At 38.5% G+C, this 144,179-nt stretch overlaps 7 protein-coding genes and 1 pseudogene across 11 annotated transcripts; 4 read left to right on the top strand and 4 right to left on the bottom strand.

The window, feature by feature from the left end:
• Positions 1–2,736: 2,736 nt before the first annotated feature.
• On the bottom strand, positions 2,737–19,628 carry elovl5 (ELOVL fatty acid elongase 5). Of its 2 annotated transcripts, none has more exons than XM_044373127.1 (8): positions 19,429–19,628; positions 13,255–13,321; positions 12,711–12,898; positions 9,351–9,428; positions 8,521–8,692; positions 7,798–7,922; positions 7,282–7,416; positions 2,737–6,047 (listed from the first exon to the last, which is right to left on the bottom strand). In XM_044373127.1, the coding sequence occupies exons 2-8, from the start codon at positions 13,310–13,312 to the stop codon at positions 5,919–5,921; spliced, it is 885 nt and encodes a 294-aa protein (XP_044229062.1). In that variant the 5' UTR covers positions 13,313–13,321; positions 19,429–19,628; the 3' UTR covers positions 2,737–5,918. The 2 variants fall into 2 exon arrangements, with proteins under 2 accessions (XP_044229062.1, XP_044229061.1); XM_044373126.1 differs by having other exon boundaries at positions 13,255–13,319; positions 19,426–19,625.
• Positions 19,629–26,591: 6,963 nt separating this feature from the next.
• gclc (glutamate-cysteine ligase, catalytic subunit) lies at positions 26,592–38,320 on the bottom strand. The gene is made up of 16 exons (XM_044372392.1): positions 37,544–38,320; positions 35,980–36,092; positions 32,698–32,880; positions 32,340–32,453; positions 31,758–31,816; positions 30,601–30,737; positions 30,350–30,424; positions 29,967–30,083; positions 29,501–29,639; positions 29,193–29,305; positions 28,978–29,070; positions 28,788–28,892; positions 28,589–28,670; positions 28,391–28,500; positions 27,450–27,570; positions 26,592–27,357 (listed from the first exon to the last, which is right to left on the bottom strand). Exons 1-16 carry the CDS (start codon positions 37,691–37,693, stop codon positions 27,176–27,178), a joined length of 1,893 nt encoding a protein of 630 aa, XP_044228327.1. The 5' UTR covers positions 37,694–38,320; the 3' UTR covers positions 26,592–27,175.
• Positions 38,321–44,760: 6,440 nt separating this feature from the next.
• klhl31 (kelch-like family member 31) lies at positions 44,761–48,963 on the bottom strand. The gene is made up of 3 exons (XM_044372391.1): positions 48,855–48,963; positions 46,633–47,838; positions 44,761–46,533 (listed from the first exon to the last, which is right to left on the bottom strand). Exons 2-3 carry the CDS (start codon positions 47,805–47,807, stop codon positions 45,801–45,803), a joined length of 1,908 nt encoding a protein of 635 aa, XP_044228326.1. The 5' UTR covers positions 47,808–47,838; positions 48,855–48,963; the 3' UTR covers positions 44,761–45,800.
• A 979-nt stretch (positions 48,964–49,942) lies between these two features.
• eloal (elongin A, like) lies at positions 49,943–55,863 on the top strand. Of its 2 annotated transcripts, none has more exons than XM_044372390.1 (11): positions 49,943–50,101; positions 51,203–51,259; positions 51,359–51,471; positions 51,582–52,482; positions 52,567–52,663; positions 52,740–52,907; positions 52,997–53,094; positions 53,921–54,101; positions 54,328–54,442; positions 55,074–55,177; positions 55,423–55,863. In XM_044372390.1, the coding sequence occupies exons 1-11, from the start codon at positions 50,024–50,026 to the stop codon at positions 55,482–55,484; spliced, it is 1,974 nt and encodes a 657-aa protein (XP_044228325.1). In that variant the 5' UTR covers positions 49,943–50,023; the 3' UTR covers positions 55,485–55,863. The 2 variants fall into 2 exon arrangements, with proteins under 2 accessions (XP_044228325.1, XP_044228324.1); XM_044372389.1 differs by having other exon boundaries at positions 49,944–50,101; positions 52,564–52,663.
• Positions 55,864–58,593: 2,730 nt separating this feature from the next.
• On the top strand, positions 58,594–87,084 carry lrrc1 (leucine rich repeat containing 1). Of its 2 annotated transcripts, XM_044373712.1 has the most exons (15): positions 58,594–59,149; positions 59,241–59,498; positions 69,049–69,166; positions 69,930–70,008; positions 72,353–72,442; positions 75,324–75,380; positions 75,553–75,616; positions 76,440–76,514; positions 77,988–78,132; positions 78,340–78,458; positions 79,218–79,301; positions 82,063–82,178; positions 82,727–82,899; positions 84,285–84,424; positions 85,642–87,084. In XM_044373712.1, exons 2-15 carry the CDS (start codon positions 59,340–59,342, stop codon positions 85,798–85,800), a joined length of 1,578 nt encoding a protein of 525 aa, XP_044229647.1. In that variant the 5' UTR covers positions 58,594–59,149; positions 59,241–59,339; the 3' UTR covers positions 85,801–87,084. The 2 variants fall into 2 exon arrangements, with proteins under 2 accessions (XP_044229647.1, XP_044229646.1); XM_044373711.1 differs by having other exon boundaries at positions 58,594–59,498.
• Positions 87,085–87,172: 88 nt separating this feature from the next.
• Positions 87,173–92,308, top strand: LOC122997523 (protein scribble homolog). Its single transcript, XM_044373714.1, has 7 exons — positions 87,173–88,533; positions 88,779–89,018; positions 89,218–89,307; positions 89,562–89,639; positions 90,665–90,940; positions 91,091–91,189; positions 91,375–92,308. The coding sequence occupies exons 1-7, from the start codon at positions 88,294–88,296 to the stop codon at positions 91,525–91,527; spliced, it is 1,176 nt and encodes a 391-aa protein (XP_044229649.1). The 5' UTR covers positions 87,173–88,293; the 3' UTR covers positions 91,528–92,308.
• A 7,358-nt stretch (positions 92,309–99,666) lies between these two features.
• LOC122997520 (muscular LMNA-interacting protein) lies at positions 99,667–130,631 on the top strand. Of its 2 annotated transcripts, XM_044373709.1 has the most exons (12): positions 99,743–99,945; positions 107,731–107,856; positions 113,346–113,471; positions 114,011–115,615; positions 116,448–116,519; positions 116,986–117,063; positions 117,148–117,231; positions 117,337–117,399; positions 119,429–119,473; positions 120,596–120,658; positions 120,771–120,896; positions 129,040–130,631. In XM_044373709.1, exons 1-12 carry the CDS (start codon positions 99,916–99,918, stop codon positions 129,259–129,261), a joined length of 2,640 nt encoding a protein of 879 aa, XP_044229644.1. In that variant the 5' UTR covers positions 99,743–99,915; the 3' UTR covers positions 129,262–130,631. The 2 variants fall into 2 exon arrangements, with proteins under 2 accessions (XP_044229645.1, XP_044229644.1); XM_044373710.1 differs by lacking the exon at positions 107,731–107,856 and having other exon boundaries at positions 99,667–99,945.
• LOC122997522 lies at positions 104,548–107,723 on the bottom strand (annotated as a pseudogene).
• Positions 130,632–144,179: the final 13,548 nt, after the last annotated feature.

Below are 144,179 nucleotides of genomic sequence, written 5' to 3'. Positions count from 1 at the left end.
CAGACTAATACATCATTTGTCTTGCTGAGGACACACGGGGTATAATCCACGTTATTACATTTTCTGGGAACCGAGCACAGACAGATCAAACAGGATTTGCAGAGAAAAAAAATAATAAATGTGAAATTGTATTGGATTAGGCTGCAATGATTTGTGGCCTGTTGACTTTCCTATAGCCGCTCACTGGAAATAGTCGAGCTAAACTATAGTCATCCAAATCTTCCGTTGAGATGGTAAATAAAATACTTAAATGATATGTTTCTGAACAGCAGTCTTTTCTATATAGATTAATACAACAAAAGGCTTCACAGAAAATCCAGGTATGAGTATAAATAACCCGCTGATGCTCGACATGGGTCAAAAGTGACCCAAACGAATGATTTTGTTTTATATTGTTGCATGTTATGCATTTCATTACTCAATATTTAGTTAATTCCTCAACCAGGTTGTTTTTTAACATCACAAACTATTATTTCAATGTTATTTTTGTATAAAAGAACATTTTGGTATCACTACTCCATAAATGCACAACATGGGTCAAAAATGACCCGTATGTATTCTCAATGGAATTTGATAAGAACCTTTGATTTGTTTACATATTTGTCATAAGGAACATATTTAATTATGTATCACAGTTCCACCTCATGAACATACATTCATTACAGGTGATCAGCTGGAGAAGCTAAACACAGCAGAGTTCAGACAGACAGAAACCAAACTGTGTTCATCATGTTGTGGTGACTCAGTCGGTACAGAAATGAGACATTTACAGGTGAAACCTAATATTGAATACTTGCAGTGTGTAAGATAAGATCAGTTTAAGATGAATACCACACAGAAGACTGTATGAACATATCACCCAAACACTGAGGGTTAAACAGTAGAGGCCTGTCTGAGAAACACACTCTGTTTTTCCACCTGTTGAAGACACACATCATGCTGATATAAATCAGTAAACTTGACACATTGCTAACCACACCGCTGTTTTCAGGAAAAACCTCTACACCATCACCCCACCCTCTCTGTCTCCCTCAGGCCATGGCCTCTGAAAATCAGTGAGAGAGGCTTTGTTTGCATAGCGGCTGGCCAGCAGACACGCCACCAAAGCTCACAAACAGTTGCTCTGTCCTGCAAATGCATGCTGTGTGTGACACGCAGCATTCCAGTGCATGAAGTCTGCAGACAGCGCTGACGAGGAGCTCAGAGTGATACCACTTAAGTAGAAAAGGACTTCCACCCTTGACTGGATAGAGAGAGCACTAATTTCTAAACTCCCTGAGTCAAAGTAGCAGTCAGAAGAGGGACAGCTTTCTAGGAAAGTTTACTGCTTGCTAGTTCAGGGACAACATAAAAAGTACAACTAATACCTGCATGTGGCAAACCAATACTAGGAATTAGTCAAGGCAGTATTTTAGTTTACAGCGAAGATTGGTCTGTTATTATCAAGGATGCCAAAAATTCCTCAAACCTCAGTCTTATCAAAGCTCACAAAGTGAGAGCAGATATGAGGAAAACAGAAAAAAAGCTCCATGTGTAACTGAGAAGCTCAATCCACTGAAAGCTACCACTTACCAATGAACCAAGAAATTAATAAAATGGAACACACACATAGGAGATAGGAACCATAGGTGCTGTTATTTAGCAAATTTTTGCCCCAATTTAAGTCCTGCTGTCATTTCTGTAACGATTCAAGTTTTCTTGAGCCATTGCTATTATAGAGAAAACATCGTGTCAGTATTTTACCTGTCAATCTATGAATTTTATCTGCCAGGAAGAGTGTTTCCACAATCAATGGATGATGACACTGACTGGACTAGCAGCTACATGAACCACAGGACTGAAAATGTATTTTTATTGTTAACAGCAGTGCAGCAAAAGATGGGTTTTACAAGGACTGGTAGCAAACATGCATGAGCACCAACACTCAATGTGTGAATTTAAGTATTAGGAGCAAGGCATTAAAAGTATTTTGGGAAATTTATCATAAATTACTGGAATATAAATGAGTTCAAAGCTTTGATGTTTGGAAAGCATAGCATCATCTTATATCCTTTAACATTTTCTTTTTTTCTCTCCTCAATACAAGAAGGCCATACAATTTATTTAATTCATACTTTAACTCCAAAACAGTTGAATATCAAACAACTTTACTCTCTATACACATACTTATATAAAATATTTGAGATATTACATCACCTGAGAAAATAGTTGCTGCAATATGAAATGTAGAAATGTAGTCTTGCATAAATCCTGTTCAGAGAGTTCACAAATTGGCACCAAATCTTTTTTATCATTCACATACAATCATTTTACTGTATGATAAATAAGTTGAGTGATAGCCATAAAAATGTTTTTGAATTGATTTGCTAATGAGATGATGTATGAAGCATTTTAGTAAATCTTTCTCTTATTTAATAAATCTTCTTTATATTATGTGGTGTATTTTTGCATCTTTTGTAACATTTTGTAAAATATCTTTTACACTGAAATGTGAAAATTAATATTTCACAAATCAAATTAAATTAAATATTTAAACAGAAACAAAACAAAAAAAACCAAAAAAACTATAAGCCTTAATTGTATTCTGTCACTTATTTAAAGCAAACTATTCCAAATATGTACCTCAATAAACTCTTGTTGCTCTCAACATATTCTTTTTTTTTTTCTCAAGCAACATTATTTGAGACATTTACATAATTTTCAAGGAAGGAAAACAACAGTCTGAAGACAAGTAGGTTTACAATCTCAGTTTGTTTTTAATGTGTTACAGCGAGTAAAGCGTGAGTCACAACATGTTAACCCCAACTTACCCCAGATTTCAGAATATATATATATATATTCTTGTATTTTAACACCTTATAAAATGCATGTAATATCATTACATACCTGTATGCATCCCTGACCTTTATCCAATGGGGATAATGTAATGCTAATGCTGGCCTTAAATGTCAACCCTGTTACCTTCAACCTTGTAACAAGGATGACATGTGGCTGGAAATTTAACAAATTTAGCTATAATTCAATTTCTGAGTAGATGTGGTTCATGCATGTTAACGGATCTTGTGCACCAGATTCATCATGCAGAGAAAATGTGGCCTTTGTATGTATTATTCAGATTTTAACAGTATTTCCCAATGCGGTGAACTCGAATGTAAATAAGTAGGTCACCTATACATTTGAGCGATGTGTCATGTTCATTCAGTGGTTAAGGCCTTACAGTACCTCATTAAATTGAATCAGCATGGTGGAGCAGCGCAGCAGTGCTACACAGCGAGGGTGTTGGATTCACAACCTTAATAATTCAAAAAGCTTTGTTTTCTATACCAGCATTAATGGTGTAGGCTGCTGGCAATGGTTTTAAGTGAAGAAAAAATAACAATAAAATAGAGTAAAAGCTGAGGAACAAAGAGGAAATGAGTAATGTAAAAGGAATAAATAGCTACATCACTACAACCTCCTTTTCCCTGTCAAAAAAAACCTCAAACAAATGATGACTTTGATGTTTTTACTTTAAACAGTAGCCAAGAAACTGAACAGTCATATTTCCCTAAATGCCAACCTGTTCCTGTAATCTAAGATGAACATGAACTGTTGTGTTTTGTGTGTGTCAATAGCAAAGATCACATATGTTAGGAATGATAGCTCAGGATACTGATCATTTCCAAAAAAAGAAAAACAAAAGAAAAATGAAGAGTCAGGCACAGGATTTGAACACACATTAGTCTGAAGAAGTGGACCAACATGAATCTGGTGATAGCATGTTGAAAAGATGAAAAATGCTACATTAGAAACCAAATCTGGTCCAGAAGGCACCATATTTAAGTAAAGACTCAAAAAAATAAATAACAATCTCACCCGACGTCCATTTAGTAGTTGTTCTAGAGCCTTCAATCATGTCACATGATTCTCTTCAGCAGATGGGGTTGAGCCATAGAAGTGGAGATATTTCATTTTATGAGCATTTTAAGGGCTTCTTATGACACCTGGGTAAACTCCATGAGTTGAGGAAGATCACGTGGTACAATCGAAAGCTCCAAAGTATCTATTAAATGGACATTGTGGTGAGAGTGTGTTGATGACTGCTGCTTGCAAGGTTTGTAATGAGCTTTCATTCTCAATTATATAGTATGGTTTATCTGAATATAACATATTTAGCACTGAATTATTGAGTATGATTAAATTCACTAAATAAATTTGATAGCTAGAGTTATCGATGACCTACTGTAATGTGCATCGCCTTAATTAATCTCAGTGAATTCAAGTTCTAATTGCAGTTTCTGGATGAGGCTACAGTAGCTATGATGCAGTACCATAGGGCAAAAAACGATTTTTCTAACATGGGGGATGTTTAGGAGAGCTGAGTTTATACTGCGCTCAAGAAAGCTTGTCTTAAACTGCTTCAAATATGAATCCTAGCATATGCAGCACACTAAGCTTTGGTTATGCTTTTGCTAGATGGCTAAATATTCCAAGTTGGGGACCCTGCTCTGCAAATATACAGCAAAATGCATCTTCTGCTGTTGCAGCCTGTCTATGAAATGCATTACAGGATTATACGGCGCAAATTTAAAGGATAAGGCTGGTGATTTGTCAACAAATCTAATATGCAGAGCCAAGCCAACAACAAACTCATCCTACTTACAAGTACTGTTTGTGTATCCAAAGTCTGACATATCTTGTTCCTCTGTGCTGTAGACCTCCGCTGTCCAAAAACTATTAAAAACATGTCAATGAGTCACACGGTTGCACTGGGTGACATGTTCCTTTGCCACGAAGAGTTTGGGCACGTTAGTTTGTTTGAAACAGCTTCAAAAACTAATAATAGCGATCACATTTTTAATCTCTGGAGAGTAGTTCTTTGTACGGCAGACATCACTGTGCATACACAGGAACACGGTTCCAGTTACAGAACTTTGCTAGCTCGTTGTGCTACAATATCACAACCTCTTGACTTTGCACTGAAGTTCCTTGAGAAATTTACCATGTAGCACAAAGTCAAGAGGTTATGTTATCTAGCACAACAAGCTAGTAAAGCTCTGTAAACAGAATCACGTTCCCATATGCACAGTGACTTCTGCCGTACAAGGAACTACTCTTCAGAGACTGAAAACATGATTGCTGTTATTACTCTTTGAAGCCATTTTTAAACAAATGAACATGCAGATACTCTTCAGGGTCAAGGAACACGTCACCCAGTGCAAGAGTGTGGCACTAATGTGGTTTTAATAGCTTCTGGACGACAATGGAGGTCCACGGCACAGAGGAATAATATATATCAGGCTCTGGACGCACCCACAATACTTGTAAGTAGATCAGTTAATTGGTTTGTTGGACATGAGATTTGTTGACAATAAGCCAGCCATGTCCTTTAAAGATTATGCAACAGCATAGGCAGGAGTAGGATAAAGCAAGATACAAGATGCATGCTCAAGTTACTCATTATAAGCACTGTGTTATTTTAATTGTCCCCATGGTTGTTTAAAGAGAGACTTTATCGAGTGTGATGAAACCTTCGGCTGCCAACACACTCACTGGAGCTTTCATCTTTGGATCTTCTGCGTGTAAAGCATCTTTGAATGAGTCAAAATGTGTTTTTGTTTGCTGCTAGCAAAATTCAGCAGCTGACTGAACCCAGTAATAGATTTTTGCTTTGGAGTAAATTTCCTGTTGGGGTTTGGGGAGGCAATATTGTGCAATATTAACCATACTACAATACTCTTCTCCTTTTAACTATTTTAATTTAATTCAATGCATTGTGTAGCATTGTGTGCAAAAACACTGGAAAGCCTGGATATATGTGGCTATGGCTTATTTCATCTCAAGTGAACGCTAGACTATTCTAGATAAGAAGATATACCTCCTAGCAGCATTAGCTAACACGCTACAGTGAGAATTGGGTGACGCCGGTTTCTCAAATGTCAATCCACCCGCAGTTTCTTATGTGCAGTGCGTTCCAGAGATGGTGTCCCATTTGCATGTCCATTTGTTGATACAGGAGAGCCATTCTGATGCTCCTTCTTTAGAGAAACACTGTGCTTGTTGTAAGTCTTGTGAGAGAGAAAGAGAGGCATTAAAAAAACATGAAAACATACTGTTATTTTGAAGATTAAATAGGTTAACAGAATCATGATTGAACATCACCACAACATGACAGAACATAAATGTCTGTATTCATAATGTAGTTAGAAAAATGTAGCATACAGAAATGCTAAATCCAAGAGGCCAACTTGTTAGCAGTGACAGAACTAGGTAACGAAACTTAGCATTTTGTTTTTATCAAGATATACCTCACGTGTGGAGGAAAACACAAATTTATAGTTTCATCTATAATATGAATATTAAAACATGAGGCTGGCTTTGTTTTACACTTTTCATATTGTCAACAAATTCCCTTGAAGAGACCAAAACCAACAACATCTTGGTCTGACTTCCCTACTGTGTGTGTGGCTCTCTATGGAGACATTCATTGTCAAATAAATAAATAAGTAGGAATAATAACAAATAATAATAAATGTGTGCATACCAGTATTAAATAAGTAATAATATGAATAATACGGATAAAATATATAGTATGACCATAATGTTGTTAAAACAACAGAGCAGAGCCAGCTATGTGATTGGCTGCTGATCAAAACGGAAGCAAAAGCCAATCACATAGTTGGATTTGTGATTGAATTAAGTGCCATTATAAAATAAAAAGACTACAAAAGCTGCTGGTATTAAATAAAAATGACTTACAATAAACATTACTGTTGTGAAAGTAAGCACAATTATTTCATGCTTATACTAAAAATATAAGTCATTATTTCATAATCTCTTATTGAACACTTTATGTCTTCAGATCATTCAGGCCCAAGTCCATTTGTTCCTACTGAAGATGCAAATCTTTAAAAACTGGTCACAGATATATAATTTTTAAACAGTTTGGTGCTGTAGTTTTAAGTAAAAACTACTCAAACAAGAGCAAACAGTGTGTTTGCGGATTACTACTTTCAACTGCAGATTAAAACACACTGATTTGTATTTACGACAGCAGGACGGTGTATGTGGGGTTGAGTCAAAATACACTACAGTGCTCATGCTCACTGTAATGTAGGAGCATTAGTGCGAATATGTGGCTCACTGCTGTGGTTTTAAGAGTTTTTGGACAACAATTGAACACTTGTCAGTATGATCAATTCATTGTTTGTTTAAATCTCTTGGTTTGATTTGTTGACAATATCATCATCCTTATCCTTTAAACTTTTCAATAAGCAATGAAAAAATGGAAAAACAACTGACCTGAATGTAGAAGTTTGAGAAAAGGATAATGAGTGTGACCATGTAACCTATTTGGAAGTACAGCCATCCCATGGGGAAGCTACATGGCCATATGACTGCACACATTGTCTGCCACATTGTTAAAAAGAACTGGATCTGTGAAGGAAACACACACACATGCAGACACACACCACAGTTAGAAGGTGATGGAGGTCACACAGAAAGGCAATATTGATCCAGAGCCTAAAATATCTTAAATGGATGCCGAACACGTCCTTTCCTCCAGTCATCTGCACTGTGTTAAAGCTAAAGCTGCAGAAAATATCCCACTGAAATGTGTAAACAGTAACATCCGCTCCACACTTTAGAGTGAATATAACCATCAATACATACAAACCAAAGGACAAACATTGTGTTTTGTTGCTTAGCTCATGAAAATACACTCTCAGCTTTTTTTTATTTATTTTTTTTTTGTAACCTTATATTTTGAGAAGGATAGCTGCTGAAATAAGAGGAGAAACTACAGGATGAACACACCAGCTGTAACTGTGTGATGTACTTCTTCCACCAAAGATACGGCCGCATGGCTGGGACGGCTGAGAGGCCATAGTAAGAATACATCACGACATGGACGAAGCTGTTAAGGGAGGCACCGAAGTACGCTGACAAGACACAGAAGAGAGACACAGAAAGTTATTCATCTACAGGGAGCGGTTACAGTCGGTGAATGGCAAGCGACTGGCATTCAGGATGGAAATGATCAAACAGGGAATAAACCTTTCAATAGGCTGCTCTGTTTGGAACAATTACTACAACCTTCATGTGAAATCAATAGAAGACATTAACAGTAAAGTGACACAGAAATAATATAGTAAACATAATAAGCGATAAACTTGTTTATAGATCAGAAATGTCACTCTATATTTAAATCAATACTAAACAGGGCATAAATGATTTTGGAAAGATTTTCTGTTTAAGAAAATTGACAACTTCATAACTGGGAGACTGATGTGCTGTTTTCTGTACAACTTTAATAGAAAACCTTTTTTAAAAAAGTAGATATTACACATGCAGCAGTGTTCAGGTCAATAAGTGTCCTTTTTTGTCCTTTGCCTTGTGGGGAATGCAGGCTGTTTTCAGGGCTAATGGGTTTAACATTAGAGCACTTGAATTATTTAGCTCGCACTAAGGCCAAACAGTAAATGCGGTTACTGGAATGATTTGAGTCACTGGAGGGCGAAGTTGCTTTAAAACACTCACAATGGCCGCAGGGTACCCAGTTCATAACGAACCACCAGATATTCAGCATGCTAGCGTGGTGGTAGATGTGAAGAAATGTGATCTGGTGGTTATTCTTTCGGAGAATGAAGAAAAAGGTGTCCATGAACTCGATGAGCTTGGAGAAATAGTACCACCACAGGACATTTATGATCTGAGAAGGGACACAGCAAAACAAAAAAAAAGGTTAAAGATAGAAATAAAATAATTAATAAATATCCCTGAAGAGAAGCTTGTTGTTTACTGCATCACATATCAGGGTGAAAATCCAAAAAACACATTGTAAAAGTTCTTCTAAATTTCCCACACATACTATCTTTCACACAAGGTGATGAGCAGACATCCTCCCCAATGGCCCTTAAAAGTTCAGGATGACTCATAAAACAATTTAACTGTCACTAGCAGTGACACGTTGATAAAACTTTTTGTTTAATCACTGCAGAACTGCAAAGCATTGCACATTTCACTGTGAGCCTTGTTTTCACCTCCACTGCAGAGCTCAGTTAGGACACTGAGAGTCATCATGATGACATGAGTCGGATTAAATTGACTCCCTGTCTCTGCAGCTTATCTGCTGGGATTTACAGGTACTGGCTCATAGAAATCAGAGCAGTAGATTTGACACACATTTTGCTTAATATTATATTCTGGTGTCCTACAGTAACTGGTGTTTGTATCGTTACTGTCCTGTTTATAATATGAAGAAACAGAATGTTAAATCATGTGCTTTGTAATGAAATGACATCTGATCTGATTACAGGAAGAAAAAAAATCCCTTGCAATAAAGATAAGTGTGAGTCTGACTGACTCACCTTATTATCCACTTCCTGTGCACTGTGAGTGTCCTGGCAGTAGAAGTTGTAACCACCATGCAACACAGCCGTAACAAGCTGCAGAAAAAGCCATTAAGAAGAATGATGAATGGGTTTTTCACGCAATCACAACATACACAAGATACACACACACAAACACTGCAATGCACAAATACAATATAAAAGTGAAACTTGAAGGATACAATGTTCTAAAATGCGACTTTTGTCTCTGTACAAGTAATACACACATGCACAGATGGCAAGTCAGATAACCTGATTTTGGTATCATATCTGTTTGGTGCCAGGTTGTGGTGACCGATCTTTATCTGCTGACATCGGTGATAAAGATTTAATCTAATTAAAAGTAATAATACCATGAGCTCATCCTAATATTAACATCCATGATATGGTGCTCAGGTCATATAAAGCTTAATCTGATGATTTTTGAGCATTTGTAAGCACATGGATGACAATAACAGAGCCAAGAATAAGATTAAGAAAAGTGTGAATACAGGAAACTACAGATTACTACATGAAATACTCGGTATTTCAGTAACCATATATCTGCATACCTGGATAATGACTATATAAACTCACTGAGCACTTTATAAGGAACATGTGACATTTTGTCCACCCTATTAACATACATGAGCGGGCAAAATATTAGGAATACTTTTCAATATAATGCACTCCACTACACCACCACCACCTACTATAACATCAGTAATAAACATAAAGTAGAATTATCACCTTTCTGACAATGTCAACAAAAACTGAAAATGTATAAGCTTCATAAAAGTAGAATTTAGGGCAGAGCTGTTGTATTGGATTTCATTAGATTGCACAGGTGTTCCTAATAAAGAAGGTACTTCAGTGATTCAACATTGCACTTCCATAAAGTTATGAGAGACTACTTTTAAAAAGAATGGTCAAATTGATGCAGCAGATATTCTGACTTTTAGTCCCTACTATCAGTCTAACTCTAAAAATACTGAATCCCACACTTCACATAGAGCAACTAAATTATTTATTCCCTTTATTTGTAAGTGGCCATGTACAATATTAAACATAAATGTTACCATCCGATGTATTGTACCAGATTTAGCTTAAAGCTAAACAATCAGGACAGAATGCATAATATAAAAATAACATGAAAGCACAGAAGTGTATGTTAGAAGAGTTAAACCTGCAGTGCGGAACTTTTATATAAATTAACTAAACAAGTTCTCACAATGTTGATTAGCGTGTCACCACCAGATAAATCTCTCTGTTTCACAGTATACCGGGTAACTCCTGGTTAGCTCTCTGCTAACTTGAATGGAAATAAAACAATTTAATCATGCAGCTAGACTTTCCAAATGTTATCAGACTGAATGGATCAAATTTTGATAGTCAAATGAGTCATTTCATGGGGGTTGTGTGATGCTCAGAACAATTTATCCACCGTTTTACAGCCGCAACACTAGCAACGGAGTATGCTACAGCGCAGCCAATGGCGTAAGCAAGTCAACAGTGTTTTTGTAATTACTCTAACTGCCAGAAGGGGGCGACAAAAGTCCTACACTCCAGCTTTAAAAGTAAGGATATTAATTAAGGTTTCTGTTTTAAATTTAATGTCTTTATACCCAAGCTGACATCATCAGGATTATTTTCTCAGACTTGACAAGAGCCAGAAAGACTTATTTTCATAGGCTGAGTAGTATTTCCCATGACAAGTAAATGATTTCCATGTGTTAAATCAATAGAGTGCCTCTTTAAAGAACAAATATTCAAATGCAAGTAGACACTGTAGCATAGCTTAATGCTGACTCACCAAATCAGTATAGATTCACTGTCTTTGATCTGCTGCTGTAAAAGGCTTCACTAACGAATTTGAGAGCCAAGAAACTGCCATCAGCTAAGAACCACCAGCAGAATGAAGGTAAGTGTGGTTTCTAAACATCAAGTATTTTATTATGTTTGCGTACAATCCTTGATACTTGATGCCTCCTAGAATTCAATCTATAAATATGTAAAATTATCTGCTATCTGTTTTAATCACAGTCATAATGTGATTTGCCACTGCGCCCTGGAAAGTTGACAAGAACAAAACTGTCATGTACTTTGATTCATCTCATCAGGTGGCATTGATTTCGGGCTGCCAAAAGTTCACCCCGTGGCTGGGGCATTGTCACAGTACAGGGTTTAATGAATGACACAGCCAACCTCTGAGGCCTTACGCAATGCAGACGGAGAGACAAGAAGCCAGCTCTGCCAGCCTGATGGGGAGGAAGGTACAGACTCTTTAGACTGATACGTGCACAAAAACACTACGCCTGGTTCATGACATCCTGGTTTCACATGTACATAAAGCAACAGATACCATCTATGATACTACACTATGATAACTGAGATTTTAAACAGTTAATTCAGCACAGACTCAGAATGCAATTCCATGTTTATTTACATCAGTGCATCTATCAATTTCAGTTATTTAGTCGGCTGTTTATAAAAAAGCACTTTTCCAGCAAACAATAGGGTGCTGTGCTGACGTCTGCAAGGGCGTATGAGGGATTTGATGGCTGAAACAATGAGCCTGTCAGCATCCAGCTGTGTCCCTCTCACTCCCTGATAGCATTGTCTCATGGTAGTTCCCAGTGAGGGAGGCCAGCAGCCACAGCCCTACGTCTAATCAGAGTCAAATGTTGTTAAAGGATAGTTTGACATTTGGGAAATATGCTTATTTGCTTTCCTGCCAAGAGTAATAAAACAGGGTCAGTACCACTTCCATGTCTGCCTGTTAATTGTGAAGCTACAGTCTCCTGGCTTTAGCTTCATATTTAAAGGAACAGATGGACATATTGGGAAATACGCTTATTCACGTTAGATTAACTGAAGATTAATACCACTCTCATATCTGTCGGGTAAATGTGTGGCTGGAGCCGCTAGTTAGCTTAGCTTAGTATACTGACTGGAAACAAGTAGAGACAGCTACCTCTAAAGCTCTAATTAACAGGTTGAACGTTTGTTTAGGTACAAGATCTTAAGTGTAGAAACACAGTTTTGTGAGGGGTTATGTGTCAGACTATTTCTTAGAGGACTTCCTGGAGTCTTTGCTGGTTGCCTGGCAACTGGTCCCTGGCCAAGTTATAGTTTGACACATAACCCCTCTGTAAAACCACAGCTTGTTGTTTTTACACCTGTTTGGTTTTTGTACAGATTAAACAAATGACGTATACCTCACACACTAGAGGTTTAGTGAGTATGCGGCTTTGGTTCAGGTTGATTTCATCTTCCTTTATAATCTCTCTGCAGTGTGGCGCTGCAGCAATTGCTCTGTCCCACTTTACCACATCTTGCAGCGCCTCGCAGCCTGTTTACCTCATAGAACATGTAGAAGGACAAGAGTGTGAGGCCCAGATTGTAGAGCACCAGGAGGCCTCTGCAGGAGTACGGCTGCCTGTGTTTCATGTACTTGGGCCCCATCCACACGATCAGAAGGTACATGACTGTGAGTGCAAATGTTGGTGGGTAGTTGTCCAGCAGCAGCCATCCCCGCACCCGCTGATCTGAAATATGGAGAAAAAGACGCCAGTTTTTACCCTCTAGATCTAGAGGAGGCCGATAAGGTGGCCTTACCGGTAGCAGCAGATGAACTTGCAAAATGAAAGGCACACTGAGGAATGTTTGCTCAACACAGTAGCAGCAAGAAGGTGAAAAAGCTGAGCAGAGTTCTTGTGTACAGTATGTAAGAAACAACTTAGGTCAAAGGTTTCTAGTAATGTTTACCTTCACTATTCTGTTAACTGTTGTATTCTGCTGAGATTTTTCAGTGCAGTATTTGCAACATTTTGATAGACAAACAATAGACAAACACATTCAATACAAAAGAAATGCATTTTATAAACATATATGCATGACTTACCTCTGGGACCCATCCATGTTTCTAAGTAAGTGTTCAGTTTATAATTGAAAGTCTCCATTTGTCACCTGAAAACAGAATACACAAATAACTCACATCCGCTGCATGCTTTACATCCATTTTATGCCTTGACAAAGCAGAAGTAATCCTTTTTTTTTTTTTTGGCAGAACTCCACAACAAAGTGAAAACAAAATATTGTCACCTTTTAAAGTTGATATGGTGAACATGTTAGCAAACAGTTAGACATCCAGCAGACAGGAAGCAACATTAATTTGTGTTGTGTGTCTGGTGACACGGTGAATGTAAAGCCCCTTTCACACTGGACAAAAAACCCCCACTAACACCCACTAACATCTGGCTTTTGTCTTCAGTGGGAAAGGGTACAATCGGCATTGATTCCCACGTCAAATGACTCCGCAGTAGTCATCCGGTATTTATTGGCTCCAGCTCTGATTGGCTGTTATGTAAACATGACACTTGGGAGGACATGCTAATTTTCACCCCTTTTCCGGCACGATGCTATGACGTGTGCTGAAGTTTTGGAAATAGCTAGGAACATTATTTATTGTTTTTTTACAGTGTTTGCAACAACATACAACGGTGACTTTGTTCTTCGTATCATGCAAGATGCAACACTGGCAAGACAGCCAGGTGAGAGAGCTTCTCCTGATTCGAGGGGAAGAGGAAATGAGGAGACAGGTTTCTGGCACTGTGACAGACACTGTGATATACAACAACATATAGAAAATGCTGAGTGAAAGAGGCATTGCTCACAGCCCAAGGCAAGTAATAAACAAATTAAAGGCGCTGAAGAAAAAATATCTTGCCATTAACGACCAGAAGAACAGAAGTGGAGTGGACCGTGTGGACTGGCCGTTCTACGAGCATTGCCAAAATATATTTGGCAACTCAGCACTAAGACTAACATCCACTCTCCTTTTAGCTCTGTTTTTGGTCTCCACCAAATCCTGATGGAAATATCTGGCTCTTAAGGAGCTAAATGCTCCACTATAGTTGCTAAGTTTGTCTGATATTCTGAGTTTAACAGAGCTTTTTTAGACAAATTGCAGGATGTAAAACAAAAAAAACGACTATGAGCAATGCCTTTCACATTACACATAATTATTTGACCTTTTTGTTCATATAAATATTGATTAGAGCAGCTTTAAATGATAAACTTAATTAGTCTGCCTGAATTAGGGCTTGATTAGTGATCATAATGACAGGCTTGAGGAAATTATGATTAAATCTAAGTGGTGTTTTGATAACGGCAATAAAGTATTGTAATTGTTGATACATGATTATCATAACCACACCAGAAACCATCTCAAATTATAATTCTTCTTCTCTGCCAACATCAGACCACTAAAACTTGTTAGTCATTTGTCTGTCTAGCATTACTGCCTCTACAAATCTGTACTTGTTTACCACTTCTGCTGCCTTGTTTCTATGTATTTGTGCACCAGCTGGTTGATCTCCTCTTTCTAAAACTTTTCGCCCTGTATCCTAATAACTGTAACTGATCCTTCACATTCCTGTGGTTTCAAACAACAGATCAAATGTGGATCTGGGTTGCAAAGTAAGAAGACAGTGGGCAGGTCTGTACAGAAAATAACCACATATTCATTGAGCTACGACTTTACAGTGATTCTCTGGCTTTCAGATTGTTAATGAGGATGTCAAAATGTGTAGATTTATTAACCTTCATGTCTCCAGGTTTAAATAATCACTGACTTCAGTCTGGCTCGTGCAGCGCTGTAACATTTACTTTGACAAAAAAACCTTTGTGCATGTTCTTTAGCCAAAGCTGTCAAATTATGGTGGTGATTCATTACTGTTTTCATCTCTTGATCACTCTGTTCTTTGTGAGTGTTTCAAACACAGGTTTGGTATGTGCAGTGCTGATTTAAACAGCTGTGTAACTGTCAAAAAGAAAGGCTTTTCTCCTTTGTTTTACCCCAGGGGTCAATTCAAGTTCCAGTACTTTTTCCATAAACAGTATGTAATTTACAATATAATATTAGATTCCACTGCTATGCTTGTGACAGTCAGCACAACCTTGTGATATAAAGCAGAAAGCCATTCACACCACTGTATGAAAGTCTGGATGTTCACAGCGTGACTTTTTTCTTATACAAATAGGTTTTAAGTTATTATCTCAATTTTGTTTGACTTCCTACTAATTTATCTTCAGGTATATTTTGAGTGAAATCTCAACCTGGACAAACATCACAATCACGTTTTTTAACAACGAACTTCCAAATTTCCACCTCTTCTATGGAACAACCACCACACAACATCAGTTGTTTTCCTTTAAAACTGTTCCACAGAAAGGAAAAGCAATCTGGCTTTATTCTTATAGTTGTGACAAGATTATTCACACTGCCGAGCAAAAGTTAGTACAAATCCCTGCAGCTTATTCTCCGACTGATAACCTGATAACACACTTTCTATTCATTATCACCCAGGAGGTATTTGCACAATCCTGTAGCTGTGTCACTTCAGGCTTTGTGCACAAAATGCGACCTTGCAGCCACAGTTCTTTATTTCCACTGGCGTGTTTCTGAGCTATACATTCAACTTAATCCAGTTATGTCATGAACTCCTGCACTCCTGGAAAGTCTCTACACCTGCACCTACAGCTGGAAACATAACATGAAACAAAATATGGACTCAGTGTACATCCTTCTTCCTTAGTGCCTCCTTCAGACTGTGAGATATTGCAGCTCTGATACTGTATGTAAAAAAGAGTGAGGTGAACCTAAGAGGCCTGTTTCTCAAACGACATTTTTCGTACTGACAGAATATAGTAGATATATCAGATTTCTTATTTTGACTGCAGACAGCTTACAGTCTGATTTGTGCAGGTCTGAGGTCAAAGTGAAATAATGCTTTACGGGTTAACAGAATAACCTTGTACTTAACAGACAGAAATGTGAGTAGATCTATCAAATTTAGCCAAAGCATGCAGCTCCTATATAAAGTCATACGATATTGAAATATGACTGATAGAACTAAGAGGGCACACCAGTGACTTTGTTTACATTTCCTTTAAATCATTGTAAAGAAACTCTCACTTAAATCCATTAAATACTAAAAATGTAATAATCAGAGTTGCACAATAGCACATGAGGAACAAATATGAGTAATTTCTCAAAAACGCCCTTGTAAACGTTGCGCAATATGTTCCCTAGCTTACCAAATAGGCTGTGTTATGGTAAACTGCTGCCTTTGCAGCACATGGCATATGACTTATAGTTGCATTTGTCCACAATCACTCGTCCACAGGAACAAAATATGGCTTATACTGATCAACCGCAGTACAGTAATATCCATGCTCTGATTATCAGAGATGCATTAGCTTGTACCAAAACATGATAATCTGCAAGGCCTTAATCAGAGCATGGTGAGCCACAACAGCAGCAGCCAGTGTCAGTGTGTCTTTGCTAAGTACTGTAAATGCAAACTGTGTCATTAACCACTGAAGGGCGAGGTTTTGTCTTCCCAAAACACAGATGCACTCAATCTGGACAAAAATACTGTGTGGTTTCATTACTGCAGCTGATAACTATTTATTCATAAACTGTATCATATTGTAACAGTTACAGGGTTGGAGGAAGATTGGAGATCTGGGTGTGTTAGGCCATAATGGGTGATGCTGCAAATCAATGAGCAGGACTGTTTATTGTCATATTGAATTATTATGTGATTTTTGCATCAATGTGATGGAGTACCTTCAACTGTCAGGTATTTTAAATCACTGGATTAGCTAAAAACAGCCATTCACATGGATATTTTACCCATCAACAGTTTCTCAATAGATTCTCAATAAACTTATCAAAATATCATCATATATATCTAGATATATAATAATATTGTGATATAAAATTACATATACTGTGATTTTATGCCTATAACCCACATCTGGTAAGAGTATAAAAGATTATTGGATAGATAGATAGACTCAAAGAGGAGGATAAAACAAAGCTACTACCACACTCGACCTTTAAAAATCCTTGTAATACTCTGTACATGGTTAGTGCAGATTAGTTTATACTGTATACTGTCTTGCAAGGTGCTTCAGTGGAATTGCACATAAGAGTATTAGGAATAACTATTAAATCTACAGTATCTATACATACAGGTGTATATACAAGTATGTAATATACGGGTAAGCATACTGCAGAGATCAATAATAAGATATTGGAAATAATGAAGAATAATAGTATAGTAAGGGCTCTGCACAAGTTTCCTAAAACAACTAGAGCTGCAACGATTATTGATTAATCAATTAATTAATTGGTCGATCATCAGAAAATTAATCAACAGCAATATTTAAAATTGAATAGTCATTTAAGCTATTTTTAAAAGCAGAAATGCTAAAAATTTCAATGGTTCCAGCTTCCTAAATGTGATTATTTTCTGGTTTTCATAGTCTTCTATGAAAAAAAACAATTATGTTTGTTATTTTGGACTGTTAGCTGGACAAAACAAGACATTTTGAAAAGTAACCATGAGCTCTGGAAACTTGTGATCTGTAGATTAATCGATAGTGAAAATAAACATTCGCTGCAGCCCTAAAAACAACATTATCACCATTCAGAAGACATGCAAAATCACAGCCAGTCCAAAGAGAGCAATAAAAGCAACATTCAAAACTTGGGGCCCCAGGCAGTAGTCAACTGCCTGGGGCCCCAAACATCTATAGATTTATTATGATTAATATAAAAATATTGAATTATATTACTATTCCAACTCATTGTACTCTGAAATAACTTACAAAAGCACCTAAAAAGTATGCATTTGTATACTACTTACTGACTATGCACTTCTACTTCACAGGAAAACATTAAACCACTACATTTACCTGACTGAATGTTGCTGGTTGCAGATTATGATGTTACTCACAAAATATAACAAATAACCTATGACGCATTATTATTGATTAAACTATCCAGCGTTATATAAAGAATTAAAGGCTCCATCTTGCACAGACATCAAGTACATTGTGCTGATAATACTTCTCTTTCATGCTTCAATTTTAAAGGACCAGTGTGTCCAAGATTTAGTGACATCTAGCAGTGAGGTTGCAGATTGTAACCAGCTGAATATCCCTCCCCTCTTCCTCCCTTTCCAAGCATGTAGGAGAACCTACGGTGGCCGCGAAACTCATGAAAAACGCTAAAGGCCCTCTCTAGAGCCAATGTTTGGTTTGTCCATTCTGTGCTACTGTAGAAACATGGCGGCGCAACATGACAGCTTCCGCGGAAGAGGACCCACTCCCTATACAGATATTAAGGGCTCATTCTAGGGTAATGAAAACACAACAATTCTTATTTTCAGGTGATTATACACTAATTAAAACATGCTTATAAATATTATATTCCATTTCTGCCAAGTCTGTTCCGCTGGATGCCAATAAATTCTACACACTGCCCCTTCAAGTAAAAATTTAAATACTTTTACTGTGCAGTATTAATGGTTTTACTGAAGAAAAAAGTTTTGAGTCCTTCTACCACTGCCAATACCAGAATTCTCAGTTAGACAAAGGGTGAAAATAAAGAAACACAGAGTTTGCTTGAGGCCCCCCAAACCACTAAATCCGCCCCTGGCTACAGTTACGCAGCAGCAGCATTGTGTCTTTATATGTCACTGTAAATATGATGGTCATGCAGTGTGACAGATGCATGTAAATAACGCGCTATATCTGCGTCCTCGCGTTCACGTACATCACAACACAATAGTAATTTTCCATCAGCGTGCGTCACACACGTGTGTAATCTAAACTGCACTTTACGCGCTGAGCTGCAGCCCGGTCTTCCTGACAAACTACAAGATGTGATGAAGGCGGTCGTCCCATTACATCATCCTCTCATTTCAGAACCGAAACTTCCAGAGAAGGACTATTAAATAAAGAAAAAACAAACAAACAAACAAACATATCGCATCCTGTCGATCGCATCCAGGCTGCAGTAACAGTAGAGGTCACCGCTCCAGCATCATCACCCTAACTCATCGCCTGCAGACGCCATGCGCGCTGCTGCATTTTTTAACTAAATCTCTCGGCGAGCCTCACCATAAAGTCCCCCCCAGCCGTCCAGACGGGGTTTAGATAGAGAGAGAAATGTTGAGTGTGGACAAAGACATGCAGCTGTGTATCGTGGACTGCTTACCTTTTGAGACGGGCGGAGAACGCGGCTGTGTAACCTTGGCTGGCTGGCCGGTCTGAGCACAATGTGCAGCCTTGTCGCTCAGTGGAAAATAGTGGGAGGAACACGCAGACTGGCCCACTGCCCTGCAGGAGGGTTACTGCCAGGAGGTGACCCGGTGTGTTGCAACGACACACACACCCCCCCACACACACAGAATCAAAAGGATGACATCAAGGCTATCTGTCCTCCTGTAATTGCAGTTAAATAGGCTGTAGTGTCTGTAAATTGTTAACCTTAAGCATGTGAGGACTGTATAAGGAGGGGAGCAGAGGGTCTGTTGTAACTTTATATATATATATATATATATATATATATATATTTAGCCTACACGATTAAAAAATCATATGGAGAAAGTAGTCAGACCCTTTACTGAAGTAAAAGTAGCAGCATCACACTGTAATACTTTATTACAAGTTATAATCCTGTAAGTATTACAAGCAAAATGTTCTATAAAAGTGAAAGTACTCAATTAAAAAAAAGCCAGTGTCATGTTGAAGTAGTATTTTACTATGCAGTCAGGTAGGTTAATCTGCAAGGCACCATAATTGCATTTAATAAGACAAGAAACCCATCATACAGTATTTAATAAGACCATCATATATTTTGTTTACAAAATCTCAATCTGCAAAATACTTTGTAACTAAACCTGTCAAAACGTTGTAGTGGAGTAAAAAGTACAAGAGTACAAAAGTACAAAAGTTTCCTGCGAAATGTAGAAGGATTGAAGTATAAAATGAAATACTCAAGTAATGTTCTTCAAATATGTACTAAACTACAGTGCACACTAGATTAGTTTTTGGTGAAATAAGTATTTTAACCATTGTTTCTGGTCTTCTTCCTTCAAGTCAAGACATTTTTACCACTTACGCAAAATCTCTTCTATATGTGTCATGGAGGATACATGGGTCTTACCATGTAAGACTGGTAAATTGCAATGAGCATTACTCACTATTTTCTGACGTTTAGATTAAACTAATTATTCAAAAAAAGACAAGAGATTGAGAGATTAATTGGTAGTGAATATCAAAATTGTGTCAACATGCTTTAATGTGCTGCACTCAGGGCCGCTTCTGACGTCCTGATGGCCCTCAGCAGAAATTTTATGTTGGGCTCTCTGCTTTTCTTTCTGAGCTCATCAGAAAGTGGTAAGTGATGACCCCTGCTGTGTCATCTTATGTTGCTGTGTGATTCGCCTGTTTCTCTGCTCACTCTGCAGGTGGATCATTAGTGTGACCTGGAACACCTGAGTGTGTTTGCAGGTTATTTAAGGCCGGCTACAGCTCACTCTCTCTGTCTCTCTGTGACACTCGGCTGCCTTGCTGCTGCAGCTCTCTTTGACCTCTTCCTGTTTGGTTTTACTATGTTGCTTTAGTTTTGTTACGCTTTACACCTTACTCACACACATCTTACACCCATGCACACCATACACCACTGATGCTACTGATATCCACACCCCATGCTTTAAATATTTAGTTAACTCTTTAATTTGGTTTAATTTAGTTTAATAAACTCATCTTTTATTGAAACGTTAACATGGTGTGTCTCCCTTTTGTTGTGGCCACTTGAGCCAGGTCATAACACTACCTAGATTAGCTGCAAAAGTAATCTAAATAATATTATTACCATTATTTATCAATGTAAAAAGCAACCTAAGGACTGAAAAACCAACTGTCAACAACATCTTTGTAATCTTGATGCAATAATTAGTGCGAATGAGGCCAACAGGGCTCCATTTAGACTCTCTCTCTCCTCTCCTCAAAGGCAAGAGGAATGAAAAAGAAAGTTTGAGAGAGAAGTTCACACCCTTCCTAAGCCTCTGCAGACCTCCTTATATCTGGATAATTGCTGGGTGAGATGGATGTGTATCAGAAAGTTCCAAAAATGGTCAGATGTAGCCCCTACAACTCTGACACTGGAAAGTGTTTCAGACGCTGTTCAGCACCTTGTTTTAAGCATACTGAAGCTTTTAAAGTACTCAAAAGTGAGTGTTAAAAGTGTCTGATTACTGGACATACTACTTCTAGTTAAGATGCATATCTTTGTGGTGACAGATTTTCCTCTAAATTTACTCATACTCTTTGTGCTTAGAGGAATGATTAAAGGGCTCAGAACAAAAACCATTTAAGGTGGTACCACATGCCAGTTTTTAAGTGACCAATAGCAGCGGAAAAACTCGCCCACAAATTACTCACCGACAAATTCAGCACAGTCACAGATATAATCTAAGAAAAGCACATTGTTTGCTGCAATAACTGGTCACATTCAGGCAAAACCAGTTAGTTCAAATAAACCTGTAAGCGTAGCAGTCATTGACTGAGAACACAGAGTTCACAGTCACTATGGGTGCAAGGACTATTATATAATAGATATAATAATTAAACACAAAAAGTTTGCCAAACATCTGGTTGATCTATGACACTGTGTGTGCCGTGTTAGAGAGGGCAAAGGCCATTAATAGTACAAACAGACCTACATAATAATCTTCAGTATTTAAAAAAAGAAAACAGCTTTGAGATCATCAGTAACAATAATCATCAATGCACTTTAAGAAAGTGCTATGGAGAGCTGATGCCACTATGGTGAACCAAGTGTTAACTCTAAAACATAACAAGGTAAAACTCTTAAACTCTTTGTTTTATCCCATCTTTTGATTTGTTTTTTAAATTCAGCCAAACTGTGTGGCTTTTCAAGGACTTGGATCATCTTATCTACAGTAGACCATAGTCCAGGTAAGTTTTGCTAAGAGAAATGTTCTCTTCTTCAGGAGGGCTCTGATCATATTTACACAGCTGCACACTTCCATATTTACATGTTTATCCAATACAATCACAGTCTGAACTCAGAGGTGGTGATGCAAGAGGGATACTTTCCTCACTCTGGTTCATCCTGCTGCTCCGGCATTTGACCAGAAATGTTCTTGTCACAAGCCTGCTTCTTTAAGTCATCCACTGAGTCACATCTCACACCAGCCAACTCCAAATCACTCCTAGTCCAAGAATGCTGTAATACCACTGATGACCACTAATTTTGTACTGTCTCCAAAACGTCTGTCTCCAATGGAAACCTCATTTAAAAATCATCAAATTCTCTCTTGAAATACAGCCAGTAGTGTTTTTCAGTAGAGTTCTATGATGATTTTGAAAAGTATTGTTCCTTTAATAAGATATTAACGTTTTTAGAAGGCATGTGTCATTGACTGGTCCCTCCCTGCTGTGCTCTCCACAGGGTGGGTCTGCACCCGCCATAATCATTAGCTGTCCAAGAGGTCAAATCGAGGCAATGCTCTTATCTGCCAGAGCAGCTAAGTATTATGTAAAGCTGTGGTTCAATGCCACCATCTTGTGGATGAAAACTGTTCAGGGTTTGGCTGATGGACATTTCAGGTATTACAGACACTCTGAAGAAGTGTGTTGAAACTAAAGACTGTATATAAAGATGGATGTAGCAAGTAATTAGGGCCTGAGCCCAAAGGGCCGAAGACCCTATTGTACTTTGTGTGTTTGTTTCTTTCCTCTTCTTCTTCTTCTTCTTCTTCCTCTCTTCTTCTTTCTTTATTATTACGCAACTTAAACCCTTAATTTGACCCCCTAAACATGCTCAAAAACTCACCAAATTTGGCACACACATCAGGTCTGGTGAAAAATTTGATAAAATGTAAAAATTATCCCCCAAAGTGCCAAAATGTGCTCTATAGTGCCACCTATGTATCTAATATGGCTGCCATGGCCCGTAGGAATGTCGTAGAGAGATTGAACCAAAACTCAATTATTCGTCTCATCAAGACCTACAAATCATATGCTGACACCCCTGACCTAAGTCCAATAGAAAGTCCGCAATATGCCCATCAAAGTACGACTTTGTGCCAATTTTGGACCCCCAAGAAACGCTATGTCCTCCTAGGGCGTTAATGGTATCAGCTTCAAAGTTGAATACATGACTTACGACACTGTGCTGAGCAAAAGTTGTTAAAAACTTTGTAATAACTTGAATGGTTTAGATATTATAAGCCCTGAAAGTTGTAGTGCCACATCACACCTTACATTGTAAACCAATGGGGAGGCAATCTCTAGGCATGGACTTTGTGTCAAACAAATCGTTCTGATGTCTAAACTATAAGTCTGACCACTTTGAAACCTGTATCAACGGATTCGCAACGAAATTTCCTACAAAAAAATGTGATTTTTAATGTAGGATTTGGCCAAAGTCATGGGATTTCTGAGGATATTTCACAAGAAGAGTGACGTTCTCCTCTCCAACTGAACGGGAGAGAGAGAGAATAGGAGGGGGGGGATGGGTGTGGGGGTTGAATGGAGCTCATTGAGTGAGAGTGACAGTAAAGTGATAAAGTGCTGCAGAAAAATAAAATCGAAACTAAAATTTGTAGCTCTGTACTGCAGTTTTTCCTTTATTAGGGCCCAAGCACCTAGCGGTTTGCTCACACTCTCCATTCAAATATATGAGTATTTTTCTGTGTCCAGCTGCAGTTACTTATTGTCTCTACACACCTGACAGCAGTGTTCGATGCTTACTTTTTTGTCGAGGAGTATATGTGTTCCTAAATGAAAAAAATTAGGAGAACACAGAAATTTAGGAGCACAATGAAAAATGTTCAAGTAACTGTTTATTAAAGACAACAATTTATCACATACATATTTAAATGCTTTGTGTGTGTGTGTGTGTGTGTGTATATAAATCAAATTTTATGTTCTTTTTAGGGGTGCTTGATTATGGCAAAAAGCATAATCAATTATTTTTGCTCAATATTGACATCATGGTTATTTAACACGATTACTTTTTGTAATTTCATTTTTGGCGATTGCTGATATATGCACATATTTTTTCCCACTTGGCTGAGGAAACTATTACACATGCAAGCGTAGATTGTACTAAGTATGATCAGAAAAGACAATATATGATGGAAGAACTCAGGAAGACTAGAGTTCCAGAGCTCAGCATTAAAACTTTAATGAACCTGCCAAGTGGGTGGAGTAGCAGTTTTGGGTTTTTTTTTTTAGTTTATTAGACAGACAGGATTGATGTGTAGGATTTAATGTTTGGTCTACAGTCCGAAGTGGAGGGTGGTGGTAATGTGCCTAATATGCTATAATTTAGCTATCGTTGAAGCGTGTGGCTGTGGCGTGGTGTTGAGTTTTGATGTTTCGCCATGACAGAGGAAATTGCTATAACTTACGTGCAAATGCTCCAGTCTGCCCCAAACTTTGCATGTTTGATAAGAGTCCCGGCCTGAACACGTCCTCATGACAATATTCAGTCAATGATGCAAACTGGCTGAATAGCGCCCCCTACAAAATTGCAGTAAAGCAGCCCCAGCAGTGGGCAAAATAGTGGACAAAGGAAGTGATGTTTATCTCCTTCTTGCACTGTCTGAAAACAGCTCGGGTCTGAAGACATCTACATGCCCGTGATAGAAGCCCTTTGACTGCGCCGCGGCCCGACATGCGCAAGGGCGTGAAGGCCCGTTCAATGCTGCTTGCAACTTTAATTATTAGGTCTGGTGAAAAATTTGATAAAATGTAAAAATTATCCCCCAAAGTGCCAAAATGTGCTCTATAGCGCCACCTATGTATCTAAAATGGCCGCCACGGCCCATAGGAATGTTGTAGAGAGATTGAACCAAAACTCAATTATTCGTCTCATCAAGACCTACAAATCATATGCTGACACCCCTGACCTAAAATCCAACAGGAAGTGCGCAATATGCTCATCAAAGTACGACTTAGCGCCAATTTTGGACCCCCAAGAAACGCTATGTCCTCCTAGGGCGTTAATGGTATCAGCTTCAAACTTGAATACATGACTTATGACACTGTGCTGAACAAAAGTTGTTAAAAACTTTGTAATAACTCGAATGGTTTAGATATTATAAGACCTGAAAGTTGTAGTGCCACATCACTCCTTACAATGTAAACCAATGGGGGGGGCAATCTCTAGGCATGGACTTTGTGTCAAATAAATGGTTCTGATGTCTAAACTATAAGTCTGACCACTTTGAAACCTGTATCAATGGATTCGCAACGAAATTTCCTACAAAAAAATATGATTTTTAATGTAGGATTTGGCCAAAGTCATGGGATTTCTGAGGATATTTCACAAGAAGAGTGACGTTCTCCTCTCCAACTGAACGGGAGAGAGAATAGGAGGGGGGATGGGTGTGGGGGTTGAATGGAGCTCATTGAGTGAGAGTGACAGTAAAGTGATAAAGTGCTGCAGAAAATAAAATCAAAACTAAAATTTGTAGCTCTGTACTGCGGTTTTTCCTTTATTAGGGCCCAAGCACCTAGCGGTTCACTCACTCTCTCCATTCAAATATATGAGTATTTTTCTGTGTCCAGCTGCGGTTACTTATTGTCTCTACACACCTGACAGTACACATTTCAATCAAACTCTGATCAGGTCATGTGCGTTAAAAGTCTTTCCTTTTCTAAAAATAGACTTGACGAAAATTAGGAAGTGAATTTCTTTTACACACAAACTAATCAAAAGTTTTCAAATTATTAATTGAATGCTCTAGTCTGCACCAAACTTCACGTTTGTAAAGTCAGACCTGTCAGCCCAGGTCTGGAGACATCTACATGCCCGTGACAGAAGCCCTTGGACTGCACCATGCCCCGACATGCGCAAGGGTGCGAAGGCCCGTTCAACGCTGCTTGCAGCTTTAATTATATTTAAACCTGTTAATAGAATCAAACGGCACTTTTTTAACACCACAACTTATCAATTTATTATTTTTTTTCCTTCTTTAAAATGACTTTTCTTCCCCCCTCTACACGCACATGTGGATGTATGGGGACACCAGGTGCTCCTGTTTTCAGTTTTTACCAGAAGGCCAGATAATTGATGATGGTGATGATGATCTATTTTCGATGACGGCAGGGTGATCAGACTCTGGAGGAGTCCATCTCAACCAGTTTCTGCTGAGCTGCTCCCTGACCCTGACAGTGTTGAGACCGGTTACTCCCATACTTTTAAATGATGCATATATGCTGACTGCAGGCATCAATTGAAACACTGCTAATTTAGCTAATTGGAAAGATTTCAGGATTTGTTTATGGAGGCAAATCAATCAAGCTTGAGACGGCTAACACAAGGTAGGATTTAAACCCGGATTAATTTACTGTTGTACAGATTTATTTGAAGCAGCGTCACATTGTAAACAATGGTTAACCATCTCCACTTGAATGCAACACTACCCTCAAGGTCCCACTACAATGTCAGCAGAGCAAAGCAAACATTTCTCTTAAATTGAAAAAAAAAAAAAAGAAATCTCTACCAAAAGCAAAGAAAGCTCATATTCAGCGACAAAGGAAAAAAAATACCCATGATGTTAATGTTTCAAAGAGCAGAGGTACAGTATTTACAGAACACGGGATTAAAAGCGGACTACTGTACAACTCTTTGCTACATTTACATTCTCACACAGATAGGCTTAATTTCCAGAGAAAAATAAATACACATCTGATTTCTATTACACAACCTTTTGCATGTCTTAACCCTATTAAAATAATTTTGTAATCATAAAAATCTGATACACTATATATACATACATTTGATGCAGGTATGTTTCTTACAACACACACATGCTGTTTTGCATTCTTTTAAAATTGGACCGCTTTCATTCTGAGCCACATATTTGGTCTCTCTTTACATGCGTGTATGTATGATGACAAAGCATTTCTAACATTAGTGTTTCTCATTTGAATCTGTTGACGGGGTTTCCGATTAGCTCTGGGCACTGCTCTTCGCCTTTTGCAATCATGTCACACTTCAGGAACAGGTCGTAGTTGATCTTGTCGGTTATGACGCTGTCCTGCTTGTACTGCGGGTGATTTGCAACAAATTCCCTCATCCACTTGGCCATGGTCATAAGGTCACCTGTTCCAGCAAAACAGAGTTATGTTCAGAGTCGAAGCTGCATAAAGACTGATTATACTTATTGTTTATTAGGAAATTTAGTGCTAATTTACCTGAGGCCCGTTTCTTGATGAGTTTCAGATAATTCAAAATGGTGCACCTGGTGTCCACATCTACTTCCATGTTCTCCAGGTAGCAGTTAAGGATCGGGATAAGTCCTTGAAAAACTCCCTCCTGGTGATAAAAAAAAACGGAAGAGAAAACAATAATTATTAGACGACTTTAAAAAAGCCACAGGAACCAAACTAGGAACTGAAAGTCCCTTTTGTGTAACTGTGTTTGTGTTTTTATAGAATCTAAAGACCCATAAAGATTAGAAAACTGAGGAAGGAAAAAAAGAAACACAGCAGCATTTTAAAAAGCAAATTTCACAGGCGAGGAAACGACAACACAGTCATCATGTTGTTCTCATTTATTGCGTATTTGCAGTGGCGTGAGTCGGATGTAATCAGTGAATGAAAAGGAGAAATGCGGAGGAGGAAAAGCAGACTAATAACTCCAGAGCATCTGTCTACACAGTAGACCGAGCGTTTGATGGTTATTTCCGTTTTAGAAAGTAACCACCATGAAACACCGCTTTCTTCTCTCATTCGTTGTCTAGCCCCCTTGACCGCCTCTCTCGTTTGCTCGTTTTCTTTCTCTCTATATCGCGCTTTTTTAAAAATTGTATTTTTTTTTTCTTTTTTAAATGTCAATAAACATCACAAGAAGTGTAGGTCTTTTGTCCTAAAATTGATATCAGAGTCACCCAGTACTTCCCTACTTTGTGATTGAAGCGATCCACAAGTTGAAGCAGTTTCAGGGACAAAAGACATTTAACCCTGCAAACTCTGACAGTCCCTAAATCTTTGGACAAGTACAACCCCAGAGCAGGGACGTTTCTACACCTGGAACTAACCTGCAGGAATTAAATTTAGCCCCTAGTTCCTCCAGTCAAAATGCAGGTTTATCCTGAGTTCTTCAAAAATTTCTGTCAGTGTGACACAATAATTACTTTTCCATTGATGATGGTGTCAATGCTCATCAGTGTGCACTCCTCATTAGCTCCATCACTCTCCAGGCCATTCTGAGCAGAAGCAGCACCATCGAGGACTGGGTTGCAGCCTGTTTATGGACAAACAAAATGTATCAGCTGCTCCACAAACAAGACCAGAAACATCAAAAGAGGAGTTGCACTTTCTGTTTTAATCACCTTTGAAGATGTCCTTTCGGAAGTAAAACATGCCCTCCTGGACAGCGTTTCTCTTCTGTGCCACCTTCATGTTTTCATCAACCTAATGAAAGACAACTGGACTTAAGTACATGATTGTTAGGACCCAAATGTCCTAATTTATTAATTAAATTCATCTTTAACACTGTATAAAATACCAGGAATGTGTGGCTGTTTTCACCTTTGACAAGGGGATTAGGAAATCCAGTTTGTAGGACAGGATCACTCTGGTGAGCAGGACGACAAACACCACATATGCAGCATTTTCAAAATCGGTTAGCTGCACCTAAAATTTGATATGACATGACACTGATTTTAAGCACAGATTCAAGCTAAAAGTCTAATTAAGTGAAGGTGCAGTTGATAATTACCTCCATGGGGCGGAACTCAACTCTCCAGCCGATATCAGAGTTTGGAGGTGGCGGTTTAAACCTCATCGTCTGCCAGTTGGTCGACTGAAGGTTCTGCAAACATAAACATAGACACATTTAAATTACACTGAAGTCAGGCCTGTGTTGTGTCTATTTTCCACTCGTGATGGGCTTTCCTCTTAAGAACAAGGCTGAGGGAAAACAGAAATCCTCACCTCAAAGTGATCAGACTCATTTTCGTCATCCAAGTGTATTTTCTCCTCAAAGACGGAGAGTGGATCTCGGATGAAGAGGTGTGCTATGTGTTGGGCCAGCAGCTTGTCAATCCCTATAAACAGAAAGCTGATTATTAGTGCATAGTGCATATTAACCAAGTCCTGTACGTTTCATTTAATTCATACATTCCTGTTTCAAAATCCAGTAGAGGTTAAATGATTCTTTGCATGACTAATAGTAAATCTAAATTTTTTGACAGATAAGTTTCTCAGTTTCATTTGGGAAATTATTCTCCGAATGACTTCACCTGCACTGAGCAGCTGCTTTTTGATCTCCTCGTCTATCGTCAAATCGATGTCGTTGTACTTCTCACCGCAGCTGGACAGGTAGCTGTCGATTGAATCATATCTTGACTTGAAGATTCTGTATTTGTTGTTTTTCAAAGGCTGCAAAAGAAAAAAAAGACATTTTCATACTTAAAATGATCATTTTATTATGATATGTAGGTGGTGCTTTCACAGAGGCCACTTCACACCTCTTGAGTTTGTTGGAGAAACAATTTTGGTCCATTACTGACACTTGGTGGTGGGACAGATGAGTGTTGAAAAATCAGACTCGATCAAATGACCTTGAGTACTAGATAGAAAAATGTTGAGCGATAAGAAATGCTCAAAAACCATCTCTGTCATTTGACTAAAACATATTTTTGTATTCTAAGTATTCTACTGACACAGCTTTTGTTTCAGGCCGGTTTTTCAGCTCCGCCTGCTCACCTTCAGCCCGCGTTCTTCCGGTGTCCTGTCATCCACCGAGGCAGAAATAACTCCCCAGCGACAATCAATATCTGACACATAGCCTCTGTAGAAGGGTGAGGCTGCACTCAAAGCCATCTGGAAACAGCAAAAACAGTCAAATAATGGGTACAAAACAAAATTGTGATTTTAGGAACAAAGTTATAAAATCTTTTAACTCTGATGCAATATTTATTCTGATTATTATTATTTGTTTTAGTCACTCCAGATTTGTTTTACATTAACCTTTTTATACATAAAAATCTATCTAAGTTCATAGATAATAAGTTATATATTAGTCCTACTAAAAAAAAGAGGTCAGATAGATATATGGCAGCGGGCACATGCTTCATTTATCTACTCACCACTATAGGGCAGAATGTTGCTAGTTGGTCATAAAGGTACCTTGCTTCATCAATGCTGCAAGCTTGGAATGTCACCTGCAAAAATGTGATAAAACCAAGTCTGAAGTACATTTATAGATCACTTATTGAGATTGTTAAGTTGCCGATACACAAAACTCAATAAAGTTAGGATTATCGTGTATTTTACATCTCTGAAAACAAAAAAAGATTGTCGGAGGCGACAGAGTTTGTCAGAGTTAGTCTTTCAGTACCTGCAGACAGCAGTTGCCCATGCCGAAGCCCATAGCGTCCATATAGATATGGTCAGGCAGAGCCGCTCTCGCTGCTTCGCCATCGTCCTCAGGAAACTCCTCCACAAAAGGAGACGGAGTGCACTTGTCTTTGAAGACTGAAATAAAAAAAAAAAAGATATTTATTATTCATATTGATTAATTTTAACCTGTAACTACATTTACTACTGCAGTAGTCTGCACATTACTCAGCTCATCAGGGCTACAGGTATGGTTCAACAATAAGGCCTGCCCGAATGCCCGGGGCAAGTAAAAGGCCACATCGGGCTACGAAATGTAGCAAAAGTAAAAAAATAATAAAATAAAAATGTTTCAATATTTTATGTTCTTGTTCTTTAGCCCCCTCGCCTCAAACGCATTGGAGAATATTAGCACATGCTGTTGGCCAGTCAAGAGTTGAGTAGGCTACTAGTGTGATAAATGAAACAAACATCTCTCAGGATTATGTGATCAAAGTCAAATACAGGAATCAGTGGAGCATGTAATTTTTCCATAAATACTCTCGAGAACGAGAAACATTAAAGAGGGAAATCGGGAAGAGTGGAAGAAATGAGTCTAAAAAAAGTATTTGCCATTGGATTATGGAGTCTGTTCCAATGTTTGAGAGAAACTGGACTGAACAAAAGAATTTAGAGTTCAGTGAAATATAGAGAATGGGTCATAACATTTTCAATATGCAATAATTTGTGTTGCTTCGCATCTATGACTCTCTGTGTCCTTGTTCTGTTTCATTTACTAATTAAAGATTAAACATGACAATTAACTTTAGTCTTTGTTATTATTTGATAACCGCTAATAAAACAATTTGTATTGATAACCACTAATAAAACAATTTGTATGGGGGCAAGTAAAAGTTGACATTGGGCAAGTAGATTTCTGACCCACTTGCCGAGTGAAAAAAAACAAACAAAAAAAACAAACAAACAAACAAAAAAAAAAAAATCAAAAGAACATTAATGTTGAACCTTGTAGTACAGGAGCAAATTAGTTGTCTATGTCAACAAAATCATCAACAAAAAATTTATTTTATTATTATTATATAAATCACATTTTAAGAAAATGCCATGAAATTACGTCTTTATAATACAGTTGATACCTTTTACGTCATTTAAACTTACTTGGCACATTAATCACAACTTTCTCTCCTCTTCTGTGACGTATGTTTCTGGTAAGGGTGCTGAAAAAGCAAAACACACACACACACACACACACACACACACACACACACACACACACACACAAAATAAATGATAGCAGAATATCCAAAGTGTAAGCTATAAAAAGAAACATGCATGTATGGTAAAAACAAGCAAAAAGTAAAATATTTGAATATTTCGTCTTTCACAGCTGCAAACCACAAACAACTGATGAAATATTTGTATTTTATACCACCGAGCTGTGGTAGATAAACTGATAGAATATATGTGAAATAACCCAAGACTAATTATGAATGAGCACATATAATAATGTATATTTTTGGGAGGATGTTTCTCATATTTTATATCTCCTGTCATTCACAGTATGATCTATATCTAAATCACTGACATGTTAAATATGTATAGCTGCTAAATCATTTATTTATTTTTTGACAAAAAGGTACTTGTGACCCCTCATCAAATTGACCAAAGAAGTCAACCATGGTAAACTTATCAATGATGCAACTACATGTGCTTTCATGAAGTTATAACCATGAAGTCTACCTGAATCTTGGGTGTCTGTTGATGGCTTCATCTGGGAAAAACAGCGACTTTGACACTCCCTTCTCAACAGGCGTTGGCCGGTATTCTGGTTTGGTGAAACCTGGGCAACCTAACCTGAGCAAAGGATCAAAAATACATAAATATTATGGTTATAATGTTAACACTGTAAATATTTTAGCTGCTGATGCCGTCAAGTGCAATCGAACAAAGTTATATTCAAACAATAGGGTCTTCGCCCTTTGGGCTCAGGCCCTAATTAAATTAAATATAACATATTGCATAAAATTGCAAGACTTTATATTAATTGAGAATGAATAAAGAAAATTTGAAATAACAGATCAATATTAATCTTGCGTACCTTGGGAATGCAGTGATGGTGCAGAGTGTTTCGTTCTGGTTCAGGACTGACGAGGCCTCTCGTCTTCTCTTCCCCATGTTTCCCTCCACAGTGTTGAACTCTGACATCGTGCCGCCATACGGCTGCCCCGGAGTTCCTTCAATCATGTAGCTGCCATACTCTGGTCTCCAGAGCGTGGGGTGACTGCAAAAATATAAAAAAAAAATATTCTACTTTATAGGTCAGCAAGGAAAAAAAGGCTGCAGTCTCGGCATCACGATGACCTTTCTGATTAAATACACCGAGCGCTCTGCCTTTATCGTATGTCAGCCATAATCTTGGCAGGGCAAGCGAACGCAACGTATTTGTGCTTCAGAGCGTGCTCTTTGGTGTGTGCGACAGAGGGGCAGTAATGAGGAATGCATCGGCTCTACTATTCCCACTGCCACTGGTATTTCCCCTGGGTGAAGTTGGCTCCACAGATTTAGACCGACGTCATGGACAGCAGGGCAAGCATAACACTCAGGAGCTTGTACAAACACATTTACACAGCCTGCAGAGAATTCCTCATTTTAAATGAAATGTTACTACAGTTTAGGCGTGCACACAGCACTCTCAGGATGACTTTTGATTGTTATCACTGACAGATGTCCTTAGGCAAAATATCTTTACAACGCCTTTACATTTAGGGAGTTTTGATCGTTTTAAAAAAAGGTTCAACTTCAGCAAAATGTCTCCACAAAGATAGACTTGATTTATTACTCTAAATGAACTGAAAAGGGCAATTTTAAGGACTTTTATAAAAGTTCAAGTAATATCTAAACACAGTAATACCTTATTTTCATGTGTTTATACCCTTCAAACTGAACTGACACGTTCCTGAGCTCAGAGGACTGTTGTCAGAGAGAAAACCAAATACTCAAAGACCAGAGATCCTCTGCAGAGACGGTAGAAGCTGCCAGAGAGAGAAACACGTCTGCAGCCACGCCTGATAAAAAGACAAATAACAGCCCGCCTCAAATCTGAACAATAGCACTTCATGATTCACTCTGAGAATCAAGAAAAGGACTCTCTGGTCTTGTCCAAGAAAAACAACAAAAAAAAAAAGGTAGTTTCGTCTGACAACGGTTGAAAATTACTGCTCAACATGTATTTACTTATCACTACAGCGAGGTGTGGTGGCAACGTTATGTAATGTCCCCTTGTATTTAAAATGATTCCATCCAAAGTTCAACTAAAACTGAAGTAGCTTAAAACACAAAGTAGCTCATAGAAATCTAAATAAGTCCGTTTCCACCACTAAACATTTGAGTATTTTTTGTATTCACACACTTTCACACTGTCAGGAAAAGCTCTGCTCTGATTTACAGTAACCAGGTTACTACAGTGCATGTAAACGTGCTGACTGAAAGGAGGAAATCCAGGTGTGCAAAGCTGGTAGAGACGTACTCAAGACTACTGCTTTAAATGGAGCAAAGTGATGAATAGAGGGCCTTCATGTGTTCATAAATGTGTGGGTAAAAGTGTCTCTTTATTTTTGATACATTTGCAATTACATTTTTTGAAAATGCACTTAACTTTTAAAGATTTTTGTAAAATGTACAAAGAGAAAGTGTCTGGAAAGCTAAGCTAAAAAAGCTAAAAACATGTAACCTTGTACAAACACCAGGTATGTGAGAAGTCGTTGGCGTAACAGCTCCTCAGTGAAAGAGGCTTTATTACTGACTCACTGCCTTTGCTGGATAGAAATCCTTGATATAAGGAGAGGAATTAAAAGATTTCTGGTGATGATGCTGAATTGTACGATTTGGCAGACAGAAGTTTAAATAAAAACTTGTCTCAGCGCTGTGTTTAAACGTGGTGATGGTGCGGCGTGCTCGGTTCGTGTGAGCAGACGCGTACAGGGCGTGTACGTCAGTCATCGCGTGTACACTCTGAATGATGAATGAACGGTGACTTTGAATTTCAAATTAACAGACAGCAGTGCGGGCCTGCAGGCAAATTCTGTGTATGAAAACACAGTGAGACGGAGTTTGCCTGCAGGGCAAAGCCGCCTGTCTCTGCTGTACTTTACACCCGCAGCTGCAAATGTTTTTGACTTGTGACTCCTTAAAATGAATCAATATCGACTTGTGACCGCTCATCACAGACTATGATCTCAGTGTCGGCATGAACTGTGGGAAGTTCAACCACAGACTTGACTTTTCCTCCTAATATTGTTTAATTTGGGGGATTTTTAGAGGCCTGAAGTCAGAAAAGTTTCCAATATTTTATAAGAAAAGGCAATATTAGAGAAAAGCCAGAAAAAAACATAGTTATATAACAGAACATTTTTCTTTCTCATCCCTTTAATCATCAGTTGACCCCTCAGATTTATCCTGGTACCCCTTGGGGGGGTCCCAACTAATTGATTGTAAACTGCCTATCACTATAGCACATATATTGCCTTTGGTTATAGGCCTTACACACCCTTAGAGGAGCTGATATGGGGAGGATTTGTGCTTTTACATGCCGATCAGTCTCCATGTAGGTGACTCATAGTGGGAGTTAGTGGCTAAAATAAAGTGCTGAAAGTAGCCCAAATGGCGGATCAAGTGATCCACAAACAACTAGAAAAATCAGCAGCAAAATAAAGTCATTTTTGCTTTGTTTGTTTTACAACAACCCTTCACTGAGCAGCTACAGGACATGTGGTGTCACCACATATCAGATTCACGTATTGACGTTTATTCAGGGAACTGTTTTGGTCCTCAGCTGTCACTGTTCATATTTATATCTTTGAATCAGGGAGACATCAATCAAACCAGATCAATCCACTCCAGAGAAGAGGTCTCATCAGCTCAGATAACACACCTGTGCGGGTCTGGAGTGGCTTTAGTAATAACACCTGTGGAAGTCTATGTGTGATGCACACCGATTCAGCTTTTATACAAAGTTCAGCCTTGTCTCTACTCTTAATGCTTTATGTCAGATGTTATTAGAAATAATTAAAAACCGGTCGCTACAGTTTGTATTTGAGGTGTGGCTTTGACTTTGTTTAATGTCATTCAGATTAAGAATTTAATGGTTGGTCTTCCAGCGATCCAGCCGAGTCAAACGATACACTGTGTTGGTGAATATGATTGATTTCCTTTTAACCGGGTGTGTTTTTGGAAAAAGAAGATTTGAATCTGGAAGGAGGAAGCAAAACCAAACCCCAAGAGTAAAGTGAGGCCTTCTTCCTTAAAGATTACTCAGTACATCTTTAAATATCCGCTGTATTCAGCTGAACTTTCAGTCATGTGCTGTGCAGAGTTCACTTACTTGGGGTTTTTATTTTCTCCTTGGTCTTGAAGAGTTTCCAGAACATCTCCTCCATTCAGGACAATTCGAACCTTTTCATCCTTGTCATCCAGTTCCACTAACATGTACTCAACCTAAAAAGTAAACAATTAAAAGCAAACAAGACACATCGTTAAACCACAGCCGTCACTGTGTTACAGCTGCTGCTTTAGTCTTTTTAAAGTACGCTTTTAAAAACTTATCAAATCTGGTTTTGAATCTGTGCTAAACTGCAGCACAAAGCTGGCATTTTCAAGATCAGACTGGGACGCCATCACATCAATTCCAATTCATCAGTTATGTTTCCTTGACTTTGACTCTGCTACGCTGTAATCCCCTGTCTGAAAGGGGGATTAATCTATAACAACAGCATTCCACATTGTTCGAAATCAAAAAGCTGTGGCACACTGAAGTTTTGTGGACTAGCGGCAGGCAAAAAAACTAGAAATGCAAACTGGTATGAAATTCTGAATAGAAGAACAGCCAAATCCACATTTCTGAACATATGTCGGGCTTTGTGTTTGTTTACTCAACAGGGAGTGTCTGCCTGAATTAGTTGTAGTATTAAGTAACTATTTATTGTGTTTTAAGTATCTGTAAGTATATTTATTCATTCTTAAAAACAAACATTTGGCTTTTTAGACTCCTTGTAAAATAAATCTTTAGACATTGTACTAAAAACACAAAGTGATACTGTAAATACAAGAGCAAGGGCTGCAACTAATGGTTATTTTCACCATCAATTAATCTGACGATTATCTTCTCGATTAATTGATTAGTCGTTTGGCCTATAAAATGCTAGAAAATGGTGAAAAATGTTTCCCAGAGCTCAAGATGACGTCTTGAATGTCTTGTTTTGTCCACAACAGTCCAAAGATATTCAGTTTACTGTCACAAACAACTAAAGACACCAGAAGATATTCACATCTGAGAAGCTGGAATCAGAGAATTTGGACATGTTCTTCTTTAAAAAATGACTCAAAACGATTAATTGATTATCAGAATAGATGAGGATTAATTTAAGAGCAGGAAAATAACCGATTAATTGTTGCAGCTCTACTCAAAAGGTCTAATTTCACAGAGCTGTCCCTTACAACCAACTATTGTATACTATCAAAACAAATATCACTGACAGCAACAGTGTGTACAATGCAAATAATAATATAATAATAACACACCAAGCTGAGCACATGCGGTTTCTCCTGCAGATCAAATTTAGTCTTCTTCATCAATAAAGGCCTGCTATTGCATCATGCACAGCGAAGAAGAGACCTCAGCATTTGCACCAACTATATTTATACAAAGTGATGTCATTTCTTCAACCATTTAATATTTATGTCATCACTCCTTGCACTCTTCACTTCTTGGCACTATTTTGTATCCTGTTTATAGTCCACAGACACGGTTTCACCTGTGATAAGTGCTCTGAAAGCCACTAAACCAGAGTCAAACTGCTTGTATGAGTACACATACTTGGCCAATAAAGAGAAGTCAGATTCACCACGTGTTTAGGTTTAGGACAGAGAGAGAAAAGACATTTTCTTACCTCATCACCCCATTTCAACACGTCTTTCTGGCGATCCTTCACCTTGTTGTAGATGTTAAGGAACTGGATGATGCCATGTTTCCTGATGTGGTCAGCATACTTCTTGGTTTCTTCCCAGTTCAGTGGAGACCCCTGTGACAGTAAACCCATCGCACACAGACACACAAAGACAAACACAGACAGACAAACACACACACACACACACACGCACACACACAAACAGACACACAATCAGACAGACAGACAGACAGACACACACAGACAGACACACACACACACAGACACACAGGCAGTGGACAGTAGCTGTCTTGCTGGCTGCCTATGTGAACTTGCACGCTCGGTGTCGGTTAGCTGGCTGCACTAAGGAGCTGGCATGAAGTCTCGGGTCCAAACGGAGCCCTGGATCCTTCGGGTGCCGTCAGAGAGTTCACAGGCGGTGCTCAGAGTCTGTAACCTTAGCTGGGCATCCAGAGGAAGAAGAAGTAGAAGAAGAAGAAGAAGAAGAAGGCCCCGGTTAGCTTGGTGAAGCCCACCCCAGTGTGCTGATAACGTCGCTCCCCCCTCCCCGACAAAAAAATAAAACACCCGGGGAGTTAATCAGTGCCTGCTAGCCTCGACTCGGTGAACGACCGCGGACTGAGCCCGTCAAAGTGCAGGTCTGTGGTGGACTGACAGCGGGGTGAGCCGGTAGGGAAGGTCGTAGTTGAGTTGCAGCTCTGTTGTACATAAGAACCCCCTCCTGGTCTGAACATGTGACCAGAGAAGCGACGTGACTCAGCATATCCGCTCGCTCCTCCCACCTCCTCCAATCAGTCCACGGTGCGTTCAAAAACTGTCGGGAACATACAAATCCACTTCACTGAAAACTACGGAAGCCGAGAAGGGCCGTGATTGCAATTATTTTTAGAATGCCATTATCTAGATATGAGTTAATGAGTTGATTATTCCGAGAAACTTAGCTTGTTTTGTTGAAATAACGAGATAATAATCGAAATCAATTTGTCATTTCCTCTTATCAGGCAACTCATAGAGTTTATCAGAGATCAAGAGCGTCATGATAGCATGCATAAATGAATTCTTGAAAACTGTAGCAACTGATTGAAGCTGGAAATGTCAGAGGAGTACCCATTATTATTATTAACAGCACCTTTATTAATGATATGTGCCAAATGGCTGGTTGATTAACTCCTGGTCATAATTTGATGGATGTTTCCTGGATGAGAAGTACCAAACAATACCTTTCAAGCATTTTCATTTTATTAGACTTAATGAGAGAAAGGAAAGTGGGGTGGAGAGAGGGAATAAGAACCAACATATGACAGATTTGAATCCATGTCCTTAAGAGCCACCTGAAGGTTTCGTGTGCTTCATCTAAATAGTTGAGAAATCCATGTGAGGGAGACAGAGAGAAGACAGGAATTAATAAATGATAATGAGCCCCTCCTGTGATAAATGGATACAATGGAAAAAGGGCAAATATAAAAAGGGTAGTACAAAAAATAAAATAAAAAACAAACAAACATCTAAACTTTCAATTCTAGCATTTACATGAGAGCACCTCTCTTTTCCATTTCAGGAGTTTATTCACGCTCCATTGTCTAATTGCCATTTTACAATATCCATTTGTAATTTCGGTATCCAATTTTCTTTTGTCTCAATTGTTCTGACTAATAAATTAGAATTATTATTTTCTCTTTTAATTTTAATTGTCAGTATCCACATCCCAGAGTATAAGAAATAGCCTATTTTGTGCAACCAACAGTCCAACCCCCAGTAATTCAGTTCAGGCTACCTTAATATACGACACTTGCATTTGAGAAACTGGAACCAATGAATGTTTGACATTTTTGCTCAATAAATTACTTGAACTATTTCTCAGTTATCAGATTTTTTGTACATCATTTTTTTGTTAATCGATTTATCTTTTGATCGACCAATTGTTTCAGCACTAGCTATAACTGTCCACTCTTGAGATGACATGTAAGACTAGACTGAATCTTCAATGACAAAGTAATGACACTATTGAAAATTGGACACATTTATGATACCATATGTACTCTCTCTGGAAGACAAAAACATGTAAAATAAGATGAATAAGAAGTGCTGTTGAATTTCTACAATCACCAGCACAAAGCCACAGGGTTTAGTCACAGGATCATTTCCAGCCTACAGCATTAAAATGAATGAGTTGTCTTTATAACAGTGTGTGGAAATACCAGTTTATTGTGAGAACATGAATGCAGCATCATGCTAAGAAAGATGTGAATGACATGATGACATCAAATAGTTAAATGACTTCACTTATCTGAGGAGCTGTATGTACTGCACATGTGCGTAAAACAGGTTATAGGCCAATGAGCTGCACTGACATTCGCCCCAAATAAGAATGTAGTTTAAGGCCCAACACTCTGACATACACGTTATTTATTTATTTTTAGCTTTTCTGGTTTGCATTAGCCTGATTAATGACACCCAGTCTATTAGTAATCGTTCTGCTTTTGTCAAGTTCACTATCCTCCCTCTATGTTAACAAAAACCTGACCTAGTGCTATTTAAGTAATGAGGACTGAGTGTCTTGCTGGCTGCCTCTGTGAACTTGTATGCTCAGTGTCGGTTAGGTGGCTTGATTAAGGAGCTGGCATGAAGTCTTGGGTCCAAAAGGAGCCCTGGATCCTTCAGGTGCTGTCAGAGAGTTCACAGACGGAACTGAAAACAGATTTGTGTATCAGAACTTTTTTCTTCTTTCTTCCCTCATTAATCATCTCACGACCCTTCAGATTTATCTTGTGACCCTTTGAAGGGGCCAGACTCCTAGGTTGGGAACCACAGGACTAAACTAGCTAACTAAAGTAGTTCAAACTAGCTCCACCTCCAGCAGTTACAACAGTGACATGCTGCTCTAACACTGATGCTTCAGTATTAATAATCTAATGATGTCATATATGTATCAGTCACAGGGACAAAATTAATACTTTTATTTTAATACTCACATTTCATTTTGCTGATAAAACTTATGTACTTAAGGAGCAGTCTTCATGCAGAACTTTTACTTGTAATGGAGTATTTTTACATTGAACTATTTCTCAATTATCAGATTTTTTGTACATCAGCTATAACTGTCCAGACTTGAGATGACATGTAAAACTAGACTGAATCTCCAATGACACTGTTGAAAATTGGAGACATTTATGACATTTTTTATACCATGTGTACTCTCTCTGGAACACAAAAATATGTAAAATAAGATAAATAAGAAGTGCTATTGAATTGCTACAATCATCACCACAAAGCTACAGTATTTGGTTACAGGATCATTTCCAGCCTACAGCATTAAAATGAACGGGTCATTTTTATAACAGTGTGTGGAAATACCAGTTTATTGCAAGGAATGGAATGCAGCACCATACTAAGAAAGATGTGATTGTCATGATGACACAGCGAACAGTTAAATTACTTCACTTATCTGATGTAGTACTGCACATGTGTGCAAAACAGGTTATAAGCTGCACTGACATCCGCCCCAAACAATAATGTAGTTTAATGCCCAACACTCTGACATACTCTTTTTCTTTTTTTGGTTTCCATTAGCCTGATTAATGACCCCCAGTCTACTAGTAATCGTCCTGCTTTTTTCAAGTTCACTATCCTCCCTATATGTTAACAAAAACTTGACCTGGTGTTTAAGTAATGAGTAATAAAAGACGTAGCTGAGTGTGGGGTGACCTGTTGATTTTACCTTGTAAAAAAAAAAGTATGGCTGGTCCAAAACACAGCAATCAGGGGTTTGTTAATATGAGAAGTCACTACAGCCATAAACAGGGGGGCTGCAGCAGAGTAAAAACCATCATATTATATTGCTAAGGCTGTAATGGAACCACTGCCTTTGTGGCAATTTCTTACATTTCACCAACATAATCTATTTTACATTTTACATTTTACCTTACATTTCAAATCTGTTTTATTGTATTTTAATTTACCAACCCCCCTGGTTATAATAGTTCTTTTATGTCTGAATTTTTTATAATCTATCATTAGGTTGGACAGAGTTATTATGATTGGTGATTTTAATATTCACGTAGATGACATTCCTTGTTACCTCCTGATGTGCCTGTTTTTCCAAATAAAGATTGTGGCAACTTTCTTTCTTTCTTTGTGGATAAGATTAGAGATGTCAGGGCTAGCAACATCTGCTCTTCTACCCCTTTTTATGCCTATCCAACTCGGCTGTCCATTTTGGGCTGCTTCTGTCCTATTTCCCTGCAAGACCTCACTGATCTGGTAGGCAGTATGAAACCTTCCTCCAGCCCTGGAGGTATTTTAACAACATCCATGATTAAAAATGTACTTGAGTCTATTGGTTCATGCCTGGTCTCTATTATAAATAGCTCCCTGCAATCTGGTTGTGTCCCAGCCTATTTTAAACATGCAGTTGTTCATCCCCTTCCTTGGCCCATCCCTGCCCAAAACCTACAGGCCTGTATCTAAGCTGCCTTTTATTTCAAAAGTCTTAGAGAAAGTTGTTGCCAAACAGCTCAATGCTGTCTTGACTGCACACAACAATTTAGATAAACTCCAATCTGGTTTTCGTCAGAAGGATTTCACTGAAACAGCTCTTCTCAGAGTCTCCAATGATATAATGATGTCTTCTGATGTGGCTGAATGCTCTGTTTTGGTGCTGCTAGATCTTAGTGCAGCTTTTGATACTGTAGATCACAGCATCCTGATTGAAAGGCAGTGGGTGGCTGTCTCTACATACATGTCTGAAACTGCTGCTCTCTCCTGTGGTGTGCCTCAGGGTTCTGTCTTAGGTCCTATACCATTTGCTCCGTATATGCTTCCCTTAAGTCATATTGTTAGCAAATTTTAAGGTATTTCTAATCACTGTTATGCTGATGACATTAATTGGTTAGTCAATTTTATTTCAAACATGTAAAAATAAAAAACAGATAAGAACAAAACAAAACAAGAACAATAAAATTAAATAAACGATAAACCTATACAATAATCAGTTACCTTCAGCTGTATGTCTCTTTTAAGACTACTGAGACTGATAAAATATCTGTTTTGCACAGTTGTCCAACTGTCATAATGGCAGTCAGACTGCCGAGAAGGCTAACAACTTTTTATAACTAAACGCAGATAAGACTGAGTTCCTTATTATTGCTTCAGAGCGGAGTTTCCAAGGTTGCTCAGTGTATTGGGTCCCTTTCTTCTGCTGTATAGTCTAATCTTAGAAATCTCAGTGTTACATTTGATCAGGCAATACACTTCGATAAACATATCGAATCATTGACCCGTTCATGTTTCTTCCATTTATGAAACATTGCCAAACTCAGGTCTGTCATATCATAACCTGAGCTAGAGATGATTATTCATGCTTTTATATCATCCCGGCTAGACTACTCAATTCCCTTTTCACCTGCCTCAGCAAGTCGTCCCTGGACTGTCTACAAATGGTCCAGAATGCTGCTGCAAGGCTTTTGAGCAGGACGACTCTCATCACACCCATCTTATCTTCTTTACATTGGCTTCCATTCATGTTTAGGATTGATTTTAATTTTTGTTTTCACATATAGAGCACTGCATGATTTGGCACTTTGTGTGTTTTTAAGGTATGTTGTTGCTTATATTTATTGTTTCTTTTATTGTATCTTATATTGCACTATTTTTATGGTCTTATTTCTTTAACAATTTTACCCTTTGTGACCTGCTCTGTGAAAGGTGCTATATTAAATAAACTTTACTTACTTACTTACCTACCTGTTTTTCCTCTTGGTGCACATTGCTGATTTTACTGGTTCGGTGGTGGAGGAAGTATACAGAGCCTTTACTTAAGTAAAAGTAGCAACACCACACTGTAAAATTACTCCATTACAAGTAAAGCCATGCATTGAAAATGTTAATTATATAAAAGTATACTCAGTGTAGAAAAATGGCTAATGTCAGCTTGTGTATTAGTGTGTAAGTAGCTGTTGTATAATTAGTCGAGGGTGAGCCAGTTTTAACAGTTTTATATGCTGTTGGGTAGTTAATTTATAAGAATGCATTATATTTTATAGGCCCTTTATTTTGTTTGAAAAATCTAAATTTAAATTAAAAGTATAAAAAGTATTTCCCTCAAAACTGTAGAGGAGTAGAAGTATAAAGAAGCATGAAATGGAAATAGCCTATAGTCAAGTAAAATACCTTAAAATTGTATAAGTATAGTTCTTGAGTAAATTCAAACACTGTGCTCTTTTAAATACATCAGTTAAAGGAGAGTGTGTTGATCCTTCATTGTGTCAGCAGAAGATAGAACATATTCTGTCATCAGAAAGTACTTCTATATTTTATTTCAGTATGAGCCAATGGCTAGTTGAAAACAAACAAACAAACAAACAAAAAAAAATTCAGTATGAACCCTGGCCAATTATGTAATTTATGAGATAGCACATGAAACTCTTTGCACATTAAAGACAGAAGAACACCAAAATTACATATTGTGCATAATGTGATTTTTATGTCTTAATTTGGCTCATGTTTCATGCCTGTAGGTGTGTTTTCTAGCTCTTAGTCAGAGCTGACATTTTTGGTGAAGTGAACTCTGGCTCTGCTGAAATCTTTCTGGCTGTGCGGTCATTATGAATAATGACAATAGTTACTTAATAGTTACAAGTGGCTGCAGGGTTACCCACTCGATACCAATGATCTGCAGGGGAATTATAATTTCAGTTGATGCCTGCGTTTAAAGACTTAATCTCCTATCTCCTTGTATTTCTGTATGTAATAGAAATATATTTGTGTAAAGACATGTAAAAATATACAAATTTATGAGTCTCTGGGCTGGACATTCACAGTTTCTACCCTTTGACACCACTGATAGAGGATAGAAAGTCAAAAGCGCATACCTCGTGATTCAAATGTGGAAATGAATCCCTCACTTGTTCCTCCTGGTCCACTGCAGTGAATGCTGGGAAAATCTGTTGAAACAAAATCCTCACATTGCTGTTTTCACAGCATGGTGACACTTTTCAGGCACATTTAGTTATAGTATGTGCCAATATTTACTGCACCACACCTTTTTCAATACTCAATACTAAACAAAATGACTAAAATGGGTGAATAGATATTACCTTTGTGAAAATGGCAAAAATAATCATGTCAATCACAAAATTAGCAAATTTAAAGTCTTATGAAAATGACCACGTATGTTATGAATAAATGACCACGGCTCAGGCTGACTTACACTTCATCTCTTTAATTTAAAAACAAACAAAAAGGACATGAGCAGTCAGAGAATTCATAAGTACCGACTTCCAAGAAAGCTCAGGCTGACAACGTCATTTCCAAGTTATGTTTTTCTTTTTTTTTTTACAAAATAGTTTTATTACTGTCACATTTAAACCCATTCAAGCCTCATCATTCCAACATTTTCCCAGCAGAATCTGTTTTCCTTGCACCGATAGTGTTTATGACAATCACAGTATAGGACACAAGACTACTGAATACTGTACATGAAACACATGTAGAGAAACTGCAGCCTCACTGTGAAGTGTGTTAAAACACTAATGAAAACACAAATAAAACCTACACCTGGTAGGTGATGCCAACATTTATTCCAGCTCCAGCTTTTGCTGCTTCTCATTCTGTTCAAGTATCTCAGAATCACAGTAGCTAAAGTCACCTTAATTAGGACATCCTTCTATATCAATATATGTGATGTGAACAAACAACACAGTATTATTAGTTTCATGGCACTGTGTAAAAAAAGACAGATTAATCTCAATAACAGTATTCATTCTCATTTTAATTCCTTTTATTTGAGCTTTAAAGTACATTTTATATGTTATAGAAAAAGGGCTAATGAAATTATCCCATCTGAATTGGCCCCAAGGAGAAATTTCTGTCTAAAAATTATAAAATTGTTGTGAAACACATTCATATGCTCAGTTTGTCTCTACCATAAAACATTATCCATCATTAATGATACCAAATACACTAATTAAATATACTAATTATTAAACTATACTGAATATAGATGTCCAGTAAGTTTCAAATTTCTCCTTTAACATGCCAGCTCTGGCTTCAATTTGCTTAATTTGCTTTTAATGTAATCTTTGCATTTTACTCATTTTTGCTTATCTGAGAAAGTTGATGACCATTTAAACTGATCCTCTTAGCCCTCAGAAGAGGACCATTGGTAGAGTTTAGATGTATGCAACAGACAAGCTGGAGACCTTTAGACATGTAAACTACATCATCCTTATGATCTAAACCCTTATATACTGACTGGTGCAGAGGAAACTGAACTGGCTCTAGACTCTCGTGTTTTCCTTGTGGGTATGGTGACGACACAGCATGAAATGCCGACTGTAGCTTCTGGCAATTCGTCATCCTCAGTCCATTCATTGAGGTCAGGGTTGTAAACCTGAATGCATTTCTTGTACTTCTTCTCACCCTCATTCCAGCCTCCGAGGAGATACACCTTGTTGTTCAAAATGGAAACACCGGCCGTGCTCACTCCTGTGTGAAGAGGCGCACAGTAGCTCCACTGCCCGTTCTGAGGGTTGTAAGATTCGACGGCCAGGACATCTACCCTCTCCCCACGACCACCCAACTGACTGCCACCGATGACGTAGGCGCGGTCTCCAACCGTGGCAGCGCAGTGCCAACCTCGAGGTGTGCTCAGGCTGGTCTTGTCCTGCCAGGTGTCAGTAGACGGGTCATAAGAGCACACGGCTCTAGAGTAGGCATTGTTGATGTAACCTCCGGATACAAGGATCTTGCCCTCAATGACAGAGCTGGCATGACAGCAGCGGGGCACCTCCATCGGTGCCTTCATCTGCCACTGGTTGGAGGATGGCACATAGCACTCCACAGATGCCTGAACACCGTCAGCATTTCGCCCTCCGACAGCAAACAAGAGGCCATTGAAGGTGTTGATGCTGAAGTGGGTGCGCCTTTGGATCATGTTGCTCAGATGAATCCAAGTGTTGAACCGGGGGTCATACCTAAAGTATTTGAGAGGGATTTACAGTTATTTTCTAACTCCACACAAACTAATATGACAAATGATGAATTACAGATTTAAAGTGACAATTAGTTCTTACCTGCAAAAGTTGCTGACAGCATGTTTCGCCTGGTTCCTAGCATCATTCTGGTCCTCACCACCTGCCACATACAGGAAGCCATCCAAGACTGCCACACACTGATTAAAGCTCTTAGCTGGCATTTCTGTCAACTTATTCCACACATTATCGACGTCCCTGTAGAGAACGTCTTTGCTGAGAGATTTCTCTGTCAAGGCTGGGCGTCCACCAACTGTGAGTATCACCTTGAGGCCACCGCGTACCTTTGTTCTGCGTGACTGAAGGATATTCTGTTGGTATGGCAGCAGATGGTAATTCATGGCGTCAACAAGGAGACGGTGGCACTCAGAGTCTTGCATCATTCTAGGCACACTCTGGACATGATTTACCAGGTCTTGGGCAGAGATAGTGCCAAAGCGGATGTGAGTAAGGAGATCTGCCGCATACTTCAGCCTCTTCTCATCAAAGTCCAACCATTTCATGGCAATCTGGAAGGCTGTGACCTCAGAGGGGAGCTGCAGGGAATCATCTGAGAGGAAATCACAGATCTGCTCATAGGTGAGCTTCAGGAACTGCTCCATCTCAGAGAACTCGATGAAGTTCTCCCGCATGAACTTCTGCGCTGCCACCTTGGTTTCTTTGAGGTTGTAGGCATCAGCAATATTGGCCACATACATGCAATTCTCAACGCTGAGCTCCTGCATGAGGAAATCGCTGCACATCTTCACTAAGGTGCTGATCTGCAGCAGCATGGCTGCGGCAATAGTGCTGCCGATGCTGTACAGCGACAAGGTGAGCTTTCCAGAGTATGCATATGTGATTGCTGTGGCGAGGCCGACAGGCGAGAGGTCATTCAGGTCAATCTTCTGCAGGGCTGAATCCTTCTTCAAGATGTTTCGAATGTACTCGCTGCAGGAGGCCATGACAACCTTGTGGACGTCAAATGACTTTGACTTGGTGGCAACTGTTAGATCACAGAGGAAGCTGTCTTGCCTCATGTGGCTCAAACCTTCCAGGAGATTTGGGGCATACACTGAATCTGTCACTTCAGTTGAAATGCAGTTGAAGCCGTTTCCTCCTTCTAACAGTGTGTTCAGCCCGTTGATCTTGTTGATTGGGCTGTCCTCAACCATGATGGTCATTTCATTTATGTCTCCTTTATTCTTTTTGGTCGTCTTGCTCTTTTTGGGTGCCATGGCTGTTGCAGCAGAACACAGCCCAGACCTTCTGAAAATATAAATAAAAAATGTCAGATTTTGAGGAAAATGCACTACAGTTCAATGATAATGCACAAAATGCACCATTCATCCAGATAAAGTCATGTGTCAGTGATAAAATTGTGTAAAAAATGCAAATTGTGGCAGGTAGAGTATGAATTATACTGTAAAAGAATAGGCCTAGATTTAACCTGGTTTCATCAAATGTTATCATATTGGAATAAAGAGGAGTGAAAAAAAAACAAAGTCACATTCACACGACTGAACTACATTAATATATTATTAAAACTGAGATTCTGCATTAACTTCATTAATTTTGAAGTGTTGATGTCCTTGTACCATGCCCGTGTACTGTTTTCTTTTCCCTCATGTAAGCAATAATGACAAATCCCTGTAAAGGAGGAGGGTTGTCTTACTTTTTGGAGTGAGTAAAATGTATCTAGGCACTACTAGACACTGATACCTTTGAAAACATGTGTGGTACCAGGTGATGCTGGAGGGAGTGAGTGCGTCAACATGCCCCTCTTTGCATCTGTCACAATTTATCAGCAGTATGTCCAGGAATAGCAACGCTGGACAGCCCAACCATGACGTTCCTTTTATAGACTTTGAGACATGAGCAGCAGGCCTCATGTCCTCTGGCAGTATAAGTTCAAATTAGGGCAAATATTTATTTATTTATTTCTATTTTCTTTCTTTTATTTAATAATTGTACGCTTGTCCTGAGTCACTCTGCAATCAACACATTCTACAAGATAAAATATTTGAATAAGAAGCCACTTTTCACACTATTTACTTACCACACTTAGGTATAAAAGTGTATTGTCATCCGGATTATGTGTTTAAACCCTTTTTACTAAAAGGGAAACAGCTTCAGGCAATTTATTCACCCCTTGGAGCCCAAATAAGTGAGAAAATTGCAGATTTTCCATTTTACAAAGACTGACAAACAGCATGCATTAACTGCCAACAATGCCTTTTCATGGCTAAATTGCAAAGATTCAAGCAATGGATAGCACAACTTACCTGAGAAATGAAGTGAGGCTGGTGAAGAAGGAACTTGTGCCTCCAGTTACTGGAGAAGGAGAGAGAGACCAGCAGTTACCCCTGCTGAAAGAGACATGCAGCAAACTCCTCCTCTAGGGGAGTGAGTGCCAATCAAGTATTGTGCAAGGCATGTGGCTGAGGGCAGGGACCATACACCCCCAACCCCAACATACAGTGTCCCACAATAGCCTCCAATCAGTCGATGTCAACATACTGCATGCATGAGCACGATGTATGTCCTCAACTGGACATCATATGAAGAGTGTCATGTGGCCATCCATTGTTGGGGAAATTATCATGAACCCTCACTGGTGCAAAGAGCAACTTCCCTTAGAATCCAATTTTCTGGTGTCTCATTTGTGAAAAGGTACAAGAACAAATTATGTTAAAATTTAAAATGATTAAAACGGCTACGTTGTTGGCTGTGCTCTAATAGAAGACGTAAATGGAGGATGGCAAAGTTTAATTGACAAGCACCGATTTATCACACACATATTTAATAATCACCTAAAATGCAGATTCCTACAGCTCACTGTGAAGAGGATATACAAAAGTCTGAGAAGAGAGAAAAAGCATAAGAATGACACAAATACATGTCCAAGTAAGATTATAGGAATGGTTTCTCGGCTGATGGGTTGGTTGTTGAAAGCTGAAATATGTAAAGAGTGAAGGTGTAATTGTGACTCCCTGTATATCAACAAGTTTGTAAAATAAATAAATTTTCCCAAAATATATTTGATCAACACTGCTTTAAGAGTCATGATCATTTAAGGCATCTCATTGGGCAAGCTCCCTCTACGTTATAGACGAAGAAGAAAAACGCATCATGCCATTCATAATGATTTTCAAAACTGTTTCTGATAAAAGGGAGACATCTGTCTGTGAATATGTCCCTTCAAAGGACCAATTGCTCCCAGAGAGGCCCCTGTAGATAAAGGTTTGGGGGAAGTGTACTTTCTTTATTCAGATTATGTTCTCTACAGCAGCAATATGTTCACACATAATGATGGATACGTCATTTATTCACAATCACACGTCACATCAGTTATCTCGTATGTTTTCAGTCATTGCTTCCGCCCTTTATAATGGTGTCATCAGTGGGCACGCGCTGCCCGGTGTGTGTAGACGGCTGCACGTGAGTCACCGTGATGGCCCGCAGCTCCGATGTGCTGAAGAAAGTCCTGCGGTTCAAACTTCAGCTCACAGACACAGCAGAGTCTGCTACGGTAGCTACAATGTTTTATTCCTGCACAGGCCACAGCTGAAGGACATGACATGACGCCACACTTATGTGCGCAGCTTTGATTCATCTCTCTGATTTATATTGCTTACTATGACACAGCCAATGATTGATGATTTTTCCCTTTGAGTTTCCTCCCTTCTGCTTTAATTGGCTAAACTCCACCGCTTTTCATTAATGGTTTTGTCTCGACACCATTTGTGTTGTCGCAGTGTTATTTTTAGAGACAAATAAAATGCTACCGGTGGACAAGTTTGAGGCTAAATTGCTCCCATGTACGACCAAATTTCACATCTGCTATGCTTACCAAGACGGATAGCAAAGATCCATTCATTTACTATTTGGTTAATATTGTAAATATTAGTCTACCACCCCCTGCTGTCATATTGGACGCTATAAAAACGTGAACTGAAGAATAGAAACAGGGCAGTCTGTCAGAAATCTTTAGGGTATGATATTTTCCCCGCTTATACTCATTAGCTATCATTGACTGTGTGTGGAGAGGGACTGATTGAGTGCTGTTTCAGTCAATGACATGTGTGCTTCTGCCTCGCAGCACTTTAGTAGGGGTCAGGCTGTATAAATGGGAGGTGCTTTGCTGCTAAAATTGGCAACTCCTGCAGTTGTTCAACTTATGGCTGCTGTCCATCAGCAAGTGAAGGTTGTGACGCTCTGCATACTTCTGTAAGTCAGTTCTACTTGTAGGTGTACTAATAAATTGGCCAATGTTAATATATTTAAATCAACTTCCAAATGCTCAGCTTTAAATCACTCTGTTCAGTTATATAGAGAGGGTCTATATATCAGGCGACAGTAGCATTATCCATTTATAGTTCACAGTAAAAGGAGCAGCCCTAAGTGGGTGTGTGAGGTTCCCATACATAGCTTCTGCTCTGAATGCACAGTCAGCCACTGTGGCGATCCAAAACCAGGACTGCCATATTTGGTGTGTCAGGTTTTGTTCAATTTACCAGCAACTTTTGAAACCACGTTCAAGCACACGAGACATTTGCCCAAATACGTTTGTTATAAAATACACAAAAGCATGGTAACGTAATCAGACATGTCTTTATTCATCTCCTTTCAGGTTCTAAAAACCTTACAGAAACTCAAGGATCTGGATATCACATTAGACATTCTTGCTGTAAGTCTCTGTTTCAAAGAATAGATAGTGTGGTGATATGTTGGCATGTGAATTTTGGATCTTCATTACTGCACTGACTGGTGTCTACGTGTAAATTAGGAAACTGGAATTGGCAAAACTGTTAACTCCCTACGCAGACATGAAGAAGCTGGAGAATTTGCCAAGTCGCTGGTTAGAGGATGGAAAAAACTGGTCCCTAAGAAGCCTGTCAGGTGAAGTGAATTTAACTGCTTACTTTTACAAACAATATACGGTATAATACAATTGATTGATTGTTGTGTATTTGTTTGACGTCTTTATTCTGAATTTCTCCTGAATTCAGCCTCACAGAGGATGGGGACGTGTCAGACAGCATGTCTGTTAAAGACAAACTGGATGACCAAAATTGTCCAAATGATGGAGGTTTGACAACAGAGGATTTAAACAATAATTGCTTAACATCACATTGCAAAAGTCAGGAAACTTCAAATGAACCTTTATTTAAAATGGGCAAAAGAAAAGCTGATGCGGAGAAACAGTGTGAAGAGCAGAAAAGAAAAAAAAGCCAGAATGAAAACCAGAATATCTTGGAAAATGATGAAATCTTGAGCAAAAAAATTGAAATCCATGATCATTCCAAGGAGAAGAAAAATGATGACGATGACCGTGATAGTGTGCTTGGAAACAAAAACTCAGGGGACACTCATCAGACATTCAGGCCTGACTCCAAGGAAAAACTGGAAAGCGGTTCTGATTGTGGAGGTTTTGCGTCAGAAAAAGAGTCAAATAAGAAATCAAAGCCATCAAAAGAATCGCCAAATGATGGCAAAGAATATTTTTCATATGAGTCCACTGTCAAATACAAAAAAAAGTTGTTCAAATTGACCAACGTTGAAGAGGACAGATCTTCAGGAATATCAAGTAGCTCAGAGGCCCAAAACAGAAAAAGGAAGAAAACAGAAAAAGAGAAGCATGTTGGTCTTAAAGAGTCTGAATATAAAGCACATTCAAAACCCCAAAACAAAAAAGCCAGAAGAAAGCACAAAGACAAGGAAAGTGACATCAAGGAGCCCTCTATGTCTTTTGAATCTTACTTGAACTATGACGAGAATGTTTCCAAGAGGAGGGAACGATCAGGAGCAAAGACACCTGCCAAAAAAATCAAGACTGTAGTAAAAGAGGATCCTGGCCTGAAACCTGTCAAGTCACCAGTGACGTCTGTAAATGTTCTCTCTCCAAAAAAGGTATTCACTGATCTAAAAGTAAAGCTTTTAGAGAGCAGATCATGATTGATTAATATTGACTAATAATCCCTCATATTTTAGAAGTTTAAGGAGTCCGTAATGGACTTGGTCAACATCCCTTTACCTGCAGTTCTGCCTGAATGTGAAAACCCATCCACTGTTGAGTACTTTGAGAGGAAAGGTACATTATGAATAACACACAGCTGTATATTCACACCGATTACTCGGTTCTTGACACTTCTCCATTTGTCTTAAAGTCGAGAAGGAGTCTGATTTCTGTAACGTCTCTGAGGAGTCCGCAGTCTTCACCGGTCAGCGTCTTAACAGGAAGATGCAAGTCTACTCCGGCGCCAAGACCATCTTCCTCCCAGCCATGATGAGCTTGTACCAACAGTGTATCCGCACACTGCAGAACAATATTAACTGTAAGTACAAAGCACAAAGGAACCTTGTGATGGGTTTAATGTCTGTCAGGTTGTTGGATTCATATTTAGGTCCAGGGATCTTTTCTCAGTGCTTCATGAAACTGGTGGAGTCCCTTTTGAAATCCTTGAGCCGGTGCTGGAGAGGTGCACCCCAGAGCAGCTGCTGCGCGTTGAAGAATGCAACCCAGTAAGAATGTGAAGTATAAATACATTTAGTGCAGACGTACACTTAGTGGCCACTTTATTAGATACACCTGCATAGCAGTAGGGAAGCCCTGCTAATGCCTGAAATTTACACTCAACAGAATGCTGAAATAATGATTTTTGAGGTTTTTAGTTAATGTTGACTTGAAAGCTTCATGCAAGTAAGATTTAACAAGTTGTCTTTCTGCACATCACTGTTGTACTGAGCTGGTAATTGTCTACTTATGGCCATGATGCAACCATATCTGGCAAGAAAAATCCCACCACATTTAAAATATGTCTTGCATAGAATACTACTTGACATCCTGACCTCATCATAATAATAATAATAATGATAATAATAATAATAGTAATAATAAGCTTTAACAATTAAGCAGTAAAATCAGACTATTACAATAAAATAAAACAGAAAAATCTACCCCATTATAAGATTTAAAATAATAATAAATAAAAACAATAAAACAACAGTAGTAATAAAACAGATAAGACGTTGGATATAAAACAGTGTGGTAACAATTAGATAAAGGCCTTTTTAAAAAGATAAGTTTTGAGAAGTTATTTAAAAGAAGTGCCCTGCTTTATATGCTAAAATGATTTGAAGGAGCAGGTTTATCTACAGTGGCCACTGAGCATATGTCAGTTTATTCTGAATTTACATTTCCAGGTTTTGTAAACTTTGTGGACTTTGGGTTGAGCTGAGAACATGGTAGACATATAGCAAAAGTTGCGAATAGAAAGAGAGACTTAGTTCAAGTGTACAGGTATTTTTTTTAGTTGTTTGCATTGTATTTATTTGTTTGTTTCCACAGATCTACATCGGAGTGACAGACCACTTGTGGGGGAAACACTGCCAGAGGGACTTCAAGGACTCCAAACTTCAGGAGTATGAGTCATGGAAAGAGATGTACATCAGACTGTCTGAGGAGAGGGAGCGGAAACTCCAAAGGCTGACAAAAAGCATCGTCTCAGCTCATTCTAATAAACCCAAAGGTGTGTACTGAACTCGACTGTAAAACTTGTTATAAATTACTGTATCAGAAGGTTGGCAGGTGATCCAAAACACAGTCATAATCAAACATTTTGTCAAACAATCCTAAATACATCCACTCTGATATAAAATTAAAATGTGAAAAGGCACTTTACAGGCACCGTATACTGTAGAAAAACATTACTTAGTCCTTATGACGTTCTGTACACTGTGACACTTTTTTTTCAGGTCGGCAGGTGAAGATGGCATTTATTCACACTGTTGCCAAGCCACCGAGAGATGTGCGAATTCAGCAAGAAATTCATGGAACTGCTGTTCAGCAGCCTCATCAGCTCAGGTGCAGGTGGGTCTCAGCATCCTAAATACAGAGAAATTTCTACTCTGTTTTTATTAGCTTGTGATTTGTTTCTTGCCTTTTATTTTTTTTCATTTATTCATTTAATCTAGGTTGTTTTCCTAATTGTAAGGTTAATAAACAAATCAAAATCTGTATGGGAGAGTTGTTGTAGATTTATCTTTGGTCAAATGTGAACACCTGGTTAAGCCTTGTGCTTAAACTGCTCCTCTTCCACATAAAAGCCCCTCAACTACAGAATGATCACTCAACAACAGCAGCTTAGGAGGGTCATAACCTGTCGGAGACTCATGTGATAACAGTGGGTGAAAAGCTTTTGCCGTGAGCTTAGCCAAACACAGGAATTGGAGCAATGTGCTGGATAAACTGGTTTTATGCTGGTTAGAGACGGCCTTGTGGCCTTTGTTGTCAACTGTTGCTACATAGGATGTTATGCTCACTAGTTGTAGTGTAACACTGACATACCTAATGTTGTAGTAAACTTAAAAAAAAACCCTAAAGCTGGAGCAAGTATTTTAAAATAAGTAGTTAGAGTAATTTTTGTGCATCATGTTTGTTTTTGCAAACTTCTTTTGACAAAATCATGTGTTGTGCTATTTATTATTTCCTCAATTTACAGCGTCAAGGTTCAGGACAACAGATCAAAGCTAATTACTGAGCCCACCAGGTCCAGCAGCACCAGTTCAGGACCAAACAGTACACAAGACCCTCGCAAAAAAACCCGTGAGCCAACAAGAATATTGTAGATGCAATGTTGTTGTTCTGATGCAACTTTCCAAACCTGTCAAACAGGCCTGTTTAGATATTTATGTCAGTCTTTTGTTTTGTTTTTTTTCATCCTGTCATTGTATTCAAAAGTCAGGCTAAAAGCTATACAAATAGATTCAACCCATGTAATCATTATAATTGACATTTTATTTGACCTTACTCATGTTAACCGAGATTTTTTTTCATTGTTGTTCCCACAGGAGTTGCTCCAATGATGGCAAAGTCCTTAAAGGCATTTAAGAAACAGCTGGGGCGCAGATAAATGCTCTTCTATAATCTGGCTGTTTACAGTTTGTGGATGTGGGAAAAGTGCACTCTATCATTCATTAACTCTGGACAATAGTCAGCCTTTGTTCACCTTAAATTACTCTCTGTTTGCCAAACTATATAGGCAGTCACCATGTTTTTTTTCTCTCAAAATTTGAATAAGCTTCACTATTAAATAGACGACCAAAAATGCAAAATCATGTGATTTGATATTTTGTTTTTCAGCCTGTTTGAGCTAAACAAGGTCACGCTTGTTGGTTATTAAAAGGGGTGTGGCTCCCTCTAGAGGATGTATAGAGAAGTGGTGTACTTTCTGTATTTCTCATTTCAACACATACAATTTGAGATGATCTCAATAAATGACACTATTTTGATATGAATGCATTTTTGATATTTCTCTCACCTCTTCTAACAGTAAACCAGTCAAAGGGAATTTCAGAGTGGTGTTACAAACGTTACAACTGATTATGACAATAATACAATAATACAATACAGTAATTTCATATCTTGTATATTTGAACAGGATTTTAATGTTTATGGTCAAAGGGTTTGTATAAATAGATGAACTGTACTTTCACTTTACGCTGTTTGTGTGTTTAGAAAACTGGAATCTGTAAAAAAAAAAACAAAACACATGGACAGATATCGAAGGCGCATCTGTTGATCCATGTTCTCGTTTTGTCAGGTCCAAATTTGTTCTCACTCACCTGGTTTTCAGTCAGACAATTTTGAAAAACCAAATACTTCTACAAAATGTAAAGAAAGTTCCATGTCAGCCAATTATAATCCTTTTGTTGTCATCTTTTATGGGAAAGGCATCTGCTGGCTGCCACTTCTCAAGGACCTTTCCTGTCTGTTTTTGTTTTTCTGGATATGTTTGAACAACTGTTTTGAGATATTAGGAGGAAGGCCCTGAAACTGCTGCAGCCTTCAGCACCACCTGTGGCAGCCTGCTGAGACTGCATCGTTAATCCTTGCTCATGTTTAATTTATAGGTTTGAAAAAAATGCCAAACTTCTAAAATGTAGACTCCCTTTGAGGCCTCTCGAAGCACAAGGCAGAAGGTAAGGATTTGAAGATTGTGAAAAAGCAACCTGTTTATAATCGTACATAAAGGTGAACATATTGCAACCTAATAGTGACCTTTTGGTAATTGCTAAATCTCAGAATGTCCAGTAGAAATAAAGAGCTACCGGCTTACATCAGAGCAGGAGCCTAACTAACCTTGAAGGGGGTGTAACATGACCTGAGGTGAATGAGGCTGTCATCCCACAAGGGGACCCTGGCACAAAAAGGCTGGAGCTGAGCCTGACCTCTGACCTGGAAGTAAGCAACATAAAAAGAAAGAAAAGGGATCAATAAAGGATGACATGAGGATGGTTTAAATTAGAAATTGAAATCAGTGCAACATGTCTGTACAACTCCATCATGGGGGCTCTGTGCAGGACATGACAAATTATTGGACAATTAGTGGACACATTCCCAGTTGACGTGGTAACTCTTGAACACTACTGAAGCTACTGTTTTAAAAAGTAAACGGGCATCGCTGAGAAAAGATATGGAGACACATTAGCAGGCCTGCTAACATTAAACGCAAACAACTGCCAGATGTCCCAAAAGCTTTTTAGCTTTTAATCTGCGGTTGGTGTATGGTACTGTGTATATAATTAATTGTAACTTTGTTAGGGAATAAAGTAAAGCTCTGTATTAACTGGCATGATAAGAGCAGTAATGTGAAGCTGCTTTAGTATCTCATCTTGTGGTTCTGTCTTCAAGAGGGTCCCTGCATGTGCCGAAATCTAGTTTTGAGACCTACATTATTTCAGCTGCTTGTGCTTACATGGTGCATATTCTGGTGTTTAATCATATTACCTCAACAGCAAACTTGAAACATGTCAGTGTAGTTTACTATACAAAATATACATAGTATGTGAGGAATGGTTTGTTAATGAGAGCTGAGCAGCTCACTTTTGTATTTAGGTTACCCTAACAGGTTAATCTGGCTTTGTTTTTTTTTAATCACAGGCAATTAAGACATGATGCAATTCATGACATACTATTTCATCATGTACCAACTGACTGATTACAATTACCCGCTGAACAGGTCTATAATAATTCAAACACATTCAGGTTTCCAGTGGTGAAAGAAATAGTGAGATCTTTCATGTAAAAGAAATAGCACAATGTAGAAATAAGTATTATTAGTAAAATGTACTTAAAGTACGGAAAGTAAAAGTACTCATTATATAGTGGAATGACCCCTGTCAGTATTATTTTGCTGGCTAATTGTTAATACTGATGCATTAGTCAACTGTGTAAGCAGCATTTTGATGTTGTTTGACATTGCAGCAACTGAGGTGGAGCTAATATCATGATCACTGCTGGACTGCACTGTATTTTATGAAGCATGTATGTCATGGTGGACTATTGCTACCCATTGCTTCTCTTTCTTTCTTAGTGTGTATGTTTCTTTCTTTCTTCCTTTTTCATGTATGTTTTTTTTTTTTTATTGCATATGTAAATTTTTGTGCACACACTGCAACCCAGTTTCCCACTGGGATTATAATTACTTTAGGCTGTATACTGGGTAGGTGGGTAGTTTAATAAATAACAAAACACCATATAATACGTAACATTGGTTTTGAATAATGATATACAAAAAATTATAAAATGATATTAATTTTTGAATGTAAAATCTTTATAGCTGTCAAATTTTATAGCTGTGAACTCAACATAATGTAAATAAAGTATCATTACCCCTGAAATGTGGTGTTAGAAATATATAGTAGTATACAATAGAATATTAAGGAAGGCTATAGCAGTGTTTCTCAATTTTTTTCACATCAAGGACCCCTAAGTGACACAAATAACACCACAGATCCCCATCTAATAAGATTTTTGCTTTTAGATGTTTTATTACAGAAAGTGTATGAAAACAATGACCCAAATAGTCACACATTCTGTCACTGTGTTACTTATTGATGGAATAATAGTGCAAATAAATTATTCCCTTTTTTTGCAGGGGACCTCCTGAAACCCCCTCAGGGCCCCCTGGGGGTCCCCCGACCCCACTTTGAGAACCACTGGGCTACAGTACTGTAGGGTAACTTATGCTCCATGATTGGGTACATCTATTAGTCCACATTATGTGCTTTAGCTCGCTTTTTCTAGTCATATTTTTTTAATATACTTTACTACAATTCAATATTTTTAAATTCGCGCTCCAGCTCCAGAGTTTTATGCTCGGTGTCCTCCGTCAACCAGGGGTCCCCGGGCAGCTGTCAGTCCTCTCTGCCCGGTCATGGCGGACCTGCACGGGACGGGGGACGGGACCATCCAGAGGAGGGACCGGAGACCGGAGGGAGGAGCAGCCTGGGATGATGACGTAGGATCGGAATGAGGGAGTGAATGTTCCGGGTCAGAAACTGGACGGGAGAGGAAATAAACTCCGGGACGACACGAAAAAAACCGACAATGCTACCCTCCTCTTTACACTGAGATGTAGTCTGTCTTTTTTACGATAAAAAAGAGGGATTTTAAAACCGGCGGGGGGCGAGTGGAGAGAAAAAAAAATTAAACAGGTGCCTACAAACTAACCAAAGTGAGACAACGACGGAGAGTAATTCCCATGATCGTCGCGACCTAACTGACGTTAGCTCGGTAACGTTATTTACGGTTTGAGTTGACGGCGCTTTGCTTGCCTGTTTTGAGTTTACGCTTTGCTTGTGTTTGACGGTGAATTTATTTCCAGAGCTGTCCCGCCGTAGCAATCTGTTGCATCCCCTCCTCCTCCTTCTCCCTGCTGTTTGTTTATCGCCCGGGTACGAGATTTATCGCCAGCTCCTCCGTGATGTTCCACTGTATACCCCTGTGGCGGTGCAACCGTCATGTTGAGATGATCGATAAACGTCACTGCTCCCTGCTGTATGTGCCCGATGAGATTTATCGCTACGGACGGAGTTTGGAGGAGCTGTTGCTGGATGCCAACCAACTCCGAGACTTGCCCAAGGTAAGAAAACACCCCCTCAAAAAAAAAAAAAAAAGAAAGAATCAGCTTCCGCTCACTAGCTAATGTTAATGGCTGGTTCAGACACGGGGCACCTTTTTAGCTTGTTTGGTCACATGAAGTAGTTAAAGCGGTTCTGACACAGAGCTGCTAACTGAGCTGATCAGGCATCCCGTGAGAATCTGGTGGGACCTGGGGACAATAATTACGCAAGATCAGCAAGGCAGACACCCTGTGTAGGTGGAAAATTTCCCCTCAACTACACCTCCCACAACAGGTTAACCAAATGCATGTGCAACAGTCTGGGTTTTGCTCATAAAACATTATGTTGTTGTTGCAGTCACAGGTGTCTCAAGCTGGCCCGGATTAACACTGTGTGGTGCCTTAGGGTGACCACTCTTTACACGTAAAGCAGTGAAATTTACTACGAGTATAAAGATTGCTTAAGTACAGGCTCAACATATACAACAGAAAAATGTATGACACAACCAAAACACCTTATACCATAGATAGCCATGGGCCTACAAATGCAACACGTCATGCTACATATCCGTATTTACATCAGCCTGTCTGAGGCCTACATGCAAAACCATTACAGAGTATGTGTCACACACCAAATAAGGCAAGCCCACAACGAATGTTGCAAGAAACCATTTCAACAGCTGAGTGATCAGAGAGCGCCAGGTGTGGTGATGTGAAGGTATAAGGAGCAGCGCATTTAGAAAATGTTTTGCATTGCATAGGCTATTAGAAATTATGGTTGTTTTGTTGATCTGTTGTTTTCAGAGATAGATATTAAAGGAATGAAAACAGAGTAATGATTTGAGTTTCATTTCAAAATCCACAAATGAAAAGGTATTTTTCATTTTCTTGGTGAGACACAACAGATATGACATTTATAAAGGACTTGATTTTCCTTCTCGCCTTTCAAAAATAGAAAATAAAATAGTTAACTCATGTATGAACCGCAGCACTCAGGAATACAAAGGTGCAGCCTACTTGTTCCACACAGAAAGTGGATTAGTAAAATTGTCTTTGAACATATTTCTTTTAGCAATGAAGTGTAGGCCTACTACTATTATTACTGAAATAAACAGCGTCTCTCTCCACGCCTCCATGGTGCTGAAAGATGCACAGCAGGGGCTACTTTTCAACTGTTTCCTTATTCTTATCATTCTTATTAATACGAATAATGATAAATAAAAGCTAAATCAAGTGCTCTGCTGTTTCTGACCACGAAAACTTTTAACGTTTTTCATTTTTTTTCACGCCCCAGCAGGGCACATTAGCTGGTGGCCCTGGGCACTTGCCCAATGCCATATATGGATAATCCAGCCCAGGTCCCAAGCATTCATCGTTGCACCCCTAAAACCCACGGTTTGGATCATATCGAGGCTTTGAGTTACAGATCAGCAGCAAAAAAGAAAAAAAAAAGGAAGACAACTTTGCTTTCCATTTATTCTATGAAACATTTAAAGCAAGGAACTTTTGCTCATGGTCTTAAATGAAAACAACATTCAAGACGTCCATTGTTTAAATAAAATCTAAAATATATAAAATATTCAATACTCAACTGATAAATTTAAGTGCAATATGAGGCATGATACTTTCTTCCTTTAAACGTGGTAGTGAAGGAAACGACAGCTTGTGTCCATGTCATGAAAACTTGATGAAAACTTACAAACATGTACACGTCTTGTCCTGCAGCTTGTTGAATGAGCCACCATACAAACATTCACCAGGGAAAAGTGCATCGCTAATGTCAGTTAGCAGCTAGGTAGCTAAACAGCACATAAACATATCTGCAGATGTCACTTCAGACCTGTTAGATTCTGATTTGGTTCTTATTGTTTAAAATCCCTGTTAGCGACATGCTGTCTGTCCAACAGCAGTTTGTTTACTTTATCTCCAATAAGACATTAAATTTTGCAATTAATCTGCAGTTCACATGTGTGCCAAACCAATGGGAGGCAAGCCATATGAATCACGGATCAACTATGTTCTGTTACACTAGTACTGCAAAGTCCTGACTTCGTGTTTGATACTGTTTGTCCAACCTGTTGGGGCAGGTGATCCCATGCTGACGTCAGATACACTCATGACCTTTTGTCCCTAAACACTGATGCTTTCTGACTGACAGAGAGCATTAAATACTTAAATTTTCAGAGAGAAAAGAGTTGGACAATATTACTAAAACCAGATATAGGGCTGCAACTAACGATTATTTTCATGAAAAATAATCTGCAGGCTTTTTTCTTGATTTATTGATTAATTGTTTGGTCTATAAAATGTCAGAAAAGAGCCCAAATTGATGTCAACGGTCTAATACTTAAAGATATTAATTTACTATCAGAGCAGACCAAGAAAACCAGCAAATATTTATATTTGAGAACTTGGAACCAACACATTTTTTTGGCATTTTTGCTTTAAAAAAATGACATAATTGGTTAATCAATTGTAAAAATTGTTAGTGAGTAATTTCTGTCGTTCCACTAATTGATTAATCAACCAGTGATTTCAGCTTTAATGAAATGTCACAATATTTTTTGACTCAGTGGCTTCATATGGTCAAAAGGGCTTGACTAATTGTGCCTTAGAGCAATATTTATTCAGAGTTAAGATGATATCAAATAAGAGAAACATCATGTGGATTCGACTGCCAAGCAGGTAGAGGCGTTCACTGTTCCAAAGAAGTGAAGATATTTGTTTTTCTGGTGTATAATGTAAAGCTTCAAGGTGCATTATTGACCTTGGACATGGTTGCAAGAAAAAAAGCAAAAAAAAACCTCTATCCTCTGATGAAGGCCATGAGATGTGGTGGAAAGCTCCTGAAAATTTCCAATACCTATAATGTAGCTTGTGATATGACCAGGAAAATACACCATATAAATGAAAAATCTCTATTTTGATATGATCTCTAGTCGCATGTCACAAAATTGAGATGTATGTTTGCAACTAATAATTAATCTGTCAAATATATTTCTAATCAATTGTTTGGTCAACTAAATGTCAGAAAAGAGTGAAAAATGGACTTTAAACTTTCCCTGAGCCTAAGATTAGATCTAATCAACAGTCTAAAACACAAAGATATCCACCTAATTGCCATATAAAACAGAGAAAAGTAGCAAAAAAATAAAGTGGATTGGTACATTTGATTCATGAGATGATCGAATACCACAGTCATCATCACAGTGTCTCTATTTTTGTTTAACAGCAAACGCGTAGGGGGACTGGTGTGAATTACGGACCGGTTCGGTGAGGTGGGGATACTCAAGCTCAGCCTTCTTACTTGTGACCTTAGTGCTCTGGATTAAGTGGGATACTAAGGATTTGCATGTTATTTCCCATGGGCTGGGGTGGTTCATTCAGCATTTCTCTCTGTCAGGGCTTGAAACTGAAGATCCCAGAGTCCTGACCTGTGCTGTCTTTCTGACATGTACCCTAGAGCTGCTGAAGTCAGTTAAAGGATGACTGACTTTGTGGTTTCGCAGCATATTCCCTTTAACCTCAGCAGCCAAACCGGTTTTGTCGTAGAAGGCGCTCCGAGTTAAGCCGGAGAAAATTAGGTATTCTCACTGTAATCTTCAAAAGCAAGGAGGACATTTGGTAATGTATTTGGTTTACAGCTGTGCCTGACAATTGGATGGAGTACGGTATAAAGCTTAGACCAAATGAGAAGCTCCCCTGACCTCATATAACTGAAGGCACAGAGGGTCACATGTAAAGCTGATTGTCTTGAAGGACTATTTTGTGCCTTTGCTGACATTTCTTTCTTTTGCTCACAAATGTGTAATTTTACGAAAACAATCCCTCAACCATGAATACAACTAACTTTGGTATTTGTCTCAGTAGAATTTATAGTATACAGTTTATAGAAGTTCATGGATGGGAAAAAAAATAATATTTTTGGGCTCAGCATGTCCATAGAAATTTGATGGAAAAGAGATTATGCGAGCAACCTCCCATGGCATGGTCTGTGTGACACTGCTTACTTTGTCCGTTGCAGAAAAGCTCAGGAACAGGTATTCTGACTGAAAACAAAGACAGCATTATGCGTGTTGTTGTCGGCTCACTCATGCCATTGTATGTGCTAGTGTATTCTAATGAAGTCATAATGAATCGTTGACCTGAATTCGGGAAATACAGACCTCATAAAACAGTAAACCGACAGACATAGCAGGCATTACACCTGATAAACTAGCTCTTTTTTTTCCATAGTCTGTGTCTGTGAGGATGTGTGTAGCAGCAGGTGTATTCTCATTGTGACAACACTCTGAGGAACAACTGAGTGACGATGTTATAATCTCTGCGCTCAGTTCAGAAATATTCTAAGTATGTTTAGAAGATAGAAGAGGAACTGTGTATTATGCTCTTTGGCTTGTCACCAATGTCATCAATGCTTGCTGAGTGAACCCAAGAAACGTCCAACTGGATCAAACTTTGTATCAGTCCAGCTCACTGTGTGGCTTTACCACATTTACCTCAGAGGTGGCTAACTGGATAAACGCTGACCACTTATTTTATTATTGTATTGACAGTGATGCAACGATGATGAGACACAGTAACATATCTTAAGTCAATCATTTCAACCAGCAGACATATAAAAACACGCACAAGGCAGTCTTAACTGCGAGATGAAACGGCAAAGGTGTGTTTTTACTGTAACAAGATGAGGCAGGTTGAACTGGAGCAGATAGTTTCATGTGTTTTACAGAGAAAAATCTGCTGACCAAGTTGAGCAGATATGAAGCTTGCACTAGTTTGTTTAATGGCTATGATTTATGTCTCTTTTGTTTGTGAGACTGTTTTGTTTCTTATTTGTGCTGAGGCAGAAGAGTGAATTAACAAACGGTAGCTTGTATCTCTTTTGTTTATTCAAAGTTTCCCTTAAGCATGTGGCCCTCACGGTATGTACCATCAGACTGATTTGTAAATAGGAGTTGTTAGCTCACTAAACAGCAGTCAAAGTGACGAACCATCTCAAGCAGCAGGCTGTTGAAATGCTCGTGCCTGTTTGCCCAGTTTAAAAATTAATGCATTTTCTACCAAACTCAGCTCTACTGAGACTGTAAGACAGAGAGATGTTGCTGCTTGTGGCAAAGAGCCTTGAATGATTGGGTTTTCATCTGTGTTAAGCTGTTGAAGTGAAAACAACTCTTACATTTTCAATATAGCAGACGTATGCACTTCTGTATAATAAAATAATTTGATATTTTGTAATCGATGAATCAATTTCCTTGCATTTAATGTAGTTAGAATATTTTTAATTGTTCAGCATGCAGTTTATAAATGGTGGCAAGGCTAAAGCTGAAATGATAAGTCAGTTAATCAATTAAAGGAAAGTAGTCTAATTGGTAGCAATTGTTTAATCATATAAGTCCTTTTTTTAAATAAAAATGCCAAACATTCCAGCCACTCAAATGTACATACTGTATTTGCTGGTTTTCTTAAACATCTCTGATATTATACTGAATATCTCTGGGTTTTCGGCTGTTGGTTGGACAAAACAAGCTATTTAAATGTCATCTTGGGGTCTTTTTTTTAAAACGTACACGCACAGTGAGAGCAGCAATGGAAGAGAAGAAGCAATATCCTGTCTGAGACAGGAAGCTGCAGGGTTTATAAAGTGTGTGAAGTGGTAAAGAAAGTGGCCGTATGAATCCCAGAGCAGGAAACTGGTTGAACTGACTCACTAACTCTCAAGTGATCTGCAAGAAGAAGTTCTTGCAAAAAAGACCCGTCATAAAAGTAGTGCAGTGGTTGTGTTTAAGACCATTTTATCTCCGGCCTACACTGTGATATAAAGTATAATCCAGTTTGAACATGTAACGTATACATAACCTTATTGTGAACCTTTTAATTTGACTCCACTAAGCAGTCAACACTGATGTCTTTTATTTTGGCTCTTTATGGCTGTCATCAACATAAGATTTTGTTGATCATGTATGTTTGTGGGTTTTTATTTACCAGAAATATAAAAGCACAACAGCCTAGAAGTTATTGGCACGGCCATGTAATCATTTTGGTTTCTAAACCACAAGCTCACATCTTCTTTATATTGTGTGATAAATACATCTATTCAGCTGGGCTTTTGTGAATAATTTTATTTTGTAACCCTCTTTTCACAAACCACCACCGGTCTCCTGCTTGTTCTCCGACAACCAGTGCTGAAGGTGAAACTGAAGATTCAAACATTTACTCGGGAGTTAAGAGATTGGTTAATGTATTCTTCACTCAGCCTGTTTTGAGCTTTGTGTGTTACACGGCTGATTGTTTGGGGTGTGGCGATGACACTAACAGGAGGAACAGGTTCTCTGTCAGTATGCTGATAAAAGACTCAGAAATTTGCGAGAAGACTGATAATACATAAGAATCAGATGTGCTGCTCTTTGATCTTTTGATTGTCTTCACCGTTAGAAAGAGGATTAGAATGGGACAAAAGCATGTGGATGAAACTTCCTTTGTTTTCTTGAGTTTTGAGTCTGTGATACTGAAGGTTTCATAGTACCTGTGTTTGCTTCCTGCTGTATCATAAGGGAGTGGCAATGTTTGTAGAAGTAGGAAGTCTGAGAGCAGCACCATGTTAGTATAATCAACCCTAAAACTGATCTTATGTTATTTCCTAGTCTGTTACACTTCAGGCTACATTTCTGGAAATGAACAAGTCTGTACAAGCCAAGACTTCCTTGATGATATCATCAAAAGACAGATCTTTGAGCTCTGCACTTGTGATTGGGACTCGGGACACTGACATAGCAGATCGAGTCTGCACCTGAGAGATGTTTTTCTAAGTGAACTGTGAAAGTGAAATTAGTGTGGCTAGGATGCTCAGAAAAACATTCATAACTGAGTGCAGGTTTGTTTCCTTGATGAGATGATGGATTAAACGTTGTTTGAACTGTCTTAACATGTACATTGTGTTTTAGGGTGGAGTTTGACTTTTGGACTCTCAGGCTTTATTGTGCACACATTATTGAAATGTCTTGCATATCTGGATTAGTTCTGCAGATATGATCAGCCATTATAAGTCTGTATTATGTGCTCCATATGATTATAGCTTTTTTCCCTCCCAGCCTGCATTATACACCAGGGTTTCTAGTTTAAAGGCAGTATAGTAAAATATTATTGGTAGTGGCATAAGTTCATCATAGTCTTGCTGAGATCCAACAGCCTCCAGACAAAACATTAGGGCACTACCCAAATTAGTCGAGTGTATTTTAATTTGTCATGTTCTTGTGGTTCCTGCTTTTTCTTTTCTATAAATACTCAACATTATTATTGATGTTTTTGACAACCAACATTTCAAGTCTGACATTTGACCTGTAACAGTCCTGTTGTAATGCCTTTGTTCATCAGCTTCACACAGTCAAACAAAGTGTACGTCCTCGTCATAGTTCACTAATAATATTCTAGTTTCATGCATGGCAGTTAAAAGCAGTGTCAGCTGAAGAGTCAGTTACACTGGACGGCAGTTTTCACTTTAGCAGATATTTTAGCTTGTCTTAGCTTGGAAATGATACTTTTAACAATGGCTCAGATCCATCATGCACTATACTTAAACAGAATGGGATTCAAATGTAATTAATGTTATTAATTACTTAATTAATGCCTTTACTTTGCAACGTGTCAAAACATCTGCTGTGAAAAAAAAGTCTGTACATGAGGTTTTGTCGGCATCTGGTTCAAAAGTAGTTTAGCAGTCTTCAGTTTTCATCACCCTTCTCTATTTCCATTACAGATAATTTTGTAGTTTGTTAAAAAAAAGACTGTAAAAGTTTGTAGCCTGCTATGCTGTTTTCTTGCATTGCAACTGACGGCTTTTAAGGGGAACTCATCAACAAATCACTGTGCACTTACCTGAGCATACAGCTGTAGGACAGTAAGGTAGTACAAAGGGGAACTAAAGGGTAAAACTGGTTCAGTTTCATCCTAAAAGTTAAGACACGTTTTCTTGCAACCTGAAAAGTTTGACCTTTGAATGAAGTGTTACTTTACAAGTTTTGAAAACCATACACCACCCAAAACCCTCTGAGTATGAAACAGGTGGCTGTAAAAAGCTGTTGCAGCTTGAATTCATGTCATTTACAAGTGTTTCTGATAGCGACAAAAGAAATGTAGGAAAGTCTGCTTGGAATACACAGCCAGTGTTTGGTTCCTCGGCTTGTGCTTGTGAATAGTTGTGTATTTAGCCATATTTAGACAAAAATATGTGTTTGCAACATACTGCATGAGCACACAGATGTAGAAAGCACTCAGCATGACAGCAAATATTTGAAAAACAACTTAAGTGACTGATGGATTGAATAGTAAATGTAAGGTTTTAGTATGGTAATAGCAGTGAAAATACAAAGGTCAGAGGAGAAATGGTTTCACTGTTCATGCCAAAACATTAAGGGAACCTGAGGCTGTATTGTTCACTACCTGCTTCACCACCAAACAGGCAAGGTTCTGCCCGCTCTTGTTATGGGTGTCAAGTATGTGCATGTGATAATTGGTTTTTTTTAAAGCGTGCCAGCTGGATCTTTCATTCTCAGAAATTGCCAACAACGACGGATCTCTGTAGCTATCTGTGATCATGTCCACTCCACATGAATGTATAAGTTACTTATATATATTATATCTGCTGATCTGAGGGCTGATATTCAATCTCATAGCGTCAGAAAAGAACAGTAGAGGAGAGACAGACACAACTAGGAGTGTGTTGGGAGAATTGTTGAATATCTTTAAATAAAAGTCAAAATATCTCACATTAAGGACGTTTGTTGTTTTAATTGCAGCTTATTTATAGTAGAGGGCTGAGGGTGGATGTGCAAACATTCATTATTTTGTCTGCAAATTCAATTGGTCAACTTACATTTTTTTGTTATGATTTAAGGGTGCAGAAATGGAGCAATGACTTAAAAGTAAATGGGAGAGAAAACATTGTTTTAATGTAACTTAAGACGAAAAACAATTTGAAGTCATTAATCTATAATATATAACCAAAGGATCCACAAGAGTTACACAGTCAAAGATAACAAAAAGATTTCCAACTTAGGCAGTCCTGTCCACAACTTGTCAGAAAGAAATAAAAAAACTAAAAAAACTAGTAGCTGGCTAACAATAATAAAAGAAAGCATGTTGAGGCCACACACTGGCCTTCATCATTGGATTCATGTTCTCATGCTAAACCCTTTTGACAAGAAGAATGCCTTAAACTGCTGTCATTTTCTTGCTTTTTTTTGTTCCAGAAATCCTCTTAAGTCATCTACAGTCATTTTGTCAAGTTCTTTCTTGCTGTCCAAATACATTACAAGTTAAAGTTGCCACATCACAACTGATAATAAGTCTACTCAGCTGTAAAGAGCAGCCATGCAGTTATCATGATGTAACTGGTGTAATGTTATACAAGACAAACAGAGAGAATAAAGAAAGAAGTACTGATTGTTTCTATTGAGGATATATGAGAATAATAACCATTAAAGGTCTCTGCATAGTCGTGGTTCACCTTCACGTATTTGACTGATTAAACCTTTTATCTTTTTTACTAAATATGTTTCTTTTCACTTTTCAGCCATTTTTCCAGCTGGTGAAACTAAGAAAACTTGGGCTGAGTGACAATGAGATCCAGAGAATTCCACCAGAAATCGCCAACTTCATGCAGCTGGTAGAACTGGATGTCTCTCGAAATGGTAAGACAGGAAAACACTGATACACCACAGCATTTAACATTGATAATGTATAGTTTTTTGCGAAGATTATCATAACACATACCCATTTGTTACATATTTTATTTTGAAATATTGTGTATGCAGCATTTATAATATTAATTTCTCCATATTTTCTTCATATCTGTGAGAATATGTTTGTACAATTGAGTAAGACAGCACTTAATTCAACTAATGAATCACATTGACAGATTTACTCCTCATCAGTGAAGCTGATGCAATAGACGAGCATAATAAAAATATGGTTTTCATAAGCCAGAAACTCTAAAGTTGTTTGTATAGGCCCTGGACATATTAGTTTAGATACACTGGTGGAGTTTCTTCTGCAACAGAGCAGCTGTTCAGAATTGTGACTGTAAAATGAAACCAAATTCAGAAGGCTTATTAAGTTAAAAGAAAGGGCAAACAGTCATGCACACACACAGTTTTGTTTGTGTCGAGTCATAATAAAGTGGTAGTGCTTGAAATGACAAATCTTTTTTTTTTTTTATGTATGTTTAATTGATTATATCAGGGAGTGAAAGCTGGGTAACATAACTAATTAATAATAAGAGGTTTATCCCATATTAGATTACCACAAAATGTCATGCAGATCTGCACTGTTGCATTGTTAAACTGCTGCTGCGATTGTTTCATATTTTGATATGAGATGTTTGATATGAGTGAGAACACCTTTTAAGTCTTGAATCGAGTGAGTGTCCTAACATTTTTCTTTTCTCTTTTTCAGATATTATGGAAATTCCAGAGAGCATTTCATACTGCAAAGCCCTCCAAGTGGCAGATTTCAGTGGAAATCCATTAACAAGGTAGTCTGTTTTACACATTATGTTTGTTTGTATTTTAAAATGGAAAACACATTAATTACTTTCATATTGTTCTATTATAAAACATTCAGCTGCCAACATTTGCTTAAACCATTTATTTCACATTTGTTGATATACACTTGATACTTATTGATCGCCCTCTAAATAAACAGCCCTATTATTCTAGATGGAATGGATGTTGGGATAACAAAAGCAAGGAGTACATAATAAATGATTCATACAGTATCTAAGATCACCTGTTGTTGTTCCTGCTATTATGAACATTCATACAGCCTCCTTGACAGATTGATCACTGTATGCTTCTCATTGTGTTGGTGGGACTAAGTCTAATTTGCACCTCAGCAGGGCCAAAACCACATTGCTGTGCAGTACAGAGTTTAGGAGGCAACAATGAATAGTATTACAAAGGGATTGGTGTTCAATACTTTTAAAGTGCACACAAGCTTTTACACACACGCTCTTTTTCCACAGTAGTAACCTAATTTTCCACATCAGTCCTGTTTTAACAGCTTAATAGTAAAGGTCTAGTTACAGCTATGGTTTAGCAGGAATGTGATACCACTGTGTTGTAAATCATAAAATTGAGTTGTGTTAAAGGGCTCATCTGTATTTCTCAAGCATATAAATTACATATATGTTCTACATATAACTCTAAGCATTTTGTGTGTTTGGGTGACTTTTTCCTATGTTTAAAAAACCTTTGATGGCTGGTCAGTTATTAAGACTTGCTAATAGTTTACTTGATAAATATATAAAACCCTGTAACGCAGTTGTGTATTAAATAGAATCTTTACTTTACATACATCAAATAGAGTTATGAAGTGGGAGGAACTTCATTTTTCCATTAATTTTTCCCACAGACAACATTGCTTACAGTTCGAGCACTTCTGTGGCTTGGATTGGCATGGAACTCTCCTGGTTAAATCATCAGTACAAAAGATGAAGAACTGTGTTAGAAAATATCTGGTTCTTTTGTAAAAAGTTGAAGATACAAGATTGCGTACATAAAAATTTCAGGGTAGAATCTCACTACCTCAATCGACTCACAAGGTGCATTTCAGCAATAAATAGCCAATCATCAAGCTTAAAATTTGGTTACGTGTGCCGCTAAAGGCGGACAGAAGCTAAAGATTATGGTGTGTAGAAAACTGATTTTACAATCTACGGAGTCAATCAATTCACTTTTAATTTCTGGGTCACTTTTGAGTGAATTCAGCATTTATTTATATTTGTTTACAACTTCACTGACAAAGCATTTGAATTCATTACGCTCTGATTCATGCCTATGGCATCTTCTCCATAGCAGCGGCATATGGGGCTCATGGGTATTGTACTATTCTTAGCCATACACCGTTGCCAGAATTAGGACAAAACATGATTTCTCAGACACAAAGTTGAACTAACTGAAACTGGTGGTCACAATATAAACTAGGGTTGTTACATTATTAGGGAGAGTCCTGAGTATCTATTTTCAGTAATATTGAGGAGATCGTTTGAAGAAATATTTGAAATGGGAATACAGAATGGGGAAAAACACTTTCAGAACCAGCTGTCCCTCCCACTTAGCAACTCGATAATATATTTGAAATGAAATGAGTGGCACAGGCAGCATTTTTCTTCTCACACGGCCACATTTAGGATGCTGAAAGACAAAGTGGAGCAGTCAAAGGATGCAAGATTCATTATATTGTTGTTGTTCTGGAACAAAGTGTGACTGCATCTGTTATCTAAGTAGTCTCAGCTGGCCAGTCCACAATGTAATATAATATAAGAGGATAATGGTTTTTAAAACAAAACTTGACAAAAGAAAGTATGCAGTTTGTCTGTTTTGAACAAGCAGATGATATGTTGATTTAGAAAAGAAGAACATGGGTACATAACGTCCTATCAGCAGGCCAGAACACAGGGACTTTTATTGACTTGTTCTAGATACTAGATGTATTGTTAGCTGTTGGTATAGCTGGTGCATTCTTGGAGGAGACGTACTGTACGTCTGCTGTAACTAATGCATTGCAAATAACTGGAAAATGTCCAGGAGCACTCAGCAAATGGTCCTGTGCAATCACAACTTAAATTCCATTAAGCAATTTGATAAAAACTGCAAGACAGGGGGCAAAGAGCGATTGCTATGAGGCCAGATATGCTACATGGACTCATCAAGTTTATGGCTCAAGTGTTGCCAAACTCTTGCTCAGGATTACTTACAGTTGCACCAGAAACATTGTAATATGGGCATCTAAAAATCTAAAAAATATTGAATGATTATTCTGTGTGTACTCCTTTTGCATTGGCATTTTACATCGTACACTCTCTCTTATTTCTACAGGTTACCTGAAAGCTTTCCAGAGCTGCGGAATTTAACATGCCTTTCCATCAATGATATTTCATTGCAAGTTCTCCCAGATAACATTGGAAAGTAAGTGTACACATTGTTTCATCATATCTGCTCTGACATAATGAGTGCATCTAGTCTTGGCAAGTAAAACATTTCCACAGAACTCTCTAGCAATACCAAAAATGAAAATGTTTATCCGACTCTGAGATGACTAATACCTGGTAGATTGTGTTTAGGGTGTCTGTAACTTGTAGAATTTTACATCTTTTCAAGACTAAAAACGCAGTGTTTTTTTGCATCTTGATGAACCAGAAGGTTGAGGTGCATACAGTCTTTCACATAACGTCCCCCCATCTATCTGAATTCTGTTGTCTTTGTGGTCTTGCTAGGATAATTATTAATTTTACCTGTAAATTAATTGAATTAAATAAAATGTTGTGTTAATGTCAGCTGTTTTAATGCCACCCTCATGTGGCATCTGTTTACAGATATTTAACAGTCTAGTGTGTAAAAAAACAGATATTACTTAAGCAGTTACATTTTTACTTGTGTTTATTCTATGTGAATGACTTCAAACTGGTGGCAAATTGGTCAGGTTGTCCATTGCTGCTGCTTTTATATAATTATTGAACACACTTGAGTCCACCTACAGTACACAGCCAACTAACATATGGTGACACTTTTCCTTTTAGTTTAAAAGATGCTTGTTAAGTTCTTGCATTTTTATTTCTGCCCTTTTACCCATTCTTACTATTTTCTTGTGAAATCTCACTGCAGACAAATGCTGTTTTTTCCCCCTCAAGTTGAAAACATACCAATCATGTTACTCCCCACAGTCAGTGTCCTTTCTTTGGCTGCTTCGTCTTTGTTCATAAAAGGCAAAAAGCTTGTTGTGAGATGGCATATAATCCACAGTCTGCCAACATTATTATTGCTATGAAGTCCCCTTCATTGTTGAGTTCAATTATAACTGGATTTAATAACAGAACTATGTGCTTTTAGGTCAAATTGCCACGAGGGATGTTTTTAGTAGAACTTTGGAATTTAAGGGAAGCTGATTTGAAACTCTTACAAAGTGGATTTAAAGACAAAATATGAGGATAGAATGATTGTAGATGTGCACTTTTTTCAGAAATGTTTGTAATATCCTAATGTTTAAATGGTTTTCTCAGGAGCTCTCATCTGCTACTGCTACATCATCACTTTAAAAAGCACTTTTTAACACATAAAATCATGTTAATGAAATCTGTTGCTAATAACAGAATTAGAAAAATAGATGTCAATATAGAGTGTTTTGTAAAGTTGCTTTTTCTGATGTTGAAACTTCCACTGGTGTTGACGATCCACTAACGATTATTGGTGGTGGTGTTGGGGGCAAATTTTAACTGTTAGATGAAACAACTAAATTAAGCAGACATTTGTCTTGGCTTGTTATGGTGCCATAAAACAAAGATTATTGCTGAATGCCTCACGGATAATGGGTGGTTCGTGAATGAGATCTTGACTCTTAAATTCAAGAAATGGTTCGTTTGGCTCCTTTATTGCTCATAGGTCAGCACTGTAGACTTCGAAATAATACTGCAAGCCTAATGAAAAACTTAAACAAGATTTCACACAAAAGACACTAAAGATTAAAAAGACTTCAAATAAGCTTCCAACTGAAACCAAAAATCAGTTGCTTTAACCTGAATGTAGCATTAGAAATGTTAATATTTTATACTTCTGATCTGTGATCTGCCCTCCTTCAAACCATGAGCCTGTGGTAGTAATGTAGTAATGTTGCAGTGTTTTCATATACAGAATTTATTTTGAAGCCCTCTTTAAAAAAATACTGGCACAAAGTCTCTCGGGGTTACGTCTATGACATATACCATTTCCCACCGACAAAGTCAGCTTAAGGTCAAGAGGTCTCCCCACACCCTTTTCCTCATGGTACGGCATGTGCCCCACATATGTCCCATATCTATCTTGCATAACGCAGTGTGAAAAGGCCTGCTCGCTGTCAGGGAGAAGAAGGTAATGAAAACCATAACACACTTGGAACAACATGGCGTGGCTCGTCAGAAGTGGATAAGATGAATGCTCTGGGGGTTAAATGACATCAGTGGTTTATCTCCTCAGATGGGAGTGTTGGCTGACACAAAAATCGCTTTCACATAAACTTGAGACACTCGGTTTTCATCATTTAGCTGATGGCTAAAATCAGAGTTCAGATTCTATCTGTCTTGTAATCTGTGGCTCGGTGATCTGCTGAAAAAATTCACAACAAAGCAAGATAAAAAAGTAGCAGTTGTATGCCGTGTTGCACAGTTTGTCATTCAAGAGAGGTTTATGAAGATTAAATTAAGAACCAGTTCAAACATGACTACCAGATTCTGTTAAACCTGTGGGCTCAATCTCACAGGGTTACATTTATTTGCTTATATTATGAATGTAAACTGTAAAAACCACTGTAAAAGAATGTCTCAGCTAATTGAATTGTAATCTTTGTTTGGTTGGTACTTAAAACCTGATAATGTTAAAATAATCTGGCATTGTTTAGTCAGTGTTCTTAGCAACAAGACAGACTTTGCACTGTTGTCATAAAATCCTCCATTAATTGGGTACATGTGCAGTACTGTGGCTTACAGTTGACCCTGTACTTTGGTCTTTGACGGCCATTTAGGCATTTTGCTCTTCATTTAAGTATGCAGTGGTTGTTTATGCTGCTGTGATTTTATGGCTGCGATAAGACTGACATACCTCCAAAGTACTTCCTGTTCCCAGATATCTGATTGCAAGGAGGTCTTTTACGACCATTTTTAGCTCTCGTTTAAAAAACCCTTTTTTCCCATGTTTTTGAAACCCTCAGGACATCATGGATAATATTATCTATACTGTGGAAACAGTATAGAGTACGGTTTATGTTTTCACTGCATTTTCAGAAACGTATAATCATCTTCCCTTTCCCTTGTCATTACAGCCTTTCCAATTTGGTATCACTAGAACTCAGAGAAAATCTGCTGACATTCCTACCAGAGTAAGTATCCATATAAATGTTGTTTGATGTTGTGTTTCAAAAGTAAACTTCTATTTCAGAGCAATATTTCAAAGACCAACTTTACCCTGTTAACAGATTAATGAGCAGAAAGTCTCTACTTTTATTTTGACTGTATATTCATTTAATCTTTCCTTGCATTTGTCGTCAACAGCTCACTATCACTGCTTCACAGACTTGAAGAACTCGACCTAGGCAATAATGAGCTATACAGTTTGGTAAGTTTCTCTAGGTGCTGGGAAAGTTGTTTATTCTGCAGAACGCCACATGGGCACTCACAAAATGAGCAGAACCAAACTTTTTTCCCATTTCCTTGTTCTCATCATGCCCAAGTAGATTAGCATCCCTCGAGAACAGCTTTCACCTCTTATCACGCAGATGGGAGGATGACCATCTGCTTTGAGCTTTGGTTTTAAGTTGTAATCTTTTGTGAGCGGTCTAACTCTGAGGGTGAATGATTTACTGACAAATCAGCCAAAGTCAGGCTGCAGTGACATTGCTGTTCATGTGTTGGATTTTGTTCATAATTTATTCCACAGTTGTATGTACAGTTATTTACATTGTTGAATATCGTCTGATTTTTTTCTTCTCTCTGTTTTGATAATCAATATTAAGTACAGTTAAAAAATGATACTGTTTTCCAGGCTGTTGCAACAGCTCTGTTACATTTAATACATTTAATGAGCAATCTTAAATATATAGAATCGCTCTACAAGTTGTGTTGTTTGATATATCATTGTTAAATTTAAGTTTGGCTCATTACAAGTAGCTGTGATGTTAAAAAGCAGTGGAATAGTTACAGTATGCTCCTGAGTGAAGCAGTGTAGCCTAAAATATTTGGAGGAATAGACCAGGTGTATGATAGAACATTGCTTTAAAGTGACTGTCAGTGCTTATGTCTTGCTGTGTGATCATTATGAATTTGAAAAAAAAAAAATCTAACTAAGTCATTTACTTATATGTTTCTGCGTTGTTGTCTCTTTTGCTCCTACTTTCTTCGTTCTTTCTCTTCCAATTCCTACATTTCTTCCTCCCACCCAGCCGGAGACAATAGGCTGTCTTGTCAGTTTAAAGGACTTGTGGCTGGATGGAAACCAGTTGGCTGAAATACCTGCAGTAAGCTTATCATGCCATTTATTTCTTGTATTTGACATTCTGTTATTGTCTCTCTATTAATAATAACACCACTGTTTCATGTAGTTATTTTAATGCACTAGTGCATATATGGCTTTGAACAAAATGAGTGTTAAAATATAATCAGTAAAATAAAATGTTGTATATTCTTACTGAAGTGATTAATTCATATACTTCACATACTGTATGACATCTCTCTGATATGTTGTCTCCAAACAGAAAACATTATACAAACCCTGCAAGGCAAGAATAGCTTTAACAGCCCTTAATTAACTCTAACAAAATCTACACAAGACCAGACATACCCTGTTTTTCATAGCACTCTCTCTTCACAAGCTTCTCACAGTGATTTTTAGGAGTCATGTTAATTATGTGGCCTACAAATTGTATACATGCTTTTCTCTTAAAGAGGACCTATTATGCTCATTTCAGCTCTAAATTTGTATTTTTGGACTCCAGTAGAGTAGCTCGGCATGATTCACAGTTCAAAAAACTCCTTATTTATCTTATACTGGCCCTTTATGCAGCCCTTCAATATACACAGTTTCTTTTACACTCCGTTTTAGCTCCTGTCTCTTTAAGGCCCCCCTCCCGATGAGCCAACTCTGTTCTGATTGGTCAGCTTTAGGTATCAGAGTTGTGTAACTTTACCATCAATGCAAACCAAAAATTTCCTGCTTTAATGCTTCAAATTAAAAGCTTATCAATGACTAACTAACGGGAGACTTTTATTATTAAGAATTTAGAGGAAGTAAAAACATGTTCCTCACTGCCTTAGCGGAGCTTCGTTAGTGGCACTAAAAACTGATCATGGAGCTATTTGTTCAGCGGCTCAGTTAGAAATAATGCAGGAAGGACTAGTACAAGCAGAAACAGCCACAGTTAGATGTTTAATGAAGAGCTGCAGACAACCAGCACACCTCCAACAGGTAAACTACTTATTTTACTTTGCTGTGCTGTGTAATGGAGTCGTAGCTTGGTGTAACTACTCCTGTAGTGGAGCAGTGAACTCATGCACGTAGCAGATGTCCGTATAAAGAAATCCATCACAAACTGACATCAGCTCAGGCCGAAAGACCAAAAAAAACCATTGGAAACCGAGCGTTCAGAGCAGTCTGAAGCAGCTGCTTTTTGCACACAGGGATTACTACTACATACGTTTACCTCGTTATTTGACACGTCGGCCACTTTTAACATAAATATCCGACATTGTGACCCTATATTTATATATGTCTGAAAAAAAATAAAAAGCATAATATGTCCCCTTTAATATAGTGCAGTTATTCATTTGAATATTAATTTATAAAGGAAAGTAAGAAATTAATTGGAGCCAGAAATGTCTTGTTTAATGGCTGACACTTACACACCTCATCACTGCTTTAAGGAGATGTACATAACATTGTATTTTAAAAGTTACATGTTTGCTCACCACAATTCTCTGCTTTATAACTTCAGGAAATGGGCAGTATGAAAAGCCTATTGTGTCTGGATGTATCAGAAAACAAACTGGAGCGGCTTCCAGGGGAGTTAGGAGGCCTGGTGTCGCTCACTGACCTGCTGGTGTCTCAGAACTTCATTGATGCTCTACCAGAAAGCATCGGTAAACACATGATTCCTCCTAGTTCTTCAGTAGCAGGATTATGCTATCTTATTAACCTCTTTAACTCATGGAACATACGCAGCAGTGGCTAGCCAGTGTGCCAGTTTACATTTTCCATGATATCACAGTAACAGCTTCATCAGCCAGTGAATCGATTTCTAAACAAGGTTCATTATGATTAATATATATTTTGTTCTCTTTCTGCAGGAAAACTACGTAAGCTATCTATATTGAAAGCTGATCAGAATCGGCTCACTTATCTTCCAGAGAGCATTGGGAACTGTGAAAGTCTTACTGAACTTGTGCTCACAGAGAACCAGATACAGGTATGTTTGTAACTGGATTACTGTCTAGTTTAATGAAAACATTACATGACATTAGAGTTTGGCCTTAACTGGCTCATAGAGACAAACCGGAAAAAGAACTGTTTCCAAGACCAGTGTGTGGTATTGTAAAGTACATATAATAAATTCAACAACATTGCAAAAAAAAAGTTTACTAAAATATCTGTAGAATTCATTTAGATTTTCACTCACAGTCCATATGAGAGAAGCAGATCATTACAAGTTGATTAAGACTTTAGCCCTTTTAAGCTCACACCATCCACATGATATCAAATTATTATTGATCTGGAAATCAGTCTGTGCCTCTTAACAAGCTGCATCACCAACACACCCATGATTAAGAATGCATTATTGTAAAAATAATTAAAACATGAACCTAAAAAAGACACAGTAAGCAGCCCTGTATGCAATTCTGTGCTTTTGAATTGATTGAAAACATTAGCTCTGAGCTGTGTGCTCTGTTTTGTTTGTTAATAAATGAACAGACTGAGAGAGCAACACCCTCTCCTCTGTATCTCTGTCAGAGACTACAGTTGACTACAGTATACTTGGGAAATATGCAGGATTTTGTTGTCTTTATTGTCTTCATTTTATAGATGAATCAACCAATCTGTTCAATAAGTTGTAAACACCAGTTAAGGAAAAGTTAAGGAAAGACTATTCTGTAAGACAATTTCTGTAAAAAATAGGCAACTCTGTAATGTTTTTTAATAGTTGTTTTTGATTTATTTATTTTTACAGAGTATGCCAAGAAGTATTGGGAAATTGAAGCGACTTTCCAACTTCAACTGTGACAGAAACCAGCTAACATCATTACCTAAGGAGGTACGCTTTTCAACTACCATCGTTACACTATCTGTGTTGATCATTGCAACATCATTACATTATATGTGTTGATCATTACAACATCATTACACAATATGTGTTGGAACGCTCTCAAAGTGAAAAGTTGTAAGTGCATATAGGTGTATTTTTACTAGAATAATGTAAGAAGTAAGAACAAGTCCAGTACAGGCTGAATGTAACTTTTGAAGAATGCGTAAATTAATTGTTTATTTTCCTTAAAAGACTTCTTAACCTCAAGCCTCTTAATTGTCTGTAGAATCAAAAGGCTTTTCATATTAATAATCACTAACAGATATGTGAAAGATTTCAGTAACAATCAGATTTATAGTTGAAATATTCAGCATCAAAATTCAGATATTAGTCAGCCCACATTGCTGTCTCATAGGAGCTCTCTCCATTCCTCACCAAAGCAACCCAGAAGACAAAAGAGACATGATGACATGCAGAGCATTATACACTTGGTTTTCCTTCCAGTGTTCAACAGAAAATATGCTTCAGTAAACTGAACATGTACATTTTGCAGGTTTAAAAGATATAGAAATGTCAAAAAAACACAAATTCACAAAATGGGAGCTGAAACAGTCATTGCCTGTAGGTGGCATCTGTCATAATTGTAGAAGTTATTACTTTCTTTGCCTGTAGATGGCGTACATCAACATGCTCGTCTTCAGGTCTCGACTGCTGCTGTTACTTTTCTTACCAACAGGTGGCGTATGTTGAACTTCGGTTCAGTAACATTAAAATGATTACAAACTTGAATTTTTCTGCTATAAAATAAAACTTGAGTTCATTGATGATTGACGTTAATGCAGTTGTTTTGAGTGAGTTTAAGGTTTTGTTCTGTCTAAAGTTAATTCATGTTTGGCTCAACAATGCTCCTCTTATTTCACTTTTACTGTTCAGTCCTCTGGTTTGTTCAGCTCCATTGTGTTTGTGTGTGACAGCACTTTGCTAACCTCTTGTCTGTTTAAGTAAAGGCATGCTTGGTTTTAAGTGTAATCTAAAAGGCTTCTTTAGACGCTCTACAATGCCCCTGTGTCTTAATGATGCAAAGACTGCACTGTTTGCAGAAAAATACCAGTTCAGCACACTTTGTCTAGACAATGAATCCGTGGTGTCACTGTTTTCTCAAGCCAGCATTGCATGACATCTCTAACAATCACAGTGTAACCCTGCCCCAAGTATTGATTTGTGCTTTGCTGAGCTACTTGACCGTAAGCCCAGTTTTATAGATTCTATTGCTCATAACACTTTTTCCCTGGCAGAGTTTTGACTGAGCTTTCATGGAAGCAGTGATAAATCATTTATCAGAATTGTTGTGGAAAATGATGATTTGAGGCCTTTTGAGACTCTATTCTGCCTTGTGGATGAAAGTTGCACTTATCATATTTACTATCGATGCGCCCAGGCTACGCACCCTATTTTTTCCCTGATAATGTTACATTTTGAACATCAAATCTGTGTTGAAATCATACAAATAAACAGAAAAAATTGTCAAAAACAATTTTCTTACCGTCTGCGCATATAGTATCTCTCCAGCACCAAATGGGAAGCAGCAAACCAGGTAGTTAGTGAGGTAACGGCCGAAAAAACTCTTCAAATACCGTCACACAGACACACAATATACGGTGATTTAACAGTGTTATGAGTCGAAGTTTAATTCTGCGTGTATCAAATCCACCGACCAGCACTTCCTTTAGTGAAAAATCTTGATTTTTGAAACAGTTCGTCACTCATTCCCACAGTCGTCTCCCACTAAAATAGCACAGCTAACCAATGGAGGCTGGGAGTGAGTTGAGGCAACAAAACCCAAAATGTTAAGTTTGTACAGAAATACAGTTTATCTTTATGGATTATATTGATGCTGAATTAACAAGAAGACTGTTGCCATATGACGCATTTTATCTTGAGTTTCTAGAGTTATGTGTTTTTGGGGACACGTAAGGAACCGTTAATGTCATATTTCTTAAAGGGAGTTTTGTGTAATATCTTCCCTGGGGAGCACAGGGAGCTTCAGTTTAATTCAATCTGCTAATATGTATATTTTTCAATGTTTGGTCACCACTACAGAAACACCAGGTAACTGCTAAAGTATGATAAGGTTGTCTGATGTTGACTGCTGTTAGTTTTGGGTTTGATTAACGGTTTAATAATGTGTGTTTGTATTGATTACTGATGGTGGCTGATCAGGCTAATTGTCAGCTAATCGTACTCAGTTTCTAACAGCAGTGTGCAGTAAATGGTTGCCCTTTTTGTGCATCAACTACTTTCCTAATTAAACATGATGTGCTTGTGGGTGTTATTAATGAGTCTTGATGAAACTTGAAAGCTCAACATTCTTGTTGCCCTTTTTTTTAACAGTATCCTGCTCAGGTTTGAGCAGATTAATAGATTACATCTGCAGTTCAGCTGGGCCATCACGTCTCTGCTTTGTCCTAATTGCTCCTAATTTTAGGTTCTCTCTGCCACATCACATTGACATCTAACTGGTCTAACACTGAGATCACAAATCCTGGGACTAAGTGCCCAAATGCTGTTGCGTTTGGCAACGCAACAGATTTACTGTTTTTTTTCTTTTCTGGCATTGTTAAAGTCTTATTTATACACACACGCATATATAATGCATTATTCCCAGTCTACAATCTAGGAAGTCTCTGCCTACAGTGTGTTTATATGCTTCACAGTACGCCTATATTTGCTGACATGTATGTCTAATCATGTTGTCTCTTCTGTCATCCAGATCGGCGGCTGCAGTGGTCTTAATGTCTTCTGTGTACGAGAGAACAGACTGACAAGGATACCGTCAGAGCTGTCACAAGCCACAGAGCTGCATGTGTTTGACGTTTCTGGAAATAGGTATGTTCAATAACACATTCACATCTTCTTTTCACTCATCTCTTGGTTGAAGTCATCTGCTCAAGTAATTTTAAGACTTCAAATAGTAATGATAAATGAAATATGACCTAAAAGTTATTATTATACTTTATAGATACTTGATGCTAGTTGCTTGTTTTCTACTTTCTGATCCTAAAGATCATAAAGATGATTATCTTGATATTTTGACCATATTAGTCACCGTTAGCTGGAGGTTGTTTTGGCTTTGTTTCTCTGACTGTACCTGTTTTTGGTCTGGGCTTTGTCTTCAGAGAAAGCTGCAGCGATATCTGCTACTTGAGTCACACTCAAACATGTTCACCTCTGTGTCTGGAGAATGTTGCTCCTCCTCCACATTGTCAAAACAACTGCCAAGTTCGTCATCCTAACCTGACACAGGCACTAACCCTAAATAACACAAGAGTGTGTATGTTTTGAAAATAAGATACCTGCAGGTATCTTGTGGTTTCTTTAAATCCTGTGTGATATGAGCCAGTTGTGCAGCAGTTTATTTTCTTGTTTGGTTTCAGGCTCATCAACTTACCGTTGTCACTGACCACACTACGACTGAAGGCCTTATGGTTGTCAGAAAACCAGTCACAGCCCCTCCTCACCTTTCAGACCGATGAGGATCCCGACTCAGGCGAGAAGGTGCTCACCTGCGTGCTGCTGCCTCAACAGCCATGTGAATCTAACAATAAAGGTAACATTTTTATCAAGTTGTCATGCTATTTTGTTATGCCAAGTTTTGCATGTCTACTACATATATATATATATATATATATATATATATGTATGTGTGTGTGTGTATATATTGTATGTATGTATATATGTATATATATATGTATGTATGTATGTATGCATGTGTGTATATATATATACATATACATATATGTGTGTGTGTATATATATATATATATATATATATATATATATATATATATATATATATATATATATATATATATATATATATATATATATATATATATATATATATATGTTTTTATATATATATATATATATATATATATATATATATATATATATATATATATATATATATATGTTTATTTATATATATATATGTTTATTTATATGTTTATTTATATGTTTATTTATTTGTATTCATGTACTTTAGATCAGCGTCTCCATGCTCCTAACGTGTAGGGTTCATTCCAGAGTGACTCGACTCGGTGCCAAGGCTGTGACATTTGAGTAATATTCCTCATCAGATCTCGCATCGTATTTAGTGCCCTGCGGTTTTCATGACATTATCACATGACCTGCTCGGGGAAGCACAGCGTGTTCTGCGCCCTCTGATCCTTCCCTGCAGTATCTGTCGATTATAAGGTCCTGTAAGGGATCACAGCGCCTATAACAGATCAGGGCCTCTGCTGTCCCTTGAGGCCCTCCTTGGTTATGTTTTTCAGAAATGCAGTGGATTGGACAGCTAAAGAGGCTTAGCAGCAGCTGGCCTCCTGCCATTAAAAGCTCACCCACTGGGTATAGAGATGCGGCTGAGGGCTGGCTCTATCACTGCTCGATACAACAGTTTGTTGTAATTTTTTTTTCTTTGCTGTCACCCACAGCCTTGCGCCTCAGTCTGTGGAGTATTTGTGATTCACTGCAACATGCTTGCTCCTTCTTTGTCACTGTATTTTGCATTTAAAACGGTGCTCATTTATACCTCAGAAAGAAACGGCACATTTATTCATTCATTTTTGTGGCGCTCCCTCTTTCTCTCTGTTGTGGAAGAGATGCAGATATAAGACTGGTGGAGGTCAGACGAGAGAGGCTGAAGCTGAGGTTGGGGGCAGGGAAGATTGTGTTGCTGTAAGCCTGTGACTAAGCTGGGATTTGAAACTGTGATCTGACAGTTTCAGGCTCTCTCTTATGAGCACTACATTATGTGACGGCTTTCATTTCTTGAGTTGGCAGATTGCAGAAAAGCAGTCATAACAACCATATTGATTTTAATCTGCTGAAATATTCACTTCAGCTTGAACTCTAATTCTATCTGAGCAGTTTTATGTGCATGTGAATCTCAGTGATGCATATTATGTTGTCTTTTTCACAAAAAAACAGGCTCTGATAATCTTGCCCGCTGTGGAGCCCTGGAGAGCCTGGTGAATGACATGGCAGACGACACGTGGGACAACAAAGCCATGAACAGGATCAGTGCAATTCACTTCCTGGATGATGATGATGAGGAGGATGATGACAAGGTGAGACCAACAAGCTCGAGGGCATAATATGGCATATGGTGATAGAAAATCAAAAATGAAAAGTAACCAATGTTTTACATTTTTCTTGCCCAAACCAAAAATGAATTGATTACACTAACAAGCCTGATATATCTTATCCCTCTGTGTCAAAGACCCCCATTGTTGCCCAAAAACTATTAAAACACATCATGAGCCACACTGTTCCTTCATCATGATGAACATGAGCACTGTGGTTTGTAATTTGAATCAATCCTATATACACTGTAAACTGAAAACTATAATTCCCAGCTGTTTTAGGAAACACTGTAAGAAAATGAAACTATATATTTGTTTCTCGTTTTTAAACATTTACAAGCTGGGGAAGTCTGAAATTATGGATTTATTTTGGTCTTTTCATGGGATTTGTCGACAATAACAAAAATACAGACTAATGCCATTGTTAGAGCCATATATACACACATATACAACAGATACATACTGTATTTGTAAATAATTTGTATTTTGCTGTATTTAATTTGCTCATGATAAGATCATCTGTAGTTTCCTTGCAGTGCACTCGAGTAGGACCAATAATGACTGCAGTCACCCTGGCTTGTGATTTATTAAAATGTTTAACAAGCCGCCTGTGCTTGTTAGTTAACTCAGTTGAAGCCCTGGAGCCTGGAGAGCACACTAGTATTTGACCGTACTTAACGTGCTGCTTATTGTGCTTTTTGTAGAATGTTTTTATGTGTTTTTGCTACCATGTTTCATTTTTATATTAGGAGAAAAGAGTTTTTCAGTAAACGGTTTGAACGAAGAACATCGATACAGAGTTTTATTGAAGCCATTATAGATAAAACTGAAAATCGGTTCTGTTTTTCAACTAAACTGCCACTTTTATATTAACAGTCGATCACATGACTACTTGCATGTGAATGGAGTCAGTCTAGTGATAAACCTTCAGACCCAGATGATCACCCGGCTCTGCAGTTTCCCTCAGCACCACAGATGTATTTTCTAGTTGACATTGTGGGTGTATGTGATGTGCTATTGTGTTTTCTGCTTTGTACTGTTTGTTATTGTGCTGTTTTATTTGTAAGGGACTGCAGATGAAATTAGCTTTAAAGCTAACTCTGGTGCAGTACATCAAATGTTAACATTTATGTTTAAAACTGTACATTGTCCCAATGTAAATACAAAAAACAAACTAACGTGAATCCGTTTCTGTCGCACAGGGAACACTACTTCGACGGGCCACGCCTCACCCAGGCGAGCTGAAAACGATGAAGAAAGCAGCTGAGAACCTCCGCAACGACCTGAACGCTGCCAAAGGCCTGGACTCCAACAAAAACGAGGTCAATAACGCTGCAGACAGAGTGACCACGTCTGTGTGACCTTTTTACCTCAGAAATGTTTCTTACCTCCTGTGTCTCGCCATGTCGTCCTGCACAACCCCGCAGCCCTTTTTTTTTCTTTTACCTACAAACCCTCGGTGTGGCCTGCCCCTCCTCTGATTAAACCCTGGGACGCCTGTAACCTTACTGTGTAAAACGTTTGTGAGTCGGTCTACCAGGGCTGCTGTGCCTTCCTGTTTTTAATTCATGTCCACAGCAATAATCTGCACAGAGATGCTCCTTTTTAAAAGATATTTTAAAGATTTATTACTTTTTTAAATGCCTCTTTTAAAAAAACATACATTAGATAGTTGCACTATTATAAGTCTTTATAATATGGTCAAACCTTCTTAAATGTATTATATATATATATATATTTGTTCGATATCTATTTTTAAAACACTGGGTGAATATTTCTTTCTACGTTTTGGGCAAACATAAAAGCAGGAGTTTTTGGACCTACTGATTAAGGATTATTGTATAGTCTCTTGTGAATATTGATACTTTTATACTTTTTTGGCAGCTCAGATGTAAATAAAAATGTATAGCAAATTTCTTAATCAGTTGCAGATTTTTAAGCTTTTCTTTTTTCTTTTTTTGAACTTGGTACCTTTTTTTAAAATCAAAGCAATGAACAAAACACAGTCACTAATGTCTTATTCAATTCATATGCTTATCATTGGGTGAGTTGGATGGCCTTGAATCCTTATTTTCTGTAAAACATCTTGGCAAACTTTAGACTTACTTTTGATAATAAATAGATTTGATCAACGAATTAAGTTTGGATTTTAAGTACTGCACATCAAACATTTAATTACCCATCTGCAATATAAATATGCAGAAATAACAATGCTGTCTTATTTATATGTGCTGTGCTTCACTGCTTTGTAATGTTTTTCAAATAGATGCCAAAAACAGCTGTATTTTTCCCTTTAACAAAGAGTACTGTACAGAATAATCATCGGACGTTTGGTGAGAATGAGGTTCGTACCACAAGGATGGCATCCTTTCAAAAAGGCAGTTGTTAGAAGTTCTACTTTAATGCACTTCTCAGCGTTTTCTCAAATCGTATTCTTTTATATGGTACATAATAAATTGTATTATTTTGTTTTTAAATTGATTTAAAAGAAGCAGACCAGAGAAAGAAACTGGTTCAAGTGTTTGGTTTTATGTTTTTAATTATTTTCTGATCAAACTGCACAAAACTGATCTCAAATAGGCAAATGGGCCTTGAGATTTGAATGAGTTTTAACCACTGATCAATAAAATGAGTGCAACACTAAACATGTTTGTTATTCCTTTAACTTTACCAGTCGCCCTCTTGAGTTTAGACAGCGTATCAATATCACAAGAGTTGAGTTGAACTTAATATGTAGCTGCTCTCACTTTTGAATGACAAATTAAAAAAAAACAAGATAGATTTTATTTGGACTTTCACTCATAACTCCAAAAATAGTTCATTTACAATTAAGTTTCGACTAAAACTGTCATTCTTTGAGGCGATAAAACAGATGTGTCACTTCCTGACCCCTCCATCGCTTGTTTTGTCTGTCCAGCAGTGCATGATGTTTCTGTAAAGCTCTGCCAGCATGTGCCATATTTGACTTGTCTGTCCTGCACGTGCTGCATGTTGTACTGACGCTGGCATGCTTTCAGTATATTAGGAGAATGAATGTACAGTATATATTACTTTGTCCTCATCACATTCAAAACACAAACTAGATGTACAAATATAAGGGAAAACATGGCAAGTGCACCTTTTAATTTGGATCTTTTTGTACGGTTTTTGATTAGTTATTTCATCCTTGGTGTTGAAATAAAACAACTTCAAATACTTTCCAGTGAATTATTAGCTAGGTCAAAAAGAAAGCTGATAATACACTGGAGAGTATGGGCTAGTCCAGCATTTTAAGAGTCAGTTATGGCAGTCAGGTATTTTTAGGAGCTGTTTTACGGGTGTTCAGTTTCAGGTGACTGACCTGTAAACCTACTTACTGATATTCTTAACAAATGCAGTGGTGATTTAGGTTTAGGAAGCATGTCACCATCCTTCTCTCTCTTTTTCTGCCTCTTTTTTCAAGATGCATCAGAAGGCAAAACTCGGATAAGACAGAGAAAGAGACACAAGATGCAAAGAAATTAACCTTCACTGTGACACTACCAGCTTCTATCTTGGCTGCTGTTTAAGTTTTCCAAACAAAAAGGGCTGTTTTGGTGCCACCTGGTGCACAAAATAAGCATGCATTATGAATAGTTGAACAGGATTTTATCAGTGTGTCTTCAACTGTCAGCTGATCTATTAGTCAGCATGAGATTCCTCACAGGATCAGCTTTGAGAAAACATGTTGCTCCTACTTAATGTTTTTGCTTTGACAGCTGATGAATTCACACTTGCATCCAAAATGAGGGACATTGAATTATTCCGAAATGTAGTTTCACATTCAGCCCCACTGATCCATCACTGTCACCAGTTATTTCCTTCAGGATATTACAATGAAATTAACTTTTCAGCAACTGGTGGTGTCTTCTGACTATGTCCAGGAGTGTAGAAATCCTCATACTAACCCGTCCCCCAGGACCGGTTGCCAAAACTGGGCCATCCCAGGCTTCAGCTGGGTGGCAAACAAAGAGTGTCTGCAGGGGGCACCTCGACTGTTCTCAGCCAGCGACGGTGTGTGTGGTCACTGCTCCAGCGCAGAGAAGGACGCAGAGGAAATTGAGCAGCCTGAGGAGGTCTGTTTCCAGTTTTGGTATCAGTTCATCTTGATATGGGGATTTTTACTAGCCTCCTTCTCTGCAGATAAGCATCAAGTGTTGTCCAGCTGTAGGTTTCCACTTTGTGATTGTACATCATGTGCTTGCTGTTTTGATGTCACTTGACAGTCTCTACTCTGCTAATATCTTGTGAGTGAGCTCAAAGTGAAATATTGAGCCCCATTGATGACAGTAAAAGCATTGAATTGATTTCTAATCACCAGGACGGTGCAGGCCAGCAGTCAGAGAGCGATGCCTTGCCACGTCGGTTTCGCCATCAGAGAGGTGAAACTCGAGAGGGCAGGAAATTTCAGCAACACAGAGCTCTTAATGCGGGTTCCAGTCTCCATGGAGACCCTGTCCACAATATAAAGGTCTCCTCCATCACAGGGCATCTGAAGCCTTCTTTGCTCACAGAGAAGACCCCTCCTCAGGAATCATTCATCTCCCAAGTGCCATTAAGAGTAACTGCACGCTCTCTTTCTTTTAATGAAAAATAATGTCTGTGGGGTTGCACTAGGCACTGCAGGAAAGCATATTGATGGTGGCAAATAATTGCTAATTTACTTTTTGTTTGTTAGCTCTAGGCTGACTTGCACCACTCAGACCTCAATTGCATATAAATCCTACACTTTTATTTGTCATTAAACAATTTCCTCTTAGTTACAGATCAAAGTGTCTGGCCAGAGGGGTAGTTTGGGGATCAGCATCGCCGGTGGGAAGGGCTCTCTGCCTTACAAAGACCATGATGAGGTAAGTACTGGTTCGCACCAGTACAAGAACCAGAACTGTTCAGTCTCATATTCACTCTCATATTTGCTCATTTAGCTGTCTGAATGAAGATGATGAGCCACATTAGCAGCCTAAAGTGACTGATGGCTACCTTGATTTTCCCCATACTCCTACTTACCCATCCACATTCAACCTGAACAAATTTACCTATGAGAAAGAGAGAGCACCTTTTTATTACATTTTTTATTCAGGCTAATATGTTTATTTCCTTTCAGGGCATTTTTATTTCCAGAGTAACTAAAGGGGGGCCTTCAGAAAAGGCAGGAGTCCATGTTGGAGACAGATTGCTGGAGGTAGGAGGGGAATCATTTATATATTTTTCATTTGAGAACGGGCTCACAATTTTTCAAGTGGGTCTTAAAACAACTGTCAGGTGCCAAAAAGGAACAGGTTTTGCTTGCTGTAATCATTCCTCCTGTTCATACTGACCATTAAATGATCTCTTCTAAATGTGCTTACACTGTACATGATGGTGGCCAAAATCCACAGTCCTCGTTTTGAGCGAAAATGTGTCTAAAGTTTTTCTGAAGATAATGAGGATTCATCAGTCTGAGTTAATCAAATAAAGTGGATATCTTCCACAGTTACAGACTTTTTTAGTCAAGGTTAGGCAAGGCAAGTTTATTTGTACAGCACATTTCAACAACAAGGCAATTCAAAGTGCTTTACATAGAGCATAAAAGGCATCAAGACAGTGCCAAATTCCCACTTTGTGTCTCAATAGTGTTTTCCTATTCAACTGCAGTGGAAGTATAGTAACAAAAAGAGGGAATATGGCACAACATTGAAAGATATTGAATTGATTTGACTAATTATGGCAAGAAAAAAAATATGTCAATGTTTATTTGGGCACCTGACTATTGTTTTATGGCAGACTTGAAAAATTGTGAACCCGTCCTTTAAGTGATGATTCAATTGTTAAATATACAATGCAGTGTGGGAGATATTGTTGGCCCAATGTAAATGACATACACGTACTTTATATTGGCTGCAGTTAAAACACAAGTAGTCTTTGTTGATGTTCCTCTAGTGACCAACAGAGGGCATCATAAGACAAGCAGAGGACACTCAGCTGCAACTTCCTTCACTGATGAAACCAACATGAGACTGAAATTGCTTCACTCACAGACAGACAACATAAACAGAAATTGAAAATTAATCTTTAAACTATATAGCAGATTAGAAATCCTTATCCATGCCTGTAGTGGGAATAGATGTGCTATTTTCAGAGAACCTATGTTGTGCATTCACCCCCCCCCCGACTCCTGCTCCTACTTTCATCGGCCCTAAAAGTGTAATGTCACCATGGTCCATCCAGGTCAACGGCCTCAACATGCAGGGGGTGACCCACCTCGAGGCGGTCAGCGCCCTCAGGAATGCTGGGAGCTGCATCAAGATGAAAGTCCTCAGGGAGAGGTTGCTTTCCAGAGAGGTCAGTGTTCCCAACGAACCTCAGGATCCTTCAGACATAACGAGCCGACAGCCGTGCAGCCAGGACGGCAGAGGCCAGAGGAGCAAACAGCTGAAGACGGAGAGCGCAGAAGACTGTTTGTCCAAGAAGATTGAGGCAGTTGTCTGCAACGGCAATGGCATTGTGGGTGGTTTACTGAAATCACAGCAAAAACAGAATACACTTTCAAATCTCACCATTGTTACACCTTCAAAACAACTACTTTCAGTAATTCTTATACACGTTCTTGTCTCCCTCCGTCTTGTGTCTTGTATCTTTTTATGTGTGTTTCAGTCTGATTTGGAGAGTGACCTGAATCGGACCTTGTCTGAGCTGGAAGTGGAGGCCTTGACGAAAAATGACTCACTTCAAGTGGGCAAACATACAATGACAGTAAGCAGATTTCTCATCCCTTAGAAATCACCTCATTTTAAGCTTTTCCTGAACTAAAAAATCCTGGAAAAATGAACATATGACAGTTATATGACAGTCTTTCTTAGTGGACACATCATATCACACGAGCACCTGCTTATTTTTCCCTCCCAAACCTGTTTCCTTCTCTGGCAATAACCTGACAGATCCCGCGGATCATCCTCACTCATCCTTCTACCTCAGATGAAGATGTGGAGCTCTTGACACAGAGCCCCAGCAGAGAACTGCTACATGAATTTGACATTCCTGACAGACACGCACACTCTGACTGTTTCGACAGTGCTTTCTATCCACCTTGAACACAGCCAAGAACCTCGCACATGACGGACACCGACTGTTATTACCCAGCTCTTGGTTTTTTTTAGGCACTGAAGCATTTTCAGTGACGTTACTGTAAAGGTTTAGTGTAAAACAAAGCATTGGAATGTGTTTTTTTTACTGTCACTGCAAAGCTTTTTTTTGTCTGTCAGATTGAATTGCTGCTAATAGTATCTGGTGATATTAAAGTCATTTGCAAGGATGGACACCTTTAATAATTCAGACTTTATTTTTATTACTAAAAACACAAAGTTTTGCCTGTGCAGCTACAAGTGCTAAGCAAGAACAGACTGTTCTCTAATGTCACATATACAGTCAATTAAACAATGAACGCTGCTGGCTACCTCTACTTCACACCACTGTGCTGTATGTTAAGGATGTCCTGGTAAATAGTGTCTCCGCCTGTGACAATGTGAAGCCCTTAAACTTTTTATAGTCTGTACCGAGATAAAATGCCACATGGCGGCACACAGTGCTCAGCGGGGAGTCTGAGTCGTGCAGAGTCCTGAGACAGATTGCACTCTGCTTCACATCTCTGCACACCTTCTTTACGAGCTAAATTAAGATGTGTGAGATTATGCAGAAATGTTTCTGTAAAGGAAAAAAGACCAGACATCACACTGGAGGAACGTATAACCTCGCTTCCAGAGCTAGAATGTATAATTGTAGATGTCAATACCTGCCTTGTGTTATTCCACAAATTCTCACAGTAAAGGCTCGTTGTTCAGTGTTCACTTTTTCAATAAAGTATTGTTCCAAGAATCTTTTCCTTTCTGTTTTTTTGAGCTGAACAAAAGATAAATGCATAATGATGTCAAAGCCCTGGAAAAGATACTAACCTCCATCGATTTTCGTCAACAAATCCCCCGTATGTTTGCTCCTGGCCTCATAAAAACTAACAGGACTACTTTTTTATCAGTGACAACTGTCTGCTGGGTGATAATCTTCCGGGGGCACATCTTCTTGGATAGCACATCCAGTGTGTGAGATTCAATTCAGAGTCAATTACTGGCAGGTCAGGCTCATATTGTGAGTCTTCGTCTATCTTGAGGCATTCATGTAAAGTCAGTGGGGGATCTGAGCAGGATTTGGATGACTAAATAATAAAACTGGGACTTTGGGAACATATGGTTATGTAACCAGACTGTATGTTTAGCAAATGTGACAAATAATGTTTTTATTTATGTTTTAATGTTTTACATTTATCATCTCCACCAGACACAAGAAATTTAAAATTTAAATTTTTAAATTGAGAAGTTTTTATTTATTGTCCTGTTAATTGTTTCCTTATTAAGGTTATATAATTAGGCGATCCCAGGACGCTCGGTTACAATACCATTACATTATTCTATGCATCTTAAAGAAAACTGAGACTACACATTAAAAAAACGGTGCTGAATAGCACTAAAAGTGGTTCTTTGGCTCATAATCATAGGGGAACCGTTTTTGGTGCTATATAGCTCCTATCTTGAAATGGGTCAATTTAGTCAGATTCTGTATCGGCCGAAAAATGAGTAACACGAGCAAGGGCCGGGGGTTACCTGAAAAATGGTGAAAATGAAGAGAGTGTCGGATCTTCCCAAAAAAACTGGTAAAATGAATACGAGGTGGGTGTTCATGGAGAAACGGATAAAATTAGTAAGAATGAGTGTCGGCCGAAAAATGGGTAAAACGAGCAATGGCCTGGGGTTACCTGAAAAACGGCCGAAGAAGGGCAAAAATGAAAAGAGCGTCAGATCTTTGCGAAAAACTGATGAGATGAATATGAGATGGGTGATCATGAAGAAAAGTGAAAAATTGGTACAATTAGGTGTCGGCTGAAAAATGGATAAAACGAGTAAGGGCCAGGGGTTACTCAAAAAATGGTGAAAATAAAAAGAGCGTTGGATCTTCCCGAAAATAAAAATAAAATGAATACCGGGTGGTTATTCATGAAAAAATAGGTAAAATTAGTAAGATTGGGTGTTGGCCGAAAAATGGGTTAAACGAGTGAGGGCCGGGGGTTAGGTGAAAAACGGTGAAAATGAAAAGAGTATCGGATCTTCCCGAAAACGTGATAAAATGAATATGGGGTGGGTGTTTATGAGGAAATGGGTAAAATTAGTAAAATTGGGTGTTGGCCGAAAAATGGATAAAACGGCTAAGGGCCAGGGGTTACCGGAAAAGTGGTAAAAAAAAGGGCGAAAATGAAAAGAGCATCAGATCTTCCTGAAAACCGTATAAAATGAATAAGGGGTGTGTGTTCATGGAGAAATGGGTTACCCGAAAAATGGCCGAAAAATGGGTTAAACCTTTAAGGGCCGGGGGTTAGGTGAAAACGGCGAAAATTAAAAGCGCGTCGGATGTTCCCGAAAACATGATGAAATGAATACGGGGTGGGTGTTTATGGAGAAATGCATAAAATGAGTAAGATTGGGTGTCGGCTGAAAAATGGATAAAACGAATAAGGTCCAGGGGTTACCTGAAATATGGCCGAAAAATGGATAAAACGGGTAAGGGCCAGGGGTTACCGGAAAAATGGCCAAAAATGGGCGAAAATGAAAAGAGCATCGGACGTTCCCGAAAACATGATAAAATGAATACGGGGTGAGTGTTTATGGAGAAATGGTTAAAATGAGTAAGATTGGGTGTCGGCCGAAAAATGGATAAAATGAATAAGGTCCGGGGGTTACCCGAAAAATGGGTTAAACAGGTAATGGCCGGGGGTTAGGCGAAAAATGGCGGAAATGAAAAGAGCGTCGGATCTTCACGAAAATGTGATAAAACGAATGAATGAAATGTTCATGGAGAAATGGGTAAAATTAGTAAGATTGGGTGTTGGCCAAAAAATGGGTTAATACGCTGCTGTGATAAAGAGGAACAAGCTTGCAACCGAGATTTTTTTTTTTCCAGAGTAATGTTGAATATGATATGTAGGCTATTAATAAGCTACTCACAGGAGGACTTCCTGTTTGGCCATGAGGAGATAGGTCGCACAAGGTAGAGCTCCCTGGCCAACTTTTCAATTTATCCTTTAAAAACGCCACTAATGCCACTCTTAGTCATTAATGGCTAACTTATGCTGCAAACACCGCTTTTAAATTGAGAACATAAGGGATATCAAGCAACAACTTGAGCAAATATAGAACTTCAGCAACACCAAGAACTATTGCTAACAAAGTTGCCACCATGGCTAGCAATGCCTGCAGTGAAGACGAAAGCTCGGATGGAGTTTCCATGAGTCAACTAAAAAAGCGTTCTCAAAGGGCTAATCTTAGGATACTAAATGTTCCAGAGGACAGCAAGAAAGGTCAATCTACAGTGAAGTTTGTTTCAAACTTGCTAATGGAAGTGATGCCTGACGTCTTTGACAAAACACCTGAGCAAGAACGAGCACATCGCTCACTTGGCCAAAAACCTTTCAAAGGAAAGCTGCCACGGCCCTTTGTGGTTTGCTTTCACAAGTTTCAAGAGAAGGAAAAGGCATTACAATGGGCCCGGACGCATGATCTGAAACTGGATGAAATTACACTGCGGATGTACCCCAATATGACAGCCGCCCTGGCGAAAAAACGTGCAGCATTCAAAGAAGTCAAGCAGCTGATTTACGAGAAGAATGTGCGATTCAGCTTGCTTTACTGAGAGAGTTCTGGCCATCAATATTTGACATTTTGAATGAGGCCTTTAGCTTAAATTTTACAAAACCTGGGATCCTTTGCTGACTTATTTTGATAGGCTAACAACACTTCCTTGTTAGTAATAGATTGCTTAAATTAATAACCACGAGCATATGCATAATATGAACATTTCCTTATTTATTTATTTATTTATTTATTTTCTTCCCTCTGGTTTGTTTTGTGATGTTTCCCTTGGCATAGGGGTTTATGAGGGTGGGATGGGAGTTATAAAGGCTACTGAGAATGTAATATTCTTCTTGCATTATACAATGTCATAATGCCTCTTTAAAACAATAAAATACATGTTTTAAAAAAGCTACTTATGGGATGATGATCTGAAAATGGTTTAGGTGTGGATTTGATCAGTAGGCCTACACTGATAGAATTTGTGTGTATTATATATGCCTGTTGTGTTTTAATTTGAAATTTGGACAGGCCTCATATATTAAACTATTATGAGCTTAAATATTGTATTTTGCTCAGTGATGAGAATGTTGTAGTTGCTGAGGATATTAAGAACACTTTTGATGATGAATTCTATAATATTTTTATGGTGTATGGATTTGTACCTATGTCCTGAATGTGACATTGAAGGCCACATTGGAAATAAGTAGTTAATATTTGAATGCAGCGCTCAACAAGGAAGGTCAAGGCTCACAAGGGCACCTCAGGGACCAACCAGGACGGCCTTGAGATGATAGTAAATTATTGAAAACTTTACTTACAGAATGCTTTAATCACAAAACATCAAGACATAAGTAACCTAACCATTTGACTACATAAATAACTCATAACAGTTAATACATGAATATAATGATAGCCTTTTTATTGAAGTTTGTGACATAATTTTGGGGAGAAGAGCTTGAGTATTCAACTGACTTCCTAAACACCTCCTACTGTCCAGCCTCCTATCAGCTTACATTTATTCATGGACTACAGTCTTACCTTTATCTCATCCTCCAATTGTATCCCTCCTCTCACAGAATTTAAACTGCAACTGACAGCTCTCAGCATCCAAGCTGTCTTGTTGCATCCCACCACCACAGATTTTATATTGGGTTAGGTTACTGGTAAATAAACAGAGTATAAAGAGCGTCTCCTTTGATGGCCCTGGAATATTTCCTTAGACATAAGGGGGCCTTGGGGGCAAAAAGGTTGACAGCCACTACTTTAATGTGTTATCCTCAGGAAATACTCTGTATTTTAATGTTTTTCTTTATTCTTTCCCCAACTAAACTAAACTAAGCTGAAGAACCTCTAAAGAACCTCCAAAGAACTATACAGGGGCTTAACAGGTTCTTTGTACAGCAGCGGTGCCATATAGCACCTCAACCACCCCAAAGAACCGCTGAAGAACCACCATATTTTCTTGTGTGTACATTCCCCCAGACACACGTGGTGGAGATCTGCACTCTACCGAGCGCACTCTTTGAGTTGATAATGAAGATGAAAAAGTGGAACTGTAAGAAAATGAATGCACCCTTGCTTAATTCAATATACTGGGGTTTTATTGTTACAGCTATTCTTGGTCTGGTATGACCATTAGCTTATGGTGGCTACAGTTAGCTAATCTTAGCAAGCTTTAGATAGATATTAGCAACATTACTGAACCAGTTTGCTGACTATGACTTTTATCTGATTGACCTTTTCACTGAACTCCTCTAAACAATGATTGTCCAATCATAGCTTAGCAGTACATGCAATACAAACTTTTTTTTTGCCTTTCCGACCAGACCACAAGAGCAAAAGTGTAAGAAATGAAATAAACAGTTTATCTGCTCTGTAAGCCGCAATTGACAGCATGTCTGGCTAATTAGCTTACTACCTACAATAGTAGTTGATACTTTCAAGGCAAAGGAGAACATTAACTACTTACATCACTTTGTGGTTTTGCAGTATACAATGCTGAAAAATCCATTTAATTACTAGCACACCCACTGTGTAATATTTCTGTGTTTAGGTAACATTAGCAGGTCTGACCGGCTCTTTATTGGATTTGGCAAGGTTTAACGTTACACCACAACAACTCAGCTGCCAACTTAACAAAAGAGCTTTCTGTTTGTCAAACACATCAGTTAGTCCTCTTCCTAAAAGTTGGAAAACGTAATATATTGTAAGCAGCCACAACAATAACAATCTGATCTTATATTTTTCCTTATTATATTTCTCGACTCTGCAACACAAGAACAAAATGCGGCTCCTTTATTTCCACATCTTCTACATTGATCATCAACTGGTGAGGATGCTGATGTTTTGCCTGATTTCTCTTGCTCAGTATGTAGCCAATTGAGTCCATCGGGATTCTCATTTTAAAAAGAGTCAACATTGTTGATAGCTATAGTGCTCACGGTTATCATATAAACTGCCATACGTAAATAAATTTGACAGGCGTAGTAATGGTTTAGCAAATGGTCAATTCAGTACACTCACAGGTTTTAGCGCTACAGCTTTTCTTCATCTGGTTATGCTAACATTTACACCACCAGTAGCTTATGCTAGCTAATGATAGCTTATGTTTGGAAACCTTAGATGGGAATTGCTTCGTAAGCTAACTGATGTTACTGAGTCAGCCTGCTGACTTTATGATTTTTCTAACTACTGTTATTCTATATTATGGCATTTACCATTAATTAACCCTTGCTACAATGCTGCTTGGAAAAAAATTACAAGGTTCTTTACTGAAATCAGCTGACACATTTTCATCCCCATTACTTCACTCTTTCATAAAATTGAAAACCATCTCTTCATCTTCTGGAATATCATAGTTTGCAAAGACTGGAGAAAAGCTACAAGAAAACAGCTTTGCAGGTTGGCACCGACACTCTTAGAACTGATTTAAAAAAAATGTTGATATAACATTAAATGAGATATTAAGATATTGACATTAAGTTAACTGATATTTTGGTTCAAATCAATAGTTCTGTTTGATGTTGTAGAAGAGTCACATGTTCATGACTGTTTATCTGTGTCTCTGGAAACATTTTGTCCGAGGATGTGCAGCTATTTGTAGCAGTTTAAAATCACTTTTCCCAAACTTGTATGTAATGAGTTTATTTCTCTGTGGGAGGATTCCTTCTGAACATTACATAATGATAAATACTGCATATTTGGACTCTAGCAGTTCAAACCAAATAAATAATAATCAAGGCTATATTTATTTAACCGTAGATAGTAGTCATAATTAGTGATGCACTCTGCCAGTGTTCTCTAATGGGATGATACCAGAATACATTTAGTTTTCCTTGAGGCTAAAAGTTAATCTTGTGTCCCATGTTACATGCCAGCAATCCACACATTTTCCTTTTCCACACATAGTGAATATTAATCAAGGGGAAGCAGGATTATATGACAATCATTAAATGGCCAAGGCGCCTTAAGTGGGTTAAAATTTGATACTATTTAAATATTTATATTTCAGGCACCTTTATCTTGAGATGCTCTCCATGAATACAAAATAACAATATTCTTACAACATTAGAGGTAAAAGAGGAGCATGTGATGGTGTTGGTGTTTAGTTTGTCTTATTGTGATTTTCTCTGTGTGCTGCTACCACAGACAGACAGATAGACAGACAGACAGACAGACAGGGGGAGGGAGACAGCAGGGTGGAAACAGACAAGAACAGCTGTGACAGGAATGAAGAATGTAGTGTACTTAAAGGATTAGCATCCACTTCAGAGGTCTGCTTTCACTCACTGATAAGGGAACAGTGAAGTGTATGTAGTAGCAAACAAGCAAATACATGAATTTGTTTCAAACTGCCTGATAACTCATTATTAGGAACATGCTTAGATGCCTTTGTCACATCAGTCTGCAGGCTGGCAGGCTAAATGAAAATCTTATATTATTAATACATGTTTAAAAATAGTGTTATTTATTTATCCTCTGCTTTGGATACAATTCAAAATCTTTTTAAAACTGAATTTTCTAATGCTGCCCCTCACACTGAGCACTCAGCTCTGCAGCTGCAGGTCGTCTGTTCAGCTGTCAGACATGTCAAGACCAGAGAGAGATGCCTTTATTAAGTTTTTCATTCACACCAGCCCTTCACAACAGACCTGTGTTTAAAAAATGCTTTCATGAATGTTTCATATGATGACCATAATGAGATTTCTGTCAGAGTACGCAGCAGAGAAAAATAAGACACAAATGTTTGACTCAAAATTGTTTATTATCCATGGCAGCACTTTCTTTCTTTTTCCACTGTCCAATAAATACAATCATCCCCAGCTCTCAGTCAGTGAAGACATTTGTCATGTTTTCTGCATGATGTCTGTCACATTGTAACATGAAAGGCCCATGCTTGGGAGGAATACACAACACAAAGCCATCTGAGATAAAAGCAGTGAGTGTTTATTTGGGTTTCTGCAGAAAAAATTGTGTCTGAAATTGAACAATAAATGATAGAATTCTTTGCAGGGACATACACAGAGCCGTGTTGCTTGTGGCTCTCAGCGTGAACATTGTTACTGGTGCCCAGCAGGCTGACTGCTGTCTGCAAGCTATTTGTGGCTATTATGTGTCTATAAAAGGAAGTCTGCATGGCGATACACACATCAACAGTAATACACATTGAACTTGAATGAGACAAGCTGAAAAGCGGGCACCTTGCTTTCCGGATCTGCTTTGATCAACACACTAAGTCTGGAGAGAAGTTTCCTGAAGCTTGTAAAACGAGCAACACTTCTAGATGGAGAGGGATTTGAAGCAGAAATGGAGAGTTTGAATAAGAGTCTGGGGAAGGTAAGAGGGTTTGGAAATAGAAGTGATTTTTTAAATTTTGAAAACGTGTACCAGATGGAAAAGCTCTTACTGGGTATTTGCTGTAGGGCTGGAGTAGTATCACTAACCTACCTTTACTTTTTGGTTCTGACTTGAAATTCTGGTGTGAAAAAAAGATTTTACATCAAAGCTAAATCCTACAGGAAAAATGAAACCAGCTAAATCCATCAACACTATTGTGCCCTCCTTCACCTGCAGCCACCTTCCAGGCTTACACACATAAGCACCGTATATACTCAGACACAGCTACTTGATACTTCTTGTCGCACCAGCATGTATAACAGTTACTAAACTGCTATGGATTGAATTTAAATGTACAGAAAAACTATGAGATATGAGAATTATGTAAATATTTTATAAAAAGTGCATGTACCTTAACTTTTCTGGCATTTTGTAACTTCTTATCGCTGCACTGTAAGGGAATATAGATCCTATTATGATGCATTATTTATATATTCATAATATATAAATAAATAATTCTGAGGTGATAAGCCATGCTGTAACTTGTAAAACAATCATAAGTCTAATTTAATTTCATTGGAATTTCCCCTGAAGATGTTTCTACTAAAAGTTACATTCATTGATTGAAATATGTGCATATTTTTTTGTTTTAAACTTTGTATATGAGTCTCATAACATTTGTTTGTAGTCTGGAGAGATAACTCAATGTGCTCAGTAGCTGTGTTCCTATCAGAGCAGCTGGCAGTGGGCTATATTTGCACATCCTATCTACTCTGGAGGGAGGGGCTCTGTTTGTCTGTAATTAAACTCTTTACTTAGTGGCACGCCCAACTGTTTATGCTTTTACTGTGGCACAACTTGAACCGCTGAGATACAGATTTCAACATCCAGGGATCTGAGGATTCATAGCAATCATTGTGTTCTCAAGAAGAGCTCATGCGCTTAATATACAACTTCTTATAAATAAATATGTGAATCGATGTAGAACTTGCTATCTAAAGTTAAAACTTAAGTTTTTTACAACTGCTGCTACAAAAGAAGCATTAATGAACACAAGGAACTGAGCAAGATCACTGCAAATTGCATAATATTTTCTATATAACAAAAAATATCACTTGCTGTTTACCCTCTTCTGCCTTTGTTTCCTTAAAGCATATTTTTCACTTTCCGGTTGGTCACTGTTTATGAGTGTCTCTTTAAAGATCAACGTGGAGGGTGGTCTGCTTCAGGAAATGATTTAGTACTGCTTGTATTCAGTCTTTGGGACGGGTCCGACATGCCACAAGAAATAACTGCGTGAGTAAGAGCATGCACACAGTGAGGTGACATGTGGCACAGTGAACCAGTGGTGGTGGAAATGTGAGCTATGGGGACGGCGTGACCTCGGCAACACTCAGCGCAATTAAACATTCAAGAGGGCTCCATCGGGCAAGTAGGAAATACTCACTTTAACCTTTTGCGGTGTAAACTTACTCTGCTATGACTACAGAGGACATGCAAACAAGGGGGTTACATGAGACACGAAAACAAGTTTATAAGATATTTTTGCCACTGCATTTGTTTCTCAGTCTTTATCTGCAGCTGATTATAGATACATTGATATCTCTCAGATGAATATTTGGGTCCTCTAAAGTATAACTGAACCTCTTGGCAGCTCGACAAGTAGGTGTCATGTCACAGAGTACATAGATGACACGGCTCAAAGGATAGGTTCACAGTTTTTCAAGTCTGTTTTAAAACAGCACTCAGGTACCCAAATGAACATCGAAACAGGTTTCGTAATGTGCTTACAATGTAAGTGATGGGATCTAAAATCCACAGCCCTCCTTCTTCACAAAATGTATAAATAGCATTTAAAAGTTTATTTCATGCTTATATGGGGCTTAAGCCATCCAAATTAGTCAAATCAAGTCACAACATCAAAGAACCTGTTAAGCCCCTGTATAGTTCCTTAAAGGTTCTTTAGAGGTTCTTCAGCTTATTTTATCTTAGTTGGGGAAAGAATAAAGAAATACATTAAAATACAGAGTATTTCCTGAGGATAACACATTAAAGCAGTGGTTGTCAACCTTTTTAGTGCCAGATTCCCTCTTTTTGTTACGATCCTTCCACTGCAGCTGAACAGGAAGACACTGTCCGTTGGGACACATAGAGGGAATTTTTCACTAAAAAGACTATAACTGTGGAAGATATCTACTTAATTGTTGTGTTTTAACTTTTAAACACATTTTTGCTCAAAATGAGGGATTGTGGATTTTGTCTTCCATCATTGTAAGCACATTTGGAGAGGATCTTTTAATGGCCAGTATGAACAGGAGGAATGATTATAATGAGCAAAACCTATTTCAATGTTCATATGGAGCGCCTGACTATCGTTTTGAGGCAGATTTGAAAAATTGTAAACAATATCCTTTAAGGGTTAAAATCTGGATGCATGATCTATTTCTATTTCCCTGTCTTACACTCTGGTATATATAGGAATGAGGAAGGTTGTAGAAAAAGTTCTAAAAATCCAGATGAAACCACATGTATGCTATGAATAACTGGCATATTTTCTGCAATGACATGATGACCTCAAAGCAATAAAAACATCTACAGCTGCAGTTATTTTATGACTAACTGGACCACTTACTACAAATGTGATGGCAGACAAGACCTTAATTTGAATGTGAGAATGTAGATGTTTTTTCTCTGTTGTATGTCTCTAGTTTATATTTGCTGGTTCCCAAACATGTGGATGTGTTGATGTTGGAGGCCTTTGATGGTTTTTGAATGATCTCCCTGCCTGTGGACTCTACATGTTCATGCTGATTGCCCTCTGAACTGATGTGAAACACCTTTCGTGTACGCTGTTGTATATAAGTCAGTCAGATGAATCCTGGCTTTTATCCTCAAAGCAGCAAGACGTACGGAAACCCTCATCTAAAGAATTTATAATAAAAAAGGTTGCATCAGAATTAGCAGTGTGCAACTTTCCACTCCTGTCTTTGATGTCTACCTGCAAGCCAGCACCTTGTTACAATAAGTGTGTTTTTTCCTTCAGTTCTCCTGCAGATAAGACTTCAGTATCATGTTACTTTTTTGTTACATATTCATGAATCATTTTCTACCAGTTCCCTAGCTGGTAGTTTCACTATATCTCAACAGCAAACCACAAACATTGGCATATTTAAAACACAAAATTTCAGCATCAGTTAATAAGCATTTAGAAGTGGTTTCACTTTTATATCTGAGGAGTCCCAGGCTGTGACAAAATGAGTAAGGAAGGAAAGTATAGCAGCAGTGCTGTTCCACCTGTTGAATGCAGGCTTCTAAGCTTCCAACAGACATAATTTTTCTCCAGTATTTAAAAGTATAATACAGTACTTGTGGGTGGCCCACTCTTATGGTTTATAAAATAATACAATGGCCATTTCAAAGAAAAACAACAACAGACATACAATCAGATTCAAAAGCTTTTGGCAGAACTGGATGTTCTGGCAGCAGTTTCTCTGAAAGCTTATTTATGACAAAAAAAGAATTTTAATTACATCCAGCAGGTTGCTGCTACTTTGTGTGTGCCAGCGTGGACCACTACAAAGGAAATCATGTAGAAATATCCTTTCCTCAGATGAACTTCTACTCCTACTTGAGTTGAGAATAACTTGGCACATGGTTGAGACTGAAGTCATCTTCAAGTGCAGTCAATTTATTCTTGAAGGCCAGCATGTGATTATCTTGAATGATGCACAAAGTAAAAACACAAACAAAAAAAAAGGTTTGAAACTTCTTTGAGACACAATACGTCACTCAAATATTTTGAGGTGAACTTCTGAGAATTCTTGATAATGTAAACATCTCGTTAATCATTTTGATTTGAAGCTTCCTTTTATCTTCCTCCCATATTTAACCTGCCACACACTATAACTAGAACCAGGCCAGCTGGCTGAAGTTGTGTCTGTGCTGAAATTGTGAGATGAAAGGTGAAGCAGAATCTAATATGCTAATTCTCTGACTGTGTCTACATCAATGAGCGGGGGATGTGCGATCCATTTTTAATAGAGTCTTAAGTATCTGCTACAATAACCCTCTCTGATTAGTGAAAGAAATTTCAGTGCTCTTACCCTCCAGTTTGCAATTTGCAGACCCAACAACACTGTGGCGAGAAGAAGCATGATTAGTAGTCAGCAGAAGTGCTTTTGATGGGTGTGTGCTTTGATTGCTGCCGTGGGAATAAACAGAAAATGTTTTCACACATCCAGACCATGAAATGCCATTGAACCCACATTGCGATGGAAACTGTGTTGCTACCTTAACAAATTGAAGCCTTTGTCTTGCTCACATTTATGGACAACATAGAGAGGCTTAACACGTTTCACTGGGGAGAAGCTATATTTTTCCAATTTAACGTAAAGATTGTTGGAAACATATTGCTGTTCCCCTCAAATGTGAACTTTGTCAGCTCTAATTCCTTCAAGATAATAATCACTGAGAAATGTGGCTGTCGTTTTTATAGACATGGAAGCTTTTACCTACCACAATTCACACCTCTTCATACATTTTCAGCATGGATGGCCTCGGTGAGAATCAACTCTCCCTGAGAGAGGAAAACCCTCTCTCAGGGAGAGCTGGATGTACTGTACCAGGTCACCTCTGCAGCACAGCACAGAGGATTCACAGTATGAGCCTGCTTGTCCCAGGGGCTGTTTTATGTTAACACTAAAGAAAGGAGAAATCTTACATAAGCCCCTAACCTTTCAGTTTTACAAAGGACACAATGTCTGGCAACAACAGTAGCCTACTAATTTTGAATAACTTGGATAATATGTTTCATGGGAACAGTTTAGATTACAAATTGTGTATTGTAATTGCATAGCCTGTATTTTGTTTTCCCTCACATTCATCGAGCTGTTAGGAGTTGCTGTAGCTTAACCAGATGCAATAAAAATGCAAATCTCCCAGCAATGTATATTGTATTTTGTTTACATGCCAGTGGTTTCACAAGTTTCCCTGTAAAGTGTTGTGATCCCTTGGAAATGGGCAAAGGCCAGCCATGAAGCAAACAAAGCTACCAAGGCTTTTTCTGAGAAGCTGCAGCACAGAAGTTGTAATTCTACATTAATATCAGTAACCAGACGTGAACAGTGGGATAGCAAAGAACCAGTGCACAATCTACATTTATACCTGCTAACAGACAGACGCTAAAACAAAATAGTGAACTTTAGAGGTGGTGGTAGGCTGATTGTTTTAACCCTCCGACGGAGCCTGAATTCCCTGTTTCTATGCTAAGCTAAGCTAACCGGCTACTGGCTAAAGCTTCATATTTGTTGTATGGACATGAGAGTGCTATAGATCTACTCATCAAACTCTCCAACCAAAGCAAACCATATTTCCTAAAATGTAAAACTTTTTCTTTAACACAGCAGCAAAACACACATATTGAATATTCAGAATTAGAATATTGCCAGTATTTTTGGAACAAAATACATTTTTATATACAGCCTCATGTCAATGGAACAAAGTGCGTATCTCGCTCAAGCTAAACCCAGTTGAGAGGTGTTTTAAATCAGATCTCAAGAAATGATTGTTAAATAATTTGTAGATGTACAAATACTTGATGTTTTACTCTGTTTGCTTTTTTTTTAAGGCTAATGTCATTTTTGCTTGACACTTTCTTTCAATCTGCCATCTTGTACTGCAATAGAGGACCACAATGGAAATAAGCCCTAGGGCTTTTTTGTGTATTTTAATCCTTGACAATTTAAAAAATCTTATATGGAGTCTGTCTTTGTGATCAGTCTATCATGTATGTTTTAAATTACTAATCATCTTATCTATCTAGTCATCTATAACAGCCTTTCAGTGCTTAGCTAACATTAACATGTCCTACTTTAACTGCTGTGTTTTGTTTGCAAAAGAGCTGTTGCATTGATAACATACTGTAATACCAACAGCCTCTTTATCTATTGCAAATGTATGCACCTTCTATAGAAGTTGTGGCAAACAATGTTCTGCCAGACGTTGAGAAGTTTTGTCAAACACCTTCTCGCTTATTACTACGGAGTCCAGCTCCCTCTGAATGGCCTCCTCTCCTCAAATACCTATGAGGGCCTGGATAATGTTGTTGGTCCTACAAGTCATTGGTCTCCATTGTTCTTCATTTAAAAAAATATAGACACAGAAGTAAAACAGTGGTCACTGCTGTATTCTTGTGTATAGTCGTCCTTTGTTGTGATGTGATGACACATCAGCTGGACCAGTCACAATCGACAGTACTGCCTGTAGGCCAGAAAAGGTATCTGGAACCTGCATTCAGTATCAGATTAAGTGCTTCTAAAGAGGCTTAGAGTTAAACTGTCCTTGTTGTGTAATGGGGTTTGGGTCACTTAATCCCTGTGCCCTCCTGTGTGTCAGCTAAATGAGGGAGCTGTCACTGCTTCATGCCCTTGTCTTGGCTTTTCCTCTCTGTCCTGGCGAGGATATGAAGGACTGTCTGGTTGAAGTCATCTGGTTGGTTGGCAAAAACGTAATGGCCTGCCCTCTGATCACTGTGATTTCCACATCTGACCTGGTTTTCTTACAGGTGTATCCAGAGTCACTGTCAGTACTGGAGTGGGATCCATAAATTAAATAAATGGGAATGTTGGCTTGGACCTGGCCTATCCTCTCCAGCATGGGCCACTTGGCTCAACTGTAGGAAATGGTCATGTTCTTAAAAGCTGTTTCTCCACTTGGAGTCTGGGCATTCAGGTGGTAGATGTAGTCAGATACAGTGTTATTGTTAAACACAGACGAGTATTTCCGTTTGAAGTCTGACTTTATTGTCTGGACTAGCATTGGACCTAGAAGCCCAGCAAGTCTGAGTCCAGCCAGCGGGTTGAAGGGGCTCATGACGGCTCCCATGGCTCCAATCCACACAGGGATGGAGCTGTGGTTGGGGTTTTCTGGACGAGCTGGGAACCAGCAGCAGATGTTTTACCCTGTGTGGGTATTTGAGTGTGTGTCAGCAGACAGGTATCCTTTGAGGTTGTGGCCCTGCAGCATCATCTCCTCCAGTCCCACCTTCTCCCTCAACTCCTACAGAGCTGCCACAAACTGCTCCTCAGCCCCTGTAGGGTCAGTGCTGAACTGGGGATTGTTGCTTCAGATGAATCTCAGCAGGTCTAGAGTGTAGACCGTTCCACTGTTGTAGAGAGAGTCAAGGTTTTGAGCCCAGAGGGCAAGTCTGCCACCAGAGCCATGCAGCAGAAACCAGCGGAGGCGTGGGTTGGGCCTGGAGCTGGGGGTCAGAGGGGGAGCATGGTTGCAACTGAGTGGAAAAAGCTAAGGTCCACAGACAGTTGTCACTGGATATCCAGACATGCTGCCTGGAGAAAGGCTGCTATACACTCTCTCAGCTGAGAGGGAGAAGTGGGGCACCGAGAGGGAAGCCAACTTAATATCCAGGAGCTCTGCTCCTTGGCAGGTTGTGTCTCTGCCGCCATCCTTCTCATGGTGTATCGCAACTCATTACTCCTCACTGAGTCTGGGTGTGCCAAGGCTTTGAGCTGCAGGGTGCTAAATTGCCTAATCTGTGTGTGCATGTGATGATAGATCATTAGTGGCTGGGTATGGTTACACATCCCTGTGAAGCAGAAAGACATATGATATTCTGAAATTTAGTGTATTCAGCTTTGAGAAGAAGACATGTTGAGGGTGACTCATCTCTAAACACATTTGTTTTTACCAAGCCTTTGTGCTTGACAGGGAAACTACAACCAAGAGCCTGTAACATGTGGACAATTTGTTCCTCTCTTTGATTCACAGGTTTCAATAGAAGTGCCATCTAAGTCTTCTATCTTCACGTTTGTGCCTGTGGTGCAGAAATTACCAATTAAATGTATTATTACTGAGGAGGAGAGATCTGGAGCTCTGACAGGAAAACCAAATCAGGTATAGAACCCAGAAGATTAAAAAGTGATATTATCGCCTATTTGTAACACGATTACTTCTTTTATTACAAGGTTTTTATCAAAATGTATGTTGTTCATTTAACTAATTGACTTTTCTTTGTATTGTTATTGTGCTCTCTGCATGTATATTATGTATTTTGTATCACTCTCTTTTTGCACTGGGTATAGACAAAGTTTCTCATATTTTGCATTTTGGGGAATATAACTCACTGAAAATGATCCTATCTGCCAATCTGACTCCTCACTAATCAAAACTTTCTTCAGTTTATCCCAAAAGCTTAAAGCTGTTTTTCAGCCTGCAGACTCAAAATGTTAAAAATTACCAGCTGAAATGCAGTCAGTCTGTTAACAATGACAACAGCATATGAATATGACCATTTTCTAATTATATTTGATGTGACAGAATGAATGAAAATGACATTTATCATTTTTATCAAACTCATGAGCCTTGATTTATAATATTCTTGCAGCAAAGAATTTATTTAAGTGTGACTTTGAATCATATGTATCTGAACACTTCCTACAGTAGAAATACACGTGTTAGTGTGTAAGGTCATAGACAGTAGGTGACAATGTGTGAGGTTTCTTTGAATTGTAACTTCTTTTGAATGTAAAGTGTACTAAAAGAGGTTCATGAGCCTTTTAGGCCTTTTCAAATGACTTTAGTTTCAAGTGATTAATAATGTCAGTGGCTTTATGACATACACCTGAGGACACACCTTAGCTTCTGGGCAGTGTGCAAAATTAACTTTTTTGTCCACCAGCCAAATGGCTAGTGAATGCACAAATTTTACTGACCAATCAATAGATTACCATTGTTTTTTTGGCTGGTGAGTGAAGCAAAATCTACCAACCACTTGCATATTTTACCAGCATTTGGCTGGTGACCAGTTCTAATTTTGTGCCCCGCTTCGTGGGAAGAATCAGTCTCTTTCTTACCTGCAGCATTTTAGCAATCACATCCACGACTTCTTCCTCAGACAGCGGAACAGCCATCAGTGTGACTCATCTTCAGGGGGAAATATGCTAAATACTGTCATTTACCTTATCATTAAAGCAAGAATAATTTCTTGATATGTGAATATAAATCAGTAAACATTAAAAAAAATGTGTTAAATGCTTGGAACTGTTAATACATCTTGTTCTATAATTCCTCCTGTATGGTTTCCACATGGGGTTTTACGCTGTAGTGGGAATGAGCATCATTGATTGATATGATTTGACATCATCCATTTATCTTCTGTATTCCAGGAATCTGGCTCCCACAGCACACGTCAGTACATCATGTTTCAATATGTATATATCAATATCAAACATATTCCTGAACAACCTCAGGGATTAAATCGGATGTTCTTGGCTTTGAAGATTTCATATACTGTGCAAAGGTTTTAGGCACTAAAAGTAAAGTGAGGATGCTTTCAAGAATATTACCACGAATAGTTTTTATTTATCAATGAACTTCATGCAAAGTTCAGTAAACTGAAGAAACCTAAATCAATGCCTTTAAAACAGCACCAGTCCTCCTTGGTACACCTGCACACAGTTTTTCAAGGTACTCGGCAGGTCGTTGTTCCTGCATCTGGGAGAAGTTGCCACAGTTCTTTGTGGATTTAGGTGTCCCAGCTGCTTCTGCCTCTTCATGTAATCTCAGACTGATTCAATGATGAGGACTCTGTGGGGGCCAAACCATCTGTTGCAGGACTCCTTGTGCTTCATGTTGCTGAAGATAGTTCTTTATGACTCTGGCTGTATGTTTGGGGTCGTTGTCATGCTGCAGAATAAATTTGGGACCGATCAGTCTCATCTCTGATTGTATTGCATTATGGATAAGAATCTAAATATCCAAAGTTCCTAAAACTTTTGCACAGTACTGTACTTTAATCGAGACAAACTACAAAGGTTCAACCGCTATTGAAAGCAACCGTCCCGGGGGCTGACGTGGCCCCCCCAGCTGTGACAATAGCTGAGGGGGTTAATGCGCAATTAGATGTTAAATATCACAGCAGCACCACAGCTCTGGGTGCCTCTGGATAGCTGACTGCCTCTGCTGCTTGAAGTCAGCTTGCTGGCTGCCTGCTTGAGACTTCAAAGGTCCTCTCACTGGGGGGTGGTTGCACCATTCGTCTCCTAGCTTCCCCTACTGTTATTACCTTAAGGAGTGGCAGCCTTCATGTTATTAACAACATATGACTACACAGCTGCAAAACTCTAACCCTGTGTTTTAGCATACATAGAGGGTATTATCTATTCATACATGCGCAATATTGGGTTGTGTCTAATGTATTTGAATACATCTTCGCTATGCATGGCTTTGTGCTCATTTTCTCTCTGCCATGTATTCATCTGAACTCCATTTCCACTTTGTTAGTTGCTTATTTGACTATAACTTAGACTCTGCATCTCTCCGTCTTTTGCTCATAGTGTTGTGCTGACAGGTTTAGTTTTTTTTTTAAATAACAAAGCAGTGCCGTATATTTCAAAAGCCAGTGTTGGTTTTGGTTACACACTTTGTTGCTTTAATTAGCAGTGGTGGAAGAAGAAAATGAATATCTTATTATAGGCAGGCTAGCTGTTTCCCCCTGATTCTAAGCTAAGCTAATCAGCTACTGCATCTAGCTTTAGCATTCAGACATGATATCAATTGTCTTGTTTAACTGTTGTCAATAAAGTGTTAAAAAAAACCCTGTATTTGTTAAAATACCTAACTATTCCAGCACACTATTAATCTTTAAACCTTATATAGCAATTCCCAGATCTCTCCCTGTATAAAAGTGCATTCATAGCCACTAGATGTGAGAACTTCTGGCTATTTTTTATTGGTTTGAATTTTGCCCCACAGCGAAGTATGTTAATTAAGCTACTGCAAATCCTTTCAGAATCACAACGCTACAGAAATATCCCATTATTTTACAGACTATTATTACGTCTCAACTTTGTAAGAGTTAAGTTGCCATAAACAGAGCAGCCTGATGTTCATCTGACACTACTGTCAGTCAAGCCAGGTGATAACATACATTTAGTCTATTGATACAGCACTTTGCAGAATCTGTGAAAAAAAATCTTTTTAGTAAAACTACACAGTTACCCTTCTTCTCCTTTGATGCACTTATGTGGAGCAGAGTTATGGCACAAGGTCAAATTTCTGCTTTCTCACACCATTTCTTACTCTGCACACAAACTCTCACATGTTGTCAGGTAGGATCCTGTTAAATATTTGTAGGGAGAGCAAAAAATTGGCTTGACAGTAATCCAAAAATATTGAATGAACAGCTGTTTGCAGTTTTGAGAATTTACACATCACAGATTAGTAATACTCCCTGTGGTCAGACAGTTTCTATATTGAGACGCCAATGGGCAGAATGTAAAAAATTACCTGTGAAAACTAATGAATCCACCACTGTGTTAAAAAAAGCAGCAGTTCCTCTCAAAAGAAATTGCAGATGTGCCCCTTTGCAGTATTGCAAATCAATGAGTGTGACCTGTGTTACTAATAATAATACTAATAATACTAATGAGTGTTCATTATCAGTTTGTATTCTCAGTGGCCACCATTGATTCAAAATATGAGATAATACAACACAACCCTCAGAGCTTTCCTGCCTAATTATCATCTCTTCAAATGAGAGGGTTTATTGTCTAAATTAGCTGAGGTGATCGCAGTTGAGTAGATATGTTCTTTCCGAAACACTCACTACAATTATTCTAAGAAATGTGGTTCAGTTCTGTTCCACAGGGAGGCAGACTTCATTAAATAAAGTAATAAGACACCAAATGTGATAAATTAAAGTACAAATATTGAATTTATAGCATAACAGCTATGAATCATGACATTTATTTGCCTTTGAATTATTGTAATAGCAAGTATTTTTATGGCAAAAAAAAAAAATTGTAAAACTCTGATTCCAGCCAGTCGTCCCAGCTAGTGCAGTACAGAATCATAATATTTAAGTTTCAAGACATGTCAGTTGGTTTACATGTGGCAAACTCATTGACTTGTTCTGTGCTTCGTTTAAGTTCTAAATATATCTACTCTGACACACAGTATGTGATGATATTATTGGCATAAGGTGCCATTTGTGTTCATTACAGTCCCAGGAATAAAACCATTACATACTGAGTTATTCTGGCAGCCTTTCATTTGTTTGATTGCTGCTTATGTACAATCACTTAAAAGAACAGAACCAAGAGATTTAATTGCTTTGGAAAACTGAAGGCTATCATTATAAGATGGTGTCATACACACACACACACACACACATATATATATATAGGATCACAATTATCATAAATGTGGGAGTTCGTGTCAGTAATGATGCACGTCATAACCCTTTTTAGCTCCACTTAAATGTCACACATATTTTAAAAAAATATTCCTTTAAATCCAGTTCATTATTTCAGATTCACATCAGAATTTGATGGCCTTATGGTAATAATAGTGCAAATTTCTGTTTTTGTCAAAAATTGGAGTCGTGCATATTGAGATAAGTCTTAATTCCTGGATATTATTTATCTGGGGGGCAATCTGAATAAAGTTTATGCCAAACAGAGAAAGTGGAGTGAAAGTAAGTTGTGAGAAATTGTGCTCAGCATGCAAAATCCATGTTATCCCATGCTACTCCAGTGTTTCATTTCATTCAGTTTACATACTGTGAATGCATCACATGTGCTCAGGCATCAAGGTTGAGTTTTCACCTTTATCCCCTTGTTTTTATTGGTTTTGGGGCAAGTGAAACGACACATAACATTTAATTGATATTTTTAATGGATCTGAGGGAGCAAGGGTCCAATTAGTGTGTATGACTCAGCTGGGAAGATTCCTATTAAGAAAAATGGCATGCAACATACCTGAATAATTTTTGCATTTAATTTCATGCTCTAATTAGACTGTCCTCACCAGAAAAAGGAGAATAAAAGATTGAGGTTTTACGCACGACTTATGTTTTCCTGACAGGTTGTGGTCATGTGAAGAATGTATTCAAGAAGCAAAGGTGGAAGACGCTCAACGTTATTATAGCCTCTTACAAGTAACCTTAAATTGAGAGTTTACAACAATCAATGTTGGTTTATTTAAATCCTGACCACAATCTTAACCTAACTTTAACCAATTAGTTCTTGTTGGATGACTTTTCGGCTCTAGGAACATTTCACTAATAAAATCCTCCTGTGTCTCAGATTTGAAAATGTTGGTGACTTTTACTGGTATCATCAAAAAGAGACGTGTTTATAGTACTTTCTGTCATTTAAAAATACTTCAAAGTTGTGTGCACACAGACCATTCAGTTAAGCACATGAAGGACATAGTCAGCAGGACATGTGCATGTACATGTGAATTATATGTGTAGGGCATGTGGTGTGGTGAAACCAAGCACACCCCTGAGCTTAGGGGGCTTGCTGAAGTTCGTCTTGGGTTTTCTCGAGTTTCACTTTGCTCAGTTCCTCCTGAACGTTTGCTTCATCTTCTCCTGTCAGATTTTAGCTGTGTCCCATGAGAAGACCATGTCGGACCAGGATATTTTCAAAGTTGAGAGAGTGGTTATTAAGGACTCAGTGGAGAGAGGAACAGGAAACATGATCCAAGGGGAGACAAAGCATGAAGTAAGTACAACAGCAGGAGTTCTTTCCATGTCATGTGGAGACTGTGACAGAAAGATTTGTTCTGGACATATTACATTATACCAGATACCTGTGTATTGTAAGTATGTGTGTGAAATATAACCATGTATCTGCAGTGTGTTTAATTTAAAACATACACTTGTCAAATTGAGATAAAAAATTGATCAGTTAAAAAACAATGTGACCATGACTGAAGTGGAAATTTATTGGCTCTCAAACTTGACAGTTTAATTATAACCTAACAATAAGTTAATAAGCAATTGGTTCAAAAAGTTTAAAAGTATCTACTGGTCTACCAATTTATTAAGTGTAAGACAGCGGCTTCATTAAAGTACTTTCTCCTCTGGACAAATTAGGTGTAATTGGCGGAACCTCGTCCAACATTTTTTAGAATTTGAAGTGAAAGACAATTTTCAGTAAAGCAGGGGATTTTCAGATAATCCCCAGACAACAAACAAATCACATTAGTTGTAGCCAATTAATAAAAATGAGAAACTCTTTTGCTTTCCTTTTTTTTTCAGCTGAAGCATCCGCTGGATCACGTGAGCCTCTTGCAAACGTTCCCTTCAGTCAGTGCTCAGTCTGAAAATACACCCAAACACGTCGCTACTGGGACGACCTCCATGGAAACAGCTGTTGATAAACACGGGGGCATTTCCCAGCAGCAGTGTCACGGTACCTCCGGACGTGTTGAGGTTAGCTCAGGTTTCTTTGCTAACAGGGCGTCTGAGTCAGAAGACAGAACAAGCCCCACAAACTCTGCAGACCTCTTCCCCACCCCTGCTTCATCTAGAGAGTCCATCCTCTCTGAGGGCTGGGACAAAGACAAGAGCTGGTCTGCTGCTTCCCGCTGCTCCTCTGTCCGCTCTGGCGTCTTCTCCCCTGCTGTGATTCAGATCAAACAGCACTTTCTCGCTCCCGGCTCTAGTCTGGTTCACATCCCTCAAACCTGTTTCTCATCGTGTGAGAGCCTGTCCTCCTCTGTCTGTCCCCAGTCCCCTCCTCCCCGGCACCGGCCTCCTCTTACCAGACTCTCCCTCCTCACAGCCATCCTGAGAAAAGGTCGCCTTCCCATTCTGTCCCCTTCTCTGCAGAGGCCTTACACCCCCTGCTGGCCTGTTAACCCTGTGACCCTGTCTTTCTGTAACGCCTGCTCAGCAGCCTCCAGTGTGGCCTCGATTCCCCTGGAGTTTTCCTCCAGGTTCTCCTCGTCAGCGTCTATAGATAGTCAGAACCATGTTCACAAGCAGCCTCATAGATGCATCACTGCTCCTCCACCTGTGTGGCCAAATGAGTACAGTAGAGCATGTCCTCAAACTCCAGTGAAAAGATGCTCAGAGCAGATTCGCTCAAGCAGTCCGTCGAGATCGGAGCAAGTTATTTCACCCCCGCCGGTGAAGAGCTATGTGCTACCCCGAGCTCCACCTCTGCCTCTGTTTTGCTCAAAATCAGTTTCTTCACCAAAACATGAAGAAAAGATATCTGATTGTGCAACTTCCAAAAAACTGCAACACTCTTATGTGTCAGTTCCCAAGCCAGAGTCTCCTGAGCTGAAACCCAGCAACTCTCACCTGTACCTCAAGGGCAATGCGGATAATAACTTTAAAAACCTGATCTCGTCATCCCCTAAACCTATTAATGAGGAAGACACCTCTGTGCCTCAGAAACGGAGTCGCCCGCCAAATTCATCTCTCTCAAAGCTTCACTGGCTTTCTCAACAGCTGCGATCACCCTCTCCCTGCTCTCCTCTGCTTCAGCCTTCTCAATCACGCTCACCCACGCCACATGCCACAGTTTTCCGCACGCACACAACATCACCTCTCCCTCCTTTACAAAACACCATGAGCAGGTGTGAGTCAGAGAGGAGATGCCACGATTCCCAGAAAAGTGACACAACATCATCACAGGCTTCTCACAAAGGTCACTGTCTGTCCCCTTCCCGCTACACACACATCACTTTTCCTGGATGGCCATCGCCTACCGCCTCCCCCACGCCTACGCCCTCTCCTGCTCCACCAATCAGAGACTTCACCCCGTCCCCTTGTTTCTCCCTGCGCTCCACGCCCTCTCCAAGGCCGGGGAGTGGAATATCAGACTGCAGTGACAGGGAGGGTAAAAAAAGAAAGGTAGCCACTCTGCTTGCCATGTATGCATGACTTGTTTAAAGTCAGGATATTATTTAATATGTTCTGTGACATGCTGTTCTTTGAGTCGCCCATGCTATGTAGTTAAAAACAGATTTCACTCACTTGATATGTGGATATCAAGTGCTGTCCTCTGTGTGGAGCTGTTTTTAGATTTCTGTTTATCTGTTTGTCTTTGCCACATCATTCATTGATAGATCTTTACTCTGCAGATTAACTACACATTGCAGGATTTTAATGAGCGATCTATCTAAAATGTAATATGTCAAATCAAAGAGGGAACACATTATTGGAAAAATCTACGCAGCAGCTTTTTCAAACTAACTTTCCAAGCCAGACTTGAACATCAGAAATTCAGCTTGAAGTTAAGTAACACAGCACAAAACTTTGAGCATCAACCACCATGAATCCAATTTATTTAGTGCAAGCAGGGTAGATACAATCATCCTGTTTTCTCACCTGTCAGTGTGATAAAGATGGCTGCAACTGGACTTTTTGGTGACATTTACAGTCAGCTGAATCAGCCATCATAGCTGCAACAAGGTGATGTGGTTTCCAGCACTGTAAGGGAGACAAACACACTTCAATATTGTTCTTGCTATCAGGCAACTGGAGTGTGGCTGACTGTTTTGCATGAGGATGATTAGTAGCCTGCAGTAGAGTGAAAGCCTCTCTAAAGAAATGTAAAACACATATTATTATTATTATATTGCACAAGACATTGTACAAACTCTATCTTTAGTAAAAATGCAGATATTTAAATGGAAAATTAATTTATATTCATTGTCTGTTCTTCTCGGTCTGTAAATTTTAGCCACACAAGATTAAGTCAAGCTACAAATCACTCGCTGCAATTCCCACCAACACCCTTCTGTTGGATCAGCAGGTGAGTTCACTTATATGACTCTAATCCCACTAATCCTGTTGAATACCCACCCATATGAAGTCCTGATGGGAGTTTTATGTGGGCACTTGTTGGTATGTGGAGCACCATGTAAGGAATGTAAAATGGGAATAAACGTCTAAGCTATGCATAAAAAAGATAAATCTTAATTCTCCACTCATCAGGCCTTATGGAGATTTACATTTTTATTTCTAAATGTAAAATGTATTGTGCAAAAATGACATAAAACTCATTTCATAAGGATTTATGATCTATAGATAAAGCAACATTCATGTATGAACGATACATTCAGAGGAGGAGGAGATGTCTATGAAGAACACAGAGTGGAAGAATGTGAATTGTCTTGAGGAGATGTTGCAATGTTGTCTAAGGCTACTGTATAATCACTCACAGAGAGCAACAATCCTGGCAGGGAGCTGAATCTGTCCGCCCTCCTTTGCGTTCACAGGCAATAGATGAGCAGGTGGAGAGAGAAGAGAGTCCATTCAACACGCTGGACAGGGGTTTTGCAGACACCCACGCTGAGGTATTACTGCACACATCACTGCTGGTCTTCACTGCACAATTCACACGACAGACCGCTAACATCAATTATTCTTGCTTTCTACAGATGTGCTCACCTGCTCAGCTCCGGCAACAGTCAGAAGAACTTTATGCAACTATTGATGAGATATTGGCAAATTCCATTCCAGAAGTGAGTTCAATTTATCAGATCAATATTCACGCAGAATTAAACATATAAGATCCTGGTTTATATTATTAAAAATAACTGAATGGATTTATTTTTGCAACATTTAAGAGCAAATCATCCCGGTCACCTCAGACTTTCAGGACATCTAGGACTCCTAACGTAGGTGTGAAGGTAAAGTTTGTTCCCTCATTTCTTGTCATCTCTCTGTTGTCTTTAAAATGTAGATGAAAACTCTGTGACAGTATGACATTATTATACATTAACCTAAGATTCTGACATATTTGGTATCTTTGGAAACTTTAGGATCCTCACCAGAATTTAACATGAAGTTTGACCAACTTTTATTAGCACAAAATTAGTTTGTGATGATGAAACCACTGGTTTGCACATCAGAGGTTCTGGGTAACAAAATGTATCATCATAAAAGTACAATCTAGTATTTAAAAAATCTTGAGAAAAAAAAATCATCATCAAAAACATAGTCTGTCCAATGCCACAAGTCTAAATACTAAAAGTACACGAAAAGCTAAATATGACTAATAATTAATATAGTCAAACTTCATTAGTTCAGAAGCTGGCTTAAGGCTGGTAAAATTATTATTATTACCATGATTTTGACTCTGTTATGGGTTTTGTTTGACATTACAGTAAAACTGACACATTGTGGTTGGATTTAAAGTCCTTCTGGCTGAAGATGTAAAGAAAGTCCCTCACGCTGCCTCTTCCTGCCAGTATCAGTAGCTAGAAGTCTTCCTTTTCAAAAAGTGATTTAGAAATTAATGATGTCCGTTCATGGCAGCAGTTTCCTTGACCTGGAGGTCTGCCAGCTCCACCTAGCTAATTTTGCATATTGAGATCTTATTACAATGCGGGCACAATTAAGAAAATGAGAACCCATTTTGATACCAGGTGTAAATGCAATGACCTATGGATCGGATGTAATTATCCAGTTAATGTATCCAGATTCAAGTCACATGTTAATACCAGGTGTATATGGGGCCTTTAAGTGATGTAAATGTAGGTGACATTGTTTAATCCCATGCTGCTTTAGTGTGTAATTCCATTGCTTTAATAAATAACAAATAAACAAAGATGTTTTCTGTTCGGTCAAGCACAGTTTCTTTCTTTCAGACAGCTGTTTGCACACAACATGAGACAACGTCATAAGTGTGACTTTGGAAGTTCTGCCATTTTGTACTTTCTACAACAGCATACAGAAAGTTATGGATTTCAGCTTCCAGCTATAATAAAATTATAACAGAAACACTTAATCATTAAAGTAAGATAAAATAGAAAACAGGAAATGTAAAACTGTAATAAGCTCCGGGCAATGGGAACAAGTGCTTTCTGCTGTGTTACAGTGAAACACAAACTGGAAGGGAGATAAAAGTGAATTCTGGCTGTATAATCATCAACACACAGAATGAAAAGTCATCTGTTCATTATTCATCAAAGGAGAAAGCTTCTCGCGAGTTTCCAGAGAAAACGTATGTGTGAGTGTATGTGTATGTGGTCTGTCATAGGCTATTTTTGGGGATAAAATTCAGTCTTAGGACCAGTTAATTGGGGATGGCTTGTCCAATGGAGGACAAAAGCTGTGTCCCCAATTGGGAAAAAGCTGATTTTTGGGTCAGTAGTTAAGGTTAGGGTTAGGGTAAGTCTCCAGGAAATTAATGTAAGTATATATAATGTGACAATGTGTGTGTAAAGTGACCATCATCTGATATGTGTGTGTGTGTGTGAGAAAAGGAATATGTGCACGCCTACATCCATGAGATGTCAGTGTGGTGTGAATTAAGATGCTTGTCCAAGATCAAGAGTAGAGTGCAGATAATTATGAATTTCTATCACTGACGAAGAAAAGAGAAAGCAGAGCACTACTACGAGAAGAGAGAAGTTAAACTTAAGAATCAGTGAATAGGAAACGTGTTGTAAATGAGTCTGTTTATCAACATAACGAAAATAATGGGTGAAGATAGAAAGAAACAAAATATTGCTTTAGATTCACCACTCACTATCTCTAATGTTAAGATCCACCAAGGATTTCTTTCCATCTTCTTCCTCTCAGTCATTTTGCAGGAGAGAGTGTCACATATTTGAAACACTGGATGAATAATTTTCTGATAAAACTTTTCCATTTTCCCACCAGATGAAGCTTGTGTTTTGTTTCACTTTGTTCTTTCTTCCTTTCTTTTTGCAGAACAACTCATCATTTCCGAGATCCTTGGGGCGTGAAACCAAATATGTGAGTAAGAGGCGGGTAGTTTTGTCTCTTCAGAAAAAAGCCCTCAGGTGTTTACCCCTACAGGACCAAAGTGACAAACGCTTCACTGACAATAAGTTTATGTTTTCATGTTGAGTTTCAAACTTTCAATTACAGGCCCAAATTCACATGACTGAGCTGTTGTGACAATGACACATTTTATGATTTATAAACTTGTATTGTTAGTTACAGAGCGTCCTCAAACCTATGAAGAAATTACTTTCCACGTGGAACTTTACTGATTCAAAAATCTGTATGCACACAGAGTTTATTCAGGCTTGAGCAAATACCAGATGGCAAGTAATCAACTTTTTGACCTCTCTCAACTTCTGTCACCAACAGCAACAACACAAATAAACAGTTTCCTGTTATGAAATGAGCACAAACTCTGAATTGCAAATTTATAATGTTCCCCCAAAAGGCGGACACAAAGTTTGTCACATGAAAATAATGGCTAACAGATACATTTAGTCAAGTAAAACCATCTTTGTTATGCATGAAAGTTCATTCTTCACTCTAACAGACAACTTAAGTTAGTGTGTATGTTATTTCCAGTGTCAAAGATCATCTTTCATGCCTAAGTTTATGCCAACATGGACAAAAAGTCCTAAAAGTGCTATTAATTAAATAATAACAGCTACTGAGCTTGCATGTAAAAGATCTCCATGACGATCTTAATCTGCTGATGAAGACTATGTGATACGGTTAAAATCTCCAGCAAAAAAAAATTGGAATGAGGATTTTGAGTTGGGGTTGTTTTGTGTGTGTGTTTTGGCCATATTTAAATAAGAAAATGTTTATGGTTATATTTATGTCATTGGATAAGTTAACTGAATGTGGACTCGTTAGAACAGAGGGCAGATGTTTATGCACATCTGGCACAATAAAACTCACTGTTTATTTCTAGGTTTTATTGTTAGCTGACAAAACATATTTCTCTCACTTTTCAAGCACTAATTGTGTATTGTATTTTATGGTTTGATGCTTCAGTGATTCTATTTTTCTTTGAGATGAGGCTCATTTCATACCCTTGCTTGCTGTTAATGGAAAACCTACAGGGCTTTGAGTTTGTGTTAATGTTTCTCTTTCACGTTGTTTAAACAGGCATCTTTAAGCAGCTTGCACTCATCTGCAAGTCTTGACAGAAAGCTGATGGATCCTAAAAAAGTAGGACATTCAATTATTTTTTATAAATTTTAGGATCATAGTGCAATCTTATCATGTAAAATGTCTTAGAAAGAAACTCAAACACTGTCAAACACCAAATCCTTCTGTCCAGACGAAGCCCGGAGTTATTCGCCCGATGACAGCCATTCCAAGAATGAGAGTGGAAGATGAAGAACAGTTTCATCCCAACCCCTTCAGACAGTTTGTCGTCAAACAGACCTTAACTGACAACAAAAAGGTAGGCTGGTGTCACCTGTTCATATTATAATGCAGTAATCTCAACATGGAAGAGATAAGAGACGAGAAGATTTGTGTCATTAAATCTTTTCAAATCTAAATAGTAGAAGTTTTAGTTTTGGTTAAAAGTTAAACTTTGCCCAAAATCTGTCTTGACATGTTGACAGATTTTCAAGGCAGAAAAAAAGTTCGAAGTGTCCAAAAAACTTGTCAAACTATAATCTACTTCCCTGATGTCAACCATATGCACTGTGTGTTACAAACGACAACATATGGCTAAATATATGTTTACAACATGCACACTGTATGCAGCTAACTTGTTTGTAACAGAACATAGACTTTTATATTTACCACACAGTAAAATAGATTTAAAGGATAAGGCTGTCGATTTTCTTTAGTTTTCTTATTTTCAACAAAAAGCATGTGCAGAGCCAAATCAACAATGAATTGATCCTACTTAAAAGTATTGTGAATCCAAAGTCTGATATATTGTATTCCTCTGTGCTGTAGATCTCCGTCCAAAAACTTTTTTTAAAAACACATCAATGAGCCACACCTCTGCACTGGGTGACATGTTCCTCCACCACAAAGATTACGGTCATGTTAGTTTGTTTAGAAACAACTTCAAAGACTAATAACAGTGATCATGTTTTCAGTCTCTGGAGAGCAGTTCCTTGTAAGGCAGAAACCACTGCGTATGTGTGGGGACACGGTCGCATTTACAGAGCTTCGCCAGCTTGTTGTGTTGTATATCACAACCTCTTGACTTCAAAATCAAGAGGTGACGAATGTGACCTTAATCTTTGTGCAGAAGGAACATGTCACCAAGTGCAAACGGCTTCAAAAACACACACAATACTTGATTTGATGACAATAACAAAAATATAGAAAATTGCCAAATCCTTTAAAGAATGTTTAACTTTTGACCACATCCCTTGGCCTTCTTCAGCAAAGGCCCATTTGTAATAAAGTTGTGATATGGTCAAAAGCTCTGCAAAAAGCTGGTAAGTGAACGATGACTTTAGAATGTTTTAGCACATATAAAATAAAGTAAGTTGCTGCAAAGCAGGGTTGCAACTAACTAATAATTTTTATTATTAAATAATTCACAGATTATCTTCTCAATTTATTGATTAATCGTTTGGTCTCTAAAACTTCAGAAAACTGTGGAAATATTCCCATCCAGTCTCCGTGAGCCCAAGGTCCGATCAGCAATCTAAAACCCAAAGATATGCAGTTTACTATAATTTAAGGAAAGGAAATGCAGCAAATTATAACATTTGAGAAGCTGGAACTGTCATTTTTACTTGACAATGGACTCAAACGAAAATAGTTGCTAGTTTCTTCTGATCAATTTGTGGTAATGTAGTGCAGCTCTGCCACAAAGTACAAAAGCACTTGATGGAGGGTTAAAGTTTGAGTTTGAGCTTTCAGCACCATATTTTACAATCAATTTTCCCCATCCCACCTTCTTCATAAACCTTTTTCCCTGATATTCTGCTCTGTATTTTCCAAAATAGCTACAATTGTCCGTGGCTAAAAATCTGACCCAAATGTGAAAGAACAGTAAAACTAAAGCTTCTGAGGTGGAAAGGTTTCTTGAAGTGAACAGGACAAAGATGCTTTGATTTTTTAAAGAAACCACTTCCACTCCTGGCAAAATCCAAAATCTATCCACCTCCATGAACCACTCACACTTAGTGCTGGTCACTTGTGGGAGTGTGAGCCTCCTTGTGCATTTTGTGTGTGTGTTAAAGTGTTAAAGACACAATCTGAGATCCATAGGAAAGCAAATGTTTTGTTTTGCTTTGTTATTTTTTTTGTGTTTTATACTTTACACATTGTATTTTATTGTGCTATGGACCCTCCATGAGTTGTCCTTAATAAAAATGTGAATATTAGTTCCATAGCTTGAGTTCAAAATGCAGTACAGAACCCTACTTTCACTCCCAAATTGATAGACAAATCTTAAAGGATATAGCTGGCGATTTTCTATATTTCTCTTTGGAGCCGTTTCAAAACCATAGATCATAAATATTTGTGATGAAGGAACATGTCTTGTTGAATCCTCTGACAAGGAGAGGATTATCTTTTCTTCACAAGCTGCTGAGGTTCTGGTGTCCTTACAGACCTCTTCTGGTCAAATAATCTCAACTGGAGAACTTGGGAAAGTTTTTGCTTAGTTTACCATCTTGGAGTAGGAGCTGTTCCTTAATCTGGCAGTGATGCACCTATAGCGCCGTCTGGAGGGCAGGAGAGTGAAGAGATGGTGGCAGGGTTGTGGCGGGTCATTGCAGATGGTGGTGGCTCAATGGAGACAGTGGGAGCTGTAGGTAGCTTTGAGAGATGGCAACTTGGCTCTGATGACTCGCTGGGTGCAGAGCTTGTCTCTCTGCAATGGTGCAGCTGGTGCACCATGTCGAGATTCCATACGTGAGGATGCTTTCAATGCTGCAATGGCAGAAGGTAACGAGCAGATTTTTTTTTCAGCAGAGATTACATTATATAAAAACAAGAAAACAGAATATGACAACCCGCTCCTTGCGTTAAGAACTTTTCATTCAGCTATAGAGCCACAGAGAAACTCAGTAATAGCTCAAATTTTCCTGCTGATGAGGGAAAACAAGTTTGGAGGGCTGTCAGGAAAATTGATGAGAGTGTGGCAATTTATCAGCCGAACCTACTGTCATAAACAGTGATGTGAGAGATGGTAAAATTTGCATCTTTAGAGTGCAGGAAAAAGAAATACACAGAATTCCTGTGTGGACTGCACAAAAGGGAATCATGTTTTAAACCAGGTGCAATAACCACAGAATAAATGAGAGCCTGTGGTGCAAGAGTTGTATTTTCTTTCTAGCTGCATTTGTTTTATTGAGTTTAGACAAAGGTCATTGTTTGCTTAGTAAAAGTTAAGATTGCCAACCTGCCAGAAAACACACCAGTTTTCACTTCCCAGTTTTTCACACGTTGACAGGGGATCCTTAAGAGTTTGCAAATCATGCAAAGATATTCCAGTAGAGCCCCAGATTAAAAATATAGACCTGTAGATATGCAGAATATGTCCCCTTTAAATACCAAAAAAAAAAAAAAAAAATGGACATCATTACCACAGCTATGAAATCACCATCAAGTCTTTACTAAAAGCTACCACAGAGTAAAGAATTCACAAGGTCAAGCTCCTTGTGTGATACTGAGCTGTGTACAAAATTGTAGTCCGCACCTTGTTCATTTGTTGAATATGTGACAGTGAAATGTCTCACCGCACTGATTAAATGTCAAGGTCAGCACGACAATTGCCAGTTGAGGAAAAGATTTCCAAATATACAAAGAAATGATGAGACTTGTGTGAATCGTGCCACTGAAAGCACGCTTTCAACAATCTTCCACAGCAGAGAGGTTTCTAACACGTCAATGTTCTTGACATGATTTTGACGCTAAACACTGTTTTCCCTCTCAAAGTCAGCCGTTTACCTCCTGAGAGACAAACAATAGCACCATTTCTAATGCAGAAACCATTGATAGCTTATTCCCAAGGCTATCTTGCCCTGCAGAGTGTTGTTGTGGAGCAGAACTGTGACCTCCGACGTTTATCTTCACTTTGTGATGAAATGTGCTCCTTACCTTAGCACAGTCGGTTATACATGGATTATCTTGCTGTTGACATTTAACCCTCAGATCTTTGATTCATTACAGGTGACATTATGCAGTGAGGTAATCATGAATTAATTTCAGCTCATGTTAATCAAATTCATGGTCATGGAATTTTAATTTGCGTGCTGTTGATACAAATCTTTGTTCAGAATCTCAAAATCTCTGTTCTCTTATTACATGCTTTATCCATATTTCAAAAGTAAAGTTGGGTTTGAGATTTGAGTCTGTGAGCATTAAAGGAATAGTTCAACATTTTGGGAAAACCGTTTATTTGTTTTGTTGCTAAGAGTAAGATGAGAAGCAGTTTTTGACAATGACTGTAGAACGCCCTGTTCAGTTGACTCAATTATATCCACATTTAACGCTTTTTTTGTTGCTATTTTTCTTGCTATTTTTCTGCCTCTGTTTCTTAATTCTGCCTGCAAAGCTCTGATTACCAGCTGGTTGTTGTTTCCAACAGCTATTAATGAGCACACCACCAGAGTGATTTGAATTGCTGATAAGATCTGAGCAGCCAGACAAGTGAATATCAAGAATGAGAAGCATTACCTCAACTTGTACTTGTAAATAAATCAGCAAAGGCATAATATTCAGTCACATTTTCATTTATCCCTAACACTTTGTATTTTTTTCTGCAAACATAATCTATTTCCTCCCCAAACATAATTGGCAAAACAAATAAAAGTAATTTTTAGGAGAAAGGGTTAGCCTGATGGAGCACTTCAAAATCTTTTCTTTATTATAGTCTTTTGTGTAGCTTTAGAATTACTGGATAATTACTTGCTGGTTCTTATTCTTGTAATTATCACATAATAATGTTGTCTCTGTTTAGAATCCAGACATGTTTTATCACAGCAGGTGACTGAAATACAACAACCCTGCAAGGAAATGAACTAATTTTATTTCACTGCTGGGTTTCTTTTCTGTTTTCTTGGTGGTATTAAATTATATGGCAATAAAGGACATACAGGACAAATCTATTAAAATTTAAGATGAATATCAAGAAACATGGGCATTGGTTGTGTGTATAAGAAATCTGAGAATGAATCTGTAAATGGCTGCTTTTAGGAATTAAACAAAGCTGCGAATCTTTCACCAGAAAATCTTGTTCTCTATAAGAAAATACAAGATGTGAAGGAATAATCATGTGAGCAGAAATGTTACTCATCTATCAAATCTTCAATTAACTTGCATTGATGTTGCAGACCTATTTGACCTGAACAGTTTTGTTATTTCCTTCAGCATCTTCAAAACTCAAACAAGTTAGTCATTATTTAACATGTTTTAGTGTCTGCCTTCTATAAATGTATTAAGGCAATATGTTTTCCACTAATTTGTTCATAAATGCAGCTTGAGTTGTTCTGTAGAAAAGTGTTGATCTCATTGCTCTCGCACTGAATTTTAGCAATTAACCCCTTAACATCCACCCTTTTTATAGAATTTTCGCCTATTTGGCATATACAAATGGAAAAGCATATAACAGAAGAACTGTAAGGCCATGATACATGTATTAGGCTTCATTTGACAAGTGAAATCTTCTTGTTTTTGGAAATGTGCTTGTTTATCACGTGGCTAAAACACAAACAAAACTACATCACTTCAAATAAGGCTCAAAAGAGTGTTTTTGGTCCTCGTCTATAATGAGTCATATTTGAATAACAATAATTACAACATGCTTTATGCCAGAACTATGCAGAACACCATATACCTCCTACATCTTGTCAAGCTGTATAAAATTCTAGACCTCTAGGCCTAACCTTATGGGGGCTAGGGAGTTTTTAGTTTGTGGTGTCACTGGTGTCCCCAAATCTCTCCAATCATCTCAAATTGGCCAAATTGTGCCGATTGCTTTTACTCATTACTGTGTGATGCTACTGCTTACAACTGGCTTAAGCGGGTTGCCAGCAACCCAGTGGATGTTAAAAGGTTAAAACATTATAAAATTCCCTGTCCTAGTAGGGCTGCAACTAATCATTATTTTAATTATCAATTAATCTGTTGATTCTTTTCTCATTGATTGATAAGTTGTTTGGTCTATAAAATGTCAGAAAATGGTGAAAAATGTTCATCACTGTTTCCTAAAGCCCAAGGTGCAACCTAAAATGACACTTAGAATGTCTTGTTTTGTTCCATCCAACAGATGATAACCCAAAGATATTCAGTTTACTGTCATTTAGGAGTAAAGAAACCAGAATATATTTACATTTAAGAAGCTGGAATGAGAATTTTTTAGTATTTTTTCTTTAAAAATTACTCAAAACAATTACTCAATTATCAAAATAGTTGGCGATTCATTTTCTGTCAATCGACTAATTGCTTAATTGACTAATGGCTGCAGCTCATCTTTGCTGCATTGTGCCATCCTTCACCACTACAAAATACACATATTTTTGGCAATTGTTATAATATTTACAGCCTTTTCCTGTAAATACTTATGTAACTCCTCTGGTGTTAAAAATCCAGACCAGGATCCGTAAGGATCAGTTTAGAAAATGCAGCATGATGTCGGTCGCATCATAAGGTTTAAATAATGCAGGCAAGAAGCTGATCAGTGTCAGCTGACCTGTATAATCACAACCCCATTCTAACAAGCCATTGAAAGAATCTGTGCAATCTGCACAATCTGATAGCTCTTCATTCAGACCTTTTGCTGCCTTCACTGGTTATGCTGATTTCACTTTCCAGCTCTCGTTCCTTTTTCCTGCTTTGAACTCTTTCCTAATCTTAATTGTACCAGCAACCCTGGCCTTACTTCAGCTTCACTGTGTGTATATTTAATATCTCAGTGATATGGATCCTCTGAGTTAAGTTTTTTCCAGTGGAGTTGCTTTCTTACACTCCCTGCATACTCTTTGCAGCTTTGATTTAATTGTGGTGCACCTCATGAACAAAATACAACAATATAAGCTTCTGTTGCAGAAAATGGTCTAGTATAAGTGTTTCTGCCTGATTTGTTTAGTAATTCTCTGAAGCCATCATAACTCAACAAGTCTGCATTACAGCATAACATTTACATTTTAATGACTTAACTGCAATGAGATTAACTTCAGAGCAACAGTCTTAGATCACCATCATCACAAGTGGCAGATATAATATAATATCTCTCTGTGGAGATTTATATGTAATGTGTCCCTTCAGAATATCTTTCAATTATAGATGTTTACATGAAAACTCCACAAGGCACCTTTTTGTCGTATTACACAGTGATAATGTCTGCAGTCTCTACTCAGTGTACAAATGCTAACATTAAAAAATTAAAGACGGCCAGGTTTGTGTTTGTTAAAATGTGCTGGCTCTACCTGCCTTGGCAGAGAAAATGTGAACCGTTATGTTGAGCCTGAAAACAAAACAAAACAAAAGAAGAGGAACATTACACTGTGTTTGATCAAGGCGATTATGTTTGACAACAGTGTCCTGATCCACCTCTATGCTGTTTCTCAGTGTGCTGGGTTGCCCTGTGAAATACTAACCAGTTGCATCTAATGTACGAATAATACACAATAAACACATAAAGATGTTTTAACTTGAAAACAACTTCTTCTGCTGCCTTTTTTGTTTGTAACTGAACTAGAACAGTTTTTCTGTATTGTAAAGTTTTTCACAAAAACACACATATGACCTGGATGCTTTTCCTATTTGTAAATATCTGTAATTGTTTTATTTAATGATTCATTTTGAACAGATACCATGATGTACTATGCCAGCTAGGCATAGCACATCTTGGATTTGCATTGAGGACACAATAATGAAATACATATTGATCTTTTCATCCAACTTCTGTTAGACTGCAAGAGTATTTCCAAAGATGTGGGAGTATTCTTTTAAGACAGCAAATTAATACTTTTTTCAAAGTGTTCTGTCTGCAGAAAAAACTAAACAACAACAATCTGAAGAAAGGGAGACTGTTCAATATGACAATTTTAATTAGGTTCTGTCTCACTCTCTCATACCTGAACAAATGTTACACCAATTTGAGGAAGCAAAATTATGTTGATAAGCCATAAAGACATCCCACAGATGCTTTCACTCAAATATGGTGATGAATGAGTCATTTTATACAGATAAATAGTAGTTTTTAACAGGGTGAAAATGGTAGTAATAAATGCTGCTAAACATTATGCGGTAATGCAATGTTGAAACACCTTATGTTTAGACATTAAAAAGGGCTCAAAACTCTGAATGTAATGTAACTTGTCAGTTGTTAGTTTTAGTACAAATTTACACAGAAATACAGAGCAGGTGATCGTAGTCACCATCCAATCCAGGAAGATAATGAGATTATTATCAATTATAATCAAATACAAAATGAATACTCATTCCAGTGCAGCCTCAGGGAGAACTAATTTAAAGCAATTTTACTCTGGGCTGAAATTAGTTTAAATGGGAAGTCTAAATGGAAACCAGCCACTAGAAACTGCTGAATCATGATTGCTGCTCTCTTATAAAAGCATTAACGTCAAAACAATTGTGTGTCCTTTTCTTTTCTATTTCAGGTGGAAAATGTGGGTCTTCAAGAGACAGGGGAAGATTGTTACACAAATTCAAAAGGCCAAACATCAAGAGAGGAGATGAAGCCTGAAAGAGGAACTACATTCTCAGTATGTGACCTGCAGATTAGAGAGCCTGAAGACCTGATCAGTCACCCTGGGAAAGATGTTTCAACATCTTTCAGTCCCACTGAGGGGCGGATGGAAGCTTTTGAGACTCATATTTAAAACATAAACACTAAGTATTAACCTTTTATTGTACATATCATAAAAACTTCAGTTATTTTCTTTCAAATGGAGAATATTTGTGCATATACATTCAGTATGCAAGACCATTACCCACCTAAGTGAGGAATGGCAAGTTCATTGCACCATACCTGAATAAGTGAATAAATGCATCTCAATATACAGCACTTGACTGCAAGGATTTAATATGCCTTACAGAGATGATAGAAATGCATGCAATTGACCGTTAACTAAGCCCCACTCATCTTAGTTACTGTTGCTGCACCTGTCGAACTTTCCGTTCAGCATATATGCAGTTTACAATGAAAACAGTGGAAGATTATCCACTTAAAGTTCATAGTAATTTTTTAAATGATAGGTGAAAAAAGCCAGCTCCTCATTCCTTGCCAAATGACTGTCACTGGTGTATTTTATCAGATGCAGCTAGCTAATTAAGTTAATGTTAGCTCCATGAGTTGATGGATTGGCTGACTTTTTAATCTTCTCAGCTGTTTTGCTTTAAAATGAGAATTTCAATGGCTACATACATGATGTTGTGCTAAAATACTGAGGCTAAAGATGCATGTTATCACCAGTTGGTTGATGGTCCATGTAGAAGACATGGAAATAAAGAAACAGAATTGTTCTTGTATTGCATTGTAGTTTAATGTTACACTTATGCTTATAAGACTTTTAGGATGAGAACAATGTGTCTGGCAAATGCAACGGTACCTTGGATAATAAGTTTGGCTATAAGGTTGCTGGGATGTAAACGTCCCCAAATCCAACAACTGGACAGAGCTGCTAATGTCTCCTTAAACTCTGATATAGTAGCATCAAGGACCAGCTTCTAGTGGATATGCTATCATGAAAAGGGCTTTTTAAAATGTAACTGACATTATTCTCCTATGTCAAGTTTCGCTCTTACTTTAGCCCTGTACATTTCAGCATGTGAGAAAGTAAGAAAGAAGTTTGACAGGCCTAATTACAGTTGCTAAGCTATGGTTGTCCAATCGTGGCTAAGGAAGTTTATGGAAAGCAGTGAATTGCAAAGTGCAAAACATCCTGTAGCAAAGAGAGAAAGTTAAACTGTGATATTCTTTTCCAATCAAAAACTTGGAAAGAAAAAAGAAAAAAATATGGTGTGTAATGTGTCTTACAGGCTGTTAAACTGACAAATAATGACGTAACCTATATAAAATGCAAATAATGTGAGTCATTCATCTCTAAAGAAAGTAATATTCCAATGTTATCAACTAATTTGAAGGAAAACTGTAAAATGTAATAAAAGACTTCCCTATCCGTAGCTCTGAGTTCTACATCCCTCTGTTGCTACATTTCCATATCAATAAAGAAAACTACTTGAAATTGAAGATTAATGACTTGACGGTGTGATTGAGAAAAGGTATAAATAATACAGCAGGGAAAAAATGCCATCTTTTTCATGTGTAGGACCTATCAAAGAGAATATAGGAAGTGTTTTAATTTGCAGAGCAGGAGAGTTATATCATCTGATCTCATCTCTTGGATATTCCTACACCCGATTAGAAATCCTCAAAAAGCCTACTCAACCTGAAAGGGGTTCTTGGAGAAACAGGAGTTAAAATGGTGCAGGTGATTGCTGCACTCACAGAGTCCTCTACCTTCTGTGGACCTCACAGTGATACAGTTGTTCAACAGCAAATATATATACCCATAATCAAAGTCAAGACTGTTGAATCAGTGGTATGAAAACATCTTGAACAGCACCTAATGACATGACCTTGAACTCAACAGCTTAGAGAATTTTGTTGTGGGACATTTATAAGTTTCATTTACAAAAAAAGGCAATATTTTTTTTGTTGTTGTTGTTGTTTTGCCACATTTAAACATGGAACATTTTGGTCTAAGGTTTTAGTTTTGGTCTCCTTCTGAGGAAAAAACATTCATTTTCAGACTGACAAAAGAATGGGGGGTTGAATCTCTAGAGATTTCATTTTTTGTATTTTTGATCAGTTCTGGCTATATTAGGGACAGTTTGACTCCAGTGTAAAAATATAGGATCATTATTTTGTGCATCTCTGTGATTTCAACTGTAAACTGGAAATAATAATACTCTATACAAGCTCTTCTTCTAACCTCCTCACCTAAAATGCTACTCTTAAGTATGCAGATCCATTCACCAACTTTCAGCATTATTGGGATGGTGGTATTCATGACAACAAGGAAGTCAATCACTTTTCACTCCTTTCATGCTTTCTCCCACCCTTGTACCCTTGGAAACACATGTGCATACATCCACTTTGAGCAGCACAGTTAGCATCACCAAGTGCATAAATCACAGTCTACAGTCATATCCACATTGAGCAACTCTGTCTCAGTTTTTTGTAAATCAAAGACTCGACTGATGATGTTAATTTCACCATAAACATATAAGGGTGGTATGTAATACCATAATTTACAGTTCATAGCTCAAACATGCACAAATTATTTTCATAAGTATATGTAGTTAACTTAGGTTCGGGAGCAGAACCACGCCTCAACCACACCTCATATCACCCGTCCTACCCTGTTTGTCTCAGATTTCTCGAGATCAGACAGACCGTGCTTCTCGTCTAAACGCTTTATACAAGAATTTCGATTTAAACAAAGACACAACTAAAAAAAAAAAAATCTTACTACTTACCATTGATCCAGAACTGCGGATCTACCCAATCGATTCAGACGGCAATCTGTATTACTATCTGTTTGACACCGGTCCACCAGACAAACAGCAGCAACCAGACCGCAGCCTAACACCCCGGCGTAGTCTCTTGCGTTCGGTGGTTACTAACCACCGAGGTTGCTCCCCCTCCATTTTTTGAGAGGCAAGAGGAAGATCAAAATATAAAGAAGAATATTTGGTTGAAATAAACCATTTCCAAATACCAGTATTATTTATAAAATATTTTTTCTCTCTGGTTGGAAATTCTGGTTGAAATGCTTCAACAGTGACACCTGCAGGGCAGGAGGATAAAGGGCAGCTTCTGTGAAGTGGTGGTGGAGAGTGGGGGGGAGTGGGGGAGTGGAGGAGTGGGAGACAGAGGAGGACGGGTACCTGCTGTCATCCGCATGGCGGGATCTCTTACATCAATTTAATGTACTTCATTTTTTTCATGCTAATCTATGATTGGCCAAGACACGTAAAATGATGCTCCAAGGGAGGACATCCTCCCTAACCAATCAATGCAATATTGACATTGCGTTGGTCCATTGATAGTTTCCAGATTTCATTTTCAATTCTCTCCACTGTAAGGTAGAGTAGCAACAGTTGATAAGAGCAGTAGATAGCTGCTTGACAGCAGTTAGCTGTCAACAGTTAGCTTCTTGTAGCAGCCCTGAAGGACTCTTTATACATCCATAGAAGGACTGTTAAGGACTGTTGTAAAACTCACGGGAGAATGGATTTGGACTGTGCGGCGCAGCAGCGGCAGGACGCTGCCAGGGAGACTGGCGAGAGAAGCAACCGGAGAAACTACTGGGAGAGTTAGCTTGTTTGTCATTGTTGCTAATGATATCAGACTGGTTAACCAGCAGCGATTAAGTTCTGTTAACTAACAAACAAGATGACCAAAAGCCACAAATGGACGTTATGACACGAATGCTTAATCTCCATGAAAGAAAGAAGAATACGTCAGATAACGTGAGTCAGATACAGCTTCTCTCTCTCTGTCTCTGTTAAGGCTAGGCTAATGAACCCACGAGCAGGACACCGAGGCAGGAGGCAGCGAGTAGAGTTGGAAAAGGATTTATTTTGCAAGGCGGTAAAACTGGGAGGCTGGGGCCAAGGTCTGGACCGGTAGCTGGGGAACCTGGGGGCTTGGGCTGGGTGTGAGGCTGGGTATATGGGATGGAGCAGGGAGCCAGGTAAAGGGATAGGCTGGGCAGACGGAATGGAGCGGGGAACCAGGCAGAGGGATGGGCTGAGCTGGTGAGGCAGGAGGACTGGAGACAGGGCCGGGGAGGTTGCACCCAATATTTAGGCAGACCTCCTGATGAATGGCAGCTGTTTGCCCGACTCCCACACACCTGTCTCCACTCCTGCGATTTGAACACAGACACGAGAGAGAGAGAGACACATGCAGACACACACCCACTAGGAGGAGGCAAAAGTGGAGGGCATGACAGTCTCTTTTGTTGTTAATTTCATCTCTGATGGTTAAATGTTTCTGTGGCTGTTGTGTGACTTTATCTCCTTAACAAGAATGCAGCAGAGATCATATAATGTTCTGTAGGTAGTTTGCTTGTTGAAGTAACAGTGAGCTCTCTGCTCTCTCTGGCTGCCTGTTCTGACAGTTTCTTCAGTTGGTTTTTAAGCTGAGTCTTATATTGAGTAATAGCTTAAAGTAACTAGAATAACAAGTGTTAACATGTCAGCTTTGTAGACTATATTTTGCATGTTGTGCATATAGATAAGAGTGTGTAAGTCATGTATTTGATACATGCATTAATACTTTTTGTGAACCTACACTTTTAGATCTGTGAATGTTTTCTAGTGTTCAATTCAGGACTGATCTGTTCCTTTTTTGATGAGAACATAAATCTTTTGTCACAATAGAACAATACTGTAAATCTGAATTTCACTTTGATGGTAAAATGACACATTCAGAACCACTCCGCGGCTAAATTGAGCACTTCTTTGTTTAGAAACAATATGTATGTGTTAAATGTCTTTAAAGAAGCAGCCTTTTCACCACTTAGGGGTTTTTGTTTTTGAAAGCAAATTGTTTCATCGGGTGGGGGATGGTGATACAGTATTATGCGACTTGTTGTAAGATTCCATGTTGGTTTTCCTCCTGTCCTCCCCAATTTTTTGAGTCACCAGCCGCCACTGGTGGTTAGCGTACCTCAGTCCCACCGGTGTCTCCATTCAACCTCCTTCAGCGAGGGCTGGACGCCACGGGCATTGTCGTAGGAGCAGCTCCAACTCTCTCCTCATCGGCAGCTATCCCCATCGCGCTGGTTTCTAGCTCCCCACTCTCCACCACGGCGCGCTCGTGGTGCGCCCTCATCTGTGAGTCGGCAGTCTCTGCGTCCACAAACTGAGTCCAATATCAGAGACTGGACCATTGCTTGCCTCCAATTTTTCCTGTGAGGTAAAGGCATCCCATTTCACTGCAACGCACACAAAGCTGAACTTTTCAGATTGTACTCAGCCTCCACCAATGCAGCAACAGACTCCGTTTCTCCCTCTGGTGGGGGCCAGGTTGTATGTCCCCCTGTGCCTGCTCCCTTTGTTTCTGATTTCTCTCAGATGATTTCAGCTATCTTTTCATTCTTGTCTTCGCAGGCTTCACAAAATCCCTGTGCACATGCATCCTTTCATCCCATCATCCCTTCCTCTACCCTTCCTTCAGCCGTTCTCAGCAACATGGCTTCTGCTCCTCATTTTTCTTCCATAGCTAACACAGCAGTAGGAGGGCCCCATTCATCAACTCAAGGGGTCCCATCACAGGCTAACCAAGTTGGTGTTCCTCAGCCTCCTCCTTCACTTCGAACTTGTCTATACTTTCTCCCTCTCCTTCCCATCCCCACCCTGTTCCTTCCCCAACACCCAAATGTTTTTTTCTCATTGTGCTACCAATTTCACCCTGGCCACAGCAGTGCCACCCGTCCAGCCATACACTCACAAACGCTTTCTCTGAACTCGGTGTCCCTCTTTCCAAGGAGAAAACATCAAGGCCTGGCACTTACATTGAGTTCCTAGGCATCACCCTGGTTTTCAAAGCATCTCTGCCCTTGGAGAAATACAGCGCATCTCTCTGCTCCTGTCAAATTACCTCCTGGCAGATTCACCAAACGCCAGCTATTAGCCCTCCTTGGCCATCTTAATTATGCTGTCCACATAATTCCTCAAGCAAATCTCCTTGTCCATCCTTTTGTCTAAGGCTGCTGCCATTCCCTCTCTCCATGATAGGGTCGTTATGGACGACGTCTTGTTGGAATGGCATTTCCTTCTTCTACAACAGCTTCATCACCCAGCCTGAAGACATTAAATTTTACACACATGCGCCTCCCTCCACAGGTTTCGTCAGCTACTATGGAGGGAGATGGTTTGCCTCTGCTTGTCCCCCAGTGTTCGAATCCCTCAGCTCAGAGTACCACTCTCCTTCATCTGTGCTTTACGAGCCTTACCCCTTCTTAATAGCTGCCATTCTCTGGGGGTATGAGTGGTCTAGAAAATCATTACTACCCACTCCGATAACACCACAGTCGTAGTGATCCTAAACAAAGGTTGATCTTGTTCTCTAGCCATCATGCAGTTCCTGCACAGACTCACCTTATTCTCAGCTCAACACCAGTTCATCCTCTGGGCAGCCCATATTCCTGGTTTCGCTGTCTCGCTTCTCATTCCAGAAATTCAGACACTTGGCCCCTGAATCGGATCTTCACCCGGCGCTTATCCATTTTCAGCCACAATATTCAGCTAGCTCCACAGCTGGCAAACCTCTTCACACCTCACACTTCACAAGAACTCATCCTTAACAGTGTCATGCCAAGCACACTCTCATCCCACCTAACTGGCTGGAATTGCTTCAAGGCATTTCACTTCACCTGCCAGCTGCCTTTTCCTTTTCTGGACATCATGTCCATTTGCAAATTCTTACCCATGCTCATTCCATCCAAATTCTGGTCCTCCACCATCCAGACCTACTTAGCAGGAATCAACTCCTTCATCAAACTAGTCACTGGCTTCCATTGTCCTTCAACCTCCCATTCTCATGTTACCAGGTCAATAAAAGGCTTGCATAAACAGGAACCGGCTCTCCTAGCTAAACACTTGCCATTATCTTCTTACCTTCTCAGGGTCTGCGCCCGCTCCCTATGTTCAGGCTACATATTCTCTATGGTTGACTTAACCCTAGAATCCATGTTCTGGTGGCTTTTTGGATCCTGAGGTGCTCCAAATTTGTCCCGTCTTCATCGGTCTATAATTCTTCTCATCATCCCAGTCTATCTGACATAACCATCCACATTGCTGACTCACTCATATTCATGCTCCAAAGGAGCAAAACAGATCAGCCAGAAGTTTATGAAATATGCCTGAGATGGAACCCCCACTCTGAGTCTCCCTCCGCCTGGTTTTCAGTACATCCTCCCAGACCGGCCTAACAGACGACATCTTCCATCTGCCTTCACCCACATTCATGCACCTATCCTCAACATTCAATACCTTCTGAATTCCATTAAATCTTTAAAAGGCATATTGTTGTGGCATGGTTCTTGCTAGTGAACCTGTACATAAAAACTCACAATCAATAAATACATTACTGCTGCAATTTGAAAACTTCATAATTACAATTTTGGTTATACTTTTGTTTTCACCTCCACTTTTGGATGACATGTAATTATTTGATATTTTACATTTCCATGCTTAGTTGATTAAATGACGTCCACCAGATTAAATGAATATTACAGTTGCACTAATCAGCACTAAAGCAGAACAGTATTGGCCCTATTTTGGGGCTGAAATAAATCAAATACACTTGGTCAGTTTGTGTGTAGTAGAGGGAGGAATGACAGCTAAAGATCACACCTCATGATGAAATTGAAAATTATCATTTGTCACACACTGATACCCATGTACCCTGAGATTCAAATAAATGTTTTAAGCTTGATATGTGACAGAACATATCAGTAAGGGTGTGGAAGTTTACTTAGCGGTCTTATCAGTCAACACGAGGCTTTATGAGCAGGGGAGTGACAGGGAGATTCAGGCTGAGGAAAGTAACAATGAGCCATCCTGAGCCCCAGCAGTCCACCAGTGGAGTCAGTCTGACACCCACTTTGCCCTCTTGTGATGTGTTCACAGGAGAGCTTACTCTCTGCCTGATATCATGCTGCTGCATTTGGAGTCAGACTGAGGTGACCTACCAAAATCCTGAGTGATGAGCTGAACAGAGAAATCAAGATAGCAGGGAGAGAGGAAAAAGTTTTTGTGATTGGACGTTGCAGTTAGATTGTCACTCACTTCTGGCAGCAGTTCCAAGGAAATGAATAAAACTTGAAGGTGCATTAAAGAAAGTGGAGAATCCTTTCAGATTTCAACTCCTTAATGAGATGAATAAGCTTCCTTGTGGCCACTGTGATATAATATTCCCTGTCCTGCCTGAAGCTGATGAAGACAAGATCAGGCGGTTTGAAGTACCAGGGGCACATGTGAACCCATTGGAATTTAGAGCTGCCGTGGTTGATTTTTTCCTCACCGCACAAATTAGTGAGGCCCCTCAAACTGTTGCAGTAACCACCATAAAAAAAAAAAAAGTTATAAAATAATTGGTTCCTAAACTCAGTATTGGACCAAATTTAAGGTTTTTGGAAAAACACTTTTTGAATATAACTTACATCATAGTATAGTTACATACTCGCACACTCTCCTGCCAGGCTCTTGGAGGCGGTCAAAAATTATTTTCTTCGGCAGTTAGCATTTATAAGACTGCTTGTTTGACTTTTTGAGCTCCTTATCATCTGTGAGAGTGGTATTTGGCAGCTTGACATATTCCGTTTCTGCAGGAGAGACGTTAGAAGACACTTTGGACTCATTTTCACACTCACTTCACAGAATTTATTTCTGTCGTGGCAGAAAAACACATTACACACACTCACTATGAACAGACTTTAAGACACTCGCTAGCCTAGCAACATTAATGCTACAAACAACTCATGCAACACTCCGTGTAGGAGTCGGTTTTTCACCGCTACTTCATCCATTCAAAAAGAATTTCTGATTTTGTCAGCACGTAATTGTCTAGTAGAGGTGGATCCAAATCCGAATATGGTATTCAGAAAAGTACAAATAGTGGGTTTTTATGAATATTTATTTCGTACAAATATTTTAAAAATGATTTGTTTTGAGGAAGAAAAAAAAACACGTCAAATAACAGCATGCAGGTTGGGACTCGTAGCATTGCAAGGTTAAATCACTGTCTCTGTGTCATGAGTGTATAAATAGCTGTAGATCTCTCTCTCTGGCAGAGCTGAGCTGTGGCTGACTGGTCAGCACTGTCTGTGGTCTGGGAGACTTGGGTTTGAGACCCAGTGCAGGAACACACCTTTGAAATAAAGTTTATTGAAGAATGCTTACTTTAAAACTTTAATATCCTAAAATTATGAGTGTAATGAAACAAATACAACTAATTTTGATGCCTCAACAAATACAAATACTGTCCTGTCTGTACATCCCTATTGTCTGGACCCTGAATATAAGGTGACCCCACTTTTTCAGATGTTTTTCGAGGAAAAAAAAACCCTGTCTTATATTTGGAACAATACAGTAAACTTTTTGAATGCCTGCAGTAGTCTATTCTTTATAGACTCTATAGTCTAAATGTCTATCTCAGTTTGACTCTAGGGTGGGTTTGATGTGATTGCATTACTGCGGTAATGCTGTAACCATGACAGCTTTACCGGCATCTCCAGCTCCCTCCCACAGCCAAGATATTCCAGCTGTGCCAGCCAGCTGCCCTTGCAGGCGTAAATGATGGGTCACAGTCAGCAAACCACTATTCCAATTTGTCAGAAAAAAAAACAAGAGGAAGAAGGAGATCCTCTCTCAGATGGCCTTAAGCCAAAAACCTTTTGAGAAACTGATGACAATTTTTTTTTTTTTATTTACAAAATATTATTAATATACAAGTTTTCTCTTGTCATTTACAAGTGAAAGGGTTTCAGAAAGACAAGCAATTCTTGTTTTAGGGTTTCAGAAAATGGTTAAAATGGTTTAATTCTTAAAAGGAGGAATAAATGTTTGTTATTGATTTGGAGCAATTACCGTAAACTACAGAATATGTGTGTCTGTCTTCAGAACATCCCACACGGTGTTAAAGTGAAACCTTGATGTATTTTTATTTGTTGTTCTGAATGTGGGTGGGTAATGTTTTTGTGGTGATAGTGTTTTTACAAACAGAGCATGAACATAGAAAAATTCACTCTGATTGTGGGTTCTGAAAAAGGCAACACAGTAGATTTCTGTAATGCATTGACACAATAAAGGGATGAGGGTATAACTTTTAGACTGAACTTTACTTCTTATGAAATGGCTTCCATATGTTTTTAAAACACTGAAACAGTTCAGAGAGTCTTTAAACATTTGATCTTCTCATGGTGACTTTGGGACTCAAATATCTTTGTACCAAAAAACGAGCCATCGTTAATGTTATCAGTTAAATCTGCCCTTTTGCTGCTTTGACAAGTCAAAATATCTACCACGAAAAGGGTCTAGTACAGGCTCATAGAGCCACTAGCATGGCTGTAGACTCTTATGTTTGTGTGTTTGAACAGAATGTGAAGTGAATTTTAGCTGCTTCATGATTGTGTACAAAGTCATTTTGCTGGAGGCATAACAAATTAACATGAAGACTTGTCTGCATGAGTTGAAAATGTATCAACGTGAGTGAAAAATCCATGCCTATCCCACCGCTTTAGAAATCTGCCTCTTAACATACAAAGACGAGAGGGAAAAGGAAGATGTTTTTATGGTGAGTTATCATTTCAGTCAGAGTCAGAGCTGACCACAAACACACAAATAAAACTTTGAGCAGGTGATGATGGTAGACGAAAAGACAGGAGATCAAAGTTATTACAATTCATCCTGCGGGGAACATGAATGTTTGCTCCAAATCTTTTAGCAATCCATCCAGTGGCTGACATGACGCCACCAGTGTGTGAATGTTAAAATTTAGAGGGACATACATACTGTATGTGTAGATACAACATCTATTCCTTAAATAGACTTGCACACAGTTTGAGTGATATGAAAGAAGAGAAGCAGTAAAAGGCAAAAATCCAGACACCACCTACCCATGAGTCCAGGTGACAGGAAGAGATTGTTAAGAATAAGTCTTAGATAGCAGTAGAGGAATAGACAGCAAGACAGAAAGGTATCAGTGTCCTGTCAACACACATGACAAAACTAGTGGTCGGCAGCTTTTGAAAGAGCAGAAAATCTTGTGGAAACAGAAGAACAAAAAAACAAGCTAGGAGAGCACTCTATGTTTATACTGTAAAGCCATTTAAATGTGAATGCAAAAGCTTCACTGGCCTCAAGGCCTCATTTAAATGTCTGCTGCTTGTATGAAAACAAACCAGTTGTATTAAGAGCAAGGAGAACTCCTGCATTTCAGATATTCGTGAGTTTCAGCTTACTGGCCTCCTTATGCAGAAATAAAAATTGGCTTTAGTGGTGCAGAGAAACCAATTTAAAGTCTGAAGCCAACAATTTAATGTCAAACTCACTCTATCTTGCACACAGGAGATACTGTTCAAAAGAAATACAATGAAACTGTGCAATAAAGTGATCTCTCTGCTTCTCTATAAGCCCATCCATCATGATTACGTAACTAGTACACTGACAGTAAATACTGAGCAATAGGGTAAAGTTATGATACATATAAGGAATTATAAGACCACAAGATAGCAGTGTGGAGTCTCTTCCTAACAACCTAAATTCCCAAATTTTAAGATGACAATAGTACAGTTCAAAAGCTTGAATCTCTTTCCATTCAGCAAGAATGATGTTGTGACAAGCTTTAAATGGACACAAGGTAACAAATGGCACCATTTGCGGACACACTCTAAAGTATTGTGCTGAGCATTTGGGTGGAGTTTTTCAATTAGTATTGTGCCAGATGTTTGGAAACACTACAATTTTTAAAACCCCCCCAAAAAGCAGCCCAAAGTTAAACCCACTGCTGTTTGCATATAGAGAAGGGAGGGAAAGGGGTTGAGGATGCCAAACTATTCATCCTGGACTCTGTCCATAGTTACCTTGAGAAACCTGTGAACTTTTCCTCTGCCTATAACACTCTTCTGCTCCACATCCTGGCTCACATGCTTCTGAACTCTTTTCATTTGGCTCATCAGTCAGTCACACTGTCTGGCTTATGGATTTTTCATCAACAGGTCATAAATTGTACTAGTCAATAACATTTTTTCAGATCCACTGGTTCCCCACAAGGATGTGTCCTCTCACTGCCGCTGGATTGTCTCCACACAGATGACTGCAGATCCTCACATCCCAACCATCAGTTGAGGAAGCCAAACTTATTTAAGGTTAGTCCCCACATCATGCTAACATTTTACAGCATTTTCAGTGATTTGGTACCAGTTTCTTACTGTCCAAAATAAGAAGAGTCTGCAGTGTTGTCAGTACATGCTCTAAGATCAGTGGGTTTCCCTCTAAGGTCTCTGGTCACCACAAGCAACACACTGTGCATTTTGTATCAGGCATTCAACTGACCCCCTTCTGGCTGATTTCTGTGCTTCCCCTGGTGTAGAACCAATAGGAGAGGGACAACCTTCATACCTGAGGCCATTTGTAATTCAACTCTCCCCCTTGCATTTTATATTTTTAGCATTTATTGTTATTTTATCCTATGTGTTTTATTGAGATATATGTGTTTGTGTGTTCTCTGCTGAACATACTTTTTAATTGACCCATTTGGGGGAATGAGGCTCCATGAACTGAAATGAAGTGAATAGAGCTTTCACCAAGCATCACACAAATACAAATGAAATCCTTAAACCCTTCACTCATACCTTAGCACACCCTAAACAATGCAAACCAGACAAACCAGCAAACTTAACAACAAATCTGACTGTCCAGTTTATCTTGGTGTGAGAAAAATACAATGACAAATAGCAAAATTTTCCCCAAACAGTCACCTCAACAAAGGTTCTGCCCTACATAATTTTACCTTTACATTTTTTATTTAGGGCTGTCAATCAATAAAAAAATAACTAATTCATTGCACAATTTGCTGTAATTAATCACGATTAACTGTTTTTTTCCTCTTAATATTGAAGTTTGAATAATGGATATTAAAATGTCAAATCATGGAATTAATGTAGAATCAACACCAAGGAAGTAAATTCAAATACTACAGATTATCTCCTGTGAACTACAGATTTCCAATAAAATCATCAAGGCCAATGACTCTCAGCTTGAAAGGCATAATTCTTATATATACTAGAAATAATAACAAAACCCAGGCCTTTAAAGTGCCAGTTGAATTTCAAAACCATCAAGTCCATTGAAATTAGACATTAGCTTAGAAGGCAATAAAACAAAACAGCAAAAAAATGTGCTCATAAACAGAAACATCCATGCATACATACACATACATACATACAAACATATATACTGTGCAAAAATGGTGTGTTCATTTAAGAAAATGCTTGACTGAAAAGGAGGGTCTTTAGTTTGGTTTTGAAAGAACACAGTGTTGGAACAAACTCTTCAAATCTTTAGGTGCACAAATGCTGAATGCCATCTCACCAGACTTTGAAAATGGCACATGGAGGAGATTTTCACCTTGTGACCTGACAGATCTGCTGGGATTGTAAACTGACATCATGTCTGAAATGTAGTGTTGAGCCAGACCACTACGTGCTTTGTAAACCAAGAAGAGGATTTTGAATTGCATCCTGAAAACAACAGGTAGCCAGTGAAGGTTTCGCAGGACTGGAGTTATATGGTCTATTTTATTTGTCCTGGTTAGAACTCGTGCGGCTGAGTTGTTTTGGATTGTTGGATTGTTTTGTTTGGATCATCAGTCAGTCCTGAATGGATGTTTAAATGTTGCCAGATATTTAATTTTCCTGACATATGTGTTTGACGGTGGGAAAGTAACTTTGTACTAAAAGCCTGAAGGCACATAAATGCCTCATCCAGGTCTGCCTGATCAAAAACAGAAGAGCTTCAAAGAAGATTCTGGCTGGCTGTGGCTAGATTTGTAAAACATCTTTATAAATGAAACACAGCTCTTCAGAAAGTATCACTTCATGTTGTTTCTCCTCTCTTAAGGCTTTGGCAGTCTGTTGAAGCTTCTGTCTAAATTCTTGATGAAACTGCTGTGTTCAATCTGTGCAGGTGATTGCACAATACATTTTTATAGTTGTGTTTTCTAAAAATATTCTATTGCTGTATTACTACAATTGTAAAACTGAATATCATATATAATAGTAACATTTTAGGACTTTAGGTCCCAGTATGTGCACAAAAATGGTTCCAAACATTAAATATGTCAACACACTCAGGCACTGTTTGGCTAAGGCCCATTTGCAGATATTTTAAACGGAGGCTTTGAATGGATGTTGAGAAAAAACTAAACCAGCTCTTAACTTACCTGAAAAGGTCTACACAATGAATCTCAGTTTGGGAGTAATTCAAGCCATGAACAAGAACATTTATCTTTAGTGAAGAGGTGTGATTCACCCTTTTGCAAGCACCATCACTGGTCAATCAATAACTTACAGTATTGAAGGTGCAGTGTGTAGAATTTAGTGGCATCTAGCAGAACAGACTTGGCAGAAATGGAATATGATATTCATAAGTATGTTTTAATTAGTGTATAATCACCTGAAAATAATTGTATTTGTGCTACTTTAGAATGAACCTTTAATGTCTACATAGGGAGCAGGACCTCTTCCATGGAGCCTGCCATGTTGCACCGCCATGTTTCTACAGTAGCCCAGAACTGACAAACCAAACACTCACTCTAGAAAGGGTTTTTGTGTTTTTTGCAAGTTTTGTGACCACCGTAGGTTCTCCTACACACTTGGAAGTTATTCAGTTTGTTGCAATCTGCAACCTCACTGCTAGATGCGACTAATTCCTACATACTGCACCTTTAACTCGCCTCTTTCAGAATTTTAAAGTGCACACCCAAGGAAACAAATTATTGTTAGTGTGGTTTCCCAATAAAGTCAAAAAGTGTTTAAAAATAGTCTCTCTGCTTTAAATATTGATACAGTCCCTACAGGACTGTGATGTCTATATTTTATGACTTCTCGATTTCAATCACTTCAGGACGCTGAGAATTGCTCAAGACTGACTCATTGACACTATCTTCTTCAAACAGATAGTGATACAGGGTTTCATTCATCAGACCACTGAGCGATTA

Source organism: Thunnus albacares, chromosome 14, assembly GCF_914725855.1.
Source record: "Thunnus albacares chromosome 14, fThuAlb1.1, whole genome shotgun sequence".
NCBI lineage: Eukaryota > Metazoa > Chordata > Actinopteri > Scombriformes > Scombridae > Thunnus > Thunnus albacares.
This window is presented reverse-complemented; position numbering and strand designations above follow the sequence as displayed.

What these genes read in the sequence shown, in the direction of transcription:
- elovl5 (XM_044373127.1), bottom strand. Translation starts at nt 13,312, where the DNA reads ATGGAGACTTTCAATTATAAACTGAACACTTACTTAGAAACATGGATG. An exon ending in AACATGGATGGGTCCCAGAG is followed by an intron (nt 12,899 to 13,254) that starts GTAAGTCATGCA and finishes TCCATATTTCAG; the next exon opens with ATCAGCGGGTGCGGGGATGG. An exon ending in CCTTCTACATGTTCTATGAG is followed by an intron (nt 9,429 to 12,710) that starts GTAAACAGGCTG and finishes CTTTTTCTGCAG; the next exon opens with CTTGTTACGGCTGTGTTGCA.
- gclc (XM_044372392.1), bottom strand. Translation starts at nt 37,693, where the DNA reads ATGGGTTTACTGTCACAGGGGTCTCCACTGAACTGGGAAGAAACCAAG. An exon ending in ACCATCACTGCATTCCCAAG is followed by an intron (nt 32,454 to 32,697) that starts GTACGCAAGATT and finishes TCCTTTGCTCAG; the next exon opens with GTTAGGTTGCCCAGGTTTCA. An exon ending in TGGGCAACTGCTGTCTGCAG is followed by an intron (nt 30,425 to 30,600) that starts GTACTGAAAGAC and finishes ACATTTTTGCAG; the next exon opens with GTGACATTCCAAGCTTGCAG.
- klhl31 (XM_044372391.1), bottom strand. Translation starts at nt 47,807, where the DNA reads ATGGCACCCAAAAAGAGCAAGACGACCAAAAAGAATAAAGGAGACATA. An exon ending in GCTGTCAGCAACTTTTGCAG is followed by an intron (nt 46,534 to 46,632) that starts GTAAGAACTAAT and finishes CAAATACTTTAG; the next exon opens with GTATGACCCCCGGTTCAACA.
- eloal (XM_044372389.1), top strand. Translation starts at nt 50,024, where the DNA reads ATGGCCCGCAGCTCCGATGTGCTGAAGAAAGTCCTGCGGTTCAAACTT. An exon ending in TGAGTACTTTGAGAGGAAAG is followed by an intron (nt 52,664 to 52,739) that starts GTACATTATGAA and finishes TTTGTCTTAAAG; the next exon opens with TCGAGAAGGAGTCTGATTTC. An exon ending in TCATTCTAATAAACCCAAAG is followed by an intron (nt 54,102 to 54,327) that starts GTGTGTACTGAA and finishes CTTTTTTTTCAG; the next exon opens with GTCGGCAGGTGAAGATGGCA.
- lrrc1 (XM_044373712.1), top strand. Translation starts at nt 59,340, where the DNA reads ATGTTCCACTGTATACCCCTGTGGCGGTGCAACCGTCATGTTGAGATG. An exon ending in AGTTGGCTGAAATACCTGCA is followed by an intron (nt 76,515 to 77,987) that starts GTAAGCTTATCA and finishes TTATAACTTCAG; the next exon opens with GAAATGGGCAGTATGAAAAG. An exon ending in TTTGACGTTTCTGGAAATAG is followed by an intron (nt 82,179 to 82,726) that starts GTATGTTCAATA and finishes GTTTGGTTTCAG; the next exon opens with GCTCATCAACTTACCGTTGT.
- LOC122997523 (XM_044373714.1), top strand. Translation starts at nt 88,294, where the DNA reads ATGAAATTAACTTTTCAGCAACTGGTGGTGTCTTCTGACTATGTCCAG. An exon ending in TCTGCAACGGCAATGGCATT is followed by an intron (nt 90,941 to 91,090) that starts GTGGGTGGTTTA and finishes TGTGTGTTTCAG; the next exon opens with TCTGATTTGGAGAGTGACCT. An exon ending in TGGGCAAACATACAATGACA is followed by an intron (nt 91,190 to 91,374) that starts GTAAGCAGATTT and finishes ATAACCTGACAG; the next exon opens with ATCCCGCGGATCATCCTCAC.
- LOC122997520 (XM_044373709.1), top strand. Translation starts at nt 99,916, where the DNA reads ATGGAGAGTTTGAATAAGAGTCTGGGGAAG. An exon ending in TGGGGCGTGAAACCAAATAT is followed by an intron (nt 119,474 to 120,595) that starts GTGAGTAAGAGG and finishes TTGTTTAAACAG; the next exon opens with GCATCTTTAAGCAGCTTGCA. An exon ending in AGCTGATGGATCCTAAAAAA is followed by an intron (nt 120,659 to 120,770) that starts GTAGGACATTCA and finishes CCTTCTGTCCAG; the next exon opens with ACGAAGCCCGGAGTTATTCG.